The sequence below is a fragment of the Schistocerca cancellata genome, chromosome 5, assembly GCF_023864275.1.
Source record: "Schistocerca cancellata isolate TAMUIC-IGC-003103 chromosome 5, iqSchCanc2.1, whole genome shotgun sequence".
NCBI classification, from domain to species: Eukaryota; Metazoa; Arthropoda; class Insecta; order Orthoptera; family Acrididae; genus Schistocerca; species Schistocerca cancellata.
This window is the reverse complement of record NC_064630.1, coordinates 384,388,077-384,509,435: the sequence shown is the minus strand read 5'-3', so window position 1 is coordinate 384,509,435 and position 121,359 is coordinate 384,388,077. Positions and strand designations below refer to the sequence as shown.

Genomic DNA, 121,359 nt, shown 5'->3' with positions numbered 1-121,359 from the left:
CATGTGATTTAAGTCACTCCTGTGACATGGTAGTTAAAGCTTTATTTAAAGTTGTTTATTGTAGCTTGTGAGGACGAGGGGTCCCTTAATCTCAAGGTGGTCTGTTCTGTATATGTATAGCTAGTAATTCTGAAAATTGTTCATCCGCGTCTCATATGCTACAGGAAGAGGACCTCGTAATTCTCTCTGTCCATTTTCTGTATTCATGGACGCCTCTACTGAAACAGATGGCTGACTTACCAAAAAAATGGTTCAAATGGCTCTGAGCACTATGGGACTTAACTTCTGAGGTCATCAGTGCCTAAGAACTTAGAACTACTTAAACGTAACTAACCTAAGGACATCACACACATCCATGCCCGAGGCAGGATTCGAACCTGCGACCGCAGCGGTCGCTCGACTCCAGACTGTAGCGCCTTGAACCGCTCGGCCACTCCGGCCGGCTGACTTACCACGAAAAAGCTTTACACTGAGGTGACAAAGTCATGGAATTTGGGTATGCAGATATACAGATGGCGGTAGTATCGTGTAAACTAGGTGTAAAAGGGCTGTACATTACCGGAGCTCTCATTCGCACTCAGGTGATCCATGTGAAAAGGTTTACGACGTGATTGTGGCAGCACGACTGGAATCAACAGACTTTGAAAGCGGTACGGTACCTAGAGATAGACGCATGAGGCATTCCATTTCGGAAATCGTTAGGGAGCTCAGTATTACATACAGTGCCGAAAGCGTGCCCAGAATACCACATTTCAGGCATTACCTCTCCCCACAGATAACGCAGTGGCCGACCGCATTCACTTAACAACCGAGAGCAGCGGCGTTTGCGTAGAGTTGTCAGTGGTAACAGACAAGCAACACTGCGTGAAATAAACGCATAAATCAGTGTTGACGTATGACGAACGTATTATTTAAGACATTTCGGTGAAATTAGGCGTTAATAGATTATGGCAGCAGAAGACCGACGCGAGCGCCTTTGCTAACAGCACACCATCGCCAGCAGCGTCTTTCCTGTGCTCATGGCAATATGGATTGGATCATAGATGACTGGAAAACCGTGGCCTTGTCAGATGAGTCCCGATTTCAGCTGGTAAGAGATGATGGTAGGGTCAGAGTATGGCGCCGACCAGACGGAGCCATAGACCCAAGTTGTGAACAAGGCACTATGCAAGCTAGTGGTGGGTCCACAATGGTGTGGGCTGTGTTTGCATTGAATGGGCTGGGTCCTCTGATCCAACTGAATCGATCATTGAGTGAAAATGGTTATGTTAGGCTACTTGGAGACCATTTGTAGCCATTCATGAACTTGATGTTCCCAAAAAACGATGGAATTTTTGTGGATGACAATGCGGCATGTCACTAGACCGCAATAGTTCGCGATTGGTTTGAAGAACACTCGACAATTCGAACGAATGATTTGGCCCCCAGATCGCCCGACATGGATCCTCTGATGAAGCTAAATTAAGAAATTAATTAAGCTGGCCAGCTGTTTAGTGCTTCTAAGTCGTATTTCTGTTTTGGTTTTGCTTCTGTTACCATCTGATGGTCCCACGCTACAGGCAGAATTTTGTACTATTTCTGTGTATCATTATAGGTAGTTAGTTGTGGTCAACCTAAAACTTGAGTGCCTATCCTGGAATTAATTGTCTGACCGAAGGTATGTACCGTTTGTTTTGACGTTCATTATTTAAAGGGTCTTGCTGGTCCGGTACTACTAAATCTATTTACTCCAGGATTTCGGTGGAGTACCAAGCCTGAATTAAATTTACGTTTCAGTTGAATTTTAATTATGCCAATGGTTTTTTTATAAATGGTTCTCTTGCTGGCAGCTGCTGTTTAACTTCGTGCTCATTTGATCATTCTATTACAGTCTACCAACAGTTATTTTCTTAAGTTGTAATGTGCAAGCCTTGCTGGCGGTATGCTTAACATTGATGTCAGTAAATTGATGTGTTGGGATTTTTAGTAAATTATGCCAGCAGCAGCCTTTTGTTTAGTCATATTGATAAAGCCTGGTGGTATAAAGTTAATTATTTAAATGTTTAGAAACTTATTCTGGCCTAGTACCTTACTACTTAACACCAGCTCCCTATCACTTTCAAACATCCATAAATATCATAAAAATGGATGTACATATATATGTATCTTTGTATTTTCCACATCTCCTCCTAAAACACTAGACCGACTTCAACCAAACTTGGTACACATATCACTTACTGTCTGGAAAAAAACTCCGTCGAGTTCAAAATCAACCACCTATCAAAGGGATGGTGGTGAAAAAGCAGCGTACCCCATGACACGCGAATACACTAAATTCAGTCATTCATTATTTGAGAATGAGAGCACTTAGTGACTTGCAACAAACTTTGCACATAATTTAAAACCTTTCCGAAAAATTTTCTCGCTGACAACTCCCACAAAATGATTAAAGGAAAGAAGTACAACATTTTTGCTGTTTATGCAGTGAAACTATCGCATAAACCATGACGTTTTAATTTATTACGTCTTTACTACTAACTGTATTCATGACACATTTTGCAGACAATATTGTCGAATATCACTGAATGTACCAGCAAAATTGTATCATTGTTCGACGCGTAGCTCAGGACATATGACGTCATAAACACTGAGATGTGTACAAACGGCCGCATCATTCATGACGATTTAATTTATTACTCCTTTGCTACAACCTCTATTCACAGCACAGGTAATATTCACACACGCCACTGAATGTACGTGCAGAAATACATAGTTGTACGGCACATAGTTCTAGAGATACGACGTCAAAAGTATTCAGCTGGGTGAAAATGAATTTGCAGGGTAAAATTCGCTAGGGATACAAGTGAAATATGTCTACAAATACGTAGGGTAGGGCCACGGGTAAAAAGCTTATCTAAAGTTCTGGAACGATTTCAGCCAAATTTGATACACTTATTACTTACGATCTGGAAAGAAATGCTGTGGGATAAGAACAACCAGCCTCCTATTGGGATGTGGGTGATAACGTGGAGAGAGACAGAGGAGGAACAGATGCACAGACAGAGAGAGGGAAGGAAAGGAGATGGGTGCATTTGGGGAAGGAACGAGGGAGAGGATATGGACAAAGAGAGGGGAGGTTGAAATGGATAGAGACAGGTGAGAGGAGGAGATGCACAGAGAAAGAAAAGAGGAGGAGATGGACAGAGACAGGGGCAGGAAGAGATAAGCAGAGAGGATGGAGGAGGATATGGACTAATAGAAGACTGGAAAAAAAAAATATATATATATATACAGGGTGTTTCAAAAATGACCGGTATATTTGAAACGGCAATAAAAACTAAACGAGCAGCGATAGAAATACACCGTTTGTTGCAATATGCTTGGGACAACAGTACATTTTCAGGCGGACAAACTTTCGAAATTACAGTAGTTACAATTTTCAACAACAGATGGCGCTGCAAGTGATGTGAAAGATATAGAAGACAACGCAGTCTGTGGGTGCGCCATTCTGTACGTCGTCTTTCTGCTGTAAGCGTGTGCTGTTCACAACGTGCAAGTGTGCTGTAGACAACATGGTTTATTCCTTAGAACAGAGGATTTTTCTGGTGTTGGAATTCCACCGCCTAGAACACAGTGCTGTTGCAACAAGACGAAGTTTTCAACGGAGGTTTAATGTAACCAAAAGACCGAAGAGCGATACAATAAAGGATCTGTATGAAAAATTTCAACGGACTGGGAACGTGACGGATGAACGTGCTGGAAAGGTAGGGCGACCGCGTACGGCAACCACAGAGGGCAACGCGCAGCTAGTGCAGCAGGTGATCCAACAGCGGCCTCAGGTTTCCGTTCGCCGTGTTGCAGCTGCGGTCCAAATGACGCCAACGTCCACGTATCGTCTCATGCGCCAGAGTTTACACCTCTATCCATACAAAATTCAAACGCGGCAACCCCTCAGCGCCGCTACCATTGCTGCACGAGAGACATTCGCTAACGATATAGTGCACAGGATTGATGACGGCGATATGCATGTGAGCAGCATTTGGTTTACTGACGAAGCTTATTTTTACCTGGGCGGCTTCGTCAATAAACAGAACTGGCGCATATGGGGAACCGAAAAGCCCCATGTTGCAGTCCCATCGTCCCTGCATCCTCAAAAAGTACTGGTCTGGGCCGCCATTTCTTCCAAAGGAATCATTGGCCCATTTTTCAGATCCGAAACGATTACTGCATCACGCTATCTGGACATTCTTCGTGAATTTGTGGCGGTACAAACTGCCTTAGACGACACTGCGAACACCTCGTGGTTTATGCAAGATGGTGCCCGGCCACATCGCACGGCCGACGTCTTTAATTTCCTGAATGAATATTTCGATGATCGTGTGATTGCTTTGGGCTATCCGAAACATACAGGAGGTGGCATGGATTGGCCTCCCTATTCGCCAGACATGAACCCCTGTGACTTCTTTCTGTGGGGACACTTGAAAGACCAGGTGTACCGCCAGAATCCAGAAACAATTGAACAGCTGAAGCAGTACATCTCATCTGCATGTGAAGCCATTCCGCCAGACACGTTGTCAAAGGTTTCGGGTAATTTCATTCAGAGACTACGCCATATTATTGCTACGCATGGTGGATATGTGGAAAATATCGTACTATAGAGTTTCCCAGACCGCAGCGCCATCTGTTGTTGAAAATTGTAACTACTGTAATTTCGAAAGTTTGTCTGCCTGAAAATGTACTGTTGTCCCAAGCATATTGCAACAAACGGTGTATTTCTATCGCTGCTCGTTTAGTTTTTATTGCCGTTTCAAATATACCGGTCATTTTTGAAACACCCAGTATATATATACACTCCTGGAAATGGAAAAAAGAACACATTGACACCGGTGTGTCAGACCCACCATACTTGCTCCGGACACTGCGAGAGGGCTGTACAAGCAATGATCACACGCACGGTACAGCGGACACACCAGGAACCGCGGTGTTGGCCGTCGAATGGCGCTAGCTGCGCAGCATTTGTGCACCGCCGCCGTCAGTGTCAGCCAATTTGCCGTGGCATACGGAGCTCCATCGCAGTCTTTAACACTGGTAGCATGCCGCGACGGCGTGGACGTGAACCGTATGTGCAGTTGACGGACTTTGAGCGAGGGCGTATAGTGGGCATGCGGGAGGCCGGGTGGACGTACCGCCAAATTGCTCAACACGTGGGGCGTGAGGTCTCCACAGTACATCGATGTTGTCGCCAGTGGTCGGCGGAAGGTGCACGTGCCCGTCGACCTGGGACTGGACCGCAGCGACGCACGGATGCACTCCAAGACCGTAGGATCCTACGCAGTGCCGTAGGGGACCGCACCGCCACTTCCCAGCAAATTAGGGACACTGTTGCTCCTGGGGTATCGGCGAGGACCATTCGCAACCGTCTCCATGAAGCTGGGCTACGGTCCCGCACACCGTTAGGCCATCTTCCGCTCACGCCCCAACATCGTGCAGCCCGCCTCCAGTGGTGTCGCGACAGGCGTGAATGGAGGGACGAATGGAGACGTGTCGTCTTCAGCGATGAGAGTCGCTTCTGCCTTGGTGCCAATGATGGTCGTATGCGTGTTTGGCGCCGTGCAGGTGAGCGCCACAATCAGGACTGCATACGACCGAGGCACACAGGGCCAACACCCGGCATCATGGTGTGGGGAGCGATCTCCTACACTGGCCGTACACCACTGGTGATCGTCGAGGGGACACTGAATAGTGCACGGTACATACAAACCGTCATCGAACCCATCGTTCTACCATTCCTAGACCGGCAAGGGAACTTGCTGTTCCAACAGGACAATGCACGTCCGCTTGTATCCCGTGCCACCCAACGTGCTCTAGAAGGTGTAAGTCAACTACCCTGGCCAGCAAGATCTCCGGATCTGTCCCCCATTGAGCATGTTTGGGACTGGATGAAGCGTCGTCTCACGCGGTCTGCACGTCCAGCACGAACGCTGGTCCAACTGAGGCGCCAGGTGGAAATGGCATGGCAAGCCGTTCCACAGGACTACATCCAGCATCCCTACGATCGTCTCCATGGGAGAATAGCAGCCTGCATTGCTGCGAAAGGTGGATATACACTGTACTAGTGCCGACATTGTGCATGCTCTGTTGCCTGTGTCTATGTGCCTGTGGTTCTGTCAGTGTGATCATGTGATGTATCTGACCCCAGGAATGTGTCAATAAAGTTTCCCCTTCCAGGGACAATGAATTCACGGTGTTCTTATTTCAATTTCCAGGAGTGTATATACGGGCAAAGCCATCTCTCAGTTAGTTTTTAGTTTTAACGTACACTGATCAGCCACATAATATTATTATATTATAAAAATACACAAGTATTTCAAAACTAGATATATTCTGCATGTTCCACACCTCCTCCTAAACCACTGGACCGATTTCAACCAAACTTGGTGCACACATCACTTAGTGTCAGGAAAGAATCCCTGTGGGGTTCAGAATCAATATCAAAGGCATGTAGGTGAAAAAGCAGCGTAGAACACGATGCGCGAGTACCCTTACTTTAATCATCCAGTATTTGAGAAGGAAATAGCTTCGTGACTTGTAACAAACTTTACACGTAATTTCTAACCTTCACGAAACTTTTTCTCGCTGACAAATCTCACAAAATAACGAAAGGAGAAAAGTTTACTGCTTGATACATTGCCGCTGTTCACGCAGTAAAACGTTCGTTCAGGCATGACGTTACGACATTTATATTTATCGCTTCTTTGCTACCATCTCTATTCGAAACCCTTTTAGCAGACAGCATGCACATAGTTTTTGTATGTCCATCCTTTTCACTGGAGGTCTGGGGAACCACGGCCGTTCACTATTGTAAGAAAATGAAACGCCTACAGCCGTCCTTACGATCTTATTTATTGTGTAGTTACCGGTTTCGGCACTTCAATGCGCCATCTTCAGGCCTCAGTTAACGCTGAAGGTTCAAATGGTTCAAATGGCTCTGAGCACTATGGGACTTAACATCTATGGTCATCAGTCACCTAGAACTTAGAACTACTTATACCTAACTAACCTAAGGACATCACACAACACCCAGTCATCACGAGGCAGAGAAAATCCCTAACCCCGCCGGGAATCGAACCCGGGAACCCGGGCGTGGGAAGCGAGAACGCTACCGCACGACCATAACGCTGAAGGGGCTGTCACGATCTGTAGATACGATGCATCCCCATAACTGGTCTACCGAGCGAAGTGGAGCAGTGGTTAGCACACTGGACTCGCATTCGGGAGGACGACGGTTCAATCCCGCGCCCGACCATACTGATTTAGGTTTTCCGTGATTTCCCTAAATCTCTTCAGGCAAATGCCGGGTTGGTTCCTTTGATAGGGCACGGCCGACTTCCTTCTCTAATCCTATGACCTCGCTGTTTGGTCTTTTCATCCAAATCAACCCAACCCGTAACTGGTTCACGCAGACTATCTGTAACTGTGGTGTAGTTGATAGTTGCTGGTTGGAGAGATGACACCACAGTCTGCGTAAACCAGTTATGTTGGCACTGATGCGTCGTATATATGGGTCGCCATAGTCCCTTCAGCATCAACTAAGGCCTGAAGGTGGCTCACTGAAGCACCGAAACTGGTAGCTACACAATAAATAAGATCATAAGGACGGCTGTAGGTGTTTCATTTTCTTACAAGTTTGCGTATACGCCGTTGAAAGTAACTACGAAATTATATCATTTTACGACCCATAGTTCAGGAGATATGAGAGAAGCAGAAGATGGACAGCGAAAGGGAAGAGGTGGAGATGTCAGGGAGAGGAGGGAGGAAGAGATGGACAGAAAGTGCGGATATCAGGGGTAGAGGAGGTGGAAGAAGGAGATGGACGGAGAGGGGCAGAGAAGATGGACTGAGAGAGAGGGGGGGGGGGGGGTGATTGACTAACTATATACCAGCCGGGTACTCATCTATACTTCGTTCATCATAAGAATAAACTTGATGTATACAAACACAAACGTGATGATTGGTAAGCAGCCGTAGCTTACATACACTGGTGTTGTTACACTCATGGAAGTAGGTCCTACTTATGTATAAGATATCTTGTTCCTCCTTTACATTAAATGAAACTTCAAGGTATTCGAATGTATTAACAGCTATCAATATTTTCCGTACCGGTAACCATGATTTAGCTAAGTAGGTTTTATTTAAAAAATCGTGTACAGTCGTATCTCTGTACTCTTTTGCCCTGATTGTCGCCGTGATAACACATACTGTGAAAATGGCTGACGCTTATTCCTGCTTCGTAGTGATAAACGCGCGTGGAAAGCCGTTAAAAAGTGGCGAGAAACAGATTTTTCTCAACTTTTTTACAATTTTACAGAAAAAAATCGCCTTTGAAGTTTTCCGAAACTTTAATGAATGAAGCCATATCAGTAAATCGGTTGTATAATGTATCGATAGCGTTGGAGAATCGTAATCTGACGGTCACGGATCGCTGGTTGAAATCTCACTTTGACCGTCTTTTTTTCGTTCAGTTTGGAATACGTGCGTCTTTTTAATATAAAACTCATCAAATATATGCTAAGTAACACGTATCTAATCATCATTTTTTTATAAAAAATGCCCATCTTCCAAATTACAGATTGCACACAATATTCCACCAGTTTTCATTGCAGATATAAATTCTTAATTATCGATATTTTATAAAAGATTGTTAATAAAGATAGTTTGAACCAAGAAAACATAAATTAATTTTGAGGACAAAAATGAGAAATCATATACTCTTTATTTGGTCAGTGGCCATTGTTTTATACCACAGATGTGGTCTTACACGAACTAGACTGATAAGCGTCGTAGAAACGTGGAAAACAACAATTTTCACGTCATCGAGCACGCCATACAAATCCTACGTCTTTACAGTTGCGAAGAACCACTACAGTATGAACTGATCTGGAGCCAAGTTAAGGGATTTGCCATGAGAAATAACAAGACATTTAAGCTGACATATGTACAGGAACTAACGCACGAAGCTTTGTTACACGTTACTACCAAAGGCTGGCGGGATACAGAACAGCACGTCATAAAAGAAGAGGAGAAAATGTGCCACTTTGATGGCTTCGTCGATTCTGCTGTTGATCGACTCGTAATCAACGTAGCGGATTACACATCCAGTATGAAATGTTTTTCTCGGATTCGCAGCACGTGATGCTTTCCGTCTGGTCCCCAACGAAGCATGTGTTATTGCTAGAGTTTTTACTGACTCTACTAAAAACTAAATGACATTCGAAGCTATATTGTTACTCTGCTCTTCTCTTTTTACGTCTAAACTGCAACAGCTCACATCACTGCGGGTTAGTTGGGCCAGTTGGCTGGCATGTGCCGTCCAAGTTAAACGCACTGCAAAGCTGTTGTACCGTATAATAGCTCAGTCGATATGCGCGTAACACGCAGTATAAAACGTATCCCTGTTACCAAACTTGACTGTACTAGAGACAGCTTGGGTTCGGCTACACGTGGAACGATGTCCAATGAAATTCCAGCAACAGTGGAAGTATACATGGTTTAATGTTTAATAAATCAGGTTTATTATTATGAACACAGTTTAGTTGTTAAATAATTCTACGGAGTAGTTTGTTGCTCGAGAATTCGGCTTGCGTCCCTCACGGACTGTAGAAGTTGTGTGAGCTGGTATTTCTGTAGTGTATTGCAGAATATAGAAGAAGATGACCCTTCGTGTTTAAACGAGTTGTTTCTTGCTGGATGGGAAGTTGAGAGAATTCGAAAGTGCGTGAGCTGCTCGCAGGCGTGGATTTCAGGCTGAACCAGTTCTATAATTAACTGGATTTTAGGAAAGCTGAGTAGCCGCAAACAAACACATACTAATTGTTTTTGGTGCATTTATTCCAAATGACGTGTTTAAGGCTCTGCCCATCATCAGATTTCCTAGTGTAAACAATGTAACAAATAATTAGTTATACATTCTTTTAAAACACCAATTGTTAACAAGAAAGAGCAAAATTGAAATGTCAGAACCAATACATACCATTTCATAGCAAAAAAAAAACTTCGAAAATTTGTTTATTATTCATACGTTCACGAACCAAAAGGTGTGACATATAATTTAAACTTGAAAAACGGAAATGTAGATCGTGGGAAAAACTACGGAAAACTGCCACTTCAGTGGCCTCGCTCTTGCTAGGTAAACCAAGCGGTGCAAGAGGGCACCACCTTACGACATTGCGTGTATGCAAATACCGCTATGTTCACTAAAAATTAAAAATGTAACCAATAACAACTGAAAGTACGTGTTGTGTGCCTATTAGGCATATTAAAACACACATCGCACTAGTACAATGTACAAGAAAGTACATTACAAAATTGTAGAAAAAAATGTTTTGTCTTGGAAAGGCAAGACCTGTCGAAGATTACAAAAAGATTTGTTTAGATTACAAAAGTACATTACAAAATTGTAGAAAAGAATTTTTAACTTGGATAGACATAACTTGTCGAAGATTACAAAAATATTTGTTTAGATTTGCAATTACACTTCTGGACTTTTCATCAAACATAAAATCTTAAGGCATTTGTGCCATCTTGTAGTTTATTACTGCGACTATCCATATGCCAAAAGGTTTACTACTTGTTAAATCAGTAAAAAATAACAACAAAAGTATATTTAGTGTGCCTGCACGTCAAAAATAGTAAAGGGAAGGGAGACTGTCTGCCTGCACTTAAGCATAATAACAGAAGCAGCACTGTAATACAAGGGCACGAGATTGTACCTTTCAGAATATTAGAAAATTTATGTATCTTAAAAGGATAAAGTATCGAAATTACAGAAAAATTTGTCTTGATACACTAATCAGAGTAGAACATAGGGATGGTTCAAATGGCTCCGAGCACTATGAGACAACATCTATGGTCATCAGTCCCCTAGAACTTAGAACTATTTAAACCTAACTAACCTAAGGACATCACACACATCCATGCCCGAGGCAGGATTCGAACCTGCGACCGTAGCAGTCGCGCGGTTCCGGACTGAACATAGGGAAGGGACTGTACATTTTAAAGTTCAATTTATTTCCTTTTTGTATCCTTTACGTGGTATTCGCTAACCACTGTGAGCACAAAGAAAAATAGAAAAGGGAGAGGTGGTTGTCTATATATCCAATTTCAGAAAGTGCGAGCGCACTGAAGTAGCAGTTTTCCGTAGTCCTTCTCACGACCAACATTCCCAGATTTCAAGTTTAAATTATGTGTGACACCTTATGGTCCGTGAATGTATGAGTAAGGAAAAAATTGTGGAAGTTATTTTTGCTATGAAATGGTACGTATACATCTGCATCTATATACTCCGCAAGCTACCTAATGGTTTGTGGTGGAGGCCACTTTTGCTACGACTATCTGATCCCTCCAACCATGTTCCACTCGCGAATAGTGCGTGGGAAGAATGGTTGTCGGTAAGCCTATGTATTGGCTCTAATTTCTTGGATTTTCTCCTCGTGGTCAATACGCGAGATGTATGTGTTGGGTGGGGGGGGGGGGGGGGGGGAGTAATATGTTCTCCTCTCCGACTCTTCCTGAAAAGTTCTGTCCCGAAATTTCAATAGTAAATCTCTCCGTGATGCACAAAGCCTCTTCTGTAACGTCTGCCAGTGGAGTTTGTTTAGTATCTCCGTAACGCTCTCTCACCAGCTAAACGATCCCGTGACGAAACGCGCTGCTCTTCGTTGGATCTTCTCTATCAGTCATACCTGACAGGAATCCCAGATAGATGAACAATACTCAAGAATCGGGAGAACAAGCGTCTTATAAGTCACTTCTTTCGTGGATGAGTTACATTTCCTTGAGATTCTTCCGATGAAACTGAGTCTCGTATGCGCTTTTCCACCTATCTGTTTTACGTGGTCATTCCACTGAAGATCGCTCTGGATAGTTACGCGTAGATATTTTTCGGCAGACGCTATCTCCAGCTGTTTGTCATCAATAGTGCAGCTGTATAGTAGTGGATTTCTTTTGCTATGTATGCACAATATGTTACATTTACTTACGTTCAGGGTCAACTGCCAGAGCCTGCACTATTCAGCAATTCTCTGCAGGTCGTTCTGCAAATTCTTACTATCTTCTGGCATTGTGGCTTTGGTGTAGACGACTGCATCATCTGCAAGTAGCCTTAAAGAGCATCCGATGCTTTCTACGAGATCATTTATATATATTGGTTCTGATACTTCGTTTGATTTGCGGTTTCTTGCTATCATTTTGTGCTTTAAAAGAATGTATAACTAATTATTTGTTACATTGTTTACACCAGGAAATCTGCTGATGGACAGAGCCTGAAACATGTCGTTTGGAATAAATATACCAAAAAACAACTAGTATCTGTTTCTTTGAGATACTCAGCTTTCCTAAATTCCAGTGAGTTATATTAATAATAATGGTCGCATACCTCTACCAGCAGTTTCAGGCCGACATCGTGAACCACAACCGTTTTTTCTAGGTGACTGTTGCCTTTTTGTGAGCGTGTAAGTGTGCGCGGTAAGTATAGGCATCTTATATCAAGTTGAGGAGCCAAGTACGAAACTGAGCCGGCCGGAGTGGCCGAGCGGTTCTAGGCGCTACAGTCTGGTACCTCGCGACCGCTACGGTCGCAGGTTCGAATCCTGCCTCGGGCATTGATGTGTGTGATGTCCTTAGGTTAATTAGGTTTAAGTAGTTCTAAGTTCTAGGGGACTGATGACCTCAGAAGTCAAGTCCCACATTGCTCAGAGTCATTTGAACCATTTGTACCAAACTGGACGATGATATTTCAGTGAACGAGAGGAACTGGGCGAGGTTTTAGTGGAACAAATAACTTCCATTTGTTTCTGTGAAAATATAAGTGTTATACTGCTGTAATTTTCCTTTGTTGAGATTGAACTGTATTGCTGTATTGAAATTGTGATCATCGAAAGGACTGTTAGTAGCCGTTGGAGGCTGTACACGGAACTGTTAGCGACGAACAAAGTCCAGTACAGTGACCGTACATTAGAATTTTTTCGGAAAGCTGTTGGATTGGCACAGGGTTTTGATTAAAAAATGGCTCTGAGCACTATGGGACTTAACATCTGAGGTCATCAGTCCCCTAGAACTTAGAACTACTTAAACCTAACTAACCTAAGGACATGACACACATCCATGCCCGAGGCAGGATTCGAACCTGCGACCGTAGCAGTCGCGCGGTTCTGGTTTTTATTATTGACTTCGAAGCAGCGAGTAGTCTTAATCCTTCCTCGCGGGGCACAGCAAGTCTAACGAACTTCTTTAGACTGATTTCATAAGCGCAGAAGTGCAAAAAACTGATCCACATCCGCTATTAAACTTTTTCGAGTATAACCACCGAAAAGTACGTCTCGTAGTTCGTCTCACGCACTGCAAATCGCATAGAGTGTGCGGGTAGGTCAGGGGTACACTACGCAGAGGGAACAGCTGCTGAGGTAGCGCAGTACTTGTGGAGTACGCTTTTATTTTAGAATAGGCGAAAGTCTGAGCTCCTCTGATGAACGCTGGCCGGCGATAGGTATGAAGCGATGTAATATCACGTACAAAGTGGAGACACTTGAAATTTCAAGAACTTAGCAGTGAATTTCCGAAACATTACCAATGAAGTCTCTGAATTCACCACCTCCAGAAAAGCTGTCGCGGACATACTCAGAACAGAGAGCTGGATGAAATCCGTAGTAGAAAACTCCGAAAGACATAAGAGAAGGTGGAGTTTACATTTTACTCAAAAGAAATATTATTTTATCAAGGCAGAAATCGAGTCTGACTGCTTAGATATCTGGACGCCAGTAACCGTCCTAGGCGAACTCAGCTATCGAGCAGCCGCCCTATTCAGCCGCAAAAGTTGTAAAGTTATTTAAAGGAAGTCTGTGCTCAGTAGCGCGGTAATACCCAAATCATGCAATATTAGTTGGAGGCAACTTTAACGTATCGAGTATGGACTGGCACGTCTATGGACTCATTGCAGACAGTCTTGTGAAGTTATTCTGAAAACATTTTCCAAAAACTACCTTGAGGAGTTAGTTCGAAAGCCCATACATAATGGGAACATTTTAGACGTTGCAAATAGCCCTCAACTTATGAATAGTGTCGTTATAGAGACGGGGATTAGGATCGTAAGGCCATCATAGCGACGATAATTACTGAAGGTAGTAAATCCATCAAAAAGAGTAGGTGAGTTTTGTGCTGGTTCGGGCTGATCAGCAGTTGTAAGCGTCCTATTTAGACAGTGAATGGACAGTATGATAGAGGTAGAGGAATTACGAGCAAAGTTTAAACCGATTGCAAATCGCCTGAAGAAGTACGTACGCGGAATAAGAACGGGAAAAACCAATCGTCGTTTAATAACAAAATTCGGAAAATGCAAAGAAAACAAATATTGTTGCTTTCTCGGTTGATAAAAGACTGCAGAAATGTCTGTGAGCAAAAGTTCGCAGAAATTCTTGCATCTATAAGACGATCGATGCACGAAGCATTGAACCACTTCCACAGTGATATCTTTGCGAAAGATCTTGCCGAGAATTCAGGCGCTCAGTCCGGAACCGCGCGACTACTACGGTCGCAGGTTCGAATCCTGCCTCGGGCATGGATGTGTGTGATGTCCTTAGGTTAGTTAGGTTTAAGTAGTTCTAAGTTCTAGGGGACTGATGACCACAGATGTATATCCCATAGTGCTCAGAGCCATTAGCCATCTTGCCGAGAATCCGGGAAAATTCTGATTATACGTAAAATAGCTAAGCGAGTCGACGGGTTCTATTCACGCACTCGATGACCATTGTGGTGTGACAATAGAGACAGCAAAAGGAAACCTCAAGTCTTAAATATCGCGTTTAAGAAATCATACATGCAGGAGGATCGTATAGACACAAAAATGTTTGAAATGGCTCTAAGCACTATGGAAATTAACATCTGAGGTCATCAGTCCCCTAGAACTTAGAACTACTTCAACCTAACTGACCTAAGGAGATCACACACATCCATGCCCGAGACAGGATTCGAACCTGCGACCGTAGCAACAGTGCGGTTTCGGACTGAAGCGCCTAGAACCGCTCGGCCACAGTGGCCGGCCGTACAGACATATCATCATTTCACGGTCGCACAGACTCCTGTATGGAGAAAATAGAAATAGGCATCCCTGGGGTTAAAACCAACTAAAGGAGTTTAAAGTAAATAAGTCAGCAGGTCCGGATGGAATTACATTTCGGTTTTGTAGAGAGTGCTCTTTGGCACTGCCCCCTTACTGCTGCTATTGCCAAATAGTTCGAAATTTCTGTCGTTCTGTCTACAATGGCCTTAATTTTTTTGCTGTCGAGTGTACGTGATCTACTGGGAAAATGTGATATTTCTGTCGAAGGATGTAGCCTGCCTAAGAGCCACACTCGAGCTGACTGACAATCAGAAACCAAACGTCATCCGCAAACTGTATTTTAGAACTGAGTGACGGTACTTTCTCAACCTTGCCAAGACCTTCGAGCTCGCGTTTACGCGAATGGCGTTCAAACAATTTCTGACTCAGATGTACTAGAAGCAAAGTTAATTGGCGTCTAAATAAAGCCCCGATACACAGACTGAATCATCGGACTCGAGGGCGTGAGCCAGTTGGATGGAATGGAGTTGTTCGGTACGCTGGTGACAGCGCGGCCGCTGGGCAAATATACCGCGTGATTCGGCGGCCAGCGTCACAGAGTGGCTGACCGCACGCTCTGCTCGCGAGACAGGTGTCCGGCTCAGCGGACGAATGCTGCTTGCTAGTCGGTCGGTACTAGCGGCGCTGGACGGCCGCCAAGCGCTCTGGCCTAAAGCGACCGTGACTAAAGCCGCGAACGCCACAGCTTCCCCACACATACCCGCGCCGCCTTCCTACCAGCATCCGGAAGCTACTGCGTGCCTCTGTCGACCATCTGTTTCAAATATAACTTCACATGAATTTCACGACAGAGGCTCCAATTAAACCCGTGCTCTAGAACAGGCATGGACACAGCCTTTGGTGATCTGTGGGCCTTATTCCCGTATTTAACCTTGCAGGTCGCCTCGTCACGCGATACGACAGTAGCGCTCCTAGCGCATCAAGTCAAAATTATAGCGTCTGTTAAGTTAACGTTTAAGGGGTAATGCTCCGATATGAGTGTTACCCCTTCCCCGACACGGCACGCCAACAATTTATACCTTAAAACACGCGTTTTTGAGAGGACATCCATTTTATGTTAACCCCATTTTCAGTGAATATTAGCTGAAACCAGCCAAGCTTTGCTGTGCCTCAGTCTGTTCAAATGGAAAAGAAAGAAAAGAGGAAGCACACGTTTCTAATATGCATGAGAATTGGATATACGTCCTAATATCCTTCTCTCCCATCTCTGTCCATCTCCCTTCCCCCTGTAAGACGTGTATATTTCTATTGCCTATTGTCAAATCACAATTTATGAAAGATGTTTATATTTTATTAATAAGATTAAATAGGAATCATTAATGTTTGACATTTTGGAAATAATTGTGGTAGCAGGGAATGTCTGCACCAAAGTATTGTTGGCATGAGAGATCGCAAATTGATACAATTTTAAAAAGGGCGGGAGAGACCGCGTATGGATACATTTTAAGAAAAGAGCGGGAAAGACCGCGCATTGATACATTTTGTAATGGTAGCAGGGATTGTCTGCACCAGAAAGCATTGTTGGCGGGAGAGACCGCATGTTAGCGTTCGTAGGAAGTCAGTAGTAAGCGAGATGTGAAGCGAGTTGGTAGCAGGTCCGAAGCGAGAGGTTGAGAGGAGTAGTGTGCCTGCCAGCCGCCAGCTATGATTTATAAGAGATTATAAACGGTTGTACAGAGACATCAACTAACTATTATCATAAGAGGAACTAATATTATTGAATTAATTTTTTGAGAAACTAAAGACTACTGAAGGTATGTTTGAGCATTGCTAGTTGTAAGATTATTGTAAAAAGTAAGTCCCAGTTGAACGTTTGTAAAATCATTTCATTCAGAACATAATTAACTTTTGCCAGCAATATTGCATTTCTATTTATAATACATCCCAAAAACCATCAACGTAAAACTTTGCAAAATTTTATTGTTGTCAAGAAAAAGTGTAACTATGAATTACGTAACTTCAGTCAAATTAATTAAAGAATAACGTCAGCTTTGCTATTAAAGAATAACGTCAGCTTTGATAATAAATACAGCCACTTATTATGAAATCCCACCAGCATCTAACAGAGTATAGTAAAACAGAGTAAGTATATTCATGTAGCAGTTCGATGTAGCAGTCAGATGGCGATCCAGTAACAGTAAAAAAGATAAGGAACAGTTCTGGGTTATTGCAGATAACGACTGAGGACCACACAACGACGACACATTCTATGTTTCGTCGAAATAATCAGAAAAATCGCTTTTAAAAAGCAGCAATTAAATTTGTATGCAAAGATTGAGAAAGAGAATAAATTTCAAAGGGAAGATTCCATTTGGTATTATTAAGCAAGAGATAGAAATCCTAAGGGAAGTTTACGTAGGTTATTGTAAAAGGGAAGGTTATCATTAACAAAAGAGGTATAGAGGAGACGGGAAGGTTTCACCTCTTTCTTTGTCCATTTCCTCCTCCTCTCCCATCTCTCTATCCATCAAGTCCTGCCCCTCTCCCTGTTCATTGCTCCTCCCTCCTCTCACTCTCCATCTCCTTCTGCCACCCCTCTCTCCCTCAGACCAACACCTTTCTTTGTCCATCTTCTGCTGCCACCCCTCTTTCTTCTCCTGCCCCCTATCTCTGTCCACCTCCTCCATCCCGTTTTCTATGTCCATTTCCTCCCATCTTTCCGTCCGTCTCCTCTTCGCCTCTTCTCTCTGACCTTGAGCCTTGTTTATTGGTAGTGCAAATTCATATAACTTTTGCTGACAACATTTCATTATACTATGTTTTATGTGTATATTTATGTATTAAAAGTAACATTTAATTAGAGTATGTTTTATGTGTATATTTATGTATTAAAAAGTATATAATCTATATGTTTCTAAACGTGTATTGCATTAATGTGTAGCCGCACAGTCTAGGGCGTTTTGTCACGGTCCGCGCGGCTGTCCCCGTCGGAGGTTCGAGTCCTCCCACGCGTATGGGTGTGTGTCGTCCTTAGCGTAATTTAGTTTAAGTTAGATTAAGTAGTGTTAAGCTTAGGGACCGATGACCTCAGCAGTTTGGTCCCATAAGACCTTACCACTAATTGCCATTAAAGTGTAAAAATTTGAACCAAATCGGAAAGGTACATTTTCAGATTTTTGGTAACAAGATTTTCCTCTTATATATTACATAGATATATATTTATACATTGTATGTATTAAAATATACATATATTAAAGAATTAGGTGCCTAAACACACGTCCACATTAGAATTCAATGCTGTGTCAAAATTTCAGAGCAATCGTTCAAGAACTTTTGGAGATTAACGATTTTGAACAAATCAGCATTTACTTTTTTATAACGTTTCCCCTTTTATTACACATAAACCAGATGGCATTCCAGTAGATACATAAAACACGTGAGTATTAGAATGTTGTTTCAAAATTTCAAATAATCTTTGAAGAACTGTTAGAAACTTGAGATTCTGAAGAAACGAACATCTACATTTGTGCTTATATGGAAATTTTAAATGTTCGTAATCGCAAATCCTGAAACGTTTTTGAAATTTTGATGCAATGCTGCGTTGTAACATGTGAATAGTTTTCTACGTCTATTCCTTAATATATGTAATATATAATTTTATCAATTTTTTATTGTATGTGATATGTAATTTCTTATAAATTTAATAATAGGGGAACGTTGGTACAAAAAAATCTCTAAAAGTTACACACACACACACACACACACACACACACACACAGCCATGCGCACAAAGGAATAGGTATTTACAAAGGCGCCTGTATTATAATGCAATGTAGTGTCAAAAATTCATTATTGATTTTTAACGAACGAACATTTACATATTTGTTTATATAGATTGTTTCTTTACTTGTGACGTTTTACAATAGCTGCATTTAAGAAACTTCCGCTGCAGAATTCGGCAACGTCGTATAAAGAAACCTTATTCATAACACGTAAATGAATGTAAACAACTGAAGATCAGATACCAGGCATCATGGAAACGCCATCATCGAAAAATAAACGCCTATAAAAGCAACTGGTTGGAGCTAATTCATTATAAATTCATTTGGCGAACAATTGTTCGTGTCTGTGGTGTGCGTACTGTAAGACCTTCGGCACACACAATCAGATTATTTGACTGGTCGCTCTAGCGAAGTAGGCGAGTGTCAGCAATATGTCTCGTGGTCTTATCGCGGCGTGTTTATCTTCTGCCGTTAGGTCAGACAATAGAAATGCCACTTGCACGCTTAGAGTAGCAGATTGACGGTGACCAACTTTAAACAGAACTTGATTAATTTTCACACACATTTATTAAAATAATAAAAATCATAGATATTACGTAACTTGATTCTGGATGCTGTTTACAATTGACAATCTGAAGTTCCTTTGGTCTTGGTACGTTAATCTTATTCTCACATATCTCTGATACTTGACAAAGTGTCTATTCATTTATCTTCATGGCTATGTACAGGAATATGATAATCTTATTAGGCGCACACTGAAACTTGACTACAGACAAATGCAGACTAATGCAGACTGACTGATCGGAGTTTTTTTTCCCTTTATTGGGTTTCGATTCCCCCTAAAGGGGGCGGGCTGGCAGCAGCTTATTACGCCGCTCTTCAGCCTACAGAATTTTTTAAAAAGATGAAGATAATAAAAAATAACAACAGTTGGCGATAAAAGCAGTGACTTAAAGGTAAAAATGGCAGAAAATTCTGGAGCGTAAAACATAAAACACAGGGTCGATGAAGCTAATAAAACACACAGGAAGCAGAAAAACAATAGACAGACAATTAAAAAAACACGGCGACAGTCTGGGTTCTGTTCGCAAGAGATATAAAAAGCACACCCAGCGATAGCATGATTTCTGTTTGCAACACTGTGGAAGGACGCACAACACCGAACACTCACTTAAACACTGCGCTAAAAGTTGGCACAAATACGACATACCACACCCGAGAGCAGGTGGGGGAAACTGGTCAGATGACGGGAAAAAAGGGGGGGGGAAGGAGAGGAAAAGTGAAGGGGAGGGGGAAAATGAGCCAATGGAAGAGGAGGATCCATAAGATGGGTGGGGGGTGCTGAGCAGACGGGCCAGGGATTGGGGAAGGCAGAGGAGGGGAGTACAAAAGGACTCGGGGGGAGGGGGAGAGAAAGGAGATGATAGGTGGGGAGAAAACACAGGATGGAAGGGGGGAGGAAGAGGGAGCCCAGGGAAAGGACAGAGGAAAGGAGGGGGGTTGAGGATCAGAGTTGATAGGAAGGATAAATGGAGGGAGAGAGGGCATCATCCGGGAGGGGGAGCTGATGGAAGCCACCTGGGGAAAGGAGATGTAGGGTGTAGAGATGGAGGGTAGGGGGGACACAACGGTGAAGACGTGGCAGGGGGCGGGGATGGGTGAGGAGAGGAGCAACCAGGGGGTCAGGGGGTGCAAGACGGCAGGAGGTGTAGAGGATGCGGAGATGTTCGAGGAATAGGAGCAGATGGGGGAAAGGAATGAGATCATAGAGGATCCACGTGGGGGACGGGAGGCGTATACGGAAGGCGAGGCGGAGTGCATGACGCTCAAGGATTTGGAGGGACTTATAGAATTTGGGGGGGGGGGGCAGATATCCAGGCAGGACTGGCATAACAGAGGATGGGACGGATTAAGGATTTGTAGGTGTGGAGGATGGTAGAGGGGTGCAACCCCCACGTCCGGCCAGAGAGGAGTTTGAGGAGTCGGAGGCGGTTGTGGGCTTTGGATTGGATGGACTGATCGGAGGTCTGTACACTCGTTATAATACCCCGCGCGTTCAGGTATCACTGCGCGAGTGTGATCCGCGAGGAGAAAAGGTTCTACGTTAGCATCGATCTCATTGGCTGCGTTACATATTAATACGCGGATCGGCAGAAGCAGAATTTGGTCCGTCTCTAAGACAGCGCCATCTCGTAGTGCGGAGACGGACGAGCGCTGCGAGTGCGCTGTTGTGCTTAGCGGGGCGCGCTCTAGTGGGAAAGTTGTGTACGCGCTGACTACGCGGAACTATGTACACGACAGTGTCGATAAACTTATTTGTTCTGACTCTTTTTATCTGCAGTCTCCAAGAAGCGCTTATTTACCAATTCAGCTTCAGCAAAACGCTTTAACGATTTCTTAATTTTTCTACTCACTATAAAACTAACTCCAAGAAAACTGTCACATGGTGTTCTCCGTTTGCCAAACGTTAGCCATTGCTTGTCCAAATTGGAAAATAATGTTTTCATTTTCTCTTTCTGCAATTGCCTTGAGCAATGTGTTTCCTAGAAAAGTACCTTTTCATGTTGTATTCCTTCCCAACAGATAGTGATTTACTTCCTAGCAAGCAAACACGTTTATCTTTGCATGTTGTAAAAATTCACTCTTCGTCCAGATCTGGCAGCATTCAGCACCTACTTTTCTCGTCTTAAATGTCAGACTTTTGCGAATAAATTCAGTAGTTACGTATGGAAACACTTGCACGATATTAACAAACAACTAGAGCATAACTTTACATGTGAACCAACAACAGATAAATAGTTCGTTCATCAATTAGGGCCCCAGCAACCGTTGTTCAAATCGATATATTTCGCGAGTAGTTGATGATTTTATGCCACTATCGCCTGTTGCCAGCGTTTGCGATCTATCACTGTGTAGCACAGGTATCGGCAGTAAGTAGCACATAACGTGTGTTGTCAGCACTGATTCAGTGGCGAAAATACTTCTCCCCGCACACATTCAAGGTAATGAGCCGTTTCAACCACTTGGCTCAAATGGCTCTGAGCACTATGCGACTTAACTTCAGAGGTCATCAGTCGCCTAGAACTTAGAACTAATTAAACCTAACTAACCTAAGGACATCACACACATCAATGCCAGAGGCAGGATTCAAACCTGCGACCGTAGCGGTCGCTCAGCTCCAGACTGTAGCGCCTAGAACCGCACGGCCACTCCGGCCGTTTCAACCACTCTCCACGCTTGCATGAGCACATGGGCCATGACTTCGCCCTCAGATTGAAAACTTGTTTGTCTTTGTTGTTTTTCAAATCCAGCAGCAGCGAAATGGCTTTGCGCAGCGCGAAGTAAGCAGAAGTTCCACTTATCTGCGATAGCTGCAAACTAGAGGCGAGCCGAGTGTCGTTGGAAATATCTGTCGCGGGTGGACTACAAGTCGTGCGCCTCGCTGCCTCTATCCCATGAATTTCTTTCGCGGGCCGGATTGAAACCAACTGCAGACCGATCCTGTCAACGACGAGGTTATTAAAAACGGAATTCGTGATCAGACTGGATAAGGATCGAGAGGGAAATCGGGCGTTTCCTCTTCCAGGGAACCATTCGGACTTTTGCCCCGCAATGACACCCAGTGCACCACCCAATACCGACCGGCCGCCGTGTCATCCTCTGACACATGGCGTCATTCGGTTGCGGCATGGAAGTGAAATCTGCTAGTATCAAACACTGGCCTTAATGTGAGGACGAAATTCCTGAGAATGTTCGTTTGGCTCTCAGCATTGTGTGGTAGCGAATCGAGGTCCGTGAGAAAACCTGTAAAGAAGACAATCGTAGCTTTAGAAATGTGGTGCTATTGAAGGATACTGAAAATTAAGTGGACTCATAAAATAAGGAAAGAGGGGGTTCTCCATGAATCGGTGAGGGCAAAACTAACAAGAGGAATGGACAGGATGACAGGACACCTGTTAAGACACCAGTGAATAACTTCCATGTTACTAGAGGGAGCTTCAGAGGGTAAAAACTCTAGGAGAAGATAGAGATTGGAGTACAGCCAACTAAATATTTCAACACGTAAGCTACAAGTGCTATTCCGAGATGAAGAGGTTGACACAAGGGATGAATTCGTGGCGGGTCAGAATACTAATGAGCCCAAAAGCAAAGAAAAGTAAGGGAGAGACATGATGCCGGTGCAGTGCTTTCCCAGCGGTTACAGGCCTTCCAAACCTTGGAGCCGCTACTTTTCATACACCAGGTCACACCAATATTCGAGAAAGGTAGTAAGAGCCGGCCAGGGTGGCCGAGCAGTTCTAGGCGCTACAGTCTGGAACTGCACAACCGCTACGGTCGCAGGTCCGAATCCTGCCTCGGGCATGGATGTGTGTGATGTCCTTAGGTTAGTTAGGTTTAAGCAGTTCTAAGTTCTAGGGGACTGATTAGTTCTAAGTTCTAGGGGACTGATGACCTCAGAAGTTAAGTCGCATAGTGATCAGAGCCAGCCCAAGGTAGTAAGAGTAATCCACTAAATTATAGGCCGATATCATTAACGTCGATATGCAGCAGGATTTTAGAACATATATTGTGTTCGAACATGATGAATTACCTCGGAGAAAACGGTCTATTGACACACAGTCAACATGGGTTTAGAAAACATCGTTCCTGTGAAACACAAATATATCTCTATTCACATGAAGTGTTGAGTACTATTGACAAGGTATTTCAGATCGATTCTTATTTCTGGATTTCCGGAAGGTTTTTGACACTGTACCACACAAGCGGTTCGTAGTGAAATTGCGTGCTTATGGAATATCGTCTCAGTTATGTGACTGAATTTGTGATTTCCTGTCAGAGAGGTCACAGTTCGTAGTAATTGACGGAAAGTCATCGACAAAAAAAAGGGGGTGATTTCTGGCATTCCCCAAGGTAGTGTTTTAGGCCCTTTCCTGTTCCTTATCTATATAAACAATTTGGGAGACAATCTGAGCAGCCGTCATCGGTTGTTTGCAGATGACGCTGTCGTTTATCGACTAATAAAGTCATCAGATGACCAAAAAAAACTGCAAAACGATTTAGAAAAGATATCTGAATGGTGCGAAAAGTGGCAGTTGACCCTAAATAACGAAAAGTGTGAGGTCATCTAAATGAGTACTAAAATGAACTCGTTAAACTTCGGTTACACGATAAATCAGTCTAACCTAAAAGCCGTAAATTCAACTAAATATCTAGGTATTACAATTACGAACAACTTAAACTGAAAGGAACACATAGAAAAAGTTGTGGGGAAGGCTAACCAAAGACTTTGTTTTATCGGCAGGGCACTTAGAAAATGTAACAGATCTAACTGCCTACACTACGCTTGTCCGTCCTCTTTTAGAAAACTGCTGCGCGGTGTGGGATCCTTACCAGATAGGACTGATGGAGTACATCGAAAAAGTTCAAAGAAAGGCAGCACGTTTTGTATTATTCCGAAATTTGGGAGAGAGTGTCACAGAAGTGATACAGGATTTGGGCTGGACATCATTTATTTATTTATTTATTTATTTATTTATTTATTGTCCCGTGGGATCAAATTAAGGAGAAGTCTCCATGGTCATGGAACGAGTCAATACATGAAATTATAACACGATATTAGAAACAGGTAAAATGAAATATAAAAACACATATTCAGGTGACAAGTCGTAAGTTTAAATGAAGAAAATCAACAATCTAACACTGGAATTTGCTAAATTTTTTAGCTCTTCCAGGAGCTCCTCGACAAAATAGAAGGAGTGAGCCATGAGGAAACTCTTCAGTTTAGACTTAAAAGAGTTTGGGCTACTGCTAAGATTTTTGAGTTCTTGTGGTAGCTTATTGAAAATGGATGCAGCACAATACTGCACTCCTTTCTGCACAAGAGTCAAGGAAGTGCATTTTCCATGCAGATTTGATTTCTGCCTAGTATTAACTGAGTGAAAGCTGCTAACTCTTGGGAATAGGCTAATATTGCTAACAACAAACGACATTAAAGTAAATATGTACTGTGAGGGCAATGTCAGAATTCCCAGATTTTTGAATAGGGGTCGACAAGACGTTCTCGAACTTACACCACATATAGCTCGAACAGCCCGTTTTTGAGCCAAAAATACCCTTTTTGAATCAGAAGAATTACCCCAAAAAATAATACCATACGACATAAGCGTATGGAAATATGCGAACTACACTACTTTTCGTGTTGAAGTGTCACTTATTTCAGATACTGTTCTAATGGTAAATAAAGCAGCATTTAGCTTCTGAACAAGATCCTGGACATGGGCTTTCCACAACAGCTTACTATCTATCCGAACGCCTAGGATCATGAACTGTTCCGTCTCGCTTATAATATGCCTATTCTGTCTGATCAAAATATCGGTTCTTGTTGAATTGTGAGTTAGAAACTGTAAAAACTGAGTCTTACTGTGATTTAGCATCAAATTATTTTCCACAAGCCACGAACTTATTTCATGAACTACATTATTTGTTACTGTTTCAATATTACACACAAGATCCTTCACTATCAAGCTGGTGTCATCAGCAAACAGAAATATTTTTGAATCACCTGTGATACTAGAAGGCATATCATTTATATAAATAAGAAACAGCAGTGGCCCCAGCACCGACCCTTGGGGAACGCCCCACTTAACAGTGACCCATTGGGACTGAACATCACTACCACTCTCAATATTGTGGAGAATTACCCTCTGCTTTCTGTTCTTAAAGTAAGAGGCGAACCAATTGTAAGCTACTCCCCTTACTCCATAATGGTCCAACTTCTGCAGTAATATTTTGTGGTCAACACAGTCAAAAGCCTTCGTTAAATCAAAGAAAACACCTAGCGTTCGCAACCTTTTATTTAATCCGTCCACAACCTCACAGAGAAAAGAGAACATAGCATTTTCAGTTGTTAAACTATTTCTAAAACCAAACTGAACATTTGACAGCAAATTATGTGAATTTAAATGCTCTAGTAACCTTGTATATACAACCTTCTCGATAACTTTAGCAAACACCGATGGCATAGAAATAGGTCTAAAATTGTCAACATTATCAATGTCTCCCTTTTTATAAAGTGGCTTCACTACCGAGTACTTTAATCGGTCAGGAAACCGACCACTACTAAAGGAAAAGTTACAGATATGGCTGAGAACTGGGCTAACATACATAGAACAATACTTCAGTATTTTGCTAGATACCCCGTCATATCCATGAGAGTTCTTGGTCTTTAGTGATTTAATTATTAACTCAATCTCCCTCTTGTCAGTATCATGGAGGAACACTTTTTTATATATGCGACTTATCAGTAACACGGACATTCCCACTACGCACTGATCTATATCCTCGACCTGTCTCTGCAGACCAGCAACTTCCTTTACGACTGACCATATGGTTTTAATTTTATCCTGAGACATCATTAAAAGAAAGGCGTTTTTCATTGCGACGGAATCTTCTCACGAAATTCCAATCACCAGTTTTCTCCTCCGAATGCGAAAATACTTTGTTGACACCGACCTACATAGGGAGGAACGATCATCAAGATAAAATAAGGGAAATCAGAGCTCAGATATAGGTGTTCATTCTTTCCGTGCGCTATACGAGATTGGAATAAGAGAGAATTGTGAAGGTGGTTCGATGAACCCTCTGCCAGGCACTTAAATGTGATGTTCAGAGTATCCATGTAGATGTAGATGTAGATGAGTTAGTCGAAACACGTCAGTTGGATGATGTAAAAACAATGTTCTGTTTGGGAAGCTATACTTAGATGCTACGAGTCTCTGGAAAATAACTAAATAAAATATGTTCATGACTCCACAGAAAGGGTGACGCTGATATACGCTACTTTGACAGAGGGCAGATTGTAACGGCCCGGTGGCCGGAACGAGCATTCGGAAACGGCGAAGATGGTCGGCTGTTCGCGTGCTACTGCGTCAAAGAACGTGAAGGCTGCAGGCTTGCTCGGTCTGACGACAGAGTACAACGCTGGTGCAGGGAAAAGCATTTCACAGCACATTGTTCAGCGCATTTTGTTGAACATAGTGCTCCGCAGCAAATGACATCTACGTGTTGCCATGTTGACCCACAGAAATCATCAGTCACGACAGCAGTGGGTACAAGATCAGTGAAAATGGACTGTTGACGGGGAAGCCTGTCACCTGGTTGTACGAATCACATTTCTTGTTACACCAGTTCGTTGATCGTGTCCGCGCACATCACCCTCCAGGTGCGGCTGCTCGAAACATGCACCGTGCAACGGACGCAGCATAGTGGGGGCTATTGTACGAGGGTCACTCCAAAAGAAATGCACACTATTTTTTTAAATCCATCTTTTATTCTACATGTTTGAAAGTTTTACAGTATGTAGATAGATCCTTTAGGAACAATATTTTCATTTCTCCACATAATTTCCATCCCTCTCAACTGCCTTGGAACCAGTGCCTGTATACCCGCACGGTAAAATTCTGGACCAACCTGTTGGAGCCACTGTTTGGCAGTGTGCACAAGGGACTCATCATCTTCAAACCTTGTTCAACGAAGAGAGTCTTTCAGTTTCCCAAAGAGATGATAGTCACATGGAGCCAGGTCAGGACCGTAAGGCGGGTGTTTCAGTGTTGTCCATCCGAGTTTTGTGATGCTTCCATGATTTTTTGACTGACATGTGGCCGTTCATTGTCGTGCAACAGCAAAACATCCAGCTTTTGCCGATGTGGCCGAACACGACTCATTCGAGCTTGAAGTTTCTTCAGTGTCGTCACATATGCGTCAGAATTTATGGTGGTTCCATTTTGCATGATGTCCACAAGCAAGAGTCCTTCGGAATCGAAAAACACCGCAGCCATAAGTTTTCCAGCAGAAAGTGTGGTTTTGTATTTTTTTTCTTGGGTCAGTTTGCATGATGCCACTCCATTGATTGCCTCTTCGTCTCTGGTGAAAAATGATGAAGCCATGTTTCATCACCTGTCACAATTCTTCCAAAAAATTCATCTCCACCGTTCTCGTACTGTTCCAAAAGTTCGCTACATACCCTTTTTCTTGTTTCTTTGTGAACCACTATCAGCATCCTGGGAACCCACCTCGCACAAACCTTTTTTAAAGCCAACACTTTCAGTATGCTGCAAACACTTCCTTCCCCTATCCCAACATAGTGTGACAATTCGTTCACTGTGATGCGTCTGTCAGCAGTCACCAATTCGTTAACTCTCTGCACATTGTCTGGAGTGTGTGCAGTACGAGGCAGCCGCTGCGAGGACAATCCTCAATATTGCCGTGCCCGCTTTCATCACGTAACCTGCTTGCCCACCGACTAACTGTACTGCGATCGACAGCAGCATCCCCATACACCTTTTTCAACCTCTTGTGGATGTTTCCCATTGTCTCGTTTTCACAGCACAGGAGTTCTATGACAGCACGTTGCTTCTGACGAACGCCAAGTGTAGCAGCCATCTTGCAGACATGCTGTGACGGCGCCACTCTTGGGGACAGGTTGAACTAAGTTTGAAAACAAGCGGGAAGGATTTAGCTACACACTGCAAAACTTTCACACATGCAGAATGAAAACTGTATTTTTACAAAAATAGTGTGCATTTCTTTTGGAGTGACCCTCGTATGCCCTGCTTCCGCGAGTCCTGTGGTGGTAATTGAAGGCACCAAGACAGCTTTGAATTATTCCGGATCACCTGCATCCTTTCACGCTTGATGTCTTCCCTGACGGCGACGGCATCTTCCAGCAGGACAGAATCGTGCTGCAGTGGTTTGCGGAGCGTGATATGGAACTAACATAGATGTCTTGGGCACCAAATTCGAGTGATAAGAATCCGAAATTAGGCATTTGGGATTCAACTGGCCATCAGATCCTCGGCCACGAACTACCGGCCAGTAATTTAGGGAATTGCGTGACCTTGCGTGGATATATGGTACCACATACCTCATTAAACCTATCAAGGACTTGTCGAATCCATGCCATGCACAATCGCTAACGTGTCGTTTTCCAAAGCTGGGTCAACATAGTATTAAGCAGACGGTCGCAATGTTTTGGCTGACTTCTTTACACTTTACCCTCAGCCAAGTTGCTTCAACGTCTTCACACTTCGTATTGATTTCATATGTAAATGACTTATATTGCTGTATTCATTTCACCTTTCTTACGTCTCCTTCTTTCGTAACTTTTAGGTAGCGGTTCTCAAATGGCTCTGTGACGAGGAAGCGGATTTCTATCGTCGAGGAATTGAACGACTGGTAGAACTTTCCGTTCGTTGTTCACAGAGACTTGGTGATTATGTTGAAAAATAGCATCATTCATCATGTCACTATGAAGTGTACAGTGCAGCAGTCAATAAAAGTTACTTGTCCTGTCCTGCCATAATAATGTGTAACTTACTTTTGGAAGTCCCTTCGTAGATCTTTCAATCACACCTATCAGTTTTAAAAAAGCAATTGTATCCTCATTGAGTTGATAATGACCTCTGGATATCTTTCCAGGGTACTGGTTACTACTTTGAGACAAATGGGACACTGGCAGGGGAACGTTTATGGGAGTTTTAGCGCATTTCATTTACCAAGTGGTATATGGCAGTGAAATTATGTAAGAGTCATGGAATTGCAAGCATGTCACCAGCGTTCCCCGGTGACAGTCACGAAGGCGTTGGCCGCTGTATGTATGTGGCGGCTGGACTGGGCTCTGCCCTTGTCAGCAGTGAATTTAGTCATTGTTTAAGCACACAAGCAAAGTCTTGCTCCTCACGATAGATGTTGAAATGCTTCACCTAAGGCCCCAAAGTAAAGTATTCAACTCTCTGGCGATGTCTCCTTCAAACATCTGTTTTGGTGACTCAGATTCCTAGTCTCACCAACCGAAGTATTTGTTAAAACCTTCCTTTTCTGTTGCGTAAAACCCTCTTTTCACATGTTAACAGATACATACACTGGCTAAGAATTTTACTTTCTAAAAGAATTCTTGCGTAATGTTAGGTAATAATTACTTTTTGATAGCTAGATAACTCCGTAATCTGTCTAGTCATCCATTTATTACGCCCCTCCAACAGTCTCCTCCACTGTATTACTGTCCCCAACGTATGGGGTAACTACAAGCCTTGGGTCAGGTCCTTAGGACCTGCCCCTAAAGTCACCGTCTGGTGGAAGGAAGAATGAAGGAAGGAAGATTTGGTTTAACGTCCTGTCGACAGCGAAGTCATTACAGACAGAGCAAACCCTCGGAATGTGCCAAGATTTGGGAAGGAAGTCGGCCGTGCCCTGTCAAAGGAACCATCGCTGCATTTGTCTGCAGTGATTTAAGGGAATCGCGGGAAACCTAAATCTGGATAGCTGGATGCGGGTTTGAACCGTCGTCCTCCCCAATGTGAGTCCAGTGTACTAACAATTGAGCCACTTCCCACACGGTGTAACGGTCATGAGCGTTAGTTAGTTACCTTTGAGATTGGACGTAATGAACTGAAGTTAGTCAAGAATGCCTTTAAGGTGACATAGACGCCATTATCTACACCTCACTTACTTTGAATGAGATCGTGTAATAGGGCTTCGGGAAGCTAAATGTTGCTTCTGCCATAATGCAGAAAGACTAGGCAGGAATGTAGCTACTATTGAAACGTCCCCAAAAAATTATGAATTACTGTGATGGTAAAACTCTTACTGGACGTACTCAGACAGTTCTCTCTTTACTTATTCTGATCATCACTAAACTGATACACAATATTTTTTAGCGCAACGCAATCTGACTTTCAATAATCCCTACAAAAGAATGGCCCTGACTAACAATAATCTATACCTTTCATGAATAACTTACCTCACAAAAATCTTCATTACTCGAACTATGGCAATACAGCGAGCGCCAATACTGCAAGCTATATAAAAGATTCTAACTACTGAAGGCAGTAACTACTGATAGGCATAGTTAGCACATGAAAGATTTTGATAGAGAACAAACAATGTATTTACCCTAATAATGTTTAAATGTCATCATATATATATATATATATATATATATATATATATATATCAATTCATGACATCCATCTTTACAAATTTCCTTTTTCTGGCGGACACACATCCAAGTCGTCCTCTTATATTAACTTCTCAAAACTCTGGCATCTCTCTCTCCACATCCACCACTGCTGGCGGCTCACCTCCAACTGCGCAACGCTACACGCTGTTCACATCCACCTGCCCAACACTACAACAGCGAATATTCCAACAATGCCAACCAGCCACAGACTGCTCAAAGCACAGTCAGTGATTTTCATAGAGAGCGCTAACGTGGCGTTACCAACATAAAAACCTAAACAGCCTACTTACACTATACGTGATTGCTGGCAGCGGTGGTCCCAGGAATGTACGGTTGAAAGAAGGCCGGACTTCGGATGGCCACGAGGCACTACCGAAGGGAAGACCATCGCGTTCGGCGTTTGGTTCTGACGTATCGAAACTCATCTGCAGCAGCGGTCTGAGCAGAAATTGTCACCACAGTCACAGAACGAAATGGCGCAAATCGGTTACTTCAATGACACATCCGAGCCAGAGGCCCTGTAGCATGCATTACACTAATAAAAATCCACCACCATTTGCGACTGCAGCGGTGTCAAGGGCGAGCTCATTGGGGGGGGGGGGGGGAGGGGAGGAGAGGGGGGCAGGGTGTAGACATGTTGTGTTTTCTGTTGAAAGCTGGTTCTGCCTCGGTGCCAGTGATGACCGTGTGTTGGTTAGATGGAGGCCAGTTGAGGACCAGCAATCAACCTGTCTGCGTCCTACAGGGTGTTTCAAAAATTACCGGTATATTTGAAACGGCAATAAAAACTAAACGAGCAGCGATAGAAATACACCGTTTGTTGCAATATGCTTGGGACAACAGTACATTTTCAGGCGGACGAACTTTCGATATTACAGTAGTTACAATTTTCAACAACAGATGGCGCTGCAAGTGATGTGAAAGATATAGAAGGCAACGCAGTCTGTGGGTGCGCCATTCTGTACGTCGTCTTTCTGCTGTAAGCGTGTGCTGCTCACAACGTGCAAGTGTGCTGTGGACAACATGGTTTATTCCTTAGAACAGAGGATTTTTCTGGTGTTGGAATTCCACCGCCTAGAACACACTGTTGTTGCAACAAGACGAAGTTTTCAACGGAGGTTTAATGTAACCAAAGGACCGAAAAGCGATACAATAAAGGATCTGTTTGAAAAATTTCAACGGACTGGGAACGTGACGGATGAACGTGCTGGAAAGGTAGGGCGACCGCTTACGGCAACCACAGAGGGCAACGCGCAGCTAGTGCAGCAGGTGATCCAACAGCGGCCTCAGGTTTCCGTTCGCCGTGTTGCAGCTGCGGTCCAAATGACGCCAACGTCCATGTATCGTCTCATGCGCCAGAGTTTACACCTCTATCCATACAAATTTAAAACGCGGCAACCCCTCAGCGCCGCTACCATTGCTGCACAAGAGACATTCGCTAACGATATAGTGCACAGGATTGATGACGGCGATATGCATGTGGGCAGCATTTGGTTTACTGACGAAGCTTATTTTTACCTGGACGGCTTCGTCAATAAACAGAACTGGCGCATATGGGGAACCGAAAAGCCCCATGTTGCAGTCCCATCGTCCCTGCATCCTCAAAAAGTACTGGTCTGGGCCGCCATTTCTTCCAAAGGAATCATTGGCCCATTTTTCAGATCCGAAACGATTACTGCATCACGCTATCTGGACATTCTTCGTGAATTTGTGGCGGTACAAACTGCCTTAGACGACACTGCGAACACCTCGTGGTTTATGCAAGATGGTGCCCGGCCACATCGCACGGCCGACGTCTTTAATTTCCTGAATGAATATTTCGATGATCGTGTGATTGCTTTGGGCTATCCGAAACATACAGGAGGCGGCGTGGATTGGCCTCCCTATTCGCCAGATATGAACCCCTGTGACTTCTTTCTGTGGGGACACTTGAAAGACCAGGTGTACCGCCAGAATCCAGAAACAATTGAACAGCTGAAGCAGTACATCTCATCTGCATGTGAAGCCATTCCGCCAGACACGTTGTCAAAGGTTTCGGGTAATTTCATTCAGAGACTACGCCATATTATTGCTACGCATGGTGGATATGTGGAAAATATCGTACTATAGAGTTTCCCAGACCGCAGCGCCATCTGTTATTGACAATTGTAACTACTGTAATTTCGAAAGTTTGTCTGCCTGAAAATGTACTGTTGTCCCAAGCATATTGCAACAAACGGTGTATTTCTATCGCTGCTCGTTTAGTTTTTATTACCGTTTCAAATATACCGGTCATTTTTTGAAACTCCCTGTAGATACGCTGGACCTACACCTGGAGTTATGGTCTGGAATGCGATTTCGAATGACAACAGGAGCACTCTCGTGGTTATTCCGCGCCCTGACTGTAAATTTGTACGTTAGTGTGGCAATTCGACATGTTATGCTGCCATTCATGAGCAGCATTCCAGATGGTGTTTTCCAATAGGATAACGCTGGCCCACATACCGCTGTTGTAGCCCAACATGCTCTTCAGAGCGCCGGCGTGTTGTCTTTGCATGTTCGATCACCAGATCTGTCTCCAATGTAGCACATGTAGGACATAATAGAACGATTACTGCAGCGTCATCCACAAACAGGATTAACATCCCTGTATTGTCCGATCAAATGCAACAGGCATGGAACTCCATCCCACAAACTGACATAGGCACCTGTACAACACAATGCATGCACCCGTGCATGCTTGCATGCAAAATTTTGACGATTTCACCGTTTGTTAATGAACCAGCATTTCACATTTGCAGTGGCTTATCTCGCGGTTGCATTAACCTGTGATCTTGCAATGCTAATCACTTACATATGATACCTAGACAAACATATTCCCGAAATTTCATTACTCTACATTAATTATCCTTTGGTACCGCAATTTTCTATCAGTCGGTATGTGTTGTATTACAGCTTTCCCCATCCCCCCTACCTCTGCTCACTGTTCCCCTCCCTGCGCACCATAATACTCTCCTGACGTCGCACCGTGTGTGTTCCTTCTCTTTCCCTCGGATGAAGATAGCAATGCGTGAGAGGCTAGCTCTAAGATAGTGACCACAAGGCAATCACATTTTTGTATTTTTTATATTTATTGTACATGAAGTTCAGAACTCAAACTTCAATCATTAAAGGCAATTCGTTGCCACTCTAAAAAAATTATCAAGAAAATCGACTTTGAAGTTTTCCGACAGTCGATTTTTCTCGACAAATCGTGTGGCAGAATACTGTCCTACCATTTGTGTGGTGCGGATGCAGTTCCCAGTGTAAGTAAGCTGTTTAGGTTCTTATATTGGTAACGCCGCCGCCACGTAGCGCTCTCTGTATAAAAATCACTGGCAGTGCTGTGTGCAGTCTGTGGCTAGTTTGCATTGTTGTCTGCCATTGTAGTGTTGGGCAGCTGGATGTGAACAGCGCGTAGCGTTGCGCAGTTGGAGGCGAGCCGCCAGCAGTGGTGGGTGTGGGGAGAAAGATGGCGGAGTTTTGAAATTTGTAACACTGGATGTCATGAACTACTATATATATTATGACTGTTAAGGTAAATACATTGTTTGTTCTCTATTAACATCTTTCAATTGCTAACTATGCCTATCAGTAGTTAGTGCCTTCTGTAGTTTGAATCTTTTATTTAGCTGGCAGTAGTGGCGCTCGCTGTGTTGCAGTAGTTCGAGTAACGAAGATTTTTGTGAGGTAAGTGATTTGTGAAAGGTATAGGTTAATGTCAGTCAGGGCCATTGTTTTGTAGGGATTATTGAAAGTCAGATTGCGTTGCGCTAAAAATATTGTGTGTCAGTTTAAGCACAGTCATGTACAATTTTTCTAAGGGGACGTTTCACCAGCTCTGACGAATTTTTAACAAAGATGTATGTTCCATGAAAATTTTCCTGATGCGTGAAATACGTTAAGGTCACAAAAGAAATTAATTTGTTTTTTTTAATTTAAAGATCTTTCATAAAAGATCTGTAATTAAGAATTTATATTTGCAACAAAAACTGGATTATCGAGTGCGATATTAATTTCTCATAAAAATAGCAATTACATATCTGTTCATTAGCACATTTAATGAATTTTATATTTAGATGGCGTAGGTAATCAAACTGAACGAAAAAAACAAAACAAAACCAGCGATACGAGAATCGAACCAGCGATTACCAATCTCGAGCGCTACTGATTTTATTCCATCTTTACGTATTTTAAACTCAAACTTAAAAATTTGCATTCTACCACGCACACTTCTTGCCTGTCTAGAAAAATCGACTTTGCTTTATCGTTTTAACGACGGTCGGAAAAATTCAAAGTCGATTTTCTCGAGAATTTTTAGAGTTGCATCGTACTACTTTGGGAGATTAATGTTTGAGTTCTTAATTTCAAGTACTATAAATACGGAGTGTCCAACACAAAAATGATACTCCTAACGCCCGGGATTCAGATAAAAATGAACTAACTAAAAAAGAATAGATAATAGTAACGTAAAAAGACATATAGTTACCTGTCTATAAGAGATGCTGGAAGTGGTGGCCATGGGCATCCAGGCATCGCTGATCTTGGGCGATGACTTTACCAGCAACACGCTGGAGTTCTACAGACGTGATGTTAATGTCTCTAGTAATATTCCGTTTTAAGATCGTCTATTGCGCAAGGATTGTCAGCACACACTTTGCTTTTTAATGTGCCCCAGGAATAAGAGTCTGAGGACCTTGGGGGCCAGAGGTGTCTACTGATAAGTCTGTCTTCAGGAAACATGTTGGTGATGCGAGCCATACTTTGGTTGTGTGTGTAAGCGGTTGCTTCATCTTGTTGGACAACTGCATACGCTTTTCTGGCATCTGTTAATTGTACATAGGAAGAGTCATAGTTCTCTTGATATCTGGTACTGTTTAAGATGTAATTAAAAATATGGGCCCAACAGTGCGGATGCTGGACAGTGCACGTCAAACAGCTCTGAGTAGATAAGTTCTTCATGTAGAATATGTGGATTGTCCTGCGGCCAGTATGTGCAATTCTGGGGGTTTAGGTGACCTGACGAATAAAACCAAGCCTCATCCGACGTGAAGTAAAGCAAGGGGTCCAAGTAACGGTAACTCATTGATATTGACAGCCAGTTACAATAGTGAACTCTTTTTTCCTGATCCTCAAATTTCAACTCTTGCACTACACTCACGCGATAGGCTTTTAATTTCATTCGTTTTGGTACACGATGACACTGTGTACGAGATACACCAACGCGCTGCGATGAGTTGCTTATCGACTTGTGGGGACTTCTCGTTATGTCCAAGCAAATTCTGTCTATTGTTTCTGGGCCTCATTATCGGTCGCCCATTCCTTTCCACATTCTGAATGGATCCTACAGCCCGTACAGATCTTGAATAGTGCTGATCGTGAGAAGTCTCCTACCAGGATACTTCAGTTGAAACATTTCTTTACATTTCTTGATGAAAACTGTCTCCATGTAACATTGTACAATATCAATTTGCTGTTCTAATGCAAACGTCCCCATTTCTGTAACAACTCAACAATACGAGATTCTTACAACGACAGCAGCACTCACATTTCCGATAAAATGCAGTGTAGACAACTTCCGAGACAGTGTTGCCACTTCACAAGCAAGTCAACTAGAGATGATTACCCGTTATGTGAGGCGTCCTTCGAATGTTACAGTATTCGTGGGACCGCTTGCAGCCGAAAAGCTATCAATTTTACTGTTTATAAGCCGCACTGTCAGCTGACCGTGTTACCTAAGGACCGACCCATACAGGATGACCATCAGACGCAGAATGACTCAGAGCCACCTCTCGCTCAAGCCTTTAAAACCGCACTGCTCCCCCCCCCCCCCCCCTCCCCACACACACACACCAAAATATATAACGCACTAGTACTTAAAATACAGAAAATGGACCACTATTCGAAAAATAATCAACTTACAAATTTGACATATGGCTTAAATAAAAGTTCATTTTCTTCGAGTTCCAGTAAAACCAAACACATTATTCTACGTATACTAGTGCACGTATATTTAATTAAAACATGATTCCTGCGCATGCACCCTTACGACAAATAACACAGAAATAGTTGTTAAAACATGTAAAACAATAAAGTTGGCCAGATAGTTCTTGAGAAAATACGATTTGACAACCATGTTGTGCATGTTTTACTTTATTGAGGAGGTGAAATTTTGTATTTGACTGACGCCTTTCGGCTGTATTTTAACGTACACATGCTACAACACATAATCCAATTGTTTATGTTTCCTTCTGAAGAAGATGTTCTTATAGACGTTGAAACCATGGTAAAGGGGTTCTAAGAAAACTTTCTATTTGCAACTGATTGGCAGTTTACTATTACTACAAGAAAATTTCAATACCTTTGGGCGGCTAATAGCTCGCAAACATGTATGTTACATTACACCCTTCCCCCTCACTTCCCTCCCCCTTCACCCCTACCCCTACCCACTGTCCCCTCTCTCCACAGCCCAATATTCTTCTGAAATGGCGCACTGTGACTTCCTCCTCTTTCCCTCGGATTAAGAAAGCATTGTGTGAGGGGTATTTCCAGAATACCGATGAAATGATTTACGAGGTGGAACGTGATTGAACAGCAAAACGCAGAAATCTAGATCCAAGGTCTCCGCCAAGTAAGCCATCGTTGGGAAAAATCTGACAAAAAATTGGTTCAAATGGCTCTGAGCACTATGGGACTCAACTGCTGAGGTCATTAGTCCCCTAGAACTTAGAACTAGTTAAACCTAACTAAGCTAAGGACATCACAAACATCCATGCCCGAGGCAGGATTCGAACCTGTGACCGTAGCGGTCTTGCGGTTCCAGACTGCAGCGCCTTTAACCGCACGGCCACTTCGGCCGGCAAAAATCTGACACATTGAAGAGATGAATATGTAGAAAAAGTCAAACACCGCATCAGGTTTCACGATCACAGCATTTTTTTTTTCTTTGTGGCAGTAATTAAATTTATCCAAGAGGGGAAAAATTCTAAAATTGTCTTTTTTTTTTTTTAAAAAAAAGTGATTTGTGAGTTCCAAGAAGTGTCGTGCCCCAAGCTCTAATTCTGACAGAAAACATACAAAATTAATTTAACTCAAACGATTGATAATTTTCCACTTAGTACTTTTTAAGACAGATTACTTGTTACCTAACCGATGTGCATATTTCAGTACTGTATGCAATCTTTTGATATTCAACAGTCCGAAATTATGCCATCATACAGTTACATCCGAGTAACTAACAACTTATGACATTTAGGTAGAAAACACACCAAAAATGGTGTTGACACTGAATTTATGAGATCTGGAATATAAAAATTGAGCGTGTGTGGGGAAACGCTGTTAGATATCAACAAAAGTTCCACATTAATGTACAACGAAGTGAAGGAACAGAGAATAATCCTCAAAAAACACTTATTCAACTTTGACGACTTCCTCTAGCGGTTTGTCTGCTCACGGAACTTCACTTTGATCACTTTGGTGGATTTGCTGGTTTACTTCCATTCCTTCTATTTTTAATGGTGACTGGTATACCTAAAATCGAATAAAATGTGTTTTGAAAGTTATATTTCTTGAATTGTTTGGAACAACCCAGGAGCAAGATTCGACTGGATGAATGTGGAAAACCCCGCAAAACAACCCTCAAGTTTTCTGATTAAACTGTCTTTTAACAGGGTAGGACTCATCCGAGGCAGTCCTCTGGTCTTCAGTTGGTCCAAGTGTTGTGCATTGCCGCGCGGGATTAGCCGAGCGGTCTGGGCGCTGCAGTCATGGACTGTGCGGCTGGTACCGGAGGAGGTTCGAGTCCTCCCTCGGGTATGGGTGTGTGTGTTTGTCCTTAGAATAATTTAGGTTAAGTAGTGTGTAAGCTTAGGGACTGATGACCTTAGCAGTTCAATCCCACAAGATTTCACACACATTTGAACATTTTTTTGTTGTGTATTCAGGCCAAATATACTGCGGAAATGGTTATTCTATGACTGCATTAGGCGCTGTGTTTGACGGCACAGAATTTAAAATGGTCCCAACCCGTGTAGAGGACATCTAGGAATCTGCACAGTTTCCCGTGAACAGCATGACAGCCCTAAAATTCAAAGATATGTAGGAAGTGAGTGCTAATGTCACAGTTTTTCCCGTCGGGCTCAGCGGTGTTAAACCTGCAGCTCGGTAGAGTCGCTGATAATTAGTGCTACAAATGTGCGAATTTGCGTAATGAATATAAACGCCTGTAACTGGATACAAGGAATGAGCGAGTATCCCCTCTCGCCCGCCCCCCACCCCCCACCCCCCGCCCCACACACGCCAATCATCTTCCTCCTCAGCCGGTGAGAAGATATGGATGGAAAGCTGCTAATTTAAAAAAAAATCTGCTATCTTATCAGTTATAGTGTATACAACTACTGTTTACCTGCTATTGGCAGCTTAATTTTATTTTATTACAGTGGTGTTTTTCAAAGAAAATGAGACCTATTTTTAGTTCCATGCAGATAGCACAAATTTTCAGTCTGTGAAACTAGATATTCAAATAATTTTGTAGAGTGGTTGATGAGGTAAGTTTTTAGTTTCCGTTTGAAGCGGTTGGGATTCCCGCTTTACCTTATTTTGGCAACAGAGTACATAAGGAGTAAATATAATTCCACAAAATGGGTTATGTCTGTATTACAAATTAGAGACAGCTAGGCAAATAACTGAGTGTGTGGAGTGCACACAAGGAGTTTTAGACTCTGTGACTCTCTATTCAGTCAAGATAACGGTATCTGTAGGAGTCCTAGTGTAAGATCCACAGAAATGTGATCCACAGGCGAGAGTATTAAAATCCTAGTGATAGCCGCCAAAATCGCAGCATAGTGTCAGAGATTGAAGCGCTCCTAAAAAGCAGTGGATCTCACACAACACTAGATTCAGAAAGCTGATTAAATCCCGAAATTGCTTCCAGTGAGGTTTTTGAGGCAATATAAACATACACTCCTGGAAATTGAAATAAGAACACCGTGAATTCATTGTCCAAGGAAGGGGAAACTTTATTGACACATTCCTGGGGTCAGATACATCACATGATCACACTGACAGAACCACAGGCACATAGACACAGGCAACAGAGCATGCACAATGTCGGCACTAGTACAGTGTATATCCACCTTTCGCAGCAATGCAGGCTGCTATTCTCCCATGGAGACGATCGTAGAGATGCTGGATGTAGTCCTGTGGAACGGCTTGCCATTCCATTTCCACCTGGCGCCTCAGTTGGACCAGCGTTCGTGCTGGACGTGCAGACCGCGTGAGACGACGTTTCATCCAGTCCCAAACATGCTCAATGAGGGACAGATCCGGAGATCTTGCTGGCCAGGGTAGTTGACTTACACCTTCTAGAGCACGTTGGGTGGCACGGGATACATGCGGCCGTGCATTGTCCTGTTGGAACAGCAAGTTCCCTTGCCGGTCTAGGAATAGTAGAACGATGGGTTCGATGACGGTTTGGATGTACCGTGCACTATTCAGTGTCCCCTCGACGATCACCAGTGGTGTACGTCCAGTGTAGGAGATCGCTCCCAAACCATGATGCCGGGTGTTGGCCCTGTGTGCCTCGGTCGTATGCAGTCCTGATTGTGGCGCTCACCTGCACGGCGCCAAACACGCAAACGACCATCATTGGCACCAAGGCAGAAGCGACTCTCATCGCGGAAGACGACACGTCTCCATTCGTCCCTCCATTCACGCCTGTCGCGACACCACTGGAGGCGGGCTGCACGATGTTGGGGCGTGAGCGGAAGACGGCCTAACGGTGTGCGGGACCGTAGCCCAGCTTCATGGAGACGGTTGCGAATGGTCCTCGCCGATACCCCAGGAGCAACAGTGTCCCTAATTTGCTGGGAAGTGGCGGTGCGATGCCCTACGGCACTGCGTAGGATCCTACGGTCTTGGCGTGCATCCGTGCGTCGCTGCGGTCCGGTCCCAGGTCGACGGGCACGTGCACCTTCCGCCGACCACTGGCGACAACATCGATGTACTGTGGAGACCTCACGCCCCACGTGTTGAGCAATTCGGCGGTACGTCCACCCGGCCTCCCGCATGCCCACTATACGCCCTCGCTCAAAGTCCGTCAACTGCACATACGGTTCACGTCCACGCTGTCGCGGCATGCTACCAGTGTTAAAGACTGCGATGGAGCTCCGTATGCCACGGCAAACTGGCTGACACTGACGGCGGCGGTGCACAAATGCTGCGCAGCTAGCGCCATTCGACGGCCAACACCGCTGTTCCTGGTGTGTCCGCTGTGCCGTGCGTGTGATCATTGCTTGTACAGCCCTCTCGCAGTGTCCGGAGCAAGTGTGGTGGGTCTGACACACCGGTGTCAATGTGTTCTTTTTTCCATTTCCAGGAGTGTATATCGAAAGGAGAGACTACTGGGAAATGGAGGCTGCATATTTCTCACATTGCACAAGATACTCAGAGATTTTTGCGGAAACACTCTTTACCAAGGTAAAGTTCCGCGCACTTGCCCTAGACGGGTCATCGCAACCGTACAATCACCGTGTCATCCTGTGCCTATGTGTCAGTGGATGTGGTGTGGAGGGGCACGTGGTGAGCACACCGCTCTCCCGGCCGTTATCGGGTGTCTTGACCTAGGCCTAATCGTTCAAGTAACTCCTCGGTTGGCCTCACGAGGCTGAGCGCACCCTGTATCATTCCTCCCACTGAGGGAAAATCCCTGGTAGTACCAGGAATCGAACCTGGGTCCTCTACATGGCAAGCAGTAAGGCTGATCACTCATCTACAGAGGCGGACACTCTATCAACAGTGAACATCAGCTTATAGCTGGTTCCTTCTATTGACTATTAGACTCACGACCTCCTCCCTCACCCCCCCCCCCTCCTTCTACCGAATGTAACTGAAAATTTTAGACAGAACTTCAGCTTGCTGGTGCCTCGGTTCCTCAACCAAACTGGCATTAAAAATCTTACAGTCAATTAGAACAGATGCAATTTTAAAAGTAATGGTCGTCTCAGGAATCCTGTGAAACAATATTAAATACCTTCTCCGAAAACTACCTACTGCAGATAGTTCGGAAATGATGGAAATATACACTACTGGCCATTAAAATTGCTACACCACTAAGATGACGTGCTACAGACGCGAAATTTAACCGACAGGAAGAAGATGCTGTGATATGCAAATGATTAGCGTTTCAGACCATTCACACAATGTTGGCGCCGGTGGCGACAGCTACAACGTGCTGACGTGAGGAAAGTTTCCAACCGGTTTTTCATACACAAACAGCAGTTGACCGGCGTTGCCTGGTAAAACGTTGTTGCGATGCCTCGTGTAAGGAGGAGAAATGCGTACCATCACGTTTCCGACTTTGATAAAGGTCGGATTGTAGCCTATCGCGATTGCGATTTATCGTATCGCGACATTGCTGTTCGCGTTGGTCGAGATGCAATGACTGTTAGCAAAATATGGAATCGGTGGGTTCAGAAGGGTAATACGGTACGCCGTGCTGGATCCCAACGGCCTCGTATCACTAGCAGTCAAGATGACAGGCATCTTATCCGCATGGCTGTAACGGATCGTGCAGCCACGTCTCGATCCCTGAGTTAACAGATGGGGACGTTTGCAAGACAACAACCATCCGCACGAACAGTTCGACGACGTTTGCAGCAGCATGGACTATCAGCTCGGAGAACATACCTGCGGTTACCCTTGACGCTGCATCACAAACAGGAACACCTGCGATTGTGTACTCAACGACGAACCTGGGTGCACGAATGGCAAAACGTCTTTTTTTCGGGTGAATCCAGGCTCTGTTTACAGTATCATGATGGTCGCATTCGTGTTTAGCGACATCGCGGTGAACGCACATTGGAAGCCTGTATTCGTCATCGCCGCACGGGATTAGCCGAGCTCTCTAAGGCGCTGCAGTCATGGACTGTGCGGCTAGTCCTGGCGGAGGTTCGAGTCCTCCCTCGGGCATGGGTGTGTGTGTTTGTCCTTAGGATAATTTAGGTTAAGTAGTGTGTAAGCTTAGGGACTCATGACCTTAGCAGTTAAGTCCCATAGGATTTCACACACATTTTGTATTCGTCATCGCCATATTGGCATATCACCCGGACGTGATGGTAGGGGTGCCATTGGTTACACGTCTCGGTCACCTCTTGTTCGCATTGACGGTACTTTGATCAGTGGACGTTACATTTCAGATGTGTTACGACCCGTGGCTCTACCCTTCATTCGATCACTGCGAAACCCTACATTTCAGCAGGATAATGCACGACCGCATGTTGCAGGTCCTGTGCGGGCCTTTCTGGATACAGAAAATGTTCGACTGCTGCCATGGCCAGCACATTCTCCAGATCTCTCACCAATTGAAAACGTCTGGCCATGGTGGCCGAGCAACTGGCTCGTCACAATACACCAGTCACTACTCTCGATGAACTGTGGTATCGTGTTGAAGCTGCATGGGCAGCTGTACCTGTACACGCCATCCAAGCTCTGTTTGACTCAATGCCCAGGCGTATCAAGACCGTTATTACGGCCAGAGGTGGTTGTTCTAGGTACTGATTTCTCAGGATCTATGCACCCAAATTGCGTGAAAATGTAATCACATGTCAGTTCTAGTATAATATATCTGTCCAATGAATACCCGTTTATCATCTGCATTTCTTCTTGGTGTAGCAATTTTAATGGCCAGTAGTGTATTTTATCTAATGGCAACAAATAGACCGGACCCCTTTCATGCGGTCCACTTTGAAACTGGTATTAGAAGCCGTGAGGCAGTAGTAGTGACAATGATTACTACCGCAAACGGCAACTAAAACAAGATTTATGTGTCGAGAAAGCCAGATAAAGAGGCAATAGTGTCGTATCTCAATAAGAAGCTTCGAACATTTAGCTCTGGATAGGAGATTGTAGAAGAAATGTGGCTCAATATTAGAAGAATAGTTGCTCAGGCACTGGACAGACATGAACATTACAGAACATTTTCAAACGTAGGAACTGGATACATGCAGCTGGATGTATGGATGTGTGTACGTTCCACATCTCCTCCTAAACTACTAGACCGATTTCAACCAGGCTTGATACACGTACCACTTTCTGTCTGGATATCACCACCTTAGGGATAAGAACCACGTATCTGTTAGAGGGGGTGGGGCATAAAAACCAGTGTGGCGTTGGGCGTGCGACTACCTGTACATGCCCGGATTCCCGGGTTCGATTCCCGGCGGGGTCAGGGATTTTCTCTACCTCGTGATGACTGGGTGTTGTGTGCTGTCCTTAGGTTGGTTAGGTTTAAGTAGTTCTAAGTTCTAGGGGACTGATGACCATAAATGTTAAGTCCCATAGTGCTCAGAGCCATTTGAACCATTTTTGACTACCTGTACTTTCGTGGCGGTAAGTTCCTATGGGACCAAACTGCTGAGGTCATCGGTCCCTAGGCTTACACATTACTTTATCTAACGTAAACTAACTTACGCTAAGGACAACAAACACATCCACGCTGAAGGGAGGACTCGAACCTCCGTCGGGGGCAGCCGTGCGAACCATGTCAAGGCACCTGTAACCGCGCTGCCACCTCGCGCGGCTCATACTTTAGTCTTTCAGTATTTGAGAACGGGAGCACTTAGACTCTTGAAACAAATTTTACACGTAATTTCTAGCCTCGCGAAATATTTTTTCCCTATGCCGACCCCCACAAATCGATAAAAGGAAAAAAGTTTATCAGTTACTACATTTTCGCTGTTCATGTAGTGCAACTGCCGCATAAAGCACGATGCTTTAATTTATTACTCCCTTACTACTAACTGTATTCGCGACACATTTCGCAGACAGTATTCACAAAGTCACTGACTATACCTACAAAATTATATCATTGTACGACACAAAGTGCGGGAGATATAACGTCATACGCACTGAGATGTGTGAAAAACAACCGCATCATGCAAGACATTTAAATTTATTACTTAGTTCCTACTAATTCTATTCGTAACAATTTTCGCAGATAGTATGCAGATATCTCACTAAATTTGCACACAAAAACATATCACTGTACGACACGTATAGTTCAATACATATTACGTCAGATACTGAGACATGTAAAAAAACTGCAGCATCATGCATGCCGTTTTAATTTATTACTTGCTCCTTACTAAGTTCATACACAACACGTTTTACAGAAAGTAGCCACATATACAACTGAGCGTACCTGCAAAATTATATCATTATACACCAGATAGTTACGAGATACGACGTCATAAACATCGAGCTTTGTGAAAATGAAACTGCAGAACGAAATTCGCTAGGTATACACATGAAATATGCGTAGAAACACGTGCGAAATATGTTAACCGCGCGGGGTAGCCGCGCGGTCCGAGACGTCTTATCACGGTCCGCGCGGCTGCCCCTGTCGGTGGTTCGAGTCCTCCCTTGGGCATGGGAGTGTGTGTCGTCCGCAGCGTAAATTAGTTTAAGTTAGATTAAATAGTGTGTAAGATTAGGCACCGATGAGCTCAGCAGTTTGGTCCCATAAGACCTTACCACAAATTTCCAACAAATTACCACAGTAAAAAAGTTCATCCTAAACTCCTGGAACAATCTACATCTACATCTACATCTACATACATACTCCGCAAGCCACCTGACGGTGTGTGGCGGAGTGTACATTGAGTACCTCTATCGCTTCTCCCTTCTATTCCAGACTCGTATTGTTCGTGGAAAGAAGGATTGTCGGTATGCCTCCGTGTGGGCTCTAATCTCTCTGATTTTCTCCTCATGGTCTCTTCGCGAGATATACGTAGGAGGGAGCAATATACCGCTTGACTCCTCGGTGAAGGTATGTTCTCTGAGCGTCTCTCCTGCAGAGTCTTCCACTGGAGTTTATCTATCATCTCCGTAACGCTTTCGCGATTACTAAATGATCCTGTAACGAAGTGCGCTGCACTCCGTTGGATCTTCTCTATTTCTTCGATCAATCCTATCTGGTACGGATCCCACACTGCTGAGCAGTATTCAAGCAGTGGGCGAACAAGCGTACTGTAACCTATTTCCTTTGTTTTCGGATTGCATTTCCTTAGGATTCTACCAATGAATCTGTCTGGCATCTGCTTTACCGACGATCAACTTTATATGATCATTCCATTTTAAATCACTCCTAATGCGCACTCCCAGATAGTTTATGGAATTAACTGATTCCAGTCGCTGACCTGCTATATTGTAGCCTAAAGGTCGTACACATATTAGTTACAATCTGGAAAGAAATGCTGCAGGGGTAAGAATCATCAGCATCCTATTCGTGTGAGCATGATAGCATGGGGAGAGAAGGTGGGAGGAGAAATTGGGAAGGCAGCAAAGGGGAAGGAGGAGATCAGCACATATAAGAGGAAGGACGAGAAAAACAAAGAGCAGGGAATGGGAGATAGAGGGGGATGGGAGAGGAGGAGATGGACAGAGAAATGAAAGAGGATGAGATGGGAAGAGACAGGGTAAGGATGAAATAGACATAGAGAGAGGAAAGGAAGAGATGAACAGATGGCGGGAGGGGGGGAGAGGATATGGAATTAGATGGGTGGAAGAGATGGACGGTGTGAGAAGGAGCATATGCCGAGACGGGGAGGAGCCGATGGACAGAAGGGGAGGAGAAGATTGGTGGAGAGAGGGGAAGCAGCAGATTGACAGGGAGAGGGAGAGAAGCAAATTGGCAGAGAGAGAGAGGAGGGGGGCGTAGAAGATGGGCAGAAGGAGGAGATGGACAGAGAGAGAGGGTGGAAGGAGAAGATGGACTAATAGAAGACTGGAATAAATACATACTCGGGCAGCGCCGGGTACTCAACTAATACCCAATAAAGAAACAGGGACTTCACTTAATATAGGGTCTTTGTTCCGGCTATCAGGACGTCTGAGCCACGTGACAACGTCCCACGTAATGAGTCAAACGCCGGCAGCGACGTGTGAGTGTCGTAATGGTGATCAAAGTCGATGGAGCCATGCACCTGCAGAGCGGCGCGTCGCGACGCGGCGGGCCCAGAATATTCAGGGCGACGTCAGGCTGGCGGTGAGTCACCCGACACCTCCGCGACGCCGCTCGCGCTCGGCCGACGCTTGAAACGGCGCCTCCGCCGCGGCCGTCCTCAGTCGACGCCCGGCAGCCACAGGCTCAGCACAGCAGCTTCCCTTCTCCTGCGCGCCACTCCGCCACACAGCAAAGGTCAGTGGCTTCTCCTCACACACACACAGTGGCCGGGGAAGGCGGCTCGCGAAGTTTCCTGTCGTCGGGTCTTCTGTTTCTCTGAAGGAAGTCCACTCTCCAGGTGTCGTCGCTGGTGAAGATCTCGATGGTGAATTTCCTGCAGCTCAATCGTGTCCGATGTAGAAGAGTCAGGCCGCACACTACCTCACAACGTTTAATGCTCGCGTATTTCTGAGACCGAAAATCATCTCTAGGGATAAACGGGGCACTTGCAGAGACTCGGCTAGCTCTATTCGTCCATGTAACGGCACCCTAGTTCCTGCTGTGTTCTTTGACCGTCGGAAGTTACATGAAAGAGTGTGGTCTAACGAACTATGTACGGGCTAATGGAACATCAGAAAAACTTTTTGTCACACACAGGATTTCCTTGCAACTAGAGCTCAATATGTCATTTTCAATGTGGCGAATCTGTCAAACGTGAAACTAACCTAGGGAATACACTAAGGGAGTGTTACATGACCGATACTGCACACGATGCGTGTAAGTGATATGATGGATGTTGGCGGAATTTCTGTTCGAATGCTTGCGGTTAACGCTGTCGTGTGCAGTAAACTCACCAAGTCAGAACATCGTAGCGACGTACATGGCATAATTACAGAGGACGGGTTCGATTCCCGGCGGGGTCAGGGATTTTCTCTGCCTCGTGATGGCTGGGTGTTGTGTGATGTCCTTAGGTTAGTTAGGTTTAAGTAGTTCTAAGTTCTAGGGGACTGATGACCATAGATGGTAAGTCCCATAGTGCTCAGAGCCATTTGAACCATTTTTTACAGAGGACCAGTGCATGGTGCATGTACTGGCAGTTGACCCGCACCGTCAATAAACTTAACGTGTTGTTCATAAACAGGAGGAAGGACTACTTACTGGTCGGTTAAACGACTGGCTATCAGTAACAGGGAACTGTCACAACAGTAAAATTTTTAGGAATGGTCATCCGGAAGAACTCAAAAATGAGATGCCTACATAAAAGTAGTTGTAGTAAAAGCTAGTTTGAGATTTATTAGAAGAATCCTATGGAAACGTAATTCACTCACGAAAGAAGTAACTTACAAGATCCTCTTTCGATAAGTTGTTTAGTAATTTATTTGGAGATTGTTTTTGTGCCATATGCAACTCGCTTCTTTTCGTTTGCGAAACATCCTGTAATACGTGTTTGTTTTATATGTATGAAATTGCGTTATATGACAAATACATCTGCATCTACATGATTATTCTGCAATGCACACCCAAATCCCTGGCAGAGGATTGTTCGAGCCAGCTTCGGACTATTTCTCTCCCGTTGCACTAGAACAGCGCGTGGTACAAAAGAACACGTAAATCTTTCTGTACGAACTCTGATTTCTCTTATTTTATTAAGATCATCCTTTTTCCGTATGTATGTTTGATGACAGTAATATATTTACACCTGAAGAGGAGAAAGTTGGTGACTGAGATTTCGTGAAAAGATTTCGCTGCAACGAAAAACGCCTTTGTTTTAATGATTTTAATGATTTCCACCCCAACTCGCTTCTCATATTCGCTATATTCTCTCCCCTACTTCGTGATAATACAAAACGAGTTGGCCTTCTCTGGACTTTCTCGATGCCCTCCTTCAGTCGTACCTAGTGAGGATCCAACACCGCACGGCAATACTCCAGCAAAGGACGGATAAGCGTAGTGTAGGCAGTCTTTTAGTAGACTGTTGCACGCAGATATCTTACTATATTATAGTCTTTTGTTGGTGTTATGTGAGATACAGTTTTTTGCAGCATAAGTTTCGTGAGGTTAAATTACTGTTAAGTTTTAGCTACGATTTGTTATCTTATTACTCCACATGTGCTACCCTGCTGTTGTACCGGGTGATTAATCTTTTCCTATTTAACACGTTATAACACGGAAACTAATTGCCGTACGAGCACCAAACTTGGTAGCATTAATGTCGAGGACATGGGGAAGATAACTAATGTAGAATCAATTCAATTGAAACACTTTTAATTTGCTGGTACGGTACATCACACCGTTGCATACCCGTACCATTACTGTTTCAAAAGGGGCTCCCTATCGAGCCCACCAGTGTCCAGAAGAGTCTGCAAGCGCAGGATTGCGTTCTGCAGAGCAGAAGAAAGCACGTCCGTAGGTATTCTGGCTACCTTTCTTGATATGCTGCGCTTCAGATCAGCACATATGTGAATGTTCCCTGGTGAACCATGTCCTTCAGGTAGCCGCACAACCAGAAATCACAGGGAGTGAGATCAGGTGATCATGCCAGCCAAGCATTTGGAAATGATCCGCAGATAATTCGATCGTTTCCAAACGTGTTTCGAAGAAGAAGGTAAATTTCTCGAACGATGTGCGGTGGGGCCCCAACTCGTATGAAAACTGTTGGCTTCAATGCGTCTCTCTCCTGTAGGGCGCGTGTGACATGCTGGCGAAGCACATCATAGTAACGCTGGCCAGTCACACTGCACGTCTTGGGTCCCTGAGCGCCACCTGGTTCAAACAAGAATGGGCCAATGATGAATGTAGCCGTGAAGCCACACCATACGGTGACACGTTCACCGTACAGAGGAACTTCATGCACACTGACTGGGGGTAAAGATCCCCACACTCGACGATTCTGCGTGTTCAACTCACCCGTCAGAGAAATATGAGCTTCGTCTGTCCACAGGATGATCCAGGGCCATCCCTCGTCAACTTCAATACTTACGAGAAAGTGGAGAGCAAAGTCAACACGTCGTTGTTCATCCTGTGGTGCAAGCTGCTGTACGATATGGATCTTGTATGGATACCATTCGAGAATGGTTTAAAGCATCTTCCGTACAGTGGACCACAGGATGTTCAACTGTCGTGACACACCACGCGCACTGCGTGACGATTGGGAATTGCGCGCAGCGTAGTCTGCCACAGCAACAGCGATTTCATCAATCACCTGTGGTGCAACCGGTCGTCGGCCTCTTCCCAGAGCGACGTCCAGTTCTCCAGTTGATTCGAACTTCTTCATCATGCTCTGCACAGCAGGTGGAGAAAGAGGACCTGTGTAATCTTTCAGCCGTCGATATTCTCGAAGTGCAGCTGATGCATTACTGTTGTTTTAATAACAGAGCTTCACCAACAATGCCCTGCTACTTTTGTCCAAGCTCATGTTGACACATCAACAAGTGCACTGCGACTGGTCAGGTGTGTGAGACTATGAGTCACGATGACTGGTTATGGCACCTGGTGGCCACAGCTGGAACTGGATCGTGGTGCTGCGACGCATGGAAATCATGACAATATTCTCTAGACGTTAATGCTACCAAGTTTGGTACTCATACAGTAAATAGTTTCCGTGTTATAACGCGTTAAATAGGGAAAGTTTAATTATAACCACCCGGTACTTCGTTGGTCTCTGTACACGTGGTTGTCAGATTTTCGGTGCTTTACGAACACATTTCAACTGAACACCTCAGTTTCGCTGTTCACTGCGTGTTGATTGTGCGTTTACTGTATCAGGTTTTCCCAACTGTCGCTGTGTGTTTTTTTCCTTGCTTTGTCTGTGTTCCCAAACAAAGCGGTCGAAGGGGCGTGGCACAAAACAAGCAGCCAGTAATTTAGCTGTATAGACGGACCACATCTGCAAAAAACAGAAGCAACTGAGGAACGACGGTAAACATAAAAAAAATGTTTTCGTGAAAAGATCTCTTTCTCTCTCAGATATATTTAATACAGGGCGTAGAAAAAGATACAAAGAAAAGCGACGCGTTTTGTCACGGGTTCATTTAGTAAACGTGAGAATGTGACAGATATGTTCATCAAATTCCAATGGAAGGCGCTGCAAGAGATACGATGTGTAGTACGGAAAGATTTATTTTAAAATTTCGAGAACGTAATTTCTAAGATAAGGCAGGCTATATATTGCTTCCTTATCGCGAAATCAACGTTTTGAGAAAAACTGAGGAATTCGTCACACAGAGCGTGACTGTTATATTATGTACTGTTCTTTATAGTGTGACGTAACAAGAATGAATATTAAATGCGTTGTTTAATGGCTATGTGGAAAGCCTCAGATATCGGTTGCAGCAGCCACTTGGTTCTAGGATTTTTTACTAGCAGTTAATGTGATGCAAATTCTGAGGATTTTCCAACTTAATTGAAAAAAAAAACTATATTTTTGTGTCTATAGCTAGGTTGATTATGCCAATTCTTTTGAATAATATGTGGACGAAGTATCTAGACGGCTTCGTCGTGTGTTTTAAGTCGTGGCCTTAAGTGTATCCGCTGCATTAGACTCAACGAGACTCCACACCACAAACCACCACTTACTTTTATGTTCACCTCTGACAGCGCTTTGCGTACGCGAAAAAATCAGTTTCGATTGTGCTTCGGATTCTGGTTAACTTGTTAATAATCCTATAATTGTTAGGGTGAATTGGATCTTAGGTGGACTTAAGATAAGGTCTTACCTTCTTCGGCAGGATCGGGTTCGTAAGGCACTGTGGTTTTTAAACAAAGTTTCTGGTTCTTACTGACTTCCTACATATCGTGTGATATTTGAAATGGGAACTCGAGAGTGATCTGGTTCATTAGAGTGGAGAACATGCTGCCTTTCCATTATTCCATAACTTACAAATAACGTACAGTTTATGTATCTTATTCTACTAATTTATTCACTAATTATATCGTAATTTCTCGAGAATAAATAGTCAAGGTTATAATAATGTAAATAGTTTATATGACGAAGGTAAATCCAAGTTGCTGTGTTGAATATTGATTGCTATTCCTTAGAGTCGCCATTGAAAAGTTATCCGGATACTAAGCCAATAGTTTTCAACGAGATAGTAGCTGTTGTCCTACATTATCCTTTACAGTGTTCTGAACTCTTAGGTTCCGTTAGGATTTGAGGAAACTTCTCTATCAATATCTATAAAGCGGACTATAAAGCACTCACATGATTTAACCAGCCATCAATAGTGGTGTCCGTCCTTGCATATAGTTTGTTAATTCGGTATTGCAGATGTCTCAAAGAGTCAGTAATTTCTACCGAGCAGACGACAAGTGCAGGAGTTCCCTGTCGCATATGAACTACGATTATGATGTACTGTGCGTATCCACGGATCTCCGACACCTGCTTTACTTACAACTAAATTTATAGGTTACACCTCATGAAGCTGAAAGACTGTCAAGGTAACTGTATCGTCCGACGGCTTTTCCTTTTCTCTTGCTCGTTTTCCTAGAATTAATGTCTTGTTGACACTAACCGCTTGCTACCTGAAATGATTTAAAGAAACAGCGACGAACTTAAATTAGGTTGGCTACATCTAGAAACGAGCGCGCGCTCTCTCAATTTAACGGTTCCATCTTATTAACCACTCCTTCACTCTGAACAGTCCTCTGACTTTTCTCAGACCCAATAATTTAATTTTATTCTTATCCTCTGCTAGTGTTTTGGTATTGAGGGACACTGCCGTGGTTGCCATACCCTAAAGCACACTGCTTTTGATTTAAATTACTGACCGCAAACGCCTGTCTTCTCCTGGTATGGAAAGAACTATACTCAATAGAAGAGCATCACACTCCTTAATCGTGCAACTGACGTTTTTCTTTTGTCTACCAAAACTACTATCAAACTTCTCGGTGAGAGGTATATGGTAGCACAGTTAACATGGCTGTGTAATTACGAACTCCTGTAAACGTCGATTGCTTTACGTTTCTTCTGGAGACGAATGGGATAACATACTCTCCACTCATCTTTGTCAACGAACTAAAGTACCCTATCATCTTGATCCTCTTGTGCCTGAAGTAGCTTGACTTTGTAAGACGAGCAATAAGTCTCCAAAATTATGTGTTGTACCCGGATATGAGCCGCATGACTGTTTTTTTTTTGTCTAAACCTTGAATGGAACAATGCAACATTTAATGCGATCTTACAAAGGCAAATGATAAGTATTAACTATAACAACTGATTGATTTACTGCTCCTTTTCTCTTCAAAATGGATGCTTTTTACGCTGTTTTGTTTTAAATTTTCTCTTTTCCTATCAGAAGTTTCTTGCCGCCATACAACTGTTAGTTTAAAATCGAATTTGCGGCTCCATTTCTTAAGATTGTACTTGTTTCTGTAGGATTTCGTGATGTTTTCCTGTAATAAACCTACATATGAAATTCGGACAGCTTACTGCTAATCCCTTCAGTTTTCAATATCTGTACTGAAATCTTTGTGAACGTCTCGGAGGCAGACTTATAGAATATCTGAATGTGCGCTCTTGGTGCACTAAAGATACGCACTTCTTATTTTTTCGTCTTCTTAGCGTTCATCTCGTCTATGGGAGAGAAGTCGTGAGCGTCACCTGTTTGTGCACTGTCTAAACTTTGTTCTGTGTGTGGTCGTATTTTAACTGTTTTTGTATAGTTTTTCTGAGGCGAATTGGGGAACAGCCCAGCATTTGCCTAAAGGAGGGTGGGAAACCACTGACAAGCCACACTCTGGTTGGTTGCACCAGCCACAGTCGCTAATCCGCTGTGCTGGTTCTAACGAGATGTGGGAAAGAGCTGTACTAGTTACTCAAAATATTGTTGCGTAATGGATGAAACAGGGCGATTCACAGCTAACACCAATCAAACTGCTTTTTATTTGCTTTTTACCTTCTCGCGGTTACATTAGAGCCTGACTTACACCATCTGATCAAAAGTGTTCGCACACCCATTAGTGGACATTAATATGGGATGTGTCCACCCTTCGCCTTTATGACGGCTTGAACTCTACTGGGGACACGTTTAATGAGGTATCTGAGTTTGAATGGAAGAACTGCAGCCCATTCTTTCTCAAGGGCCGAAACCGGAGAAGGTCGAGATGTTGGAGGCAGGGGTATGGAGCGAAGTCGAACTCATTCCAAAGGTCCTCCACTGGGTTCTGGTCTGGAATCTTGGCAAGTCAGAGCATTTCAGGGATATTATTGTCGACAAATCATTGCCTCAGAGACGCCATTTTGTGGCATGGTGCACTGTCGTGTTGAAGTAAACAGTCATCGTCTCCGAATTGTTCCTCCATTGTACGCAATGCGGAGTGCTGTAAAATGGCTGCATTTCTATGCGAATATGGCATTTTCTTAGGTACAGTAATGGGCTCACGTTCTGACCACGGAAAATACCCTCATGCCGCAACATAATCGCTCCCGTACTCACTTTTGGCACTAAACATGATGGTAGGTAACATTCTCCAGGCATTTGCTAAACCCAAACGCTTCCATCGGATTGCTACAGGGTATAGCGTGATTCATTGCTCCAAATCACTAGTTCCTAGTCACACGCTATTCAGTGGCGTCGCTGTTTAGCCACCACAAGCGTCGCTTAATACTGACCACAGAAATGTGTGGCGTATGATTTCTGTTCTGTTGTAAAATCCTACAGTGTTATTTCTAATATGAAAGAATAGTAGTGGATTAAGAAAGAAAAGCGACAAAGTGGTTAGCACACTGGACTCGTATTCCGAAGAATGGCGCTTCAAATACACCCCTGGCCATCCAAATTCATTTTTTCTGTGATTTTTCTAAATTTCTCAATGCAAATGCTGGGATAGTTCCTTTGAAAGGACACGGCCGTTTTCCTTATCCATCCTTCGCTAATCCGAGCTTGTCCTCCGACACCAATGAGCAATCTATAACGGACGTTGCACTCTAATCTTTCCTCCTTTCCTATGTGAAGGTATTTGACAAAATGTTTTTTAGACTGGGACTCGAACCCTGTCCCTTGCTATTCGTGTGCTACGCTCTTACCACCTGATAGAGCGAGGTGATACAATGGATTCATAGTCAGAGAGAACAGAATTCAGAACTCGGCGTGCCCATCTAGAATTACATTTTTCGAAGTTTCATAACATGTCTTTGCCCCTATGAGGTGCTGCTCCTTCTTTAATGAACGCAACGTCAAGAGGTCGTTAAGAGTATGCTTCCATACCAACTGCATTACCTGAGTGCGGCTTATTTTTTTTTCTTTTTAGTGTTTAGAGACTACGGAAAACGGTTTAAATCTCTCAGGTAGCTTCATTACAGAGTACGTTCTGCTATGAACCAGAAAAGTCATCATGAAAATTGTACTGAATCACCGTCTGTCTGGAAATGATGATGAAGTCCCATACACAGTGACAGAGCGTAGGGGAACGATGCCTTCCTCCGACCGTAATGGGGATGAATGATGATGAGGACGACACAACAACATCGAGTCATCTCAAAATCCCTGACTCCGCCAGGAATCGAACCCGGGACCCCGTGCTCGGGAAGCGAGAACGCTACCGCGGGACCACGAGCTGCGGACTGTCTGGAAGTATGGCGTGCTATATAAGCTATACATAAAAAGGGTTGCTGTAATCTAGTGCAAAAACTATTATCTCCAACACACCCATTATCATCTTCTGCAAGAACAATGGCTTCATTATCCATTTTTGTTGTTTTGCTAACATCACTTAGTTCCGGAATGTTATCGCTATTTTAAGTGAGTTTTGGCAATTCTTCTAAATCCCATAAGAAATTCCCATGTAAAAAATTCTTCGAAATCAGTACATAAATGGTACTTTACGGGTAGGCACAGAAAGTGAATTATTCGCTCAGTTACGAATTGCTGTCAGTGTTGAGCTTGACGCATTTACTTCTTATAACAGTAACGAATAGTGAGATGAGCAATGTGCGCAGTTATTGAATGAAATGAAATGATTGTATGGCATTGTTGGCCAGGATGTCCCAGTCGGGTTCGGCCGCCGAGTGCAAGTCTTATTTCAGAGGGCACCACATTGGGCGACTTGCGGCCGATGATGATGATGAAATGATGATGGGGACAACGCAACACCCAGTTCCCGAGCGGAGAAAATCTCGGTACCCGGGCGGGAATCGAACACGGGCCCAGTGCATGGAAGGCAAGCATGTTACTACCCAGTTAAGCAGGCAGAGTGCGCTGTTATTTTTAACCAGGATGTCGTTCACCTGTGCTAAGTGGCAGCTGCCAAGAAACAACTGCCAGTGTCCCCATTCCGCATCCTTTGTATCTATATTTAGGTCGACACTTTACAAGTCGGCCATTCCAACAGTGTTCTTCCTATTCTCTCTCCGACTAACTTAGAATGCCATGTGGAATTGTCCTGTGTACATGAAGCTTATTCTGAGTTCGCTGGCACTAATAGGTGACCGAAAGACAGTGTAGGAGTTTCAAAGTGCATGTCAATATTAAAAATAACGCAAGTATTAGCAAATGTGGAGTAAGAAAATGTTACGTAAGTTATGTAAACAATTTTTATAGTAGGACTTCATGGAGGACGACGATTCAAATCCGCGTCGGACCACCCTGATTTAGGTTTCCCGTGATTTTCCTAAATCGCTTCAGTCAAATGCCAGGATGGTTCCTTTCAAAGAGCACGCCCGACTTCGTTTCCTGTTCTTCCCTAATTCGATGGGGCCGATTTTCTCGCTGTTTGGTCTCCTCCCCCAGATCAACCAACCAACCAATAGCACGACTTCAGCCCTCAGTGAAACTCGGCAATGTTACCTCTGATGAGTTTATAAAAGCAAAACGTTTAATACAGTTCTACTATTTTATTTTTTTAAATTTTTTTTTGTTTTGTTTTCAAACTTAAGATATACTTCCGATGTGCACTGAGGGACTATACAAAGAAATATCGTGCAATGTATTTCCAAATTGTTGAGTTATATTTCTACACACTTCGTTATCACTCCATCAGTCAAGTAACCAAAGGTGATTCTAATGATAACAACAAGACGTGGAAATTTGAAGAAGACTTAAAGAAACGCTATTTAGAAAGAGTTTTTGAAAAGATGGGCTATCTGTTCATTTGTTCTGATACTAATGAAGTAGACATGAAGGAAACGTAATTAAGGACTAAAAAGATTTTAGAAATCTGAAAATAGTATTTAATAAACATGCAAGTTATGAAAGTGAATAACAAATTAAGAAGAATAGGAAGGTCGCACAACAACACATCGATACCTTATATAGCATATCTGCATGGGAAGAACCAATATTTATGCAATATTAATGTTAAGAGCTATTCTTCTATAAAACGTAGGAGAAAGTGTTAGACTGCTACAGAAAAGCTGAGGAACTGAAAAACATGGAGACGGACGAGATGAGAAGAAATATAGAGAGAGCGTCACGGAAATGTTGGAAAACCTTTCGTGATTGATGCTTGAAGACAAATGTTGACTATTTCGCGAAAGCTTCCTCACAATGTTTCGAGAAAAGGCAAAGAATTTAGGAGCATACTGCTCCCTCCTCTCTGTAGCTCCCGCAAGCACAGTGAAGATAAGGTTAGACTAATTAAAGCGTGCACAGTGGCGTTTAATATGTAGTACAATGAGAAATACCCTTGGCCACGCTCTTCGCAGTGGTCTGCAGAGAATGGGAGTAGATATGGTCATTAAAGGAAAGGATAATATTGATGGACAACAACGAATACAGGGGACAATAAAGGAGAGAAATTACAGATGGGAGTTGACCATGAAAAGTATGGAATAAGAAGTCCTTATGACGAAGAAGAACACGTAAAAGGGGTAGAAAAAGGGGAAGAATTGGGGAACAAATAATACATAATCAAGAACAACAGGCTGCTGACAGAGACATTTGATCTGGACGATGTTGGTAACGCCATAAATGCTGTTATTTTTTAAACAAGGCGGCCGTTTTAGGTTTCTGGCTTCAAGAGGCACGTATGTTGCTTTTTTTTCACTTCTTGTTGTAGCACTGGGCGGTCGAGGTGAAAAAATGATAGGGAAAACTGTTGTACCTGGGGGATAGTGTACCTAGAATCACATGATGTGCTACAGTCGGTGTCTCAAACTAATGTTTAATCTTAGAATTATAGAAACGAATGCGCGCGAGAGACCGCCATTTTCTCCTGTTTTTGTTGTCGTGAGACTTGAGGTTCTGTTATATGCAACGTTTGTAAATATTAAGAGTTCTACATTATAAGTGTTGTATAATATATAGAGTATTGGTTAATTACTAAAGATGTTGTTCATTCTTTAGTTTCAGAGTTTTATGATGAGTAAAATTCTGTATATTTTTAAAACTAGTTACATAGGATATGGACGGAACATCATCTTGTACCTTGAAACGGAAGTAGGTCTTGTGTCGTGGAACACATGATATTTGCTAGTGAACGGAACTTCATTAATGTCTTAACGATTTTCGCAGTCTTGAAAATGGAAATTTGTGTTAGCTCCCAACAACTTCTATTTCAATAAGTTTTTAACTTGTAACTGGTTCTTGTTAACACTTCTTCTTAATTTGGTTTCACTCAGTGCTTACTAGTGTGAAGTAGAGTTATACTGTAACAAAAGCTATTAAATACAGTGTTGACAAAATTTTGTCGACTGTAACATTTTAAAATTCTAACAGAAAATTTGTTCCTAGATACAGGACCATTTTGTACTTTGGAACACTTTCTCAACATTTGGAAAAAAAACTTTAATTTCGAGAGTCTTTTTTGCAGTTTCGGATAAAGACTACAGGACAAATAAAGTGAGTACTAAAATTTCAAAATTGAATAAGAAAATATACGTAACTTCTGTTACAAGTCTGGCTAGAGGCGAAAAGTGTGAAAAGGATTCCTAGGAGCAACACACTCCCCTATTCAATAAGCATGAAAAGCAGAGCATTGTTCTTTCATAGCATCAGCTACATTCCCATACCTTTAATTAAAAAAAAAAAAACTGCAAAGTGATGCAGCGTTCTTACACAAGATTTTCTTAGCGGACGACGCACGGTTCACAAACCATGGACAAATCAGTCTTCGTAATGTTCATTACTGATAAGGTGAAAAAGTACGGTGGCTGAGAGAAAACAACGACCTTCGTCTGCGGGATTTTCGACAGTTTCATTGCTGGGTCTCTAAACAACCGCAAATACCTACTATCCCTGCCAAATATGCTACCAGAGGTAGTGGAAGACATCGCACTGAAAATAAGGCAGTCCATCTTGCGCCAACATGAGGGATGTCCTGTCCATTCCACACAGATGATTGCAGACCTTCTTAACAGAAAATCTGAATAATGTTTTCGATCTGCACGCTCGTCAGACTTAGCACCTCTGAACGATTACCTATGGGCAAACGAAGAAACATTAACGACTCCTGTAGACATGAAATGCTGTATAGAATGGGCCGCTGATGTGGTAAGTCATATTCACCTTTGTCCAGCATTGCTGGTTTGGATGTATCAGTGTTCAGGGGCAACAATTTGAGTATTTGATATGACAGCTATAACAACAAACACACGAACCGTACTTGAGTTGTTACTCGGCAAGGGGAACTGGTAACCCACACAGCTGGAATTATCCTGGTCATGTGAATAGGTGTAGACACGTTCCTGTTCAAAATAGACCCGTCGTTACCTTGCAGTGTGAACAGGGAAAGTGGCTGACTAAAATGATTTCGCGGGAAGGCGCGAAACTTGCCGTCAGCGTCATTAATTTTACTGACAATGAGAACAAGAAAAGTGTGACAGCGTCGACAGAGAAGATTATGGAATGTTCAAGGCAGTGTCCACAAGCAAAACTGAAGTAAGTCAACTGCGTGCAAATCACCGAAGGAGCGACACGTTGCAGAGAGGAGCAGGGTTCAAGTATCTGCCCCATAGCGCATTCACACAGTAAATATTTCACCGACTATGTAGGGAAATTTGATATTAGACATCAGTTCCTGCCATGTTATGAACAGTAAAAGGTAATATCTTTTTCTCAAAAACTTCACAGCTTTTGTCGCACAGACATGGACTTTGAGGCTAGCAAAGAAACTCCCAGAAAAACTGTTCTGTCTGTGAAATTTTATTTTGAAAGCTATCAGAATGGATAGGTCATTATGTGCGGACTTGTAAACAGAAGCATCTGGATTAAAGCGGCCAAACAGCCAGTAGGTTATATAGAGGACCATGCACCGACACATTACACGATAAATCATGAGACCCTCTAGAAACTTTCGCACATTTATAGTTTTAAATAATGAAAGTATTTGGAATGAGTGTAGTCGTTGGGATAAGGGTAGTTGTGGAACTGAAGACATCTTCAAAAATAAACCGAACGACATGAGACAATAATCATGAATTAGGCCTACATCCTTGTATACTTACACATTTTCATAACTTATTGTTGTAATTTCTAACTTTCGACAGTAATATTTACATTTACCTGTTGGTGAAGAGAAGTTTAATGAGAAATACGAATATAAAATACAAAAAAGTAAATAAATTGGGAAATGTGTACTTTACAACTTAGTGTTCACGTCTTACCCAGTATGCCACTAAGACAACAATAAGCTCCATCTGTATTTCGAGATTTTAATTGCACTTCCTACTTTGTGTAAGCACGTCAGGCCGTAGTACGAATAGGTAAATCACATTTCAAAGCAACGGTGACAAATATGTATGTCGTTCCAGAAACTGTATTTGTTTAGAAAAGTCAATTTGTACCACGGGCAGAGATAAGGAACTACTCAAGTTGTCACGGTTATTATCTATGACAACGCTATATAGAAATAAGTACTTCAAAACATATAAAATGGTGTTTGAAATAAGATAATATGAAAAGGGAGTCTCTTATTCATGATTAATAAGTTCGCTTGGTAAAATATAAGTATGATGCCCTTTCGCCTGTGATACTTAAAAGTCTGTTTTACGTTTAAAAAAAATCCACAAATAGTACCTTTTGGCGCAGCATCGGTATGAAAAGTCGGAAGCCGATTAAAGAACCCATTTGACGCAACCTCATTTATCCCTGTATGATTAGTATGTGTTGAGAAAAATGGATATTGACTTGAGAAATAATATGTATATTGAGACAACGCTTCATTGATTTTAATGCAGAGTTTCGTTTCGTGTTCACTTCTCTTCTATGCCTATAATAGGAAAACTCCGGATTGGCGTGAACAAATGGTCAGAAAATTTTAATGATACGTAGAGACTAGGAGACTGGAACTTTTGACATTAATAGAACGACTAGACCACGCAGTCAATTTGCTGTTGATGATGTGATATTGCCTTTAACTGTTACATTAGAATGCTAGAAAAGCTGTGTATCAAGCCAAAAGTGTGTGAAGGCTACAGGAGAAGAGATATTTTTCTACATATATGTTTGATCTCTGTTATAATAAATGTTTTTTTTACTAATAACCGAGTAAAAAAACAGGAATATCAATTAACCATGGCAGCAGTGCTAAAAGTTTTTTGTTTTTAAATAAATCTTTTTTAAAAACGGACAATTTTTTTGTAAATTGTGCATTGGTTCGAAATATTACGTTATTATAGAAAATGAGAAAAACGGTCAGTGCTATTTTAGTAACAGTGCCGACAGAAACGAGCAACAAATGCATGGCATAAGAACTCGTACAGCATTGCTGAACCATAATATACCAGTTGCCATGCATCTTGGTATGCATATACGTGCAGTGCGCAAGACTTGCCACCACCTGGTCTACACGGTAGCTTCCAGCCGTCGTCGCTGCTCATCTGTTGAATTACAAAATGGCATCAACCCTAATGTTTACTAAGTCACGTACCAATGAAGCACAGTGCTTAATTTTCTGTAAAAGATTAAAGATCTGTCTGCCATTTCTATGAAATAATCACACAGGAAGGAATTGTGATAACAGCAATAAATTAAAAAGTTAACAGCAATTCATTCATATAAACGCAATAAAAACAGAATTACCAGACTTGCTACGTCTACATAATATGCCTTTATCTGCCTGTAGTCCTTGAAAGCAAAGAAATTAGTACGAAAAATACAGTTCTTCGACCTCAGTTTTCATCCTTTAGTACACGTTATTCATAACGCCCAAATAGTGGTATGATCCTCGATTACAACATGATTTTTGAGCACAGTTTCAGATAATGAGAATTAATTATAGAATACTGATGAAATTTTGTAGTATTCAATCGCTTATCACTTTTCGAGAAAAGCGGCGAACGGTGGACAGATTAAGGGTTCTTTTATTTGCCTATTTAATTTAATTTTTGGATCTATGTGTCTTGAAACTGAGTAAGTCTCAATTTTGCAATCTTGTTCGATCTCTACCTTTATTAAAGGCAATAATATGAATAAAATACTGAAAATCGGTTTTTTCAAAAACCGGTTATTTTGAGCTGTTGTAACAGTCAGGTTAAGCTGGCGTGAGAAAAAAAGAAACCGAAAACCTGTTGTTTCAGCGATAACCACCATCCCTACTTCCCACGTGTAAACACGTCGGTGCTGCCACCCCTTCCAGGTAACCAGCTCACCTTCGGAGTAACAAATGCTTATTAACGTTTAGTACAGTCGAGGATACAAAGATGCAAAGAAAAACAGAGGTACAACGAAGGCAACAGCGAACAGACCATGGGTAACAGAAGAAATACTTCAGTTAATCGACGAAAGAAGGAAGTACAAAAATGTTCAGGGAAATTCAGGAATACAGAAATACAAGTCATTTAAGAATGAAATAAATAAGAAGTGTAGGGAAACTAACGCGAAATAGCTACATGAAAAATACGAAAAAATCGAAAAACAAAAGCTGGTCAGAAAGACTGACTCAGCATATAGAAAAGTCAAAACAATCTTTAGTGGAAAAGGATGGACGGTAATATTAAAAGAGTTATGGGAATTCTAGCGTTAAATGCAGAGGAGAGAGAGGATACCTGGAAAGAGTATGTTGAAGGCCTGTGTACTGGGGAGTACTTCTCTGATGATGTGACTGAAGAACAAACAGAAGTCGACAGGGATGAGATAGGGGATCCAGCATTAGAGTTAGAATTTAAAAGAGCTTTGGGCGACTTAAGATCAAATAAGGCAGAAGGGGTAGATAATATTCCATCAGAAATTCTAAAATCATCGTGAGAAGTGGCGTTGATGTGTACCCTGGTGTGGCGATATACCATCAGACTCTCGGAAAAACATCATCCCCATAATTGCGACGATAACAAGAGCCGACAAGTAAGAGAGTTGTCACACGTTCAGCTTAACAGCTCATTCATCCAAGTTGCTGAGAAGAATAATACACTCCTGGAAATGGAAAAAAGAACACATTGACACCGGTGTGTCAGACCCACCATACTTGCTCCGGACACTGCGAGAGGGCTGTACAAGCAATGATCACACGCATGGCACAGCGGACACACCAGGAACCGCGGTGTTGGCCGTCGAATGGCGCTAGCTGCGCAGCATTTGTGCACCGCCGCCGTCAGTGTCAGCCAGTTTGCCGTGGCATACGGAGCTCCATCGCAGTCTTTAACACTGGTAGCATGCCGCGACAGCGTGGACGTGAACCGTATGTGCAGTTGACGGACTTTGAGCGAGGGCGTATAGTGGGCATGCGGGAGGCCGGGTGGACGTACCGCCGAATTGCTCAACACGTGGGGCGTGAGGTCTCCACAGTACATCGATGTTGTCGCCAGTGGTCGGCGGAAGGTGCACGTGCCCGTCGACCTGGGACCGGACCGCAGCGACGCACGGATGCACGCCAAGACCGTAGGATCCTACGCAGTGCCGTAGGGGACCGCACCGCCACTTCCCGGCAAATTAGGGACACTGTTGCTCCTGGGGTATCGGCGAGGACCATTCGCAACCGTCTCCATGAAGCTGGGCTACGGTCCCGCACACCGTTAGGCCGTCTTCCGCTCACGCCCCAACATCGTGCAGCCCGCCTCCAGTGGTGTCGCGACAGGCGTGAATGGAGGGACGAATGGAGACGTGTCGTCTTCAGCGATGAGAGTCGCTTCTGCCTTGGTGCCAATGATGGTCGTATGCGTGTTTGGCGCCGTGCAGGTGAGCGCCACAATCAGGACTGCACACGACCGAGGCACACAGGACCAATACCCGGCATCATGGTGTGGGGAGCGATCTCCTACACTGGCCGTACACCACTGGTGATCGTCGAGGGGACACTGAATAGTGCACGGTACATCCAAACCGTCATCGAACCCATCGTTCTACCATTCCTAGACCGGCAAGGGAACTTGCTGTTCCAACAGGACAATGCACGTCCGCATGTATCCCGTGCCACCCAACGTGCTCTAGAAGGTGTAAGTCAACTACCCTGGCCAGCAAGATCTCCGGATCTGTCCCACATTGAGCATGTTTGGGACTGGATGAAGCGTCGTCTCACGCGGTCTGCACGTCCAGCACGAACGCTGGTCCAACTGAGGCGCCAGGTGGAAATGGCATGGCAAGCCGTTCCACAGGACTACATCCAGCATCTCTACGATCGTCTCCATGGGAGAATAGCAGCCTGCATTGCTGCGAAAGGTGGATATACACTGTACTAGTGCCGACATTGTGCATGCTCTGTTGCCTGTGTCTATGTGCCTGTGGTTCTGTCAGTGTGATCATGTGATGTATCTGACCCCAGGAATGTGTCAATAAAGTTTCCCCTTCCTGGGACAATGAATTCACGGTGTTCTTATTTCAATTTCCAGGAGTGTATATAGAAGAACGGAAAAGAAAATTGAGGTTCTTTTATAAGACAATCAGTTTGGCTTTAGGGAAACACACTCATATGATCTGTCGACATGGAAAAAGCGTTCGACATGTAAAATGGTGCAAGATGTTCGAAATTCTGAGGAAACTATCGGTAACCTATAGGGAAAGAGTGGTAATATACAATATATTCAAGAACTAAGAAATATCAATAGGATTGGAAGACCAAGGACGAATTGCTTGGCTTAAAAAGGATATAGGGATTTAGTCTTTCGGCCCTGCTGTTCAATATATACACCGAAGAAGCGACGATGTAAACAAAAGAAAGGTTCAAGAGTGTGATTAAAATTCAAGGTGAAACAATATCAGTGATAAGATTCGCTACTGACATTGTTATCCTCAGTGATAGAGAAAAGGAATTACAGGATATGTTGAGGGGACTGAACAGTCTAATGAGTACAGAATACGGACTGAGAGTAAAGAAAGACGAAAGTAATGAGAAGTAACAAAAAAAATGAGAATAGTGAGATACTAAACATCAGTACTGGTGATCACGAAGTAGATGAAATTAAAGAATTCTGCTACCTAGGCAGCAAAATAATCCACGATGGACAGAATAAGAAAGACATAAAAATCAGACTAGCACCCACCCAAAGGTCATTCCTGGCCGAGAGAAGTCTACAAGTATCGAACATAGGCCTTAATTTAAGAAAGAGGTTTCTGAGAATGCATGTTTGGAGCACTGCAGTATGTGGTAGTGAAACATCGACCGTGGGAAACCGGAGAAGAAGAGAATTGAAGCATTCGGGATGTAGTGCTACAGAAATATGTTGAAAATTAGGTAGACTGATAAGGAATGCAATGAGGAGATTTCCGCAGAGTCGGCGGGAAGGTAATATATGGAAAACACTGACAAGAAGAAGGGACAGGACGATATGACATCTATTAAGACATCAGGGAAAACTTCCACGGTGTTACAGGGAACGGTAGACGGTGAAAACTGTAGAGGAAGACAGAGATTGGAATACGTATAGCAAATAATTGAGGACATAGGTCGCATACGTTTGTGAGACCTCTTCTCCTGCCGGCGGGACAACGGTTTATTGTGCTGTTGCCTAGTTAGTATATGATAAAACCCCACACGTTGTGTTATTGAAGTCATGTTTGAAAATTATTTCCAGTCGTACAGAAAAAAAATCATGTTTCGGCAGCTTGTAACGTTAAGAATTACTTGCGTACGTCAGAAAATTTGCTACGTCGTCCGCTTTAATGTGACGAAAAGCGAATCTCGGTATATTTAATCGTTCCGTATATATTTTGGACGCCCATTATTACATTCCTCGCCATGTATCATGTCAGTCAGCGTGCTGACGATGGCGTTCACATGCTCATAACAGTTTGACGTCTATGTGGTTTCTGGAATATGGAAATCTACATCTACATCTACATGATTACTCTGCAATTCACATTTAAGTGCTTGGCAGAGGGTTCATCGAACCACAATCATACTATCTCTCTACCATTCCACTCCCGAACAGCGCGCGGGAAAAACGAACACCTAAACCTTTCTGTTCGAGCTATGATTTCTCTTATTTTATTTTGATGATCATTCCTACCTATGTAGGTTGGGCTCAACAAAATATTTTCGCATTCGAAAGAGAAAGTTGGTGACTGAAATTTCGTAAATAGATCTCGCCGCGACGAAAAACGTCTTTGCTTTAATGACTTCCATCCCAACTCGCGTATCTTATCTGCCACACTCTCTCCTCTATTACGTGATAATACAAAACGAGCTGCCCTTTTTTGCACCCTTTCGATGTCCTCCGTCAATCCCACCTGGTAAGGGTCCCACACCGCGCAGCAGTATTCTAACAGAGGACGAACGAGTGTAGTGTAAGCTGTCTCTTTAGTGGACTTGTTGCATCCTCTACGTGTCCTGCCAATGAAACGCAACCTTTGGCTCGCCTTCCTCACAATATTATCTATGTGATCTTTGCAACTGAAGTTGTTCGTAATTTTAACACCCTGGTACTTAGTTGAATTGACAGCCTTGAGAATTGCAACGGGTTTCTTTTGGAACTCATGTGGATCACCTCACACTTTCCGTTATTTAGCGTCAACTGCCACCTGCCACACCATACAGCAATCTTTTCTAAACCGCTTTGCATCTGATACTGGTCTTCGGATGACCTTACTAGACGGTAAATTACAGCATCATCTGCGAACAACCTAAGAGAACTGCTCAGATTGTCACCCAGGTCATTTATATAGATCAAGAACAGCAGAGGTCCCAGGACGCTTCCCTGGGGAACACCTGATATCACTTCAATTTTACACAATGATTTGCCGTCTGTTAATACGAACTGCGACCTTCCTGACAAGAAATCACGAATCCAGTCGCACAACTGAGGCGATACTCCATAGGCCCGCAGCTTGATTAGAAGTCACTTGTGAGGAACGGTGTCAAAAGCTTTCCGGAAATCTAGAAATACGGAATCAACTTGAGATCCTCTGTTGATAGCGGCCATTACTTCGTGCGAATAAAGAGCTCGCTGCGTTGCACAAGAACGATGTTTTCTGAAACCATGCTGATTACGTATCAATAGATCGTCGTGAGAGCACTTAGCGATTTCGAACAAACTTTAAACATAATTTCAAAGTTGTGGTTTTGATTTTTTCATTGTTCTGTGGATAAATAATCCAAAACTAACAAAACCAACATAATTATGGTTTTTCGCCTGCAACCATATTGGTTTTACGTGCTTAACGTGGGATATGTGACACATTACACTCTTAATGTAAATGTTTAGGACATTAACTCATCTCTAACGCAATGAGAGGTTTGAAGCTGTTTCGTACATGCAAGTCTGATTCCTTAAAGAATAGGGGATGGGTGTTACAAGTTTTTCCCTATTTTACCTTATCGCTTCGCTAGTCACAGTTCAGCGACGTCAAGCCAGTGACGACCGTATAGCATTTCCTTAGCGCCTGTAACGAGCGACACAGGGAAGCAGCAGGGATTTAGCCTGTGGCACTCAGCGTGAGTGAACAGAAGAGACGTTCAAGGTGCGGCGAGCGCCGAATAAACGGGTCGACGCGGGGGTCCGCTAAATATAACGCCAGCCAGGAGGAAGGCCCGCTCTATATTGAGAAGAGGCCGCCCTCCGAGCGTTTACGTCGAGAGGGGACAGCCGAGCTGCCAGCAGGTATGTCTGCCATCCCGGCAAACATCGAGGTTACCGCACGGCTTACCGCCTTATTAAAATAGCCTGCACTCACCCGTACACGAATAAACGCTCTTAAACCCCACGTTCCACCACCTGTCGCTTCAGGGCATGTCTTAAAATAATTTATTTGCAGTTTTATTCCACTGCCCGTTACCACTCAGAATTAGAAGTGGCGAACGAAATGTTTCGCCGGAATTTTTGGAATTTTCTATTGTCACGACTGGCAACGTTCTAGTGACGTCATTCTAGTACGTGATGGCTACAGAATCAATATAATGTCCTCTTATCTTTTCTCTTCTTCAAACACCAATTGCTTCGTTCTTATTTATTTGTTGACTACGAAAGAAAACAAGTTTCAGTGTTTACTTCGTCTGCTCAGAGTTCAAACGCTCCATTACTTCGCGTCAGCAATTAAATGCCAGCCATCTCAAATAATCGAAAGATAAGGTCTCACCTATCCAGTCTCTAGGTGATCCTATCTATAAAACAGAAACATTCATATCTCCTTCCCTGTCCCTGCCGTCCCCCTATAGAACAAACTGCTCTGCCCCGTACCGGCAAAGTGCCCTGCTCCTTTTAAGATAATGCCGAAGCACTTATTCCTGCCACTTACATAATGTTTCCTCAAGAGTTAAAGCATGTCGCTATTTTTTTCCTGTGTTAAAAGGAAGTCACGATGGAAAATGGAAGTCACTTTCCATTTTTAACCAGACATAATGTCTGAGAAAGGAAGGAAATATTAATAATAATAATACTGTGTACAGCACTATAGTAACCATTATGTAGCTACTGCAATGTCGTACTGTTAATTAATTTATAAACCTGTTTCGAAGCGAGCGCCGGCCAGAGTGGCCGAGCGGTTCTAAGCGCTACAGTCTGGAACCGCGCGACCGCTACGGTCGCAGGTTCGAATCCTGCCTCGGGCATGGATGTGTGTGATGTCATTAGGTTAGTTAGGTTTAAGTTGTCCTAAGTTCTAGGGGACTGATGACCTCAGATGTTAAGTCCCATAGTGCTTACAGCTATTTGAACCATTTTGAACCATCTACCTCGGCGAATGCGGGCTGGTTCCCCTTATTCCGCCTCAGTTACACTATGTCGGCAATTGCTGCGCAAACACTGTGTCCACGTATGCGTACACCATAATTACTCTACCACGCAAACATTTGGGGTCACACTCGTTTGGTATGAGATGTTCCCGGATGGGGTCCACGGGGAGCCGAACCGCACAATAACCCTGGTGTTCGGTGTGGGGTGGCGGTGGGGGCCTGTTGTGGGGTTGTGAACCACTGAGGGCTTCGGCGGGACGAAGCCTCTCCGTCGTTTCTAGGTCCCCGGTTTAAATACACAATACACCTGTAGGTGGAGGATGACAGCCAAATTCAGCTGTCTTTTCGAATTGATTTCGATGATGGAACGAGCGAAGTTTCTTCGCTCAAAGGAAAGATATGTAACGTAAAATTATTTTAAAAAACCACAAATCCTAGAAGAGGATATAATGCCAGTTCATTATTACAGGCTATTTCTTTTATACCTAACTACTAATTTGTGCACTAGCAATAATTAGTAAGGAACTGGAACATATAAAATCTGTTTTTTATTAGATTCTAAATATACTAAATCCAGTGCTCAGCAGCTGTCATGAACAGTAACATACCGTACAGACTTTGTTTTACTTTCAGTTTTTTTCAGAAAGTTTATACATTCAACTGAGTGTGTGCCATATTTATCATCAATGTGGTTCATTTAAGTTTTACTTTTCAATAATGCTTCAATTTTATTAAAGCTACATAAAAAATTATAAAATTTGCTAAATTGCTGTAAAAAGTAACAAGAGTAGTAGTTTTTCGTGGTGGAGTTTCGCGTGCGCGCCTCTGTGTGTGTGTGTGTGAGTGTGTGTGTGTGTGTATGTGTATGTGAGTGAGGGCGCGGGTGGGGAGGGGAGGAGGCGCAGATTTGTTCTATGAAGGACACGTATACACAAATTACTTTGCATTCACGCCTGTTCAAAATAATGTATGAAGTCAGCCAGCCATTTGATACGTGCCTCTATACAATGATAATACGTGGCACTGTTGTTCCCATAGGCCATTAGCCTCCGGACGTAGCACGGCTTGGTCCTACGTATAAGACGTCGTTGGACACAAGTGATGAACGGGCATTATAAAGTAATCGTTTATGTGGCGTAAGGCTATCTGAGAGATAAAATACTCTCGAGAAATATTAGGGTGAATAATACATAGAGAAAATAATCTCTGAAAGACCTCATGCGTAAATGCAGCTTCATAAGCAAAATTAATGAAATTAACTAAAAGTAAATAGTAACATCACAACAATTTTTTAAATACAGAAATACACTACAAAAATTAGGTTGTAAGTATCCCTGCTAATCATTGACAATAAAATGAAATATAGGAAACGTCAGTAGCATCTGGAGGGAACGAAGCCGATGAAAAGAATAATATTTTTAGATGTCGCTCACCTTAGAAACTTAATTTTATTCAGCAACCACCTCGAATAAACCAGAAATAAATGGGAGAAAACAGGCGTTATATATTTTATTTCTAATTCTATATGGGGGGGGGGGGGGTTAGTAACCAAGTAAAGTGCCAGTGCCAGCGATTCAAATCCCACACGCAGGTCGTCTCAAAAATAATAAGATCGTCATGGCAGAAAACATTACTAGTGAATGGTGTCTATAACTTTCAATGTTTTAATTTAGTTGGTATTATAACATATGCTTACCGTAGTACCACGGAAAGCTACTCGAAACTGCTCTAGTGCTAGATTCCGGAATCGAGCTTAATACTGGCCTGCATTTCGTTCACAGCATTACGCGTAGAATAATTTCTTTAGTTCCCTTCTGTACGTGTAATTTTCGAGAAAAGTACTTCCTTCAGTAATGATCCTTTCTCCTCGTGGATGAGGTCAAAGATAATCACTTCCAATTTCTCTCGCTAATATTCTGATGTGCATGAAGTTAATACAGCTAACCATTGATATACTTTCTTATACTTGGCGAGCTTGAACGTCCTGAAGTGCTATAATTGGAATTGTTTCTTATTTTGCTATGAATTGTTTTCATGAAAAATAAGTAAATCTTGTTGAAGAGATAGAAGCTCATCTGTCAGTTGTATAACTTTTATATCAATGATTCCATAGCTCAGTCGTATGATGGGTATGAACCAAAATATTATATTATTTGTTTAACGTCATTATGTACAGTTTGGATGCCTATCGTACCAAAATAGCAAAAGGTTCGTATTTCAAATCTAACATACAGTATGAGACACACTTGTCTGACGTAGCTGTACGTATGAAGACACAACAGTAAGATTCAAAATATGGATAAGATTTGATGTGAAGGTTGTTGTGCGAGAGCGATACTCACAGAAACGTAAAAAAGAAAGCTCTTCGATATAAAACAGCGAGTATGAAATAAATATTATTTCGGAACATTTTGTAATAAAATACATGAACAAAATTTCATTACTAGACGCGATAGGTAGCTAAAACAAAATAAAACATATCTCCTAGTTGAAACAGTAAATTCTGTCAGGATTAGCCCTAACATTGACAAAACGTGCGCCAAAATTCAGAAACGTACGTTAGTAATTCTAACACTCAAATCACTAAATTACAAAGAGGCCACATTTCAGATTCCTGGAACTGCTGGTAATGTTTGTATATCTCATTACACGGGGTGATTCGGTTGCCTCTATCTATTTGTTTTATGCAGCTTCAAAAACGATAGAGATTTTTATATGAACAGGACATTTTGGCAGAAAATTTAATGTTGCTAAATTTTGTACTGGGCTATGTTCTCGCTGGAGGTCACAGTTTTCGAGCTATTCAAGAAAAAATGCGTTTGAAGATCAGTTTTGTACATTTTCCTTTAATAATTTGGAAACTATGGCTTCTAGCGAACACAAAATTTTACCACATTAAATTTCCTACGAAAAGGTCCTGTTCATTTTTCTGTAGGACTAACAGTTTCCGAGCAGCGAGCGAGACAGTATGAAAATGTATGCCTGGCATTTGAAGGTACTGCCGATTACATAAAAACCATACTTTGGGGGAGCTGAATCACACTGTATTTTACGTTATACGAAAGCTGTTGGGAAAGTAAGTCCGATCGCTCGTGAAATGGAAACTGCAGTAAAAATCAAAAATGTTTTATTTGATACAGTTTGTCACACCTTTCAGCTGCTTCTCTACACAGTCACAACTTCGACTTAGACATTTGCTGCAGTGTTGAACCAATTTTCCAAAACCGTCGTCGTAGAAGGCAACTGCCTGTGCTTTCCGCCAATTCTCTACGATTGTCTATAGTCCGTTGTCTGTGCCAAAATGTAGTCCTCACAGCCAGTGGTTCACGTGAGCAGAGGTGAACATTAGAGAGAGCCAATTCCGGACAGTATGGTGGTTGATCATACAATTTCCCACCAAAAACGCAGCAGAGTGCAGTGTGCAGCCGAGAATTGAAATTCATGACAGGTATGTTATGTGGGATTGCATGAAATCAGGCGAAACCTCGCAGCGAATATTCATTTTTGGCTAAGGACACTATAGTTTTAGGCATCTTTAGGCGCTACTGTGTGCTCATAACTGAAAAGAGCGACGTGACGCAATCGATAGGCATACTAGAGACACTGCTCAACACATCTGTACAAAACGTCATCGGATTTTCTCTGTCGTTTCCATTTCGTGAGCTATCTGACCTCACTTTCCGAATAGCTCTCGTAGGATCAGTTCGTTGCTCGCTTGCCTGTCTGTTTGTGTGTTGCCTCTCCGACTGTTAAAAACTCTTTTTATTGGGAACAGACAGACATACAAAGTTGAAAATTATGTCACATTCTAAGGTCTATCGTCCGTTGGTGGTGTAAAAATTGAAGCCTCTAAGTCAGTGTACTCAAAAGATGCGACCATTTATATCACATATTTTTACACTCGCAAACTCCATGATCAAAACCTGTAGGGTACTTCCCGTTGTTTTAGAATCACGAAATTTGAGAGAAGGAAGGATTCAAAGTTCCAGTAAAGGAAAAGAAATCGGAAAATTGTTAGTTTGCAACTATATCAGACGAAAAAAAACATATTTATTTTGCCATTTTTTACCCGACATCAAATTGAAAATTAAAACATTCTCGAAAGTCTTGGATTCCCAGAGGCCTTACCTTGCCAGTATCAATGTCCATAACTGGCAAATATCGTAGAGATTCTCGATTCCCAGGATGGATAAACTATGTATATGCACAAATAAGATTGTATGGAGCCCCCAGAGAGCGAGAACTATTCGCACTTGCACAGTTTTTTGATTTTTTTTTTTAATTTTACGTATCAGCGTTGAAAGATGAGTGTATAATGTGCAGCCTTTCTTCACCACCAAATGCACAATATTTGTGCATGTTTAACGTACAACAAACGGTTATTTTCTACCCCACTACACATAACAGACATATACTTGTCATTCTACTTTGATAGAATCAACTTCTGGAACATGCATCAAATACTTATACTGACCCCGTCTGAATTATAACATGTTCACACACTGTAGAACTATTAGTGTACTTAGTAATGGTATATGCTAACTAGCACGTTTGCTTAGTCTCACAAATTACTTTGACTTTTAGATGTTGGAAAACTAAAGAAAAGTGTTTTTTAGATTTACAAACTGTTTTGCGCTGATATCTTTACACAGTGAAATAAATTTTACACTATTACTGACTTCATTGAAGTCCTCAGTGAATGCCATGACTTTTCCCATATATTTGATGTATATTTTTCTCCAGTCCACATCTCCTGAAGGCATAGATGCTTGGGTTTAGTAGTGCATTAGTCTCTAGTTATATTTCAGTGGAGCTGTTCTTTCTAAGCTACCAGCGCTTCCAATCAAATAAATTTCTAAAGTTAAAAATGTTAAAATTTATATGACAGACCAAGACTCGAACGTGGGACGTTTGCCTTTCTCCAGCAAGTGTGACAGAAAGCAGTAGAACACTTGCATGCGAAAGGCAATAATCCAAAGTTCGAGTCATGGTCCGGTACACAGTTTTAATCCCCTAATAATTTTCATATCAGTGCACACTCTGCTGGAGAGTGAAATTTTCATTTCGGCTATTAAACATGTTTTCTATATGTGTAAAATGAAACATGATGTGATGGATGAGGACTGTTTGGTCCCATGTAAAATGATACATAATGTGATAGACGAGGACTGTTTGGAAAGTAAGGCCCGATAGGTCACAAAATGGAAACGACAGTGAAAACCCAATGAATCTTTGCACAGACGTGTTGTGCAGTGCATCTAGTATGACTGCCGATCACGTCACGTCACTCTTTTCAGTTCTGAGTACACAGTGAGCACTTAAAAGTGCCTGGAATAGTAATGTACACCGGCAAATATGGATACCTGCAGCGAGGTTTCGCCTGATTTCATGCAACCCCACATAACACACCTGTAGTATCATTCTGCGAGACAATGCTTGGCCGCGCACTGCAGGAGCCATGAGGACGCTCCTGCAGCGTTTTCGATGGGAAGTGTTTGATCACCCACCATACTCGTACAGCCAGGACTTGGCTCTCACTAATGTTCATCTCTGTTCACATGAACCGCTGGCTATGAAGACAACCTTTTGGCACAAACAACAGACTGCAGACCAGCATAGAGAAATGGCGGAAACCACAGGCGGTTGTCTTCTATGACGAGGGTATTGGAAATTTGGTATAGCGCTACGACAAATGTCTAAATCGGAGTGCCGATAATGTAGAGATGTAGAGAAGTAACTGAAAGGTGTAGCAAAATGTTGCAAGTAAAACATTTATGATTTTCACTGTGGTTTCCGTTTTACGACCGATCGGACCTTACTTTCAGAATAGCCCTCGTATAAATAATGAAAGATGTGCACATTAAACAATTTGTGACATTTCGGTACTGTATTATTTAAAACCATGTGGTTACACATGATACATAGATTACTGAGAAAGACAAACATAATGACGATTAAACTGAAATTAATTGTAAATACGGCAAAGTCGGTTGTGTAGCGACAGGAAGCTTAGCATGAAAGGAGGGGAAACTTTAAACACTCAGTACCAGTGAGATCAAATTCGAAGGAAGTGACATCGGTTCCCTCCGAGCTGACATGATAAAACGTGAACCACGCACTCTTATTAACGTTACGTGCAAACGCATGTATGATCAACAAAAATCAAATGGCAGCGAATACAAAACTCGTCGAAAAGCTTGAAATAAACAAATGTTAGGAGTGTAGAAAATTTGCCTTTCTTAGAAGTGTGTGAAATTATTAAAGTGGCAGAACTAGTCTGCTTGTGTATTCCAGTGACGCAAAGTAATTAAACTAAATGTTTCAAATGGCTCTGAGCACTATGGGACTCAACTTCTGAGGTCATCAGTCCCCTAGAACTTAGAACTACTTAAACCTAACTAACCTAAGGACATCACACACAGTGGTCGCACGGTTCCAGACTGTAGCGCCTAGAACCGCTCGGCCACCCCGGCCGGCAATTAAAATAAATGTTTAAGGTTTAGACTACATTTTAAAAATTGTGTGTAATAACAAATGACTCCTGTGGCCGTGAGTAAGATCCAGCCTACTAGGATTTCACAGGCAGAAACAACAGAGGAGGTGGTGTATAGTTCTTAATTACCGGTTGAGCACCAATTTATTACTTTAAGACTCAGTCTTCTTCGTATTTTGTTAGATTTTAATTTTTTGGATATTGCATTTCATGCTTTTAAACAGAAGGGTCTCTTCCCTCTTGCTCTTTCCCAGACGATTGGGGTAAGGAAATTCCGTAGGTTTGTGCTTTAAGGCATCATTGAACTGTAATGCTAATATTCATAGGTATATTGCAATTTTTTATTTGGAATTTCGTGGGAGTGTTTTTCTGTCATAAATGAGAATCAAACAGGTCGAGTCTACGGGAAATGCTACCAAAATTCCCATTACGCCTGAGGGTAGTTTCTGAAACTCTAGCTGCGGCAGTGCTGCTCATAGAGTGGGGACCCGGGAATCTGTTGATAGTGATTCGTCAGTTTGGCACAAACTTTAAGATCGATGGCTCCTTTGGTAGTGCGCTAGAACAGTGGGTGACGGAGTTTCATCCCCTTCCTTCATAACTGACAACGGAACACAGCTGTATACTACACGCGCGCTTTTCACAGTTATCCCAATTAAAAATATAGCCGCAGCTCTCACATGTTGCGGAGGAATGGTGCAGACGTGCAGAATTGAAGGTAATAAATTGATTGAACTTTCCGATGTCTCCTAGCCAAAGATGTGATACGAATATTTTTTTGTCTAATTTCTAATACTACTGTTCATATTTTTCGTTTTTTATCAAAGTTTCACGCATATTCTTGAAAGTGAGGTAGTCATAAACAGATGCTAGCACGCAATGTGATCCGGGCTAACAAGATATTGACAGCTTCATTTATGGAAGCTTCTGCTGCTACGGGAAGAGCGCTGCTGCGCGCTCGATTTGCGTATGCAAACAAGACATACGTCACTTGGTGCCTCCACAGCCGTTGTAAAATAGCGGCGAAGACGGTTGCGACAGCAGCTTATATTTAGCAGAGACTGTTCGTGGATTTGGAAGCCCGTCAACGAAGGCGAAGGGCAGCCAGAATTAATATCCCCATAAATTTTTCGTCCCCGTGAGACAATAGTTTCGAATAGTGGTTCTTGTCTAAGACAATGGAAGTCAGTATTGTTTAAACTCCACAATCCCCGTGTTGATAATAATAATAGGAAATTTTCATATGACCTAATCCACTGATTTTCTTCAAGAACTGGCGATGCTGGGCTTGTGTTAAAAACCTTATGATAGTATTTAACTTAGAAATATTCGCTTATTGTTCATATAGCCTATTCAGAATTGTTAGCAGAAGCACACATGATAGTTTCTTTCTATGTTCAAATGGCTCTGAGCACTATGCGACTTAACTTCTGAGGTCATCAGTCGCCTAGAACTTAGAACTAAGTAAACCTAACTAACCTAAGGACATCACACACACCCATGCCCGAGGCAGGATTCGAACTTGCGACCGTAGCGGTCGCTCGGTTCCAGACTGTAGCGCCTAGAACCGCATGGCCACTCCGGCCGGCTTCTTTCTATGTACTTAATGATTAACAGCTAACCTACTAAGAGATCGGTACAGACATCCCTAGGCCATGTACGCTAATGATTAACGGTTAATAGCCCATCTATTGAGAGATCATTGTATACGTCATTAGGTAGCCACGTGTAAGTTAATCTACTGAGATGTCGACACAGACATCACTAGATAGCCACACGTAAGTTAATCGTTAATAGTCGATCTACTGGAAGGTCAGTACAGACACCACTAGATAGTTCTACTTATGTTAATGACTGATAGCCCATCAACTGAGATGTATGCGCACACACCACTAATTAGTCCTGCGTAATTTATTGATTAATAGTCCATCCACTGAGAAGCCAGTACGTATATCACTAGGTAGTCATATGAAACTTAATAGTGAGAAGTCGTTACGTTATTCGTTTCTACAATATGCGAGATTCAGTGAAATAATATTTGAGGAACAAAATCCCGAAAAGTCCATGAAGAAATAATATTTCCTGGAGAAATAATATTTGAACAAATATAAATTCTACTTAAATGTATAAACAATAGTATCAACTGAAATGTAAGAATAAAAATTAATTCTTCAAGAAAACTAAATCCATCTTATTATTATAGCTACCTGCAGTTATTCAGATAGAAATAGCTCAATATTTTAAATCAAATGTAGGATTTGGGTGCTCGTTTATTTGAACAGGTCGGTTCAATTTGCTCTCAATTTTACTTCAGTCGTACCTAATTGAATTATGCTCGTCTGCCAGTCTTCAGTTGTCCTCTTTTTGACCACAGTGAAATGAATTTCATTACCACCGGTTTCGATATTCTTCCCAGGACACTAGTGGGATTGGTACACACACAAAAAAAAAGAAAAATCCGTTTACATGGATTTCAGGGAGATCAGGGGGCCCTTGAAATATTATAGCATTCGTTGTTGATCTTGTTCAGTCTGACCTGTTGACATCTTTCTGAGGTCCTCCAGGATTCATGACAACTATCGAATGTGAACATTCACCGTCGTCTTGGCAGGAGGTGAAGGGTGAAACCTCTTGCCATAGAGACGTCCATCAGGCCCTAAACTACTATAAAGAAAGCCAAGCTGCCGTCCGTTCCTAAACAGCTAATGTCTGAGACGTCGCTATCAGAATTCGTAGGCTAAAATTCAGATCGACATCTTCTGAAAAGTTCCTCTTCGACTTGTCAACCTTACCCCTATCAACCTTCTTAACTGTATACGGCTTTTTATTCTTATTGGCCTTTCAGCACGATTATATCTTTGATGGGACTGTCTGTTAAAGTAAATGTTACTTATCGGCGATGGTTGGATTGCAGTCGTGGCCTGTGCTGAAAGGCCAAATTTCTTCTGGGATTATGTGTATTTATTCTTATTTGCAGAAACAGTTTCTTTTTTAATGAATGGTAACGCATGAAATAGTTGGCGTAGATGTAGGCGAATCCAGAGCAAATTGGAATGTAAAACGTAATTACGATTGTCACGGAAAGAAACTAGAGCTGATTAGGACATTTGTACCTATGAACAGATGGTAGATGGACCGAGAAATTTCTTTCCTGCATTACAAGAGATTGGAAATGGCCGAGTCTACGATCTAATGGAAGGCTGTTGGACGATGGTAGAGAAGATGGAGGAGCAACATGGATGCATGTAGCCGAAGATAGTAATGCATGAAATAGTCTAGAAGAGGTGTATATCCACCAGGGCATGTCTTATGTAGATGTTGATGGCACTATTATTTAAATATATCAGCTTGTACGACACTAGTACGTTAATATGTAGGTCAAAATAAATATAAGTAACATTGAAAGATCTGGAACGTGGTAAAGAAATATTCTCTAAGCAGAAATGTGAGGTAAGTGCTTGATTATAACAGCAAATTTTCTGGTATATTCCTACAACTGTTTTTTTTCTAACCCGAGGATCATTCCCCGTCTGCAAACGCTTATAAAGAAATTCAGCGCAAACAGTCACTGGTTTCCTTGGATTGCGGACCGGAGTCATGGATATGCTGAAAACTTTGAATAGAAAGAAATTCAGTTCAAGGCACCTGATGTACTGCGCCTAAGAGCAGACTTGGAAAATTGCGGAAGCCGGTCTTCAGAGTGAACTCACACTCCTCAGTTCTTTTTTAAGTACCAGTCCAGTGGTTCTCGTATCTGTAAAATTAAACAAAACAGCATGTCTCGAAATGTCATGTTAGCATTCATCTCTCTCACCTTCAGTCCTTGAATGTGGAGAGCCTATTATATTTGTTGCTCTGTACAGCACGCTCTTCCCTGTTCAGTGCAAATATTTAAAGAGAATAGCTGTAGACTTGGTTGTGGATGTTCAAGTGTACCAGTGGCTCGCAGCCAGCAGTAACACGTGGTTTCATTAAGCAGACACCACGACTACGGCACGCCTGCAGTTCACGTGCGGTGCGTCTATTCCTGGTGCTGTTTACATGACGTAGACGCTTGTTTACCCACGCTCCAAGGCAAACACACTTCATCTATCGCTGTACCGCATGTTAGGGAAACCGAAGGACTTAGCAAATCAAGCTGGTGTAATACGTGTACAGCGAGGCCCACGAAAAAGACAGCCCGCGACACGTACATACGTCACGAAAATAGTCCTGCGCTCGCTCGCTCGCTCAAATCAGCAGACAAACTACGTTTCTACACCTGTTAACTCGTAACTAGTCGTGTCCTTTCAAACGAAAACTGGATCTTCTACTGGAATCCGCTATTATGGAATCTTACAGTTATTAGTCCTATAATGATGGGAAGTCCATGGGCCTACTTGTAATTTGTTACGGCTGTACTGGCGTATACTAAAAAAAAATCATGCTGAAGTGATTACCAGTTGCATAAGGCACCACTTCCAGCATGTAATGAGTACTGTCAAGCAGAAGGGACTACGTGCTATAAACAAGCCGTTATACCATTTATATCGAGTATTGATCTGAAATTAAATTTTGTTGTAGTTCTGTTAATCAGTAAGACTTCATAATAGCAGATTTCAGTGGAAGATCTAACTCTCGTCAGTACTTACACGCCCAGCTGCGAGTTAACAGGCTTAGAAACGCATTTTGTCTGCTGAGCTGAGCGAGCGAGCGAGTTCAGGACTGCCGTAGTGACGTACGCGCCGCGGCCTGTCTTTCTCGTGGGCCTCGGTGTGCAGGGATGAGCAGGCGCTCAGCATTGTGCAGCTGGACGTAGTCCTTTGCTTCCATTCTCCAGTGTGTACCAACGTTTTGTTCTTGTAAGGAAATTTTTAGATACGGAATTGTTTGCTGTAAATCTAATAACGTAATTTTTTGAAACTTCTGATGGAACATACATAGGTAAAACTGACCATCAGAGCTCTCACGGAAATTTCGAGAGTATGGTTCTAACAGTATGGAAGATTGAATGTTGCGTGGATACATATATCCGCTGATAAGCTATTAGAAAAAGAAGATCGAAACAGCTTCTTATAGAAAATTACTTTAAGGCGGGGTGACGACTCACACTATCCTATGCTAGCCCGTGTTTAGGAAGCTACTGGTATGAACGCCTCATCCACTCAACTTCAGAATGCAAATTCGTATGAAGCAGAACAATATTAACACACTTGTATGTTACTCCTGTTCCGATTCTAGGAATATTTTAGTGAAGCCGAAGGACTTTTTTTGGCTTCCCAAGCACCCAGTTTCAACAAAACGATTACCTCATTCATATGTGGAAGGCCTTTCGGGAGGACGTTGATTGTACTCCGTACGAAAATTATTCTGCTTTAATTCTTCAAACCAAAACACTTGTCGAGCACGCTCGGAACCAATAAAAGGAGCCATCTTTGCTGCCACTGTCGCCAGCGAGTCAAGCATAATAACTGAAAACTTGATTTATTTTCCAACAAAAGAAATCCACAATTAGGTCTGTAGTATCTTTGAATTTTCAGAGTAATAAGATCGTTTTTGAAACGCTCACTATATTTGTACAATATTTTAGATATGTATGTGTTTATTCTGGCGTTAGAGATGTCAGTACCTAAAAAATGCCAGCTCTGTTCCGAAGAAGCTGTCAACTATGCTATGACTGCTAGGCGAAACAGTTCGAAGGAATAAGATAGTCATTTTGTGGTTGACATATTTATGAGGCAGTTGTGGCTAGTAAATTAGTCATGTTATATACTAGGTATTAAAGTGATAACAAGAATATTTGAGCTAAATATTTCTGTCACAAATAGTTCCTATCTTAACAAAATGAAATCAATATAACACTTTCGAAATTAAAAACGACAAGTGCAATGTCTCGTGTTGAACATAATTTTGTGCCGATCCCAAAACTGGTCTTAAACTTTGCGAGACTGTAATATTTCAGAATCTATACAGAATTTAATGCAATGATTAACATTAATTCACCTGTTGCATGTAAGTTACAGTTGTATATCTAACACATGATGTTTTGTTCTGTAGCATTAGTTGAATGAAACTTACTTCTGAAAAGAGGACTTTCATTAAATTTCATTGTTGCATCATGAAATTCTCTTGTCATTTGAAATAATTTTGGAATCAGCGAAATGACTAGATCCCCATTGAAAACTATTATCGTACCACGTAGTTACAATTAAAGCGCAGATTCTCACAGAGATCCAGTGTCGGCTGTAATTATCGTATGGCAGCGAAAGTTGGTACATATTTTAATGCGTTAATGCGGTATCGATTTACACTGGAAAAAATTAGTTCCAACTGTGGCCACCAGATGCAAATCCGGCGTGGTGAATGCAAGAAAGGCATACAGAAACGTTTTCATAAGTATGTAATGGGTTAAGAATGAGACGTGGACAGAAAAGATCAAACAACTGAAAAAGGGATAATGTTGGTTTTAGTACTAAAGGCCACTTACACAAGTTGTTCAGTATAAGCACCAGAGACGTAGACGAAATGCTGCATCCGTAAAATAAAACGAGGAAATCAACAGTTGCTCGCATCAGTTCCGGTGGAATATGAGCAACGTATTCCTGTATACTGGCCATCAGATCGGGTATAGACCGAACGTATCCCTCGAAACGCATTCTTTTCGATATCCCCAGAGCCAAGAGTCATATGGATTCAGATCAGAAGATTCCGCAGACCATGCACCTGGAAAATCTCTAAACGCAACACGCCTATGAATGTTTACATTAGCAGACTTTCACTGGGAGAGAGACATGAGGTGTTGCATGCAAACAAAGGTTTCCACACAGCTGCGCTCGTCCAAAACAGGAATCACGTGCTGTGAGTGTGCAGACGTCACCCTACACTTGACAGGCCCTCTGGGTGTTCTGTCTTCACAAAAGAACTGGCTGAGAATAAAGGTGTTTGTGAATCCACACCAAACGGCCACCTACGGCAAGTGCAATAGCTCTTCGCGAACAATAAGCGGTTTAACAGTATCCCAAATTCTGAGTATTCATGGCACACTGTAGTGTAAAATGTGTCTCGTCACTTCACAGAATACTGACCGGTCACACGTCATCAACTACCCGTGCCAGAAAGCGAAGAGAAAATTCAGAACGTTGCCGCGGATCATTGGGTTTCAGTTGCTGCACCGTCTGGTTCTTGTACGGGCACCAGTGCAAAACAGGCCACAAACATTTCCGTACTGTTGACCATAGGATGGACAGTTCTCGTGACGCTGCACGAGCACTAGCACTACCAGGGGAGTTTGCTGCATAGCTAGTTACATCAACAACAACCTCGTCGATAACTTCCACTGGGATAGGACGCCTTCCCCTTCCCGGTGCCACACCAAGCTTATCCGTGTTTTAGAATTTCATTATCATCTTCTGTAAACCATTTAATGACATCGGGCCTCCCCTGAGACCTTTCGGTCGGCGATACTCTCTCAATCCAGTGCACTGTCTGTCTTCTCAATAGCCATACTGTTCAGTCACGTTATGGGTTGTCAAGTGACAGAGTGGATGTCACGCCGTCACCAAACAGTGTACAGCAGGAGATTTTCCCTGGTGGCTACAATTGGAACTAATGATTTTTACTGCCGAAATAGGTTTTGCGATAACGCACCAGCATATCAAGTTCCGCTGCCTTGCGATAATCACAGCCCAGACTGGACCCCGAGAGTAGCTGCACTTTAATTATAACTATCGGTATTACGATATTTCGCCATTATAGTTCCTCACTTCATAGTAGCAAAATATGAGGTGATGAATTTAACTAGTTTCAACATTCGGAATATTGACGTCTTACATGAATCTTAAAATATTATTTCCGAAGAATCAGGAATGTTGCGCTCTTGTTGTAAAAATGTCTTCTGAACGAATAATGGAATTTACCCTGATTTTAATTTACACTACTGGCCATTAAAATTTGCTACACCACGAAGATTACGTGCTACAGACGCGAACTTTCACCGACAGGAAGAAGATGCTGTGATATGCAAATGATTAGCTTTTCAGAGCATTCACACGAGGTTGGCGCCGGTGGCGACACCTACAACGTGCTGACATCAGGAAAGTTTCCAACCGATTTCTCATACAGAAACAGCTGTTGACCGGCGTTGCCTGGTGAAATGTTGTTGTGATGTCACGTGTAAGCAGGAGAAATGCGTACCATCACGTTTCCGACTTTGATGAAGTTCGGATTGTAGTCTATCGCGATTGCGGTTTATCGTACCTCGAAATTGCTGTTCGCGTTGTTCGAGATCCAATGACTGTTAGCAGAATATGGAATCGGTGGGTTCAGGAGGGTAATAAGGAACGCCGTGCTGGATCCCAACGGCCTCGTATCACTAGCAGTCGAGATGACAGGCATCTTATCCGCATGGCTGCAACGGATCGTGCAGCCACGTCTCGATCCCTGAGTCAACAGATGGGAACGTTTGCAAGACAACAACCATCTGCACGAACAGTTCGACGACGTTTGCAGCAGCACGGACTATCAGCTCGGAGACCATGGCTGTGGTTACCCTTGACGCTGTGTCACAGACAGGAGCGCCTGCGATGGTGTACTCAACGGCGAACCTGGGTGCACGAATGGCAAAACGTCATTTTTTCGGATGAATCCAGGTTTTGTTACGGCATCATGATGGTCGCATCCGTGTTTGGCGACATCGCGGTGAACGCTCATTGGAAGCGTGTATTCGTCATCGCCATACTGGCGTATCACCCGGCGTGATGGTATGGTTGGTTGGTTGGTTTGGGGAAGGAGACCAGACAGCGTGGTCATCGGTCTCATCGGATTAGGGAAGGATTGGGAAGGAAGTCGGCCGTGCCCTTTCAGAGGAACCATCCCGGCATTTGCCTGGAGCGATTTAGGGAAATCACGGAAAACCTAAATCAGGATGGCCGGACGCGGGATTGAACCGTCGTCCTCCCGAATGCGATTCCAGTGTCTAACCACTGCGCCACCCCGCTCGGTGTGATGGTATGGGGTGCCATTGGTTACACGTCGCTGTCACCTCTTGTTCGCATTGACGGCACCTTGAACAGTGGACGTTACATTTCAGATGTGTTACGACCCGTGGCTCTACCCTTCATTCGATCCCTGCGAAACCCTACATTTCTGCAGGATAATGCACGACCGCGTGTTGCAGATCCTGTGTGGGACTTTCTGGATACAGAAAATGTTTAACTGCTGCCGTAGCCAGCACATTCTCCAGATCTCTCACCAACTGAAAACGTCTGGTCAATGGTGATCGAGCAACTGGCACGTCGCAATACGCCAGTCACTACTCTTGATGAACTGTGGTATCGAGTTGAAGCTCCATGGGCAACTGTACCTGTACACGCCATCCAAGCTCTGTTTGACTTAATGCCCAGGCATATCAAGGCCGTTATTACGGCCAGAGGTGGTTGTTCTGGGTACTGATTCCTCAGTATCTATGCACCCAAATTACGTGAAAATGTAATCACATGTCAGTTCTAGTATAATATATTTGTCCGATGAATACCCGTTTATCATGTGCATTTCTTCTTGGTGTAGCGATTTTAATGGCCAGTAATGTAGGTTAAGGTCAAAGAGTCTGTTGTTAGTGGTCGCGATCGACTTAATTAAATAACTGATAGTTGACACTGCAATTATGTGATACATTGTGCAGTCATGTGCGCTCTCTGGTTAAATCGTCTGTTGCTAGTGATCGCGATCGACTTAATTTTAATTATCGATAGTCGACTTTGAATTATGTTACACACTGTACAGCGATATGTGCTACCTGGCTGCTTTTCTGAACTACCACGTGTGTGCTTTTGCAGACAAGATGTCCAGCCGGATTTCGACGCGGCCGCGGCGCACCAAAGTGTACGACTGCAACTTCCGGGCGGGCGAGCGCTACTACAAGCCAGTGCTGGACGACGTGGACCGCAAGTACTCCGGCAGGTCGGAAGCCGGCACCGGCGGCCTCTCCTCGCTGCGGGGCGCTCTCGCCGACGCAGAGGCGTCGCTCGGCTCGCGGTCGCGCGCCACCCCTGACGCAGAATTTCCAGAGGTAACACCTATTACGTCATACCTCTCTTCCATTTACACTCGTATTTTTGTTATTCGAAACGGTTTGAAAGTATCGCAGCCACACGCAATCAACATTCACAAATTCAGCATAAGTTCACTGGACAAAATATACGCCACATCTCTCCACATCCAACAAAGCACACTGAGCACTTTAGAGTGCTGTAGTTCTGGCACTAGGCAGTAACGTGACACTCCATCACTGACGTACGTCATGGCAGTGAAATGGTGAATGCCTGTGCGAATGTCGCACCTTGTCAATGAAAACCCGTTTCACACATGACAGGAATTGCTGCTGTCAGTGAACGCAGGTCCATCTCAAGTATGTTCCGCGTGAAAACTATCAACGGAACTCCAGCCTTCCAGATTTTGGTTTTCCGTGATTTCCATATGACGCTCCGGGCGAATGTTGCGATAGTGGCATTAAAAGTGAACAGACGTTATCCTTCCCCATCATTTCGTAATCATACGTTGTGCTCCGTCTCTAACGACCACGCTGCCGACTAGACATTGAACTCTAATCTCCGTTCCTTCCTTACATGCAGTGAAGATTTGGTGTCAGGTACCTCTCAAAAGGCCAATGTTCACAGTGGCAGTTGAAGCACACCTTCAATGGGCCACGCAACACGGAAACTGGATCCCAGCTGAGTAGAGGCGTTTAATGTGGACCGACGAGCCAAGATTTTACCTCTGTAAATGACGCAAGCCCTTGAGTGTAGCCAGCCGCGGTGGCCGACCGGTTCTAGGCGCTTCAGTCCGGAACTGCGCGACTGCTACGGCCGCGGGTTCGGAACTGCCTCGGGCATGGTTGTGTGTGATGTCCTTAGGTTAGTTAGATTTAAGTAGTTCTACGTTCTAGGGGACTGATGACTTCAGATGTTAAGTCCCATAGTGCTCAGAGCCATTTGAATCTCTCTCTCTTTTTTTATTTATTTTTTATTTTTATTTTTATTTATTTATTTATTTTTTTGAGCCTTGAGTGTACCTGTGCCTCAATGAAGTCCAGTGTGTGGATGCAGTCATGTGATGTTTTGGTTATGTTTTTCCTCCAAGATTTCAACTCACTGTTTCACCAGGCTTACTTCAACGTTATTAGTTACCAAATGATGTCATTTCTTCTATACCATCATGATGATTACGCTGTGGTCACTCCCATGTTCCAAAATAACAATGTGTGAACAGGGCTGCACTCATGCGTTCCTGGATTGGCGCACACTCAGGCACTGTATCTCACAACGACTGGCTCGCTAAACCTGATGCATCGGTAGCTGAGGTGGCCAATAGAAACAGTCATACATCTGTTAAATGATAACACATTAATAGGTTTACTTACGATGTGTACACTAAATAACTAAGATATACATAACTTCGAAGTGCTGTAGGACCTCCTGTGGTGCTGAATCATACAGGGTAATTCAGCTGCCCGTACTGAGGGGCTTTATGCAGCTCGCAATGCCTTCAAAAACCATTGCAAGTTTTTCATGTTCTCTCACTCTCTCTGTGCAAACTATTACTCCTACAGGATTAACATGACGTTTTTGTAGGAAATGTAATGTGTTTAACTTTTGTACTGGGATACGTCTTCGCTAGAGGCTATAGTTTTCGAATTATTCAAGAAAAACGTACAAATGTGAATTTGCTTTTTTCTTGAATAACTCAAAAACCATGGCCCCCTCGAAAATAATCAGCTTTGGATTCTACACATTTTTTCGTGTGAAGCTTATTTTTCGAGTTATTCTGGTTCGTCAACTTAAAATTTACACCCTGTATAATTAACCTACAACACTCCTTTGGCACACACCAGAAACTACTTTTATGTATGAAGATATTCCTGTAAAACGCCCGAAATTTTGTCAGTGGAGTTCGAGTTCACCGTCTAGAGTGTAGACAAAGTTTGGGGGTGAAACGTGCTTTCGTTTCTGGCCGCAGAGGCGGCCACTGTCGGCCCTGCTGGACGAGGCCGAGGGCGAGGACTCGTCGCCGTTCCGGCGCGCGGGCGGCGGCCGGCGGCGGCTCATCGGCTCCGTCGACGACGCCGACGAGGAGGACGACTTCTTCAGCTCGCGGCGCGTCCGCGAGTCCCGGGCACGCATCGCGGCGCTCGAGGACGAGATCTCTGCTGCTAGGACGTCCTCCCGGTCCAAGCTGCGCGCTGCAGACGAATTCGCCGAGAAGGTTGGTATTCGTATCCCCCCTGCTGACGCGCTGGCTTTTCGGAGAAAGTGCAATGGCAGCTGGTGGGCAAGCATCGCCGAATACCTCTTAGCGGTGTTCACTAATGAGGAAGCTGGAAGCCCTTTCAGTTTAAACGCAGCCAAAACCTCTCAGACAAACAGAAGCTAAACGATGTCAAAGTTAGCGTAAGGAGGGCTATGCGTGAAGCGTTCAGTGAATTCGAAAGTAAAATTCTATGTACCGACTTGACAGAAAATCCTAGGAAGTTCTGGTCTTACGTTAAATCAGTAAGTAGATCGAAACAGCATATCCAGACAGACTCTGGGACGATGATGGCATTGAAACAGAGGATGACAAGCGTAAAGATGAAATACTAAACAACTTTTTCCGAAGCTGTTTCACAGAGGAAGACCGCACTGCAGTTCCTTCTCTAAATCACCGCACGAACGAAGAAATGGCTGACATCGAAATAAGTGTCCAAGGAATAGAAAAGCAACTGAAATCAGTCAACAGAGGAAAGTCCACTGGATCTGACGGGGTACCAATTCGATTCTACACAGAGTACGCGAAAGAACTTGACCCCCCTTCTAACAGCCGTGTACCGCAAGTCTCTAGAGAAACGGAAGGTTCCAAATGATTGGAAAAGAGCACAGGTAGTCCCAGTTTTCAAGAAGGGTCGCCGAGCAGATGCACAAAACTATAGCCCTATATCTCTGACATCGATCTGTTGTAGAATTTTAGAACATGTTTTTTGCTCGCGTATCATGTCATTTCTGGAAATCCAGAATCTACTCTGTAGGAATCAACATGGATTCCGGAAACAGCGATCGTGTGAGACTCAACTCGCTTTATTTGTTCATGAGACCCAGAAAATATTAGATACAGGCTCCCAGGTAGATGCCCATTTTCCTTGACTTCCGGAAGGCGTTGAAGATACAGTTCCGCACTGTCGCCTGATAAACAAAGTAAGAACCTAAGGAATATCAGACCACCTGTGTAGCTGGATTGAATAGTTTTTAGCAAACAGAACACAGTATGTTGTTCTCAATGGAGAGACGTCTACAGACGTTAAAGTAACCTCTGGCGTGCCACAGGGGACTGTTATGGGACCATTGCTTTTCACAATATATATAAATGACCTAGTAGATAGTGTCGGAAGTCCCATGCGGCTTTTCGCGGATGATGCTGTAGTATACAGAGAAGCTGCAGCATTAGAAAATTGCAGCGAAATGCAGGAAGAACTGCAGCGGATAGGCACTTGGTGCAGGGAGTGGCAACTGACCTTTAACATAGACAAATGTAATGTATTGCGAATACATAGAAAGAAGGATCCTTTATTGTATGATTATTGACAGCGGAACAAACACTGGTAGCATTTACTTCTGTAAAATATCTAGGAGTATGCGTGCGGAACGATTTGAAGTGGAATGATCATAAAAAGTTTATTGTTGGTAAGGCGGGTGCCAGGTTGAGATTCATTGGGAGAGTCCTTAGAAAATGTAGTCCATCATCAAAGAAGGTGGCTTACAAAACACTCGTTCGACCTATACTTGAGTATTGCTCATCAGTGTAGGATTCGTACCAGGTAGGGTTGACGAAGGAGAACTTCCAAAGAAGAGTGGCGCGTTCCGTCACGGGGTTATTTGGCAAGGGTGATAGCGTTATGGAGATGTTTAGCAAACTCAAGTGGCAGACTCTGCAAGAGAGGCGCTCTGCATCGCGGTGTAGCTTGCTGTCCAGGTTTCGAGAGGGTGCGTTTCTGGATGAGGTATTGAATACATTGCTTCCCCCTACTTATACCTCCCGAGGAGATCACGAATGTAAGATTAGAGAGATTCGAGCGCGCACGGAGGCTTTCCAGCAGTCGTCCATCCCGCGAACCAAACGCGAGTGGAACTGGAAAGGGAGGTAAAGACAGTGGCACGTAAAGTGCCCTCAGCCACACACCGTTGGGTGGCTTGCGGAGTATAAATATAGATGTAGATATAGATAAATCGGTATCACATGGTGCTTGCTGGCTGCAGGCCGGACGTTAGTCGTAGAATAATGGTGTGAGGATGGTCGGAGAGAGAGATAAGATGTTGTTTGGCTATGTTGTTTGGCTTGTGAGAGTACAAACTTGTGCAGTGCTTGTCGCACTTTGGAAACGGGCCGGTGGTCGATACCTCTTTCGCCAGTCCATGGAGTTTGTTGATCTGAGCATTGCAGAAAATACGACGACTGTTGGCCAGTGCTACAAAGAGAAGTTTAAGTGATGGAGACAGGACGCCATTTACCGAGACAAAGACAGCGCATCTGTTTCTCGCACTGACTAGCACAGAAACATTTCTCTAGAGTAGAAAACTGTCGCTAAACTGTTGAGGTTTTGCCATTTTGGAACAATAACAAATTGGCTGGTCTTTAAATAAACTTTTTCGAAGAAGGAAGTACAAGTCTTGTTACAATGTGTCCAATTGGGATAAGTGATAATAAATTTTTTTATTAGAAGAGTAGTATATTTTTGGACTATTCCGTCCCGAACCGGGAGCAAAGAGGACTTTTCGGACGCTTGGTTTTGGCATTAGTGATGGATCGGTTTATAGAGAAGCGGTTACTCACGCGGTAGACTTGGACGTGGACGCTAGACTTTGAAGTATCGAGACGGTTGAGAGAGGCACGTTTGGAGGCTACAATTTTCATATGGGGCTCACGTCCAACCACTAGCAGGCAACCAAGAGTGTCCATGTGGCAAATGCAGTCCACGTTCCAGAGCAGATGAAACAAGGTAAGAGCTTGCTGCAGAGGCGAAGGGAGATGAGGGCAGTTAGGAGCGTGTAGAGGCGTTTCTTTAAGTTAATGGGATTTCATTACAAAATTACACTAAGTGTCCGTTGCCTCACTAATGTTTCAGGCGCTTTGGGGTTTTGCCTTTAATTTCCTTTCACCCGACGACAGATCGAAGCAATCATCATGTCCTCAGCGGAATTGCGCATTTGGCATTTTTCTTTACCCAAATCAATTACAGTCGCGTCTAAATGAATCTGTTTACCGATTTTCTCTTGTGATTCCCTTTTACCTCCTCTTGTTGGGAATTGATAATAACATCTAACAATGTTTGTTCTCGCTTCCATTTACGGTTATAATAAATCTGGCCTGTTTGCACTACTCTTTAATTTCAGCAGCTAGATGAATCCAATAACCCAATATTAAAACTGATTTTTATAAGTACCACACCCTGGATTCATATGTTAGCGATTCATTTTCAAGCGTTTCCGTTCCGCAGCAGCATCTTTTCACATCTGAGTCTGGGGTCTGCGATAGACATCTCGATAGTGTTCAGCGGAGTATAGATGATGCGAGCTTGGTGTGACATTACAAGTTGCTTCCCAATGATGTCATATGCATCACCATCACTTATGACAGTCTCGTATGCGGCTTTTAGTTTTCTACCTCCCCGCGTATGCAGGTAAATAATATTGTATAGGAATCTGAGCCCATAAACTAAAATCGAGCACAAGGCTGTATGTTCTCTGAGGTCATCTGACCTGAAGCTTGTAGATTTTTCTGATTGCGTCATCACAAAAGTGAAGCATACAGCAATTCTGTTGATACTGTTGAAGAACTAAAGTAGCAAATTCCACAGTCTAGTCAAGATTCACTAGATGGGTAGGAAGTGTATGAAACAATTTGTAACAAACTGCAGAGACTGCCTCCAAGTGTGAGGATGACACGTGAAACATTTCAACAGATACGAATGTAAAGTAAATTACACTGAGGTGACAAAAGTCATGGGATGGCGACATGCACATATACAGTTGGCGGTAGCATCGCGCACACAAAGTATAAAAGTACAGTGCATTGACGGAGCTATTATTTGTACTCAGGCGATTCTTGTGAAAAGGCTTTCGAAGTGATTACGGCCGCACGACGGGAATTAACAGACTTCGAACGCGGGGTGGTAGCTGCAGCTAGACGCATGGGATATTCCATTTCGGAAATCGTTAGGAAAATCAGTATTCCGAGATCCACAGTGTCAAGAGTGTACCAAGAACACCAAATTTCAGGCACTACCTCTCACCACGCACGACGCAGTGGCCGACGGCCTTCACTTAACGACCGAAAGCAGCGAAATTTGACCATAATGGGCTGTGGCATCTGACGACCGACGCGAGTGCCTTTGATAATAGCACGACATCGCCTGCAGAGCTTCTCCTGGGTTCGTGACCGTATTGGTTGGACCCTAGACTACTGGAAAAGCATGGGCAGGTCAGATGAGGCCCGATGGTAAGAGGTAATGGTACGGTTCGACTATGGTGCAGACCCCAGGAAGTCATGGGCCCAAGTGTCAAAGAGACACTGTGCAAGCTGATGGTAGCTCTGTAATGGTGTGAACTGTATTTACATGGAATAGTCTGGGTCCTCTGGCCCAGGTGAACCGGTCTTTGACTGGAAATGATTATGTTTGGCTACCTGGAGAACATTCGCAGCCATTCATGGACTTCATTTTCCCAAACAACGCTGTCACCGCGCCAAAATAGTTCGTGATTGCTTTGAACAACATTCTGGACAGTTCGAACGAATGATTTGGCCGCAAACATCGCCCGTCATGAGTCCCCGAGAGGCCAGTTCCTGCACCGGCAACGTTTTCGCAATTCTGGGCGGCTATAGAGGCACATGACTCAATATTTCTGTAACGACTTGTTGCGTCCATGCCACGTAGAGTTGGTGCACCACGCCGGCATTGGGAGGTATCCCATGAATTTTGTCACCTCAGTGTACATAATGTGACGTGCTGAAATAGTACTGTAGTTTTTGCTAACGGTTGCCACGGGAGAAATTTGAACGTAATTAATGACTTCATCGATAATTTTACATTTCACATATGTTTGTGCTACATAAGGCGGTGTCAGTCAACCAAGTCAGTGGCGCCTTGTAATCACACTTCCACATTCACAACTGCTTCACAAACGACATCTTTGTAAACCCTTGTTAAATGAAACGTTTTACTTCTTTAAGGAGCAGTCAAGTGAAAACGAGGCAGAAGGAGAAAACTAAGACGACTGTTTATTATATCAAAAGTAATCGTCATAACTGTTAATACATTTATCCAACTGTGAGACATGGCGGCCAATGCTTTCATGGAACAATGTTCGCGGTTGTCTACGGAACCATGATTGTACCCAGACGCACACTGCTTCGTCCGAAGCAAATCGACGGCCCCGTATGTCTTTCTTCAGCGCTCCGTAAACATGGAAATGACACGGGGAGAGGTCGAGACGATATGGAGGATGTGGAGGTTGTGTGAGGACTTCCAAGCGAGACTTCTGCAGCGTAGTCAGAATATCCCACGCAACATGTAGCCAGGCATTATTCAGCAACAGAATATTCCTCGGCGTTTTGACTTGATGCGCGCTTCAGTTTTTGCAGTGTCTACGTACCGCTGAAAGTTAACTGTGGTGCCATGTTACAGAAAGTAAATGAAAAGAAAACTGTGAGTGAAAAGAAAATTGTCATCATCATTTTCCCGGAAGCGGCGTGTGCCTTGTTTCTTGCCTACTATGCTGCAGAAGTTTCTCTGGTAGGCTCTTACGCAACCTCCATTCAGTCCCGATATCCCCCAATGCGATTTCCATGTTTTTCGAGCGCTGAAGAAAGACACTGGTGGCAGTCGATTTACTTCTGATAAAGAGGTTCACGGCTAGGTACAACCATGGTTCCCTAGGCAACCGCAATAATTTCTCCATGAAGACAATGACCTTCTTGGTTCACAGTGGGATAATTGTATTAACAGTTACAGCGACTACTTTTGAAATAATAAGCAGTTTAGTTACTTTTATGCACTCTACCTAATTTTTATTTGACTGCTCCTTAATATACTATCGTATACTTTCACCTGTGTTAGTTTTCACTATTAATTACGATGCAGTCTGTATCCAAATTTTCCGCGGGCGTCCCCCTAGGGCATTGCGTCACACTCGGCCGCTCGTGTCCTTTGGACCTCAAATCAGCCCTGGGTAGGAGGTGGATTCCCAACGGCTTCGATGTCTCATGGCGTCATTGGGACGTAAGGCAGTGTTACACGCTTCTAGGTAGCTTCTTTTAGTTCATCTGTTCGTGCACATATCTATTGGGAGAGCTAGAAAGTGGAATCGCTTCAAATTAGGAGACTTTCTCACTGCGATAAAGACGTGCGATTGTCAATTACCGCATTGTACTACAGACAGTCTCTGTTTGTCTTTCACCCCACCATGACTTTTATTTTATATTTTTTCGTACAATCACTGCTTGTCCCAAATCTTTTATGAAAGCTCTGCAAGTAAAGTATAACTTGTGGTGCAAATACTCAATGACGGTGATCTCCCACGAGCATGGAATGCACGTATGGTACATTGACGATAAACGTTAAGACTGTATCGTTATAGGTTTCCGGCACGCAATGAACTGTCGAAGGTCTTGGTCGCGAATTAATTTATTGACGCATTTCAGTACATCATCATCAGACATACCTGCAGCTGTGGTAAAACAGAGACCTTACAAAAAGATACCTCAGGAAAAATGTGTGCACTGTTGACAGTAGTTTCCATCAATATTTACAATGAAGTATTAATGGGAACTACACAAAAGTGAGCAAATATGGTACTCAAAATATAATAAATGAAAAGCACCAGTTTGCTTTTGTTCCACTGGTGCTTTTCATTTAATATAATGTTGTTCTACCAGGAACCGACGGAAGATTCCGTTAATACTCAAAATATATCTATCGTGTATGTGGAGCCAGGTACAAACTGACAATACGTCTAGAAACGTATGCGCGAGGAAAACAGTTACCGTTAGCAATCGTACAGACAGCAGCTGACTATCAAAGAACGTAACCACTACAAAGACATACATCGCAAATATTGGTTACGAGTTATATAAATTTGAAAGCCATGAAGAAACCATGTAGACATAACACTTCACAAACGCTAATTACGTAATTTACAGATTTAAAAATAAATAAATATAACAAAATATATGGGCTTAATGCGGGTTTTTAACTGTTAAAATTAAAAAAAAAACACAGAGGATTTATTAACTGAAATGTAAATTAAGACAATGTACTCTATATGTATAGGTGATTGTAAATTTTAAATAGTTATATTATCAATTTACTGCCTGTCACTTCATGTTTTAACGTATGATATGTTACATATATATTTGATTTCCTTTTCCTATTGTGTATCCATGTACCAATCAATTTCTATGTTGTACTTTTTTATGTGACTATGTAATATTCCACGCCTATATTGTTATAAAACTATTTCATAAAGTTTCCGCATTTATATAGTGTTTAAAAACGAATATACGGGTTTTAATGCTTTGTAGCATTTATTACACTCAGTTTATAATTAAAAATAATACATCAAATGAAAGAGCAACTCAAAGAGTTTTGTTTGTACACCTGTGCACAAATGGAAGAGTCTGAAACGACCAACAATGACTGTTGAAAGAGTGAGAGTCTTCCACGCGTAGTCCGAAGAAATCAGTTCGGAAGGCTAGTAGTGAATTAGCAATTCCACTAACGTCTGTGTGGAAACTTTAAAGGAGACGCTTACAGCCACGTCCTTATCGTTTACAGTTGTTACAAGCTCTAAAGCCTACAGACAACGGTATACGTACCAACTTTGCAAACGAAATGTTGCTGCATGACCATGAATATTTTCTGGCCCGCGCTGTTTTCAGTGATGAATCGACTTTTTACCTAAGTGGAAATATGAATACACGCAATGTGTGCATCTGTGGGTCAGAAAATCCCCACTAGATCGTGTAGTTGCCACGAGACTCCCCTAAATTGGATGCTTTTGTGCCATATCCCGGTGGAGCCTTTCTTTTTCGGTGAAGCAACTGTAAACTGATGTTTCTTACACTGTTGCGCTAGAACTCTGGATGTATCCTCAATCGGAAGAAGCTGAACCACAATACTTTATTTGGCAATAAGATGATGCGCCGCCTCACTGGCGTAGCTCAGTACGCGATTGGTTAACTGACGTTGCACCCGATCGCTGGATTGGTCGCAAAGGGCCGGGTTACAGAGCGTCTTCCGCATGGTCTCTGCGTTCACACACGATCTGACTCCATGCGATTTTTAGCATTGGGGGTTCATAAAGGGTCGTTTCTATGCGCCCACGCTAACAGCTGATTTACCAGATTTTATAAACAACATTATTGCAACAAATACTGCGGAGACACTGATCAACGTATGGGAAGAACTCACCTATCGACTCGATGTGTGACGAATGGTGCTCACACTGAACACTGGTAAGAAAAACTTTTTGAGTTGCTCTTTCATTTGATGTATTATTTATAATTGTAAGTTGAAAATATGCTACAAAGCCTTAAAACCCGTGTACTGATTTTGAAACTCCCTGTATCTCGCGCAATTTACGTTTCGCGTAATAATTCCTCTATGTTTTATAATTTTAACAGTTAACAACTCGCATTAAGTCAGTATGTTTTGTTATGTTTATTTATATTTCGATCTGCACGTTACATAATTCGCGTTTTTAAAGTTTTACGCCTGCATGTTTCCTCCATGGCATCCAAATTCATATAATACTGACTCAATACATTGAATGTACGCTTTGCCAGTGGTTATGTTCTTTGATAGCCAACTGGTATCTGTATGGTTGCCAACGCAATCTGTTGATGGCAGTTGTTTTCCTTACCACCACGTTTCTCTGTGTAAGGCTTCGACCATAGATACTAGTAGACTGGCCTTGCTGTGCAGAAGCTATAGGGCTGGTGTGGCTCCAACATAAACCACGTGACTGTTGGCAAAACGTGGCGGGATTTCAAATCAGCGGTCTGCCATCCTATGTTTGTATCGTATTTTCCCCACATTTCTCAATTGACTGTCAAACGCTTCCAACGAAAATTTCTTTTTAATTTGCGAAAAATTATGCCAGAACTACAGTTGACCTGGATTTGTTCACAGTACTATTTATAAAATCTAACAAATACAGCGAACACCACTCTGGTGGGCAGCGGAACGAAATTACTGTAAACTATCAATTAAAGTAAAATGTCGTTAACATTCTTTTAAACAGTAAGAGTGGGCTCGTGTCGAAACTTTAAACATTGGATTCGCCGCGTTATGAGCTCTAGTCACTTATAAAAGAAAATGGGATATGGGAATTATGTCTACTATAGGTGCCAAAATTGTCGACTTTAGGAGCAGGTCCATTTTAGAGCATCAATTTTACGTGCACTTGAAAGGTTCAGTTCCCACTATTTTTACAAAAGTTTAAACTATCAGTTTAAAAAAAATGATATTTTAGATGAAAGGTGAGATTTGAAGTTTCAGCAAATAATTTTGGATCCTAGGTTCAAAAATGACAGAAACTGTAAATATAAATTATAAAAATGCATTGTAAATAATAACTAACCTTTGCTTCGAGCAAAGGCGCATATGTGCAGATGGCTTAAAGTTTTCCGTTTCAGGGCCTGTATCCAAAGCTGCCTTCGGTTTTCATCCAAGGGAACTATGAGTAGGAACGAGAAACAATTATACTTACTTCTGTAACCGAATTATCACAGATACTTTCCAAAATGTAATATGAGTCTGACTTTACAGGCATCACTTTCAACACTTTAATTTACGTGATACTCTATTTCAAGCGTAAAAAATATATAAAAGTCAGTTCAGCAGATTTCAATAAATGGATCTGCACTATCATAGAAACACTTACACGTGAAATGTAATGCCATTTCCCCCGACAAAGCGCCGAGTGCAGCCATAAGCGCAACACGAAACAACCATGCTTTGCCAACATTCACGTGACTTCGGCCCAGAGATGTTGGAGCCACGAAACTGACGTCAGGGCCAGTCTATTATATTTATGGTCGAAGGTGTAAGGTCAGTTTGGCACTTGGCTCGACGTACATGCAAGCTACATTTTCAGTATCTATTGTGCTGACTTTTGTGTGATTTGTTTTTTTACTTCATTATAAGTATTAATGGAAACTGCTGCCCACAGTGCATACATTTTTTTCCGACGCATCTTTTGCTATTGTATTTTTTGTTTTACTACAGCTATATCTGATGCTTATGTATCGAAACGTGTCAATAAACTAATTTTCGTCCAAGACCTTGCACAGTTTATTGTGTGCCAACTGTGAATAATCGTCTGGTTCATAGAAGGAAGTATTTCTCTGTAAAGTGAAGAAAATTGTGGGTTTCACAGGAAAGCATTTTGTACCTGTATTATATCTCATTTTGTATTGTCTAGATGCTCATTTCTCGTATCTGCTTTTTCTTTCAACAACTGCCTTCCCATTGGCACCCGCCAGGGTAGCCGAGAGCGCTAACGCGCTGCTTCCAGGACTTTGGTAGGCGCGCCGGCCCGTGATCAAATCCGCGCGGTGGATTAATGACGAGGGCCGGTGTCCAGCCAGCCTGGATGTGGTTTTTAGGGGGTTTTCCACGTCCCGCTAGGTGAATGCCGGGCTGGTCCCCACGTTCCGCCTCAGTTACACGGCTCCCAGACATCTGGACACATATGCAATATTCCATGGATTACACTAGACATAGGCAGTTGGGGTACACTAATTCCTTCCTGGGGGGTACAGGGTGGCGACAGGCAGGGCATCTGGCCACCCCTTAAAATTAACATGCCCCATCCGATTAACCAGCAGACCCAGCGAGTCGGGATTAATGCTCAGAAAGAGAGAATTGCTTTGCCATTTGCACCAGATAAACTCTTTGTATCCGACTGTATACCATTGCTCAGAAACAGCAAAATATCGCAACTGTATTTTGCTCAATTAATGTGTGTAGTGACCGCTGTGTACGGTTCGCAGGTTCTGGACACCGTGGGCCTGAAGAATTCAGACATAGGCAAGGCGCGCCAATTCCTGGAGGATGAGTCAATCTACAAGAGGCGGTCCAGGGCCGCTGCTGCAGAGGAGGAGGAAGACACGGGCAGCAGGACTCTCGCAAAGTGGTACGTCCTTTCTTCTTCTCTGTTTTCCCACGCATTTAAGCCGTCATCGTATTTTGTGAAGATCCTACCATCCAGATGCGTTACTGATAGCTTTCTGACAGCGGTATCTAGAGTAAACAGTTACTCATCATGCGGAGCTCGATGATAAGTTTTCTTTACACATAGCAGTGACAGCACAGAACATGGAAGCTAAAGGGCTGTACTGGTCTTTCACATCAGAACTGTACGTCGAGATTCGGATCATACCGTGAAATCATTTTCTCATAGATGTGTACTTCGAAAATGCAACTAAGCATTAAAATTTTCCTAGGGACGCCAAGTATTAGACATACCACAAATCACGTTTTAAGACGTAATATTTTCATCGGAACAATAACAGAAGGAGCTATTGAAGGAAGGAATCTCCGGGAGAGACCAAGGAAGTCATACATGCTGCAGATTGTGAGCGACGTAAGGTTTTTTTATTTTTTTTTATTTAATTTTTTTTATATCACTGTTTGCCCCTGGTAGCTGAGTGATCAGCGCGACGGGATGCCATGTCTAGCGGCCCGGGTTAGATTCCCAGCTGCGTCGGAGATTTTCTCCGGGGGACTGGGTGTTGTGTTGTCCTTATCATCATCATTTCATGCCCATCGACACACAAGTCGCCGAAGTGGCGTCATCTCGAAAGACTTGCACCGAGCGAACTGTCTACCCGACGAGAGGCCCTAACCACACGGCATTTCCATTGTATGCCACTCACAGCCTCAAAAACGGCCATTTGAATCGTCGATGAACTTAATCATTTTAAATGTGTTTTATTTTTATTTTTTTGTACTTTTGCAGTGTATCTTCTCCCAGAGCCACTGCTTTTAATACATCATCCTTTCCGTCTTCAAATTTTCGCAGCGCTGGGTATCTTGCCTTACTTACAAAATATATATTTAAAGTATCTCTCTAGGATTTCTTGCCTGTTCTACAATGACTAAACTGTACGCTAAATCGACGCTTGAAATACTGCAATTGTTGTCAGTCTCATGAGCTAAACCGTAATATATCTCACGCACGTACACTAAATTCTTCAATAAAAGCAACTTATTGCAGATATGAAGTGGGCTCGTTCAGACATGTGTTGAAGAACATCTCTTGAACGTAGTATTACTAGTAAGCAGAGGCAGCAACATGTGAACAGTTAAATGCGTGACTTTCTTTCTGGGTCCATGAAACATTTGACTGAAACTGTATCCAGCTCACCGCCACGCGACTCTCATTCTGCGTCAACACGACTACCTTTCTTCGCTAGAAGAATATCATATTCTCATGGCTTAAAAAAAAAAGAGAGTAGATAACGTGGATTTCGTCAGACATTTAACGGACACATCTGTGTATTTCTCTGTGAAAAGTTGACCGTTCGCTCTTTGATAATTTTTAATAGAAGTGAAAATTCTTCAACAGGTGAGTTCATTGCTTATTTAGTAACAAATTTGTCATAAATATGTATGCGCTATTTACTTCTTAGTTTGCACCTGGTTGAGTGCTGGTCTTCCTGAAATATACTCCTGCACGTGATCAGTATTCAGGTTACACATTGTAGGCACCATCTACATCTACATCTCTTCTGGCATTATTTCGCCATGCTGGTAGTTTGCCAGTGCTTGATACGCCCTCAGACTCTTTTCGTCAACTGTTGCCATCGCTCCCTCTCACACCTACGTCAAAACAGCTGTTCGCCTTTGTTACGTAGCCGCTTGGTTCTCTTTTGCCAAGACCGGCAACAAGCGTGCGACGTTTCAGTAAAGCAGCTGCACGTGCGCTCAGAATTCGCGATAGTTGATAGCCTACGTCACTATCATGAGACCCCGGTGCTCATTCCTTGACAAAGCTCTTTGGCAGTTTCATTCAGTATGTTACTCTGCTCTGGGAAGTAATGGAAACATATTAGTTGCTAACTATTTGACTCTAGCTTATTTGTGAACTATAGACCAGTAACTTGTTTTTTTGAGCGTCTATTTCTTTTTTACTCTTATTATGCAACTAGCTCTAGTTTGGAACTATCACTTTGCATAATTGTAGCTGACACCAGTAGTGTTATCTGCATCCAAGTTATCAGTTTAGAGCGCTGCTACGTTCCTGTCACTGAAAATCAGGACTACTGCTAAAATAAATTGAACGACGTGACGTACAGTATATCACCAGTATATATTCTGTATGCATAAATACTAGCGATATTTGTAAAGCAACGCGGAAGCATGCAAACGATATGAAACTTAGAGGATGTTTAAAGTTCGATCTTATATGTAAAATACTTGGAATTATAGACAGGCAGTTTGTTCGTAGGAAAAACGGTGTTCCATACATGATCTCGAAGGCGTTTATGTAAAGGGATGTAGAGCCGTATTAGTGTCATTTATTCTTCTATGTCAGCTTATAACGTCCCACTAGAGGTAACTATTCCTCGTTAATACCAAAGAGCACTATCTAGTTTCACGGTATTAAAGCAGACTGCCTATCGCACTTATGGAACGTTTTTTGTCTTACTTCAAACTCAAATTGTCTAAAGTACTCACGCGCGTACCAAATATGGGATTTGAAGATAACGATATAAGTTGTGAACCGAACAGTGGGCAAATAAATGTCGTGTTGGCTAGACTCTTCGCCCGTAAGGCAGTGACAATGGTTAGAGAATTGTCTCTAGTGTTTGTATGACGTTGCAATACTGCCAAAGCTATGTGTTTGTCCCCTACTGTTAGCTGTATACGGGGAGGATTTGGCGGACAAGGAAGACAGCAATTTGCGGTGGTGTACGGTGAGGTCTGAAGACCTTACCTCATATAGGAACCAAATTTGTAGTTATACACTCAGTCCATGCAGAGATAACAGTGTATCAGTAGGAGCTGTACTATATCGAAGTTCTTGCAAGTCGATCGAAGAAAACACCGGATTCCATGCTTTGACCCGACTGATACTGCTATCTCCATTGATTAACTCCTTCGCAAATAAGTTCCTACTGCTTCCTTCAGCACCAGTCCCAGAATAACGAAGTCGACGCCAGATTTTCGACGTTGTCGTACATCATAGAGTGGCTAATGATGACACAGTGCTCGGTCAGAGATGATTTATTTGGCTCTAAGAGACGGGTGTACCTTCAGTGCTCTGGGCTGTACGTGTCATACGTTGGATCTATGAAAGGCCACACTTGCAAAGGGAGGTAGTTAACCCTCTTGCTCAGCATCAAGTCATCCTTGCCGTTGCGCAAAAGTACTGCTGTGATCCGTGAAAGAGAAGGCTCTATTTTTGACAATAGGCTTCCCACATATGAAAGGAAAGCCAGGGGGTTAAATCTCTCTACTTCATTATCCTTATTTCTCAAGTCCACCTTAGGTTTTATCCATAGCATCTCGTTATCTGTTTTGGACAGTATAAAGTTGCAGTGACTATTCGCTCTCCACCAAAGACAACAGCGTTCCTGGGTTCCGTCAAGGCTGACTAAATGTTTCGCAAGGCGCCTGAAATGTAATAGGTCAGTGAATGTGTCGCGAAAACATGAAGATGTACAGTTACAGCTTTGCTTCTTTGCTGTTCTGAAAAAGTAATGTATTTCTATTCAGTGTTGGTGAAAACAAACTTCTCTTCTTCTGTGGCTCTACAGTTCACTGTGAACCTTGGTCTCTTCAGCTATTAACGCCTGAGCTTTTCATCCCATACAGCCCATTTTCTGAACGTCCCGCATGATTCCATCTACCGATCTGGTTCTTAGTCGAAATAGTCCTCTTTGAGCCTCCTTTTATATTTTTCCAAATCTTTCATCTGTGCCACGTGCACTGCCATTCTCAGTTTGACTTAATTAGTTAGTTAGGTACTTGTTGCATTGCTTATTTGAACTGTTCTTTAACCCAAATGATATGGAACTTGTCAGTTTACATGACGTATATGCATTATTAGAGTTAAAATTAATAAACATATTTTTCTAGTTCTACTCATCCAACTATACTTAAAAACTTTTTTCTCTAGGGGGCTACCAGTTGTTAAATGCAAATACGACCAGGGAATACAAGGAGTTGTCCAGAAGAAACAATTTTAGTATTAAAATTTGCTTTCCTACCTGTACGTCACTTTAGTTTGGGGAAATGATCAAAGATTTTTGTTGCTGTTTATAAGTCCTTGAGTAACGAAGACCATTTTTCTTCTAGTGTTGTAGTTATGGACCTCACTATTCTTAAATGGTGATTTCGGTACGGTTATGATAAGTAGATCTTTATACACAAGTGTACAGCTGATAATTGTGCTTCCTCCTCCATCTTCCTTTACATAGGTTGAGTTATCGATTCTTCGATGTTCTTTTCTCTCAAAAGCATCTAGCACTCTAATATCTTTTGATGTTAATGACCAGGTTTCCGCGACATACTTAACAATTGGTCTTATAAGTGTTTTATAAATCGTTAATTTGATTATACGAGTTCTTGAGGGAAAAAACTTTTAATGAAAAATACGCAATGCATGTGTCATTTGAGTGGGTGACTGTCGATCCCAGATATTTGAACTGATCAACACTCTCGAAAGTATAATCATCCACTGTTATTGGTGGTGGAAAGTTCTGCTTGCATGATTTCCCAGGAGCCGTTTATTTCGTTTTCTGTTGGTTGATATTCAGTTCCATATTCCTACTAACTGGCTCAAGTGCGACGAATGTCGGCCTCATTGCCTTCCTAGTTCTTACGACTAAAGCTATGCCGTCGTCATAAGCTAGTATCTGTACTGATTTACAAAAGATCTTTCCCATTCCTTTCACTTATATTTCAGTGCAAAATTTCATCGCTGTAATAAACAAACATTTACAGAAAATACAACTGGTATGAACTGAAAGTATTACAGAAATCGCCTGCAAATGGATGCCGCCAATGCTCAGCTGAACGATATGTTGGTTTCAATATAACGACGCCATGAGCAGTCTTTATCATTCGTGGTCTAAGCTATGACACCATCAGTGAATGAACTGTCTTCAAGTATCTTTAACACCTGTTCGACTGTGATGTTTCAAAAAATCGGTCCCAACACTGAGCCCTGTGGATATCCTTTCCCTGCCGACGGAGAGCAGCCTGAGCAGTAGTGCGACCCGTGTTGCAGGTCGAAGCTGACTGACCTGGAGTCAGTGCGGGAGAACACGGAGTCGGCGGCGGCGAGCCGCGCGCGGCAGTCGCGGGCGCGCCTGGCCGACCTGGAGAACGAGATGGAGGCGCTGGAGAACCGCGCAGCGGCGCGCGAGCGGCGCTCGGCCAACGTGCGCGCGCTGCTCCAGGAGACGGCCGACGTCGGCCTCTCCTCCGACGCCGCCGAGTCCAGCTCCAGCTCAACCACGGTGCGCGCCAGCGCACTGCGCGTCAAGAAGGTGTCCGCATCCGCCGAGAAGAAGACCGTCACCTTCTAAGGCGGCGCCAGCGACTGCGGTACTGGCACGTCACAGATTTTAGAGGAAAGACATCTCGCTCAGGCCGGAACAGAAGGAAACTGGGAGGTTACTACCGGAAACGTGAGGGTGCAGTTATGGTACGTCCAGTCTTTCTCACACCACGCACCAAAACAATCAGCACTCTTCCTAAACCCCAAGCACTTCTCAGAAACACAGTCCCAGTCGCTGTGTTTCGCTCTTCCAACGTTGAAATAATTTTCTTCCTCCCTTTTTCGTTGTTCCATTAGCTACTTACAACGACACAAAAAAATGTTTGTAAACTATCATCATCTCACACAATTTACTGCACATCATCTATAGCCTCCGAATTCCTGCAATGCACTATTCTTCTCCAGCAGATCACAGCGCCAACATTTACACTGAGTTGTGAATTACTATGTAGCTTTCAATGAGAAAAATTACACAACAATCACAGCTTTACAATGGATACATGACGAAATGAGATTATGAATGTAGAGATGTGTACTGTATTCCTGCATGTGGAGATGATTATAACGATAATCATCATGATAATTACGAGGTGGCTCGTTCTGAGAATTCTATTATGAGGAAGTAATTTATTGGACTCATAACTAATACAGAAATGTTACTCCATTCTTATGGCTACGTATTTGTCTTCTGAGCGACACTATCTCATCTGTTCCACACACTCAGAAAATAGTACACTTTCGTAACTGTTAGGCTGCCATTATTCTCTTTGCTAGACTTTTTATGTAATTAGACCGTGTTGAGCTCTGTAATTCATAATATTATGTAATGAAATGTTTTTCTTCTTTTGTAAGGTGGATCAGACTTTATGTCTAATTACTGTATACTTAAATACGTTCTTTTAAAATACATATGAAAAATGTCTGAACTCTATTCACTCCCTGCAGAAGTACGTTCCTTATCACTGTTTCGCAGGTTCCACACGCTTTATTATACTTAATACGTGTTTTTCCATGGACATCAGTGGTGGTACAGGCTGTAATGGGTGTAAGTGTAGATAGGTTTACTTGTCGTACCTTAATATGTACTCACATCAGTGTGATATTTGTTTCGTCTCTGCGGTGAACAGTCTCCCCACAAACACGTCTCAAAAATTATGACCTGATGTTTTCTGCATGGTCGTAACTGCATTACTAAGTGTACCATCCCTGTGAATATACGCTAACTGTATTGCATCCACACTTTCACACTTCAGCACCTGATCTGTTCAACAGGGCGAAAAAAAGCATTAATGGCTTACTTTTGCCACATGTGCTTAGAGCTACTACCAAAACTAAAAACATTGACTTGTAACAGCTATAGTTATTAGTCTGCAAATGAAATAAATACTGAAAATACTGATGTAATGTTGTTCAGTACACCGTCCCCAGTAACCAATAGAAATATCTGCATTTATACCCATTACACTATACATATCAGTTATTGTTATTTCTCATCTTAAGTTTTCTGCAACTGCGAAAGTTGAATGAGGATCCTAGGTTTTTTTCTATTCCAACCCGTGCTAACAATATGGAAAAAAGCAGTGTACTCCAGAACATGTGAACAAGAGGAATAAAGCTAGCAAGTAAACTGTTCACCTACTTTGTAAAGAAAAACGCTTTCTTGCATCGAAGTATTATGTACACAATATTTCTGGAATGACCCCTCAAGATGATTTGTAAATAAAAGCGAAGAGCATATGGTGGAAAAAGACTCTTAAATCACCATGAGTTTAAGACGGGATAAAAAAATAATTGTTGTTTCATAATGTAATAACTCCCTAATCATTTACACTGGTGAGATATCACAAATGAAAAGACCTAAGATTGTTTGACCACACAATCGACGTTGTCAATTGAATGAGCTATGACAATCAAGAATCTAGAAATATCTGCTTGGAGCTATTGCTAAGAGCATTGTGCTCACTAATCACTAGGAAAAAATACGGAAAATACATTCATCTCTCAAGCGAGGACTGGATGAACAGGTAAAGACAATGTTGTAATTAACACAGGCAGAAGCAGTTAGTTAATGTAATAATGATAAAGTATGCTGACGGGGTAAAATTCATATTGAACACACTGTCTTTTTTTCCACAGATCGTAATTACGCTGTTTCACTTCTTTAATAATGTTTAGTATCAGGCATAATTACATCAGTTAGCTGGTTACAAATATAATAATTACCTGAGTCATAGTAAATTGTTCTGTGTCGTTTATCCAACAGAAGTGAAAGAATGGAAGATGTTCTTTTACACATTCATTCTTCAGTCGGTATACGGTAAGTTTCCAGGTATCCAAGATGATGATAACATCTCTCTTTCTCTCTCCCTCTCTCACTTCCCTCCTCCTCTCTCACTGTCCCAAACACGCACTCACCCACCCACCCACACACACACCTGTAAGGTTATTTCGTCTTGCGTAGGGAATAGTCTTACTGGCTGAGGCTTCCTAGCGTGCTTCATGAGTCCCATCAAAGTTTCAACGAGGCAGTACCTCTCCTCCACCTTCCAAACTTCATTCTTTGATGGACTACCGATCAGAGAAAAAACAATATGTCGAAGAATGGCAAAGTAACAGCCCCTCAGTCGTTTTTAGAATATCTCTTCCAGTCTGCTTTCGTGTGAAGGCTGCAGTGAAACTTCATGGCATGGTAAAACTGCGATTGGAACCTGGACTCTTGTCTTCCATAGGAAATACCGTTACCGAGTCGTTCCTGGATTCCCGAAGTTAAAATCTTCTGGGGTGTTAGGCCGGATCATATTTCCTCTAGAGTAATCGATGTTTCGACCTCTGTGCTGGGGTCTTCTTCAGGATCTTCCAGTGTCCACTATTGCTAGAACACTCTAGACTACTGTTTGTTAAAGGCAAAGGTATAATTTTAAAACTTTCTGTGGCACAGCTTCGATCTGTCAGGAATTCTCGTAAAGAAAGCAGTTATACGGACATTTTTCGGTTTTTCCTGGCCGAGAGGTAAGTACAAGTGACATTTTAAGTCATACGCATTTCCATTTCTTTTCTGCGAGGGTCTGGCATACACTATCTTATCAAAGGTAACTGAACACCTATTACAGGCCATTAATATGGGGTGTGTCTACCTTTCGGCTTTATAATGGCTTGAACTCTGCAGGGGACACTTTCAATGAGGTGTCTGAATGTCTGTAGAGGAATAGCAGCCCATTCTTCCTCAAGAACCTAAGCCAATCAAGGTAGTGATGTTCGCCGCTAGAGTTTGGAGCGAAGTCGACATTCTAATCCATCTCACAGGTTTTCCATTGGGTACAGGTCGGAACTCTGGACAGGACAGTCCATTTCCGGAGTGTTATTGTCAACAAACCAATGCCTTACAGATGCTGCTTTATGACGGGATGCGTTGTCATGCTGATACAAACAATCGTCTCCGAACTGTTTCTCTACTGTATTTGTATAGTATTGTATGGAACTGGGGACCTAGAAACGACGGAGAGGCTCCTTCCCCGCCATAGCCCTCAGTGCTTCACAACCCTGCAACAGGCTACAGCAGTCCACGCACCCCACCGCCGCTCCACACAAAACCTGGGGTTAATGTGCAGTTCAGCCCCCCCCCCTCCCCCAGTGAAACACCCCTCCCATCCCCCCTCCGGGAACATCACACACCAGATGAGTGTAGCCCCAAATTTTTTCATGGTAAAGTAATAATGATGTACGCTTACGTGGAGACAAGTGTTTGCACAGCAATCGCCGACATAGTGTAACTGAGGCGGAACAGGGGGAACCAGCCCGCATTCACTGAAGCAGATGGAAAACCACCTTAAAACCATCCACAGAGTGGCCGGCACACCGGACCTCGACACTAATCCGCCAGGCGGATTCGTGCCAGGGACCAGCAAGCGTTCCCATCCGGAAAGCGGTGCGTTAGACCGCACGGCTAACTGGGCGGGCTTCCTCTACTGTACTCAAAACAGAACCCTCATGCGCTGTCCAGTGCTGTCACTCTTCACACCACTGCAAAGTCGCTTAGCATTGACTACACAAAAGTGTGATTTATGTGAAGCTGGTCAACTACATTGTATCCTTTTTTTCTGACTAGCTACACACAGTGATTGTGCTAAATGGACTGTAAGTAACACTTTGGAACTGACGAGTGATTCCTTCCAGCGACGTAAAGCGGTTTTTTAAAACCATGCTCCGCAATGCTCGACAGCTTCTGTCCATCATCACATGTGGTATACCTGGTCTTGGTATAACTGTGGTTGTTCCTTGACGTTGCCACTTCACAATCGAATCACGAGCAGTCGACTTGGACAGCCCTACAAGGGTTGATATATGCGTGACCGATTTGTTACTAAGGTGCTATCCACCAACTACTCCTTTTTCACTTGAAAACCACCTCCACAGGTATATTTGGGCAGTACCTGATCTCGTATTGTCAAGACGGCGTAAGAGACCGCTGACAGCTCTCAGCAATGTGCCAACTTTCAACTGCAAAGCGCTAACGGCTGCAGGCGAAGACAGTCGCTGTCTACAGAGCTGTGACAACAGAGGCGTTGCCATAGAGACGTTTACCAAAATACGTTATGTTGTCGGTTGAGTTAGGCCAGCAAAGATGCTACATCCAGCCCACCGCAACTGTCAGGGACCAACTGTACCTTTGAAACATCACAGAAATTCTCCTGCACACCTTGCGGAACTATCACTCTTGGAAGAAAGTGCAAGAAGCCCACATTCGAGACCCATTCCGACACACAGGTTTAATCTGTCAGGAAATTTCAAATCAGCACATCCCGTAGCAGAACGAAAGGGTATTCTGGAAGAAATGATATCAATTTGTTTTTAAATTTCTCACTCTCTCCCAACACGGTTAATTCACAATGAAAGCGTTCAGGTATTTATATGGCTGTATACTTTACTCCTCAGTGTGTAACAGTAAGGTGCCAAATATAAAATGGAAATTACGCGTGTTTCAAAACCTTGCATTTCCTTCGTCCAAACCCGTATAACTTCAGGGTCTCAGCTCTGCCGGCCGTTGTAGCCGAGCGGTTCTAGGCGCTTCAGTCCGGAACCGCGCTGCTGCTACGGTCTCAGATTCGAATCATGCCTCAGGTATGGATGTGTGTGATGTCCTTAGGTTTAAGTAGTTCTAAGTCTAGGGGACTGATGACCTCAGATGTTAAGTCCCATAGTGCTTAGAGCCATTTGAACAATTTTCTTAGCTCTGCAGCACCCTGCACTGTGCACACAACTTCATACTTGTAAGAGATGTACAGTGGTGACGTCGAGTGAAATAAATACCGCCGTGGCTGCACCGGTAATCTAAGAGGTACTGAGAAGTAATTACGCCGAGAAGCGAGCGCTTCAAGTCGAGCGGAGTTTCTGGCAGGCAGTCAGCGGCTGAGCACCGGCCCGAATGCCTGAAATGAGGCGTCGCAGCTGACGCGGTGCAGCGCATTACCGGGACGGACTGCTCGTAAATGAGTTTGGTGGAGCGGTGGCAGGCGGCCGGCGCCTGGACACGCGGCCGAGGTAAGCCGAGACAATCCCAGGCCAGAAATAAGCGCTGCTGCTTTTGTGATGCGGCTATATGCGGGCCTCGTGCGAAACCGAGCCGATCCCGACCGAAAGCCGAAAGCCCAAAGGCCCGCCGACTCCTGACCGCGGACACGCCGCCGCGGTAACCCCCCCCCCCCTCACTCCCTTCTGGAGAGTTATTTGCGGCCTCGCTGCTGTCGCCACCCGCTGATGTAGCTGACGTGCTGTCCGTGCCACGACGCTGACATCCACTCTCTCCGTCCCGCACACGAAGACGAACGAGGTGGTCATAAAGTTGTACAGTACAACGAGTGTACTACGTGTCAATTGTGAAATGAAAATTATGCGTATTTCAAAATCGTGTGCTTCCTTTGCCTCCTCTTGTGCGAGTCTACTGTCTTTGCAACACTTTGTACAGTGCAAACAACTTCAAAAAGTAAGGCAGTCTTACAGGATAACAACGGAGTTACAAAAACTGTCGAATGTGGCGACCACTATGCGATTCACATAATTCAGCACAGTTTTGCACCTTCTTAAACACATACAGTATGTAACAGGTATGCCGGCCAGTGTGGCCGAGCGGTTTCTCGGCGCTTCAGTCTGGAACCGCGCGACCGCTACGGTCGCAGTGTAACGTCCCCTTAGAAGAATTGTATACGAGACTGTGCTTAAACTGACTTACAATATTTTTAGCGCAACGCAATCTGACTTTCAAAAATCCCTACAAAAGAATGGCCCTGACTAACATTAATCTATACCTTTCACAAATCACTTACCTCACCAAAAATCTCCGTTACTCGAACTACTGCAATACAGCGAGCGCCACTACTGCCAGCTAAATAAAAGATTCAAACTACGGAAGACACTAACTACTGATAGGCATAGTTAGCAAATGAAAGATTTTAATGGAGAACAAACAATGTATTTACCTTAATATCATCACAAGTCATAATATATGTAATTTCAAAACTCCGCCATCTCTCTATTCACATCCACCACTGCTGGCGGCTCACCTCCAACTGCACAACGCTACGCGCTGTTCACATCCAGCTGCCGCTGCCCAACACTACAATGGCACACAACAATGCAAACTAGCACACAGAGCGCTACGTAACGTTGCCAATAAGAAAACATAAACAGCCTACTTACATAGCCCCCACGCTCCCCACAAAAAATTTTACAAATTGTTTTGGGCAGTGGCCAAAAATGATTTGATAAAATTTTTCATAATTACAATAACAAAGATATCAAATGCACACACTTATTGATACAATGTTGGTCAAAGGCTAAAATTTTCTCACAGTCCATAAAGACAGTCCTTATCATTTATCACAGTAATATTACAGTGTTTTTTTTTTCTCATAGTCTGAGTAGTAAAAGAGAATGCACACGGAAGTAGTGGCAGAACCACTGGAGTCCTGGTAGAGAGTATGGTATTGGTGGGCCACCCACTGCAGTCCTTGTAGAGATAATGGTATTGTTAGGTCATCAAAGATTCAGACCCACTGCAGTCCTTGTAGAGATAGCCAGCAGCCATCTGTTGTGACTGTGCAGGTGCACATTCACCATCGAAGAGTCTTGCAGATAATAGAGCAAGTCCATAACCACCACTTGTGCACTCACAATTTTTTTGGAATTGTCCTTAGAACCATTTGCTGTTATCCAGTTCCTTGCTGGATTATCAACACACGTGCAAACACTAACAGTCCCAACTTCTCACATATTGTGCATTACTATGACCAACAGAAATGTGTCCAGTGAAATGAATGCTTACAAGTTACTTAATTTGATGAACTGGTGTCAATTACAATATTATAACATGAGAATACAATTACAAAGGTACAAAATACATCATTAAAGAACATAACAATACAGATAACATTTGTAGTACAAGCTTTACAAAAGAATCGAAATAACATATACATCAGTGTTACAGGAACTATAACATAAGTTCAAACATAAAAGATCAGAATAACTTTTGAAACATCAACTTTACACATGAGCATTAAAACAAAACAGAATAAATAATGTCTAAGCATATTTACAAGGTAAATAACATATTATTAATGCCAATTATATTTGAGGAGAACAGTATTCCTCATCATAGTGAATGTAGCTTAATATTAGAAGAAAAAATTCTATGAAACTACACAGAGACAGTAAGAAAACAAATACACAAGGGTACACAAACACATAGTGGGATAACACAAAAGGAAAGGACAGGGTTCGTTTTCAGTGTAACATTTGGTACTTCAGTCCAACCCAAAACTTCATTCGTCTTATTTCAACCTTTGCTTCCACCAAAAAAATCCTATCCAAGCATGCTTTCTGTATTTATATGTTCACATATTTCTTACCTCATTATTTATTTCCAAGAAAATCCTACCTATACCTGTACTTTGTTCGTATAACTTCTCAGTGCATTTCTTCAAATTCATTGCAACTCATTCTCTTATAGGCTACCCCCTCTTAAGCTAACTTAAATCTACTGAGCTCAGATGCTAAACTAAGGGACGAGGCAATGCAGCAGCACAAACAATTAACACAAACATCAATGACAAAAAAATTCAAAGTGGCAAAGTAAGCAACAATATTACAACTAATATAAGGCAATGAGCAACAAGCAAGAGAAATAAATCAGTAGTAAACTGGCTTAGCAGAGTAATGTAAAGTCAAATTCAGTAACATTATGCCTGGCAAACAGCAGTAACTTATACCTAAACATGACAAAGCTCAAGCAGAAAAAATATTACAGTAAAAACAACAATGCAGAAAAGGGAAATGTCTATTCACATCTTAATGTCTATGTAATTAAAGTGGTGCACCACAAAAACTAATTCTACAAAAAATTACCAAGTACTTGAAAAGAAAATTATATATGCAGTTATTGTTATCAGTCCCTTCTTACTGTTCTTTCCATTCCAAAACTAATCCACTTCCGAAACTTTTGGAGCAGACGGGGTATATCGAATAAACTATTCATTATGAATGAAAACACACACTACATTGTTGTAATATTCTAAAATATTGAAGATTCACTTTACAAACCGTTTTTACATTTTACTCCACCATGAGGTACAAAAATAAATATGTGTGGCTGTAGAACATTTATAGGATCAAAGTTTTAAACTAATGCATATACAGAGTTGTCCAAAGATGACAGTTATTAATGGTAATGTCGTCTTTGGAAACGCGTTGAGATACTCTGTAGATGTATGAGTTTAAAGTCTTTGGTCCTGCAAAAAGTTCATAGCGACACGTATTTATCTTTGTACCTCATGATGGCTTAACAGCCGAAAACCGATTTGTAAAGTGAATACTAAAAAATTGTATTCTGCCAAGAACCGATGGGAAAGTCAATCAATGTAAAGATTTCGCGTTTTCCTGTCACTACTGATTCACTCCTTTATTCATTTTCAGTTAGCAAGTGATCTGTCCATAATGGTCACATAGGTCATGACAGCTTAACCATTAATCTATGACAAATAAATCAATAAAATGTCGATATCAACTTCTGCTAACAGGGAAAACTTACACCCAGTAGGTTATCGATTTTATTCACCTTTCGCACACTTGTGGTAAGTACTTTAATTCAGCTGGGCAGAGAAATATTGATGATGCGACGATTGTGATGATGATGATGTTTGGTTTGTGGGGCGCTCAACTGCTTGGTTATCAGCGCCCGTACAATTACCCAATCTTTGCTCAGTCCAATTTCGCCACTTTTCTGGATGATGATGAAATGATGAGGACAACACAAACACCCAGTCATCTCGAGGCAGGTGAAAATCCCTGACCCCGCCGGGAATCGAACCCGGGACCCCGTGCTCGGGAAGCGAGAACGCTACCGCGAGACCACGAGCGGCGGACTATGCGACGATTGTGCGCTATCAATGTGTTATTATAGGCATATTCTCATCCTTTCTCTTAGAACCTGCGGTCTAAATTGTTTGTTATATGATTTCCGATTATTCTTGCTACGCACTTCGACATGTTTCATCGCAATGTGCTGCATTTTAACATGGTCAGCCACCACTCAACCTATCGCTCTCCTATAGCGATCTCTGCATCTGGTTTCATAATATTGGGAAAAATAAGGTCACAAGACGAAGGATCAGCATCAATGAGGAATACTGTTTAAATTCTTTATTTGCAAACTAAACGCTATCGTTTCCGGACCTGCAGCGTTTGAGATTTGCTTTATCACATCTCTGAACAATTAGTGTTTGGGGGCGTAATGCAATTTAGAATTCCATCTTTATTTTGATGAGATTTACCGGCTAAAAATCATAACGGCCGCCTTTAGACAGGACCCTGCACAAACTGTATGAATATTACATGTACATTATATGTTGTGGTAGTGCATTGTTGTAATTTTTCTGTCGTTACTTCATGTTCAAATATCCAAAGCTTAGTATTGAAGAGAACTGATACCAAGTATGACAGTAGATTGTAAAGAAGAATAAACAGTAAATACCAACAATAAGTTTTACTGGAACATCGAGAAAAATTATATCAAAAGAATTGCTGACTGTGCTCAACATAGAAAAACAGGTAAGAATGATATCGTCTACTACTCCAGCCTGCATGCAGAGTGGTGTCATTTGCAGTTAGCACTCATTCAATAGATTTGCTTGTCACAGTAGTATTGATAATTCCTATAATAGCGTATTCTAAAAATAGTAAGTAATTAATTGTACAAGATGGGTGCATTCACGTCATGGGAGCGAATAATGGTGCAGCGCTATTTCACTATTCCAGCTTAGACAGGAAACATTCTTGCTCAATAGAAATAATTATTTCCATGCTGAGTTTATTTGATTTATATTATATATAAAGCGTGTGAATTCAGTCATACGGTATTGTTATGATACAGATACGAACATGGGGCACAATGGAACTAGCAACACTTCATACTCGTAATAAAGAATCTACTGCTGATGAGAGTGAGTTTGATGACGAAGATGCAAATGGCACGAATGCTTCAGCATCAGGAATTGATTCACAAACTGAAAGCGAAGTGATTAATCCTACAGTTAATCCCATATTTGATACTATGGCTAGTCCAACCACCAGTCTAGTAGAAGACGACAATACTAGACAGCTTTCAGTTTAGTTGATATAATGAAACAACTGTCACCTGAAATACCTGCTGAAAGCTCAGTCTTACGTAATTAAATATGTACTAATAGTGATATGTGACCTAAATTTGATGACTTGTCCCTTAAGTTATCGAGTGAAATTTCCACTAAATATGATGATTCCTAGCTGTGCGGTTTGAGGCGCCATGTCACGGACTGCACGGCCCCTCCCGCCAGAGGTTCGAGTCCTCCCTGGGGCATGGGTGTGTGTGTTTGTCCTTAGGATAAATTAGTGTCAAGTAGTGTGTAAGTCTAGGGACCGATGACCTGAGCAGTTTGGTCCCATTAGGGATTCACACACATTCGAACACACTTGATGATTCCGAGTTTGTTTACATAGCCATCGTCTGCAAGATGCACAGAAATTATACTGTACATTAATGTAGGGAGAAGGTTAAATTTCTTGATCATATCATTATCTCTACATCACCCCATGAAGACTAGTGCCATCAAAAAGCTTTCATAGCCACATACTAAGAAATAATTTAAAATACTCTTTGGCTTTTGCTCATTTTTTCGTCGATTTGTTCCCAATCAGCTTTTAAACACTTCAAACTTGCTAAGTTTTTTGAAGAGAAATGCACCGTGGGTTTGCTTGAATGGTTGCGAGAATAATTTTAATGCAATAAGAGAGGATTTAGAAAATTCTGATATGGCTAAAGGTTTCTGTTTTGTTACTGACACATCATTTCCTGGATTATCTATTTATTTATTTATTTAACCTGATCTGATTAGGAGCTAGTTTATTTCAGATACCTGAGAAAGAGAGAAAACGAGAAATTCGAGTCATAAGTTTTTCTTGTCGTACCTTCCGCTAGTGATTTAGAAAATTTTGTAATTGTTCGGATATTTAGAAAATCCTAATATTACCTTTGTGTACAAAAAAATTGAACAGGATGTAAGTACCACAAACTAAAACTTTCAATACTCAAATAAATGTGTCTTAAATATTGGATTATTATATTAGTTTTATGAAAAAGTATGTGTATATCAAAATACCAAAAAAAAAAATGAAAACAGTTTTTTTATGAATATGAATAAAGGGAAAAAAACTTAAAAAGAAGTAAGTGCCACCATTTCGTTTTCTGGAAAACGCTGTAAGTGCCTTACTAAGTTTGTGAAAAGAATGTAAGTCAAGGGTTTATGTTAAAAAAAGATGGTAAGTCCATTGTAGTTTAATAACTTTACCTATAATTTTACTCTCTCAATGCTAGGCTACTATAAAAAAGTATAAAATAAAATTTTGGATAGTATTTTGAAGCAAAGTTGTTTGTCTTCAGTTTATTCCGCTTCTTCTTTCATCAGTAAGTATAAGCCACCTGAAAACCAAAAACTGAATCAGATGTCTAAATTTATTTTGAATGTGTCAGCTACGTACATAATATTTTCACTTTTTGTTCACTTTCGAAATTCGTTCTGATATAGTTGATCGTTTTTACTAAATCAATTTTATTTTTAAAACAGGTATATGTTTTTGTTCACTGCTTATGTTTTTACACTTGTACTTACAGGAGCAGCTTGCCTGTTCTGCCGGTGGTTGTTTTGCAGGTATCTCTTTCCCACGACTGTTAATGTACGGCTTGCTCTTTTCTTTTGCTTCACGTCTCTTACGAACAATAACCTTCTTCCTCACAGGCTTTTCCATTTTCTGGTTGGTACACTAAACACACAACCGAAGAACACTCTAAAACACACACGTGAAACGACCGAAATCAGTGCCATGTGAACGTACTGTCACCAACCAAAGAGACTGTATAGCTTAGGCAAATAGATCATAGCGGTGGCACTTACATCCCTTCCCATCTTAGCCCCGCTGGCTCTTGCACGGTGCTATTATCCTCGAACTGCTCTTGAAACTAGTAGGAATTTTTTTGGCACTTGCAACTTTTCTCGTTTCATTACGCTTGGCTTGTACAACCCTTTTCACTATAAAAGTCATTTTTTTAATTTTTGGCACTTACATCCTTTTCCATTTTTTGTACTCATTTATGGAAAGAAGTCTATTGTAACCAACAGGCGTTGAGCTTTCTCATGACATGCAAGCTACAACACCGCTGCTTAGTGTGAGGATCTTTGTTTCTTCAGAAGTACAATTTTGAGGTCATTTACATACTCGATAGAGACAATACTGTAGCAGATGCACTATCACAATTACCACAAGGCTTGTCCGAATACACAGAACTAGTTGAACGAACCGCAGACTCTTAAGTATCGTTAATGAAAATATGTTATTACAGCCAATGTTACTTAGACATGTGCTGGAACATGGCTGATTTACAAAACGCAGACAATAATTGACAGAAGATAAAAACATTGCTTTCTCAAAATCAATTAGACAAATGGAACTAGCACCACATGATACAGAATGATGTCTTATTCTACAGACGAAATCCTAATTCTGACACTTGGTGTTGTTCCATTACTAGCACATATGAAGATGCATTACTCTGCAATACACATAATACTTGGGGTCGTTATGGCGCATCTAAGTGTGTGCAGAAGATTAACTTATGCTTTTATTTTCCAAACATGACAAAACAAACACAATATCTGTTAAAAACATGTCTTCTTCGTCAAAAATCCAAATCCACCATTAAATCCCTTTACACCAACAGAACAACTTCAGATAGTCTGTGTGGATAATGCAGGACCTCTCCCTCTCTGCGAGAGGTGGAGTTAATAACGTTGTAGCCTTATATGACACACTCACGAAATATGTTATGTTACAAAATCTACAACAGCTCCAATCATGAAGAGAGTAGTGCATCATTACATCCTGAAAGTTGGAAAATCTGCTACGCAGCATTTACCTTATTTTACTTATCAAATTTGAGAAACATTTTTACATGGACATCATATTAAACAATTATTAATTTCACTTTTCGTCTAGAAGGAAACATACGTGAACGTGCTTTTAGAAGGTTTAACAGGATTTATGCACATAACCATCCAACGACATGGATCAAGTACTTGGAATTCTTTGAACAGGTGGTAAACAATCTTCTTCTGTATAACACACAATTCACTCCAGCTGAACTGATAGGCAAATCCAAAGAAAAGAATGAATGGATAAATCCACTTCCAATAGTATCTAGAGAACAGTATTCCTGGGAGGAAAAGGTAAGGGAAGTATTAGTTACACACACTTAACAGGCACACTTACACAAATTGTAATATGATAGGAAGCTACGGTAAGTAAAACATACCAGGTACAAGACTACAATCTTTTAAGAACTTCTTTTAAGAAGTCATCACCTCTGTGCAAGAAAAATTACAAGTGGCAACTTTTACTTACTGGACCTAATAAGACTGTGAGAATACCTCATGATGGAAGTTAACTTCTAGGGATTATATTCCCAGAGGGATTTGAAGAAGAATATTCATAACTAGTTCATCTTATTTTCGTATGTGTAATATTTATGTTTAAATGTACTTACAGAAGATGATTTGTAACAGATTAACCCTTAATGCCTGCAGAAGCTATCAATCTAACAGAAAATACAGATACCTTAACGACGTTAAGAAAAGGTATTATTAAGTTAAGGAAAGTAATATTTAGTTCCTTGCAAGAGCAGGAGATCCAAGAGCAAATGTTTAGGTGAACATAGTTCTCACTTTCTATTAACCTGGAGGAGGAATAATTTACTGCATCCTTAAGTCATTGAATACTTGCCAGTTAATGCACATGTATTTAAATATTATTTTTAAGGATTATTACTTATGACACAACTATTTTAGGCTCAACAAAATGAAGAGGTGCTCTATGTACACAAGCTTATACATCCCGATATGTAAAATATTTTTAGTGTTACTCACATCAAAGCTACATAGATACTCACATAAGAGAGTAAGCAGGCTTTGAATGAGTACTGTACTTTGAGTTTTCGTGAGTTATGACTATGAATATATATTCTGCTCAGCTTTCAGCACTTCCTTTATTCTTTTTCTTGTTTTCTTCGAATTCTGCATCTTATGTGGTCTGTCTCCCAGTAACAGAAAATATTGTCCTATTCAATGTAATTATTTAACCTTACTTAACAATGATTAGATGAAAAGTGATAAAGGAATGTAAATATATGTCTGTTATAGCCTATAGGCAAGGTTCATACAACGATTTGTTTTGTGAACAAATTACCAAGTTATGTTATACTGAAAATCTTGGAATATGGCAACTGGCCTCTATGTGAGTTGGAGCTACTTTCAAACACGTCACAACAACTCACTTAGAAATACCACACAGCTCACGAACACCAAGCAACTGTGTACTGCCCATAGTTAACTGCTGTATAGATATACAGATAAGAGGGTAAGCAGGCTCTGAATGAGTGCTGCACTTTGAGTTTTCGTGAGTTATGACTATGAGTATATAATATGCTCAGCTTTCAGCATTTACATGGCATGACGTCAGCTCTGGTTGTCTGTTATTCAGTATTCCGTCATTACTGCCATTAAGACCTTATGGGGTTATTTAATAGAGACACTTGTAAAACCAACAATCTATAGATTTGCGTATATTCGGTATAAGTTCTCTGTTGGCAATGTACACTAGTGTACCCGCATATTCCACTCTTTAGTTGTGTAAATATGTCATAATTATTTTGATTATTTTGGCGTTTTAATAAATTGTTTTGTAACTGTAGCTCTGGCTTTATATGTAATACTCTATGAACGTAATAATTTGTAAAAACTCTGTATATTTTACTGGTCCATAAGTAGGGGAGCTAAATGTAAAACATGTAGTAAAGCCCCGCCCCTATGGAAGTAGTTTGGTGGACTTGGCGCCCAAGGCGCTTCATTCTTCTGTGGCGACTGGCAATTCGAGTTCTGCCTGCGATATTGAGTGGTCAGCGTCAAACTTGGTCAGCTATTGTGGTAAATTTGGATGTACAAATTGAGGCAAGAAGAGCCTGCGAGCATGTAAATTAGCCTCGGATGGAATATAAAGTGGCATATCGACCACGGTATCATTATTCGCCCGGTTTGGTTAAATTTACGACGCCAAGAAGAGTTATATTAGGGCGTTGCTAAAATCAAGTACCTTGGTTGCTTTACCGCCAATTTTACAGCCTCTGTAATTGGCCACAAGCGCTATCACCCTCAGCAGAACTGTTTTTTAACATGTACAGCCAGTGGACCAGGTATTATGTATTGAATAATATATTTTTGTGGAACTTCTACGTTACTTGTGCACGCCCGTGACTGTCCCCAGTCATATTCCTAGAGAGGGCCCTTTCCAAATGAATTAATTCCGAGTACCCTGTTTTTTATTAAACTGACAATGTTGTCAGTAAAAAAATTTTGCAGTTTTATTAACATTGTGGAGTATGAAGTTTGGTTAGTGTTCTGCACAGTAATAAATGATCCACTCCAGATAATTTTTCATCTTAAAGTTTCCTCAAGTCTGTTCATAAAGAAATCTTTTCATTAAATAAGAAACTCTCATTAAAATAACCAATGACGAAAATATAAAATGCTTGTAGCTGTCTGTAAGCGGAAGGTATAAAAAGACAGCAGTATTATTTCACTTTGAATAGGTGTGTAACCTTATAATATTGTGTTCCCTTGTATATGTTGTTTTGAAATAGTTTTTCAAGTTGTGTAGTCATTGACAAAGCCAGTTTGATTTTGTATCCAATAAGAGACTAGTCGCTAGGTCCCTTTGTTAACTGTTGAACTAATTTTACATTATTCATTATACTTGAAGTTGTTACTAAAGATATTTGCCATTTTCTTAATTTTGTGTCTTACTATTTACAATTGATTATATTATGGTTCTTCAAACCATACCAGTTTAAGGGACATCATAACCTACTTAACTTGTATGATAAAAGAAAGTAAAGGCTCCTTCTGAGGATGTGCAGCAACCAGTACAATCATTTATTCTGCACCTAAGGTTTTATTATAAATAATGAACGTGCTACCCAGTTGTATAGAGCAACTTATGTGGAAATTTCTGAAGCCTTTAGTAGTCAGTACTGCTCCAAATCATGATCTTTTTGGTGATAATTAATTAAAACAAAAGTAGTTCACGCTAAGGCCAGTCAGATTTCGTTAGTAGGTTCATATGCCCTTCTGCATTTGTTCATTATACTGAATAGTAGTTTTCGCCAATAGTAAGTGTTGTTGTGGGACAGTGTGTACTGTACTGCTACATTTATTGACCATTCTATGTTCTGCATAACGGTTAGATGTTGTGTTGTTTGCTAGTAAAATTGCTGTACAGCTTTGAGAGAAACTGTGTTAGAAGAGATTAGTTAGGGTATTAAGTGAGGTTAGTTTTCTTAGCTGAACTTTATGTCCGCTTTGTCATAAAACTTGATACCGTATTGCCTAATTAGGCTGGCGACCGCATTTATATATGCAATTATAGTTTACCTTCGTTTTAGTAGAATGTCATTTCAAAACCCGTTTGCTTTGCTGTTGTTACTGTTTCACTAACTTCGCTATTACAGAATTGTAGTCCAATTGATTGCCATTAGGTACAGTAACGGTGAGGCTAAACACTTCACAGAAGGTTAAGATTATCGGTGATAGCCTACTTGGTAAGGGCTCTTAGTGTTACACATTCATATTATGCATGATAAGAAAAACACTCCGTCTACAGGCCATCCGACCGCCGTGTCATCCTCAGGGGAGGAGGATGCAGATAGGAGGGGCATGGGGTCAGCACACGGCTCTCCCGGTCGTCATGATGGTATTCTTGACCGAAGCCGCTAACATTCGGTCGAGTTACTACTCAATTGGCATCATGAAGCTGAGTGCACTCCGAAAAATGGCAACAGTGCATG

At 42.5% G+C, this 121,359-nt stretch overlaps 1 protein-coding gene across 1 annotated transcript; it reads left to right on the top strand.

Annotated features, from left to right (window-relative positions):
- Positions 1-46,858: 46,858 nt before the first annotated feature.
- LOC126187526 (uncharacterized) lies at positions 46,859-104,808 on the top strand. Its single transcript, XM_049928667.1, has 5 exons — positions 46,859-47,102; positions 85,125-85,357; positions 87,304-87,549; positions 98,368-98,510; positions 103,614-104,808. Exons 1-5 carry the CDS (start codon positions 46,874-46,876, stop codon positions 103,912-103,914), a joined length of 1,152 nt encoding a protein of 383 aa, XP_049784624.1. The 5' UTR covers positions 46,859-46,873; the 3' UTR covers positions 103,915-104,808.
- Positions 104,809-121,359: the final 16,551 nt, after the last annotated feature.

What these genes read in the sequence shown, in the direction of transcription:
- LOC126187526 (XM_049928667.1), top strand. Translation starts at nt 46,874, where the DNA reads ATGGAGCCATGCACCTGCAGAGCGGCGCGTCGCGACGCGGCGGGCCCA. An exon ending in CACTCCGCCACACAGCAAAG is followed by an intron (nt 47,103 to 85,124) that starts GTCAGTGGCTTC and finishes GTGCTTTTGCAG; the next exon opens with ACAAGATGTCCAGCCGGATT. An exon ending in CAGACGAATTCGCCGAGAAG is followed by an intron (nt 87,550 to 98,367) that starts GTTGGTATTCGT and finishes TACGGTTCGCAG; the next exon opens with GTTCTGGACACCGTGGGCCT.